The sequence below is a fragment of the Carettochelys insculpta genome, chromosome 3, assembly GCF_033958435.1.
Source record: "Carettochelys insculpta isolate YL-2023 chromosome 3, ASM3395843v1, whole genome shotgun sequence".
Taxonomy (NCBI): Eukaryota; Metazoa; Chordata; order Testudines; family Carettochelyidae; genus Carettochelys; species Carettochelys insculpta.
The window spans coordinates 94,341,138-94,485,316 of NC_134139.1; the positions used below are offsets into that span (position 1 = coordinate 94,341,138).

Sequence of the window (144,179 nt, forward strand, 5' to 3'; positions counted from 1 at the left end):
GTTTGAACAGGCCCCGACATGAACCAGGCTGTGGGTCTCCCTCCCCAAGAGCAGGCTGCGCAAACGGCGGCAGGACGTGGGGGGGGCGGGAGCTGCACTCGGGCTTCACCCCTCCACGGCAGTTTTTAAAGGGGCAGCTCCCCAACCAGAAAGAGCGGCAGTGTTGGCTCCGGGGCCCCACGCGGCCCGGGAAGGCAGGAGCCGCGGCTGGCGCCTTGAAACAAGAGCTTAACGGGGAGCCCCGGGCCGGTGCGGCCTGTACTGGACTCCGCGAGAGGGGAGGGGAGGGGCAGGGCAGGGTGGCTCCTGCTGCTACTGCTGCCGCCACCAGCGCTCGCCGCCTCCCCTCCCCCCCGGCGGGGGCTCCTCGCTGCAGCCTCTGTGCTCCGCTCTCGGTCATGTGACCCTAACGTAACCGGACAGGAAAAGCCGCCGCCGCCGCCGCGCTGACTCCGTTGTTGCTGCTGCTGCTGGGCGCGGAGACGGCGGCGGCGCGAGCGGGACCAGGCGCCACCGCTGGCCGAGCCCCCAGGTGAGCGTCCCGCGCCCGGCACGGTAAGGGGGCACCGGGGCCGTTCCCACGTGCCCGTTCCCCGCCGCCCCGAGCCAGCCGGGAGAAGACGGGCTGCGGCGGGGCCCGGGCCCCGCTATTGTGTGAGAGGGAAGCGGGCCCGGACCGGTCGCCTGAGGAGCTGGAGCCGCGGCGGCGGCCGGGCTGACGGGGCCGGGGGCGCCGGGACACCGCCGGAGTTCCCAGGCCTCCCGACAGGGCCGGACCGGGCCGCTCCATCTGAGCTGAGGGAGGGGAGCAGGGGCCGCGCGGGGAGATGGGGCGAGTCCCGTCTCCTGCCCCGCGCGCCGCCTTTCCCGCCCCCTTCAGCCCGCGCTGGGCTCGGTTCGTTCGGTCGGGGCCCACTCGCCCTCGCGCGCTCTCCCCGCCCCTCGCGCCCGAAGCGGAGCGGCCCCCTGCGGCGGCATCCGGCGCGGGGGGGAGGGGCGAGGGCTGAGGGAGCCGAGCGGGAGGGGGCGGCTCCGTCTGGTTCTCCTCAGCAGGCTGGGCGGCCCTGGCGGCTGCGGTGGATCCCGTCTCGCGCGCCCTGGCGGCTCCGCTCGCGCTGCGTCTTGCTTGCGCCGGCTCCGTCCCGTCCGTGCGCGCGTCGCGTGCGCTGGGGGGCGGGGCCCAGCCAGTAAGAGCGGCGCGCGGCCCCCCAACCTTCCGCCTCGGCGACCAATAGGAAAGCGTTCTCTCTCCCCGCTGCCCCAGGCCGAGCGTGATTTCTGAGGGGGCGGGGGAGCAGCTACAAGGCTCCACCCCGCTGCCGCCGCCGCCGCCGGGCGCCAGAACCTGCTGCCCCCTGGGTGGGGGGAGGGGAGTGCGCTAAGCAGCTGGGCCGGGCCCTGCCCTGTCTTGCCGCGAGCTCCCTGTGGTGAGGGCAGGCGGCTCCCTACCCAGGCCCGGCAGCCGCGCCCTAGCCCGGCGAGGCCCCAGGCTCGGTGTCCCCGCCCCGCAAGTGCTCGCGCCGCGGCACAAACCTGGCGCCGGAGACCGACTCCTCCTGGGGGCGGTGGGAGCTGCGCGACTTCAGCTGCCTGTAGCTGGGCGGGCCCGGGGTCTGGCCGGGAGCGATAATGCGAATGACAGACAAACCTATGACACCTTTTCTAAGTCTCCCCCACATTGTCAGATCTTCCCCTCCTCTCTGCTTCATTTCTTTAAGGGCGTTCGCCAGGCTCCTGACCTTTTACAATTAAACTGGCCGCGTCGCTCCCTTGGACGTTTTCGTTTTACCTAACAAACTTCTCAATGTTTGCAAAGGGGAAATGGTGGGAATTACAGTTTTTATGTTTTACACTATTTACATGTTTTCAAAAACTGACCCTTAATGATTGCCATTAGAACAGACCAGCCCATCCAAGCCGTGCTGCCTGCAACTTAGCAATAGGATCGTCTCCATAATACTAAGCAGCATAGAGATGGTTCCCATGTGGTAAAATTTATTATATCATCCTTATGGAGCTAAGGAGGTTTAGATTAGCCATTAGGAAAAACTTCCCAACTATCAGGGTGGTTAAACACTGGAATAAATTACCTAGGGAGGTTGTGGAATCTCCATCACTGGAGATATTTAAGAGCAGGTTAGATAGATACCTGTAAACGATGGTGTAGATGGTGTGTGGTCCTGCCAAGAGGGCAGCGGGCTGGACTCCAGGACCTCTTGAGATCCCAAGTTCTAGTGTTCTATGATTCTAATACTTCAACCTAATGATTATAAACTCATGACTTTTTTCAGGCTGAAAACAACTTATTGTTCTAAGCGACATAAGATAGGTGATGATCACCTAACAAAATAATTTATTAGGTGATGAGCTGGGTGGGATTTTCCAAATCTGAAGAAGTGGGTCTGTCCCAAAAAAGCTCATCAACTAATAAATTATTTCTTTTTCTGTTTTGATAAGAAAGGTGGTTCCCTTTTTTCCCCTTCACAATGGCTAATGTGAAAATGGAATTATTTCTTTCAGCTTTTGTTTTCAAAGCACTTTATAATTTTTGGATACCCATGGGTGTGATAGGGACACACATATAGTAGACCCCAACTTACACAGAGGTTACGCAACCCCTAAGTCAAATTTCATCTAACTCAGGGAGTCAGGAAAGTGACTGGTGCAGCAGCACTGGTCAGTTTCTGAGCTCACCGGAGTGGCGGGCAGCCCAAAGCCAGGTGCCTGCCAGTTCCCCGCCATTCAGAGTCATGCTAACTCAAGATAGGTGCAACTCAAGTGTGCGTATCTCAGGGTTCTACTGTACTGGCATCCTACATAGAGTAATTAAGCCAACTTTGGGATGTTCAATAACCACACTGACTTTACAGTTTTGCAAACTGGACTCAACCCTGATTAGTTTGTAAATCGTGAAGTATTCTCAAAATTGCATAAAAATGAAGGTGTGCTCTTGCAAAATTGTCCCTGTTGTCACAAAGTCTACTTGCGTGGAGCACCTAACAGGATTAGAATCTATACAGTGAATGTGTGGTTTTGGGGGGGGGGTTCTCTTTTTTTGGGGGGAGGATCAAATTATTTCTTTTGATACTCATATATACTATTTTTAATGTGTCCATCCTTCTGTCTGTATGGACGAGGTTCTACGATATTCCCCCCTTCACACACTCCCCACCCTGCACTGTGCCAGCTCCAGCCCCTCTCCCAGCCACTGTGGGGCCTGACCCAGCCCCTAAATGGAACCCCTCTACACGGTGCCAGCACAGGACCCGAGCCAGCCCCCAAATGAACCCCTCTGTATGGTGCCAGCACAGGACCCGGCCCAGCCCCCCAACCAAGCCTCCCCTTCCCTGTGCCAGCCCGAGCCACTCCTCCTATCTAGCACAGGGCCTGGGCCAGACTCCAATCCACCTTTCCCCTAGCCAGGGCCAGGTTAAACAACCCAATTTTTCTAGTCTTTCCTCAGACCTCATGTTTTATCTAGACCTTTAGTCATGTTTTTTGCTCTTAACTCATCCACATCTTTCCCTAAATGTGGTATCCAGAACTGGACACAATATTCCAGTTATCGGAGGGGTAGCCGTGTTAGTCTGGATCTGTAACAGCAACGAAGGGTCCTGTGGCACCTTATAGACTAACAGAAAAGTTTTGAGCATGAGCTTTCATGAGCACAGACTCACTTCATCAGATGCTGGTCTGGGAAATCTGCAGGGCCAGGTATAAATAAGCCAGAGCAAGGGTGGGGATAACAAGGTTAGCTCAGTCAGCAAGGGTGAGGCTTACTACCAGCAGTTGATCTGGAGGTGTGAACACCAAGGGAGGGGAAGCTGCTTTTGTATTTAGCCAGCCATTCACAGTCTTTGTTTAAGCCTGAGCTGAGGGTGTCGAATTTGCAGATGAATTGTAGCTCAGAAATTTCTCTTTGGAGTCTGGTCCTGTTGAGGCCTGAGTAGAATACAGGGTATGCCTGACCTTTACTGCCAGCATCAGGTCTCTCACTAATCCCCTGTGCTGGGGCCCAGGACAGTTGCCCGGAACTATCCAGGGGACAGGAGAGCTCTGTCTGCATTATCATCTCTCTCTAAAAGCAGTCGTCTATAATTGGAAGGGGAAATATAGTTTGTCTAGTTATGATATTGTTTTAAAATGTTATATTAAACTTTGAAAAATTTAACTTCCTGTATGTTGTGGGCTCGTTACGCTTTGCCCTTCCAGGCTTCACTCTTTTTTTTTTTCTTTTCTATTACAGATCGTGTATGTTTTTCTTAATTGTTGTGGATGTTTGTTTTCCTTCCTTCACCTTCCACTGCTTTATACCCATTCTTCCTTTTGCCGTTGTCTTTTGTTTTCAGCCTTTCCAAAGTCTCTCTCCTGTACTTTACCCCTAGTCATTTTCTTTTTCGCTCTCTCATTCATGCCTTACCCATGCACCCATTCGTAGAATTTCTTGCCCCAAAATTTAAATACGCTGCACTCCCCTCCCCGCCACCTACTCTTGAGAAAGCTGCAGCAGCTCCTGAGTTGCTTCTCTACTGCGGTCTTTCCTTCATTCTCTTCCTTGTCACAAACAAAATCAGTAAAAATGGTATCTCTGGACTGCTTTGCTCCAGTTCCGTCTCCCCTTTAATACAGCGCGAAGCCTTGGGCTGCTGCTTCTCACAAGTTTGCCCTCAGGGGAAAGAGTCAGCACGTCTATCATTCCTGACTCCTCTTGCCTGCTCCAAATTATCACTTGCTTTGGGCAAGTCAGTTTTTGCAAGCCCTGTTTTGATTTTCACTTCTCTTGCATCTACACCCGTGTTTGTCAGCGATCTCCACTCCCACACTGTTGTATTGATGGAGGTGACCGAAATCCTGAGGAGCTGAAAGTCTAACAAGTGACCAGGCTGGAATTATATAAATTATTATATTAATAGCCAAAACCTTCAATACAATCTCCCTGTAAAAATGAACATATTTGCCTCTTGTTCAGCTCCTTTTTTAGCTCTCTTTGCCCTCTTTTGGAGTATGTATATTTCTCTCTTAGCTATCACCTACACTAAGACCCTTATTTCTACCACTGACTTGTTATGTGACCCTGAGCAAATCATTCAGATCTCTGTAAAATGGGAATATAGGTTGAACCTCTCTAGTCCAGACCTTTCATCTGGCAACATCTGTAATCCACCATGATTTTAGTTAGCTGAGCGACTAGTGAGAGTGTGGCCAAGTTTCCTGCAGTCCCATAAAGTTTGTTTACAGCCACCAATCCTGACTCTCAGTGTTCTGTGCTGTTATTTAGCTCCAATTGATTCCTAAATGTGTTCTAAGAGCCCAGTAAACAGTAGAAGTGTTGGTAATGCTGCTAGGCAATGTTGAGCCCCTGTGGTTCAGAAGAACTTCTCTCATCTGGCATTGGTCAGGTCCCAAGGGTGCCGGACTAGAGAGGTTCAACTTTCATTTACCTATCTATAATATACTGTTTATAAAGCACCTTCATGTTCTTGAATGAAAGGTGTGGTAGAAGCACAATATATATCAGTGTTGAAAACAGAATGTTCCATGTACATCTGATGTTAAATAAATACTTTTACTTAAAGGTCATTTGCTTTTCAGAGTGTAAAAAATGGATCTGGCCAACCACGGACTTATACTGCTACAGCAACTAAATGCTCAGAGGGAGTTTGGTTTCCTGTGTGACTGCACAGTTGCTATTGGTGATGTCTACTTCAAGGCACATAAATCTGTCCTTGCTTCTTTCTCCAACTACTTTAAGATGTTGTTTGTTCATCAGACCAGGTAACTATAGAAAGGTTGACTGTTAAAATGGTATTCATTTAACTTAGCTATAAAAGTCTAGCTGCATGCAGAAATATTAAAAAATGTTTGTTTGATTTTTTTTGTTAATCTTCATAGAGAACCTGAAATCTGTTTTTATTTTCAAATAAGGAACTTAATCAAAAAGTGTTAAAGTTGAAATTGTGTTTCAGTGGAGTCCAGCTAACATCCAAAACGAATATACTTCAACAACAATTCTTCACCTTTAAAAACAAACGTGTTAGATTATCTAGAAGTGAATAGTTAAAGTGGAGGGCCTCGTCTTCATTTCTGTGTAATTCTTGGTCACTGTCATCCACCCAAACATAACTTTATCCTCTCAACTGGAAAAGAATATCCAAGAACCTGTAACTAACTACCAGGAGAGTGTGAAAAACATTATTGTAAAATTCATGAAACATTTGTTTTTCATCTTTCCTCCACTAAATTTGTAAGTATTACAAAGGTAAGATTTGGTGAGGTGATAGGGAGCAATAAAGGATGGGACACATCCCTTAGTACAGGGGTGGGCAAAATGTCACCTGAAGGCCCCCAGACTGTTGGATATGGACCACCTCCAGCATCCCACAACCTGGCAGAAGCTTTGCCCAGGCTCCCTGTCTGCCCCATACCCATACACTGACCAAAGCAGCCAGCTGCAGGAGCCAGGTGCTCTGTATGCTGCATGCCATAGGGGGATGGGGAAGGAGGATTTCATGCAGTGCCCCCACTCACAGCACCATTTTGCAGCTCCCATTGGCCACAACACCCACCCCTCTCCCACAGGGGCTCACTGCACACTGAGAACGTGGTCCCCCGCAGCTGGTGCCTTGCGTGGCAGGCAGGGGTGTGGCAGGCAAGGTGGTCTGACTGGGCTACTGGCCAGGAGACACCCAGATAACTGTCTCCCTGCCAGAGCCTATACCTGGCACCTCAGCCCCTTCTTCCCTTCAACCTTCTGCACGCCCCACCCCCTGTACCAGGTCACAACCAAAGCCCCTTTACTCCTGCCCCAGTCACAACCCCCTTCCAAAGCCTTCAGCCCTCCTCCAGGTCAGAATCCTCTGAACCCATACCCATATCCTCATCTGGACCATGCATTAGGGATGTAAAATCCCAGTTAATCGGTTAATCCCATAAACGGTAGGTAAACCTACTGTTTAACCAATCAAGGGTTGGGAGCAGTTGCTGAAGCATGGACGGGGGTGCTCCAGACAGGCTTGAGCAGCCCTGCTCCCCAGTGCTCTTCTCCTCCCGCCCCGTTAGGTTACCGCGGATGGAGGCTGCACCAGCCATGCTGGTGTGCCTGCCTCACTTGGCTGGGGCAACTCCGTATCCATGCTAGGAGTGGGGGTTGCTCCAGCCCCTGCCGGTTAACCAGAACAGGTAAGCTTCATTGGTTTAGGATGAGGGTTACTTGTTAAGTGGTTAACAGCTAACGTCCCTGCCCTACACCCTAATCCCCTGCCCAAGGTCACAACCCCCTCTGTTGTTCAAGATTTTCTATAAGGCTAGAATTTTTGAAAAGCAATGTAGTATTGTTTTGGAGAGCTAACTGGACTCGAGTTAAGTTCAGTCTTAACTCTTAAAGTTTTTTCAACTAGCCTTAAATTTTGAATCTGGTATACAGGTGGAGAGGTTTCTCCAGGTGATGCTCCCTCCTTGCATATTTTATCAAAGGCTAGGGAGGAGGAGATTGTACTGGGGGTGGGGGGTGGAGAAATGGGATGGCAGACTAAGGAGAGAGTAAGCTTCTTGCTCAGTTGCAAGGTAGGGGACAGCAACTTGGGGGAACACTCCATAGCACTACTGACCTCACACACTGGGTGAGTCACACTGCATGGCCAAAGTTATTTTATACAGAAACCTCTTGGTGGCAGTGGCAGAATAACTTCGCTTAAAAAAAACCAGGCCTATCCTCTGACTGGATGGTTAATGTCTTATATCTAGAAAATTAACCATTTAAAGTTTAGCATGAATAAGAGTCTCTGCCTCTGTCCCTCCAGTCTTCTGCATTCCTTTCATTCCCTCTCCCCTCCCACACTTCTGTTGCTTCCTTTTGCCAAACCCCTTTATCCCAAGACCAGGTAGCATGCCTTAAAGTCCTTTGCTCTCAGGCTCTAACCCTTCTAATACAGTGCCCCATTATTACACCTCCTGCTGTCTCCTCCCCAGTGTCTACCTAGAGTCAGCATCAGTACTGCTGTAAACACTTATGATGTTGCTTTGTAAACACATGAAAACAGGTTCTTAAGTCTGTAGCCTAAGTGTAGTTGCATGTAACAGGAAAAAGGTTGGGAAATATTGGTTGTAGAGCAACCTATTTAGCTTCTAAAAGTATGTGCTAAATTTTGATCAGCAAATTCCTGAATTGCATCAACATTCATGTTGTACATTGAAACCCATGTAGAGAACTGTCTGATATAATGAAAGAGTAGTTGGAAGATTTTTATTCATTATGTCAGTGTTTTGCAATATGCAAATTTTATACTTCTTGTTTTAGCAATCTTCCACTTTAAGTGAATTGCTTGTAAGCGAGGTGGCTTTGGTAAGATTTAGTCTAGCCCTTGGCAAATTTAAATATAAGACTGGAGAAAAACAGAACCTTGTAAACTACAAAATATGTTGTGTGGAACAGCAGAAATGAATTGTTATCTTAGCATCTGTCAGAACACATTTATGTTTCAAAGCAGTTGGTTTACTCAGAATAAGATTACCATCTTTCAGGTGACAAAGTAATTAATGCCTTTGGCCCACCTACAAACCATGTTCTGTTATGACAAGTTACACCTTCTTTGAAGCAAAACTAACTGTTCCTAGAGTGACGTATGGGCACTGTAGGTTACTGTTTTAAACTTGCACTGTTAGCATTCACACATTTATAATTTAATAGCAAGTGTGAATTCTTTATGTTTCAGATGTCTTCCTATGTTTCTGTACGGCACATGTAGAAGTATTATGGTCAGTTACAATGCTGCATAGAACAAGAATTGGTCCCTGCACATATAAGCTTACAGTCCATTGGTTGGAGCTTTATTAATTTAACGTGTTACTAGCAGTCATCTGTTATCCTGGTTCCTAAAATTCAGTTAATAGAGGAGGTTGTTTTTAAAAGCAAATGAACTTGTATTAAATTGTATATTTGTGTTTCAAGCATCTAACACACATTTATTTCATCAAACTCAAATGGCCTAGATTAAATTCTAGAGACTTTTCCATATCTTATTGGTTACTGAACTGTTATTTTTCTTTCAGTGAATGTGTCCGTTTGAAACCAACTGACATACAACCAGATATCTTCAGCTATCTCTTGCATTTGATGTATACTGGGAAGATGGCACCTCAGCTCATTGACCCAGTTCGATTAGAACAGGGAATAAAGTTTCTGCATGCCTATCCACTGATTCAAGAGGCCAGCCTTGCCAGTCAGGGTACCTTTTCTCATCCAGATCAAGTTTTTCCCCTCGCATCTTCTTTATATGGCATTCAAATTGCAGATCACCAGACAAGACACCCCACTAAGGTTACCTCAGCAACTGACAAACTTGGGCGAGAACCAAGGCCACAGCCTTCCAGGATGAGCCAAGAGCCAGCCTCTGAGGGCTCACAACTCTCTCAGTTGGCCTCAAGCCTGCCTCAAGTGACCCGGACAACCATGACCACTTCTGACCCTTTGCAGTCTTCATTATCTCCAGAACTAGTTTCCACTGCTGGTAATAGTTCTCCTCCAGAGGAGGAAGCCAACATGGAAGCATCTTCTTCAGATGAACAGCCTGCCTCACTCACAATAGCACATGTAAAGCCAAGTATTATGAAAAGGAATGGAAGCTTCCCAAAATACTATGCCTGCCATCTTTGTGGTCGTCGGTTCAATCTGCGAAGCAGTTTGCGCGAGCACCTCCAGATCCACACAGGAGTACCCTTCACATCAAACCAACAGGGAGAAAGTAGCATTTCCCTTTCTCTTTGTAATAATGCAGCTGAAAAAGATTCCATGGAAGTGCCTGAAGCGGGAATGATTAGTGACAGTGAGCTGCAGCAGATCTCAGATTCCCCAATCATTGATGGACAGCAGCAGTCAGAAACACCACCACCATCAGACATTGCAGATATTGACAACTTGGAGCAAGCAGATCAAGAAAGAGAAGTTAAAAGACGGAAATATGAATGTTCCATCTGTGGACGCAAATTTATTCAGAAAAGCCACTGGAGGGAGCATATGTACATACATACTGGCAAACCTTTCAAGTGCAGCACTTGTGACAAAAGCTTCTGTCGGGCCAACCAGGCAGCCAGACATGTGTGCCTAAATCAGAGCATGGACACATATACTATGGTGGACAAACAGACTCTGGAACTCTGTACTTTTGAGGAAGGCAGTCAAATGGACAACATGTTAGTACCTACCAACAAGCCCTATAAATGTAACTTGTGTGACAAAACATTTTCAACACCCAATGAAGTGGTCAAACATTCGTGCCAAAATCAAAACTCTGTCTTTCCTCTAGAAGAAGACCGATCCATTCTGCTAGGTAGTGGGGACACAGAAGCTACAGAGACTGATAACTCGGTGTTAACCTCCATCAAAAAGGAGCAAGAAGCAGTGTTGTTGGACTGATGGTGAAACCTATACTTTTTTAAAGTTCATTCATTTGTACCAAACCAATACTCCCCCCTACAACCAGAACTACACAGGCATGGTAAAAATTTGGATCTTGCCCCGCCCACAAATAAATAAAAAGCCTTTGCCTCAAGCCACAAGATAATTGATTTTAATACAATAGTGTGTGTGTAAAGGTAATTCAGCTAACTTTGTCAATAGTACTAGTAAACTCAAATTTGAATAGATTTTAAACAAATTTTAGATTATTTAAATGCATACTTAGATGCAATGAAGTGTGTAATGAGGAATAAAAAAAACATTTTTTGGTAAACAAAAAAAAAATATATATTTAAATTATAACTATTTTCCCTGATAACAAGTCTTCCTGTTGCGATGAACTAGCAGATGATGCAGTGTGCTTTCTAGAGCTACATGTACAAACTGTGTAAGATAACTTCAAAAAAAAAAAAAAAGCTTGAAACTTTCCCCAGTGAACCTATGAAACTTTGTTTTTAGTCTTGAGTTTTTCCTCACATATTCCCTGGGGTGTGGATTTCAGGTAGCATCATTGACATTTTTGTCTAGTCAAGAAAATTTAGTTACTTCGTCAACTTTGACAAAGCAGCAGTAATAATAATGTGATGGCAATCTTTTTATATGTATATATAGAAAGCGTGCGTGTGTTTGTGTGTTTGGTATATACAGGTAAATAAATGCACACACCCTAGTTAAATGATCATCTTCTCTCAAGTTGAACCAAAAAGGTTCATACATTTTTAGCTTTGACAAACTATTTTACATGCTTGCTTTTCAAATAAATTTAAACTGCTCCAGGATGTGTGCATTTTTATTATCGTGTTTGAATGGAAACTAAAATTAGTGCTGTCACCCAAGACATGGGGAAAACTGGAGAATAGAGAACTTGCATACTGGTGAGTACTGTGCAAGTATCAGTGCTGCATTCACATATGCCATAGCAGTAGATCCAAGGCATTCTTTATACGAGGGGCTAGGGTAGCCTCAATCACCTTATTCACATAAGTAGTCTCAGCCTTCAATGTCTAATTGCATGAGAAGGTGAAAAGTAATTGGCTGTTTGTTTTAAAATATTCACCTTCTAGTAGTGGACAGAGGGAGAAGTGTCTGTGGATCATGGTTGTTTTAAAAGTGAAGCTGCAGTGCGGGTCAGTGATTTCTGTTGTTTAAGGGATTCCTGTTACTTTAGACTCCAAAGTAAAGTATGCAAACACTGGGAGGGCAAATATCTAGAGCTAGCTATTGCTCAGGATGGCACTGCATCTTTGTATTTAAAATCAAGTTGCTGATTTTTATATTTCATTTTTTATAGATGCCTGGATTTTTTTGCCAGTAGCCTAAAAGCTAAGCAGATGGCAGTAAGGCAGCCCACTGATCAGTCATTGGGCCAATAGGAAGGCTTACCTAGGCAGAGTAAGTGCCCCACCATAAACAGAGGTAGTGGAGAGAGAGCGTGGGGGGAGGGAAAGTAAACCACAGCTCTGCTCTGTGTATATGTTTAAACTGAGTATCATCCTATTTTGTGTATAGTTAAGTTCTCGGATTTGTAAGTTTTTATACATCATTTCATTAAATAAAAAGTGAATTAAATGAAATGTGATTTATTTTGAGTCTGATCAAAGATGAGTGGCTTGTGATCTGTTCAAAAGGACTCTTTTTGAAGCAATATAGGAGCGATGGGAAATCATGCAATATGAGATGTTAATAAAAACTCTTTCATATAAGTGAACAAATGGCTGAAGAACATTACACCTGTCTAGAGCAAAAGTACAATCTAAACCTTGCGTTTAGTATTGCTGTGATAGACTGACTTCTAAGAATTCATTCCACAGTATATCCTTTGAGGATGAATGCCCATATGAATTGCTATACTATCTCAAAGTAATATGCTATGTCTTATTCTCTAGTTGTAGTGCTGACAATTATAAGTGTGTTAGAGGCTGCAATTGCTAAGCATTTTTTGTAATTTGATCTTCACTGGTGGTCAGTATCTAAAGTGCAACCAAAAGAGGAAAATTAGGTCACTTTACATACAGATAAGTGGTATATATAGATATCTTTGGCTGTTCAAAACCATTTTGCTGAGCTATCCTCTTTAAGGATGGAGGAAGACTTGGCCAAGGAAGGATTTGTGTCCATATGCCCATTATAAATTATTTTAAATATATTATTGGCTGAAACTGGGTGACATTGTTGAATTTTCTATACTATTGTGCTACTGCTTTGAGTTTGGGGGTTTGGGGGTTTTTTTCCCCTGCTTCACCTCAGGTCAAGAACACTCCAGTTCAAACGGTCACTAACATCATTGGTGAAAAGTACTTTGTAAGCTCTTACAAATGCAGAAAGAAAATACATTGACTTGCTACAGTTTTTCAGTGTAAATAATTTTCTTCTCAATCTGAATTAATCTTTTTAGTCACAGATGAAACTTAATTCTTTCCCATAACCCTTTTACATAAAAGGAAGGTTATGACTGAATTCTTCATTATATCTAAGTGGTAAAACTGAAGCTGTTTTTAGATACAGTACTACTACAGCAAATCTTACACATGCTGGATGGAATCCAGGGTCTGTTAACATCAGTAGTAGTTTTGCCATTGACATAAATGGGACCATTTCATCTCCAATTATTTCTACCATACAGGAACTACAGCAATATAGCTTAGCATTGTACTGATGCCCACATAATACCCTAGCAGAAAAAACTACTGCAAAGGAAGGGTTTTTTTGTCAGTTGTAGAACACTTCAAGCAACAGCCAGTGATAAAGCCTACTTGTTTGCTATGTGTTAGAGCAAGTACCTAAAAGCACAGAGAATTGCTTCCCTAGGATTCAGGTTAGAAGTTATAGTGTATGGAACAGGGAGATGGGAAGACAACAGGGCACCAGCAAACCCAAGAAGTCCTTCACCAAACTCTAAAACTTGCTAGTGTCTGCATGAACATTCCCTTTCTACTTACATATATGTAGGGCCCACATTGTGTTGTGGCCTGAATATTTACTGCATTAATTGAACCCTGCTTATGATTAGAACGTCTCTATTTCTCCTTCAGCCAGACAAAAGACTCCACCTTCCCTCCTCCCCCTGGCAAGTAACTGTTTCATTTCAAAAGATCCATCTCTGCCCATTTGCTCACCTGTCTGCTTGCCAATAGAGAATGCACGCTCTGGGTTTAACCCTTTACAGGCATTCATTTATCACACACTCCCTCACTCATGCCCTTATAACAAGCAGCCAGGTCTCCTCTCAGTCTTCTTACCCAGCCAAGTGCTTCAGTTTTCATGAGACAGGCCCTCCATTCCCTTGGCTATGCTAGTAGCTCGTCTCTGTACCCCTTCCACTTGCAATTCATCTTTGCTTAACGTGAGTAATCAGAATTGTACATGAGTATTCCAACTGAGGTCTAACAGCACCAGTGCCTTGTATAGCAACTGTATTTCACTAGCTCTAAAAGAAATGCCTCACCTGATAAAACCTAGGAACACCTTTGCCTTTCCACATCTGCATCACACTGGCACTGTATCATCCTGTGATTGACCAATGTCATCGTCTCTGTTGCTTCCAACTGACAAGCTCTTCTCCCCAGCTCATGGAACAAAATCTTACTGGACACTAAGTGCACCCATATTCACCTTTGTACAACCGAGTTCAATCCCATTTCTGTCACTCCAAAGTCCTGCTCCGAACCTATGTGGTGTCACCATGGCAATTCAGTTCCTAAAGAAGCTGTTAGAGCCACGAGATCAGGATTTGCCTTATGTTCAGGTTATACTTAAGTCCAGCTTTGTGTGTAAGTTTTTGGGTAATGCAGATTTACTCTATTTTAGTCAATGTCTATGTTACACATTCATTCCTATAGGCAGCAGGACTAGATCATGATTAGCATATACATCAGCACCAAGTGTAGATATCATTGGATCAAATTCTCAGGTGGTGTGAAGTAGAATAGCCCCATAGAATTCCTTTGCCAAGTTCTCAAACTTCTCTCAAATAACTTATTGCAGCTTCAATGCAATCAAGGTTTCTTTTGATATTCAGATTTAAATCTGAATGCGCATTAAGACCCTACTCTCCTCTTGTCAAGAGATTTATCAACAAACAGAGAAATCTTTTGCAAGAAATTGAAACTACAAAACAGACACGAGAATGAACTTGTGGTTGTACTTTATTTATGTCAGTGAAAATCTACCTTAAAAAACAAAAAATAGAAAAAAAATCAAAATATTTTTAATCCAGTACATTGGATTAGAGAAAGCTGCAAGCTTGGAGTTTAAGCACAAGCTACAGGTTGCAGCCTGCATATTTCAGGGGCCAAGCAATACACTGGAACAAAGTAGTATCTGTATGTAGAGACATTCTTTGCACCATTAGGAAGGTCTTAATGATGCCATATTTTATAGATGTCGGTTACAAGAAGAAACAGTGGTTATACAGTTAATGTTTGTTGCATTGCTTAGCTAGGCCCAGGATTAATAAAAAACAAGCAAGATTTAAGCACTTGCTTCTTAATTTCTAAACAGACAATTTACACTTTGATAAAAGCTAGCTTTTTTAAATGAGGTTTAGACAAGAAATAACTTTACATATTAACAGCTTTGGAACTACAAATGTTAGACTCAGGATTACACAGGTCATGCTGCTATTATTTTGTTTTACCAGTTGCAGATCTTGCAATATGGCTTAACATACATCGGTATATAATTTTGTACAAGTGTAACCAATTTGCATGGTGTTATAAAGAGCACAATTAAACATAAGCAACATAACCTCTGGGAGCCAACAGCCATTGTTAGAATTACTTTTGTAATTCATTTCCAAAGGGGACAAGCTACCACTAAGGAAAGACCGACTGGATAGTTTGATATCATGTGTCTCAACTTTATTCTTCTGTGAGTTAAGAAAAATCTTTATATCCTGCACTCATGGAAGCATGTTAGCCAGCTACACTGGTGAGAAAGCAAATCAGTGTCATTTATTATTGGCCAAAATCAAGGCCCTTCCTGCCATGTTCTTTATAGGATACTGACTTTTTAGATAGCAAAAGGACACTGCTTTTTTCTAGATATCCCCTCAGTTACTAATACCAAATGGTCATAGGAATGTTATATATATACACACATACATGTATGTGCATGCATGTGCACTAAATCAGGTAAAGTCAAAGTCCTCAAAGTGGCGATGCTAATTCAATTCAGTACAACATCAAAGTGGTCTGCAAAAATATTTAACCTTGGAACCTTGAGTCTCACATGTATGATTAACTTCTGTTAAAATGAGCTGTGAGGAAGATTTCAAAGGTTCCAAGCTCTAGCGTGGTCTTTAGGATTAAATTAAAAGCTGTCCTAGGTTACATTTTTACTGTAGCATACATGCCTGTGGTACAAGTTACTAAAGACCTGCTCTTAACTCAGAATAGCTTCCTAATTATAGGAAAAGTGTTATTCAACTACAGTTAAAACCTTCTGGGGGGAGTGGGGAAATTTCAGATTTTTTTTATTTTTTTTTTTAAAGAAAAAAGAGTTCCTGTACTATGCACTTTGTGCTGTTACAGAAAGAGTAGCAAGGTGGTGGTAAAATAAGAATTATAAAACTAAATTTTTAAACAAAAACACATTCAACCCTCCATTATGTACCCTAAATGTTCAGAGGACAGCTAAACACACAACTGGATATTACTACAGAAATTACTTTTAGTCTCTTGTTACTAACTCCCAGGGACCAATAGCTCCCTGCTCCAATATACTGTGATGGTCTATTCTGAGCACATTCCCCCTGTACTTAACGTAAACCAACAACCCGATATTTGGAATTCTCATTTACGATTACAGCACAATGATCCTAGTTCCGTCACTTTTCAGCACAGGGCTCAGGTCATGCCTACACTAGTACTTACATCAGCAACACCTGTCATTCAGGGGCATGAAAAACCCACGCCACCTAGCAACAAAAGTTTTGCTAGCTTACGTGCACAGCACTATGTCCTACCAACACAGTTACTGCAGCTTGTTGAGATGCCTTTATTATGCCAATGGGAGAGCTCTTTCCTGATGGCTTAACGGGGCAACACAAGCAATCTTACAGCTGTTTAGTACAGCTGTGCCACTGTAAGCTTGTAAGCGTAGACATGGCCACGTTAGCAGATGGTGTGCAAGCTATGTTTTATACACACTTTAGGAGAAACCCATGTCTCCTTGCCAGAGGTGAATTAGTTGGCTAACACACTTTTTCTGAGTAACAAGTTGAAAGTTACAGAACACAACCACCAGATGGTGCAATCAGTGTGATCAGTCACTTTTCTTTGCTTGCACCGTGCAGCCACAGAGTGTGAGACAAGAGAGTGGTACATCTGTGTAACAAGAACATTTGGTACACCAGAAGGAAACAGTTCATTTTAAAATAAATTACTATACAGATAGGATAATGAAGTTATTGGTCAACTTCTTGCTCAACCTGAATTGTGTGAAGTTCACAAAGTGCAACATAGAACTTTTAGAAGCCAGATCAAAAAAGTATACCATGCTTGTTCTGAACCTGTAAGCTCAAGTACTTAATACTTTTAAACATTAATAATTATTGTTCAGTTACCTAATATGTAAAGCCTGCCCAGAAGTTGTAACTTTACACCTGACAAAGCTGAGAAATATTTTGTTCCAGGTTTGCCAAGGCTTAATTAAAACCAACAGAACTAAATATAAGCAAAGATTTTATTGAAATCACTTTCAGAAATCACAATCTGCTAAATGTACATGAACATAATGAAACACACTGTTCTGGAAATAAGTGGGCACAATCCATACCTAACAAACTTTTTTTTTTTTTTTTTTTTTTTTTTTTAAAAACATGTCTCATTTCATGGCATCTGTGTGGTTCAGCAGACAAGGAAATATCAAAATGGAAAAATAAGAAGCATTAATCCTTTGTAACACAAATCTTTGCCTTTTTTAAATTCAAGATTTAAACATGAAAATTTATTGAAATTGCCATTTCAAGGCTGCAGTAGAATTTCAAATGCGTAAATTTGTAACTTACAGACTTCCAGCTTCCACCAGATGCTGCCAGAAAAAACAAACTGCAATAAATTGAACTTTAAATGTTTTCAATAAAATTATAGTGCACTCCCTATAGAGGCAATGCAAAATTAATTTCTGCCTAATAATTTACATCAGTAGATTTCCAAATATGAACTATACCTTTCAACCATGAATGTTCTTTCATGGAAGAAGGACCAGCTAGCACAGTGCCTTAAATATCAGTTCTCTTCCCTTCCACCAAGTGGACAGCCTGCCTAAATTTAATGGAGAATTTTTTGTCTAGCTGTAGTTCTCTCACAGTGCTTCACCATGGTCACATGCACTTAGTCTCATATATTGTGATGCAAATGTGTATCATTTTGCATTTTTAACATAAGATGGAAAAAATATACATTAAAATCAGAACCAGTTTTATATATATAAATACAAAGAATTACACTCCAGTTTTGGAAGCATGTTAAAAGAGGAAAATCTGGAACAATTGGAACTGGGCATTGCCAACAGGTTATGGAAATCATTTAAACCAAAAAGACATCACTTTTTCATCATTTTATCAAACAAAAGTAAAGAAGTCCTGTAAAGAGGAAATGTTAACATCCAAGAGTAGAGGGTGATAACTAAAGCTCCTGATGTTGCCTCAGGATTGTCAGCTACTCCCAAGGAACGACATCAGATATTGATGGTCTGTCTAGTCGCAATTCAGAAACATAGGTCTACAGACCAGTCAGCTGATTCCACTTTCTGTTCTCGCCTTCTTCACATTCTGGTCTCTCCAAATGTAACACGCTTTTAACAGAACTGCTGAAACGAAAGAACAAAGATATTGAAGTCTTAATAAATCACAGATTACTCAAGTAATTTCTACTGAGCCTCTTAGAGCTTCCTTAACTGGAAAGGATACTTTTCATGAGTAGTGTTGAAGAGAGACCTCCAACTCATTTAACATATCCCCGTTTAAAAAAGAAAAAGCACCCCAAAACTGAAGGTTGGGAGCATGGGAGATTTCTCTTTGCCCTTCGTGTGCATCTCCCAAAGTCCACAATGAAGGGTGTCATGACTCCTGAGGGACTTGGGAGGTACACCTTAAGCATTGAAATAAAGACAAGGTGGGTGAGGTAATCATCTTTTACTCGACTAACTTCTGCTGATGCTCACACAGAGCTCTTTCATGCTCACAGAGAGCTTTTCTTCACGTCTGTTAAAAAGGTACTAACAATCCAGCGAAATCAAAGCAAGAGATTCTTTTGCATAAGAGGTTAGCACATAAGACGCGCCTTACTGGGTCAGACCAAAGCTCATTCTAGATCATTATTTGGTCTTCTGACAGTGGCCAGTGCCAGGAGCCCCAGAGGGAATGAACAGATCAGGGAATCATCAAGTAATACATTCTCCATTCCACATTCACAACTTTTGGCAAATGAAGGCTAGGAACACCATCACTCCCTAGCCTGGATGGACCTATCCTCCATAAACGTATCTACTTCTTTCTTTAACCCTGTTACAATCTTGACCTTCACAACATCTGTACCATCTTCATAGTCGTTCAGGTTCATGCTCTGGTGAGCCCATGCATAACTGGAGTTCTCATCCATGGTCTTTCTGAGGCCCTTCTAACATGCTGTAAAAACCTGTATGAGCCACCTATGTCACAATAACTTTTTCTGCATATAAAAGCAGGGCAATGTCCTGGGACTACGTGCCACAGGGACCCCTGCAAATCTACAGTGCTCAGCCTTTTGACTTTGGCCCTGGCTGGGGGGGCTACCTCCCCCACCCCCGACTTCTGCCTGATGCAATGGGGGCTTCAGCTTGCTGCCTTGAGTCCCAGTGAGCGTCATGCTGGTCCTACTTGGTGGATCCCCTCTGAAGCCACCTGTGGCCCCCGAGGGAGCCCCAGAACTTTGGTTGAGAAATACTGCACTATAACATACTCTATACAGGCACACTTTTACACCCTCCTGCAGAACTCCTAAGATGCACAGAAACTGAGCACCTGGGGCCATGGTGTCCTGTAAGTTCATCACTTGCCATATGTGGCGAGCAGGATACTGTGGTATGGCGATTCTGGGCTCTAGACCACATGCAGCTCCTTAGAATCACACATGTGGTGTGCCCTCTGCCCGCTCAGGGCGTGCACCCCACTGCATGGTGGAACAAGCGCGTGGCAGCAGCGGTAGCTCCTGCAGCTCCAGCCCTTTTGATGGCCCTAGTGAGTCACTGACATTTAGCTGGAAGTGGGGAACTGGCTCTGGGAGAGGGCATTCAGTTAGAGTGGGGAGGACAGCTGAGGATCCCTGGCTCTGGGGGAAGTGGGGCCCTGTGGTGAACATGGAAGGACCATAACCACAAGTGTGGTGATCTTTGATATACTACTGGACACCACTGACCTAGGGAAATCCATAGGAACAGGTAATGGGTAACTGGAGAAATGAATGAGCAGCAGAAGATGACGGCACACCCTACACAGATGTTCTAAACCTAGAATCTGGAAAAAAGATGTTAGTAGAATTTGCAAGGTTGAGGATCACTGTTCATCGTTTTCAACAGCATGTCTGATTTAACTTCTCGTCTGCATTGACAAGCTCCCATAGTGATTCCATTTCAAGGTATTTCAATGAACAGAAAAGACCCCAGTATTTTCATTAAAATTTTAATAAGTGAATTTAATCTTCTATGGTCATTTGACTGTCTATTTTAACCTCTTCTGGACTGACATATTTCTGACACGACTTAAAATTAGAATGTAACTATCAAAATTTTTTTGTCTTGTAGTCTAAATCAGAAATAGGAGACCTAAAAATTAGTTAATGGGAATAACGAGGAACACATAGTGAAGTATTATACTTAAATTCAGTCCAGCTAACTTCATATTTGGGAGAAAACTTCTACTTCGTCCCCAGACAAATTTGTTTTTGCTTGCAGACTCATTTAAGGGGAGAAAAGCTAGATAAAATGGACAAAAACAGCCTCTTCCACATTACCCTGGAAACTCAAATGCCTGCTTAATTATGAGCTCTCCCATTCTAGAGTCAATGCACATTTTTCTGGACACAGCAAACTGAATCTGTCACCTTCTCTAGTTTGTTTCAGTTCTTGCTGAAAGGCAAGTTCACACACAGAGGATTGGATTTTTGTAAAGATACCGTCAAAACAGCTTTCAGAATTTCAACCTATCATTTATTCTGAACTCCCCTATCACAACAGCTTAAGTGACATGGTTGCACTATTTTGTTGTCGTCGGGTGGCTCACAAATATCCTGTAGATGACGCTGGCTGGTGTTTTATATATGAGGTGGCTGTATTGCCGTACTGGGTGTGTGCTACAGAAGGGATTCTTTTTCAGTACTTCAGAGCAAGGACTCAGAGGTGGCATTCCTGCTGGGAAATGAAAACTGGCTGAACAGAGTACTTCTCTCACTTCCACAGAACTTTAGGACAACAGGAAGACGGCATCACAGCCTCCTTATCCCAGTTTGTTCCATAGACTCCGTACTGGTTTTTGGCCCACCAGTTTCCAGCCAAAAAGAGTGGCTGGAAATCAGTAGCAAGTCCAAAGAACTTGCACCTCTGCCAAGCAGGATACTCCCAGAAGAGGATGGGTAGATGAAAGTTTTTCTTTTAATGAGCACCCATCTTCCAGTGGTCAGAAACCTGACCTCCTCCTAGGTGCCCACCATTCAAGTGGCTATCTGTTAGCCAGTTCCTAGGTTGTATTCTTCTAAAAATCTAAGACCAAATCCTAACACAAATCAGGGCAGCTCTCTTTGAAATCAACAGTTACACTGACTTACACCAGTTGATGATTTGAGCTCTAATTTTCAGAGGCAAAATATCAGTCATAAGAACATTTGGAACTCCTATTTTCCGCCTCTTTCAAAGGAAACACCAAACAGTTTAGCACTGAGTGGAACGGAGAGACTGCCACTACTGAATGATCAGCATTTCCCACAGCAATTTGATTCTCCTTAGGTTTCTCATCCAAGTACTGACTAGATATGGCTCAACTTGCTTAGCTGGTAAGATGACAATATTATGGCAGAAGGACTGTTGCTGGAATTGCCCCCTATTCACCAACAAGTGAAGACTAAAACAACACGTGGAACAAACTCATTGTATGATGCAAGAAAAGGGAGGGGGGCCTATAGAGAGCACAGCACACTCAAGCAAGAAAGGGGAAGAGTAGCTCGCTCACTGCAGTTAAGAGACAGTGTTGAACGGCTCCTGAAGAAATGCTCCAATTTTCCAAGGTGTTGAGCATCCAAAGCTCCAATCGGCACTGATAGGGGAGTGCAGGTGAAGGATAATGCAGCAGGCAAGTGCAGCATAACTGAAATTGACTAGTAGAGCTGTTCAAGGTGTTGAACACTAGCTTCTCTTGTTGATAGTGGAAGCTGTGAGCACTCAACAACTCTGAAAAATAAGGCTCCTTATTTAAGTTTCTAGCTAGGAACCAAACTTGATCTGCTTGATGGTCCATCTTAGCAGGGCTGACATCTACCATGGGCCTGGGGGGAAGGCTCCACTCCATGCCCCTGGAAGGGGTGAAGCCTTGGGCAGAAGGGGAGGAGCTGAGGGCAGTCAGCCCTTAGTGCCACCCAGAGCATGGCAGTGCTCTCCCCTCCACAGCTGGAAGGAGTAGCATTTCCACAGTGTTTCAAGGGGGCCCAGGGCTCTGGCCACTGATACTGTCATAGTGACTATGGTGGAAGCCAGGAGCTCTGGGCCCCTTTGAAACGCCAGACCCTTGTGCAATTGCAGCCTCTCCATACTGACATAGCCCCCATCAGTAGGACCGGTCCATATAGTCCAGCAGCCTGTCTGCTGACAGTGGCCAAAGCAAGGTGATTCAGAGGGAATGAACAAAAAAGGCAACAAACTGAGTGGCCCATCTCCAGTTGTTCACTCCTAGCTTCTGGCAAGAGACACCCAGAGAATATGGTTCCCAAGACCATGTTGGCTAAAATCCACTAATTATTTTTTTTAAACTCCGTTATAGTTTTGCACTTCACAAAAATCTCCTAGCAATGAGTTCCACAGGTTGACTGTCCCATTAAGTGAAGCAGTACTTCCTTCTGTTTCACAACTGCTGCCTATTAATTTCATTGGGTGACCCATTTTTTTTTAGTTATGCAAAGGAGTGAATAACGCTTCCTTCGTAACTTTCACATCATTTGCTATTTTCTATAGCTCTATCATACCCACCCTTCGTTGACAAATTTCCCAGCTTTTTAACCTCTCCACTTATGAAAGCTGGTCTAAGCCCATAACCATTTTTGTTGGCCTACTCTCTACCTTTTAAAATTTGAATACAGTTTTTTTTGAGATGTGAAGACCAGCACTGCATGTCTTATTCAAGGTGTGGACATACCATGGATATGCACAGGGACACGATGTGTGTGTCTTATTAGCTATTTCTTTCCTAATGGCTCCTAACATTGTTCACTGCTGTGGCACACTAAGTGGATGTTTTCAGACTACTATAAATAGCGCCAAGATCTCTTCTGCAAATTCTAATAGCTGATCTAAATCCTATCATTTTGTATAGAGTTTGGATGTTTTCTCCTGTATATTAGTTTGCATTTAGCTACATTAAATTTCAACTGCCAATTTGTTTCCTGCTCACCCAACTTTAAGAAATCCCTTTTTAACAGTCTGCTTTATATATTCAACATCTGGAGTAATTTTGTACAATGTTATCACCTCAGTGTCTACCCCTTTTTCCAGATCAGTTATGAATGTGCTGAACAGCACTGGACCCAGTTTAAAACCGTCCATTCTGACTATTTCTACCTTTTTTTTCCCTTTAACTAGTTACTGATCAATAGGAGGATTTTTCCTCTTATCCTATCTGTTTACTATGGGTACGAGCCTTTGGCGAGAGACCCCATCAAAGGCTTTCTGAAAGTCTACATACAGTGTAGTGAATTCTAGTAGATAGAAGAGGCATGATTTCCTTTTCTAAAGCAGTGATTATATTCATCTAGGGATCTGGTAATTCTGTTCTTTACTATAATTTCTACCAATCTAGTATCTTACGTTAAGCAAAAAAATTTGAAAGTTTTGACGCTGGTTTGGAATCCTGTGGAGGTCTTTGATTCAAGCAAAGAGCATTACACAGTATCAAATCAATAACATAACAGGAAAAGTTCCTGAATACATACAAAAATTAACTAAAGAAAATGCTACTTACATTAGGCCTCAAGATTTGGTGAGCTCAGACTTTGATTGTGGACTCCCAGAAGATGCATATTGGTTATTTATATCTTCCTCTGTGCATGTCTTTGTGTCTTCCACTGGTTGGCTACATTCATCATCTTTCTTTTCTATATGTGTTTGCTGAACCATATATTTCTCTTGGGTTTCTGTCACCTGCCCTGCTGCTTCTTCTTCCTTTATCTTTGGTTGGTCTGTTGTGGTCTCTTTGGGTAAGTCTTCTGGAAGACTCATATCTGTTGCTGATTTTTGAGCCCCTAAACTTTCACCTGAAAGATCTTCAGAGACAGGTACAATCTTTCTTGAATCCTGAATGTCTCCCTCTTTTGACACAGAAATAAACAGCACATCTTTCATTTGTTCTAGCGAAGCTTGTTTCTCTGCAGACTGTGTTAAAATAGCATCTTTGATTATACTTGGTTGCTGGAACTCTTGTTCTTTATTCTCTATTGTCTCTTCACTTTTTACAAGAAACTGCTGATCACCCTGTACACTATCCTGAACTCCAGATACATTCATACTTTTTTCGCTTCCATCTATTAATTCAGTCTGCTGCTGTGGTGCTGATGTCACGCAGTCAGCATCTGGCTCTTCTGTTTTCTCAAGTTTGTCAACAGCAGTCTGAATTATCTGTAATACAATTTTTGTACTCTGAGATTCTATAGCGACAGACTGAACAATATCTTTTTCAAATTCTATGTGGGTTAGAGATGGGCTTTTTTTATCTTGAGAAACTATTTTTTTTCCAGCTTCTTCACTACACTCTGGCTTTAGTTGCTTCTTCCCCTGGGTTGCACCATCCACATAATCTTTTGGGACCAAATCATGCATTGTGCAGCTTGTTGTTACTTCAGTCATTCCATCCACTATGGAAGTGGTCATCTCTGACACTGTTGCAGTTTTTGCACTCCCATCTGCAGCCCCAAATCCTGAATGAGCAACGGTAGCATCTTGGACAAGTTCAGAAGACAGTTTTTCAGGCACTGCTGCTAAAGTTTCAGCTGAGGTTTCTATAAGTTTTACAGTTTCTGCAATGATTTGCTCTTCAACTGCAGCAGCTGTAGCAAGTACAGGTGCTTTTAGAGCCTCAGAGCTTTCAATACTAGGAATGGGTGAGCCAGTATCTTCCAGCTGCACGGCTAAAATCTCCTGTTGCACTGCAGTTGAAAGTGTATCACCACTTGCAAGTTCCAATTTTCCAGATTTAAGCAGCACATCTTTTTCCACTTCCCTCATTAGCTCCGTCCTGGTTTCCTCTCTCTGAGTGTCATTTGAGCTTGTTGAAGTCAGTAGAAACATTTGTTTTGCTTCCATGGGCTCCTCTTCATCTCCCTTTCCATGCATAAGCAGTTCGTTAGGATGTACGTCACTCTGCAAAGAGGCCCCGTTTACAACTGCTCCTGTGTATTCTGGCTCTAAGTTAGACAGAGCATCTGCCATAACATTCTGAATGGGATCCTGAGCTGCAGCTGCTTCAGTGCATTTTGATTCTAAGGCAAGCACAGCACCTTCTACCTCTCTCATCACAGGTGCCTCAGCTATCTCATGCTGTATGGCATCCCCAGTTATAACTGCTTCTGCGCATTTGGTTTCTAAAGAAAGCAGGGTATCTTCCACCTCACTCTGCATGGAGAGCTTAGCTCCCTCACTCTTCATGATGGCGTCCCCTGCAGTCATTTCTTTGCATTGTGGTTTGATAGTAAGTGTCAACTCACCTACCTCACTCTGCACCATGGCCTTAGGGGCAATTTTTTCCACATTACTTTGCACTGTGGCCTCGGCAGCAATTGTGTCCATGCATTCCAATTTCACACCATCTGGCACCTCACTGGCAAGTGCCTCTCGGCATTCCTTTTCTACGATCTGCACAGCGTCCTCCACCCCACTATGTGCAGAGGCCTCAGTCACATCACCCTGTGCTGGAACCTCAGGTGAAACTGTTCCAGTGCATTGCGATTCTACGATAAGCACAGTATCTTCCTCCTCTTTCTTCACAGGAGCCTTGGTGACCTCCCTCTGCATTGCCCCTACAGTAGCAATACTTTCTGCCTCACTCTGCATGGTAGCCTCTGTCATCTCACTTTGTGACGTGGCCTGTCTGCCCTTCGATTCCACGCTAAGCATAGTGTCTTGCCCCTCACTTTGCGCAGAGGCCTCAGTCACACCGATCTGCACTGGAGCCTCAGTTCCAAGTGCTTCAGTGCATTCTAATATGGTATGCTCAGTATCTTCCACCTCCGTCACAGGAACCTCAGCGACCTCATTCTGCACAGGGACCACATCTATAAGTGCCTCTTTATATCTTGGTTCTAAGGCCTCCATGGCATCTTCCCCTTCACTTTGCACTGTGATGTCAGTACGCTCACACTGTACAGGCGACTCAGCTGCTTCTCTAGATTTTGAGTCCAACACGAGCACGGCATCTTCTGCCTCATGCTGAGCAGGGGCTTCAGTTACCTCACTCAGCAAATGGGCTTCTGCTACTGTTACTTTCACACTTTTTGATTCTAAGTTAGGGACCATGTTCACTACTTGCTTAAAGTCCTGAGACAATTCAAGCTTTGCTTCCTGTATTTCGCTTACAGATCTATTCAGTTCCCGAGCACCTTCATCTGCGATTTCACCTGGAGTTATTTCTATTAGATTCACTTTGGCCTCTTCACTTGCAATTTCTTGTGGTTCTACTATTGTAACAAGCTCAGCTTTCACTTCTGGCTCTGCTTTGGTAGTTATTGCAACACTACTGTACAATTCTTCCTCTTTCGGTTTACATTTCTCTGGAATCCTTTCTACTTCAGACATTTCTTCAGGTTTTTCCATAAATGCTTGTTCAGTTTCTTGCCATTGACTTTCATCTGCCAATCTACCCAACCTTTTAGCTTCTCCTGTGTGTTCCTTCATTACAGCATCCTTCTCAGACATTTCTGACACTTCCTGTAAAACATTTCCATCAGCTTCATTTCTGCCTCGAACACTTACTACACTTTCCACGTGTTGAATGTCAGAATCTTCTGGTTCTTCTTTCTTTAAGGACTGTTCAACCAACACAGTTTCTTGGCATATGATTTTAACATCATTAGCTTCATCTTTCATTTCAGATCTAATTCGCTGCACTGATTGAATTACATCAGTCACAGTTCCTTCACTAACCATTTGTGCTTTCTCCGACAGCTTTACTCTTTCTACAACTTCCTCAAGAACTTCCTGTGTGTGTTTGTTTAATTCTTCTAAATTTTGTTCAGCCCCTTCTATCTCCTGCACGGGTGTAACTTCTTCTGTAGTATCTGGGGATTCTATTAACTGTGACACCGCAGAAACCATTTCAGTCGTCTCCTCTGCAAGGGACACCTCAGTTGCTCCTTCACCACAGGAAATGTCTGTTGCCTCTTCCAGTGCTGTTACTGCTTCTGAGGTTAACTCTAGGTCACTTATAAAGGTATCATCACTAGTGTCCTTTCTCAGCTCCGGCAAAGTTTTACTAACCACCTCCGTCTCTTCTACAACAACTTCAGTTTCAAATACCTGCTCAGTTGGCTGCTGTTCATCTTTATCCTGTTCAATGGGCTCAGTCACTGTAGCAGATATCCAAGATGGTGACCTTTCTTCAATACTGGTAACTGCTCTCTCCCCTTCCACAACAGTCACGGTAACTGCATGAACCAGTCCTTCACTGGATTGCTCAATAATTAAGGTATCTTCTAATTTTTCAGCTCTCTTTTCATCTAAAGTTTCTTCCCTTATAACCCTAGCTTGTACTGCTTGCTGAGCTTCAATTTTCTCTTGTTCAGCTGCTTCATATTCAGATAAAGGAACAACAGCTGGAACATCAGAGTCTTCTTCATTGGTTTCTTTCATCTCTTCTCCAGCTTCCTCCATACAAACGTGTTCTGGCTTCCCATCAGACTTTTTCTTTCGACGACCGGGTATTAGTTTTTTAAATGAAACCCATGTTTCTTCTTTTCCAGGTTCGCCATCTGAAGTAGAATGTTCTATGCTAGAAACAACCACAGATTCCTCAGTTCGCTCTTCCACTTTGATTTTGGATTTTCTTCTTGGAGTGACTAGCCTTTTAAATGATTCCCAGGTTGAAACACCCTCTCCTTCAGATGGGCTTCCAGCTTGCTCTGGTGAGGAACTTCCTTGTCCTTGATCACTTTCTTGGGAACTAGTTAGAACTGTGTCTGGTGCAGTTTCTTTACTTTGCCCAATCTCATCTATTTTTTGGCCTTCTTGAGCAAGCCTCTGTCCTACTTCCTCATCAGAAGACGAGGATTTCCTAGCTCTTTTCTTAGAGGAGCCAACACAAATTAAGGCTTCCCATGACACAGAAGTATCCACCTTTCTTTTTGGCTCTTCTGTGCTTCTTTCTAGCTTCTGGTCCTCACCATTTACTTTAGTTTCTTCTTGATTTTCAGAGACTGCACTTTCTGTAGAAGACAAGGTAGCACTCTTTGCCTTATCCATTTCTTCTTCTTTGTCACTTTCAGAAGGCCTTCTGACACGTTTCTTGGGAGTCACCATCTTTTTAAATGATGCCCAAGGAGTAACACACTCTCTTTTCCTCTCTACATCTGAAATTACTCCTTCTTCAGTTTCAGTGACTTGTGTTGCATCCGTGGTTTTTTCCACAGAAGGAGGTTCTGTTGCTTCTTCAGGTGAAGAGGCAGAACTCTCTGCCTTTTGTTCTTCTGGACTTTCTGGGGAATCAGCTAAATGTTGAATTTGTTCTGCTAGTTCCCCTGGCTTACCTTCTTCTCTCTTTCCTTTATGCTTCTTTCCAGAAAGTTTCTTTAACCCAGTACCAGTAAAAAGTTTCTTTAGGGGGCTGCCTTGCACTTTGGCTCTCTCTTGTGATGACAAAAGTTCAACCTCATTTGTGATACCTTCTGGAGGTTTGCATGTAGCTGCATCTTCAGGGCTTGGGTCCATGTGCTTGATGTGGTCATCCACTACAGTGCCTACTGTTTCTTTGGCCTTCATTTGATCCTCAGTGGGTTCAATTCTTTGTACCACATCTTCTCCATCTGATTGTTCAGAAGCTGAGGTGGGCATCCGTTCATTCCCACTTGCTTTAATCTCTGTAGTGCTAACATGAACTTCTACCTCTGCGTCTAACTTTTCATCAAAGACTTCTGTTGCAAGGGGAGCTATTCGTTCAGATTTCTCAGTTTTTCCTTCTAATAATTCTGTTGCCACTGGAGCTACTGTTTCAGACTTGTCTTCAGATTTTTCTAGTTTTTCACCAAATATTTCCATGGTCGTGGAAGCTGTTGGTTCAGATTTCTCTTCAGAGTGTACTTCAGCTTTTTCTTCTGACACTATTTTACATTCTTTTGCTGGTTTTGATATTTCTTCAAGGGATACATCTACTTTTTCTTCAAAGGGTATTTCAGATTCCTTGTTTACACTTTCAGCGGTCTGTTGTGGAAGTGGCTGTTCAGAAGGAATAACTTCCTCCTTCAAACTTGTTTCTCCTGGCAGCCCGGTCACTTTCCTTTCTTGCTCTTCCTTTTCTTTCTCAGTTTGATCTTCACTTTTTTCTGTTGGGATGTCTGCAACATCTTTTTCTTGCTCTTGTTTTCCTTTCTCAGGAGACTGTTGTTCATCCTCTTTAGGCTTCCTAAAACTAGTCTTTTTCCTAAACCCAGCCCAACCCTGAGTAAAGAATTTTCTTATTGGCGATGTGGTATCATTAACTAATGCATTTGTTGCACATTCTGGTACTTTGCTAGGTTCTTTTTTCTCTTCTGCTTCTTCCTTTCTTTCAGCTTCCTCACTTGGGCCTTCGGCTACCTTCTCAGAAGGAGATTCATCTTTCCTTTCCTCACTCTTTGGTTCTTCTTCAATCTTTTCTGCAGGGGGAGTCACTTCATTTGGTGTTGTTTCCTCCACCAGGTCTAGCTTTAATTCTTTATGATCCCCAGCTCCATTTGCTGCCACTTCTGCTTCCTCTTTTTTTACAGTCAGAAGCTGAACAGGTTCAGATTTTTCTGTCTTGTCTTTTTTAACAGTAAATTTGAATCCAACAAATTTAAAAACCTTTTTAAATCCAACATCATTAGATGGAGATTCACTGGGTTGTTCCAGCTCTTCTACCTTTTCTTCTTCTGATGGCAACTGTTCATTAGCTTCCTGAATATCCTTCAGTCCTTCTTCCACACCAACCTTATCAGTTGATTCTGGAGTCATGGCTTCCATATTTTCATCCAGCTCTTCTTTCACAATCACATTTGCAGAGTCTCTTTGTCCAACTGTAAAAAAAGCAAAAAGCATGAGATTTACCATAATCTTAGTTAGGGTATGTCTTAAGCTCAGCTATTTATTAAAATTGCTTGAGATAAGATACTTTACATTTTAATGCAATCTTGTAAAGCGTGTATTATATAGCATTATGGTGGCATGTCCTCGATCTGTAATAAAGCCTTTAACAGCAGGTCTCATTTTAAACCTAGTTTCCTCCTCATCTGTAAGAGGTGAAGAAAATCATGTCCATATTTGCTTTGTTGCTTGACAGACAGCTCATTGAGCATATTCTAGGCTCTCTCATTCTGTCTGGGCAAGTGAAGTTCAGGACTGCAAAACAAGTATGCTGATAACAGATGTTCACTTCAGAAATGCCTCTACTTCAGAGGATACACACTGAAGCAGATGCTCAAACTCCTTCCCAGTCAGGGAAAAGCATTGCATCAACGGTGAAAGATCAACAGTGGGCAAAAGGCTGGTGGAAGGATAAGAATGTGTTATGTCTCCATCTGAATGTAACAGGACATGATGGGATCCATCACAGAGCTGAAAACAGAACTTAAAATGTCCTGTCCACCAGTCCCCTGCTTCAGCAACAAGCCAGACATCCCTGTACTCTAAGACTTTTTTCAGCAGTATTTTAAAACATCAGCTTAAACAGTTCCACACCTCTCCACAACTTCAACAAATACTATCATGACTACCAATCCTGCAAACTCACCCTGAGAGCTAAAATTCCTTCCTTTTTCCACATATCACCAGTAACCAAATTAGTGAGGTATAAAAGAGTTGCTTGGGACAATTGAAACTGGTAATAATGCATGAGAAGGCAAAAAAACAGTTTTAATCTCAGACCCTAGAAGCTCTCCCTCTGCTTAGAGGCTTCCTGGGTGCTGCCCTGGTGGCATTTGTCCTCATTAGACAGAGCAGTGCCCCAGTGAAGGCAGAGGATACGTAGTAATCTGGGGAGGAAAGCGAAAGAGAAAAATTATACAGTCTTCTGGTCTATATTAGCATGCAGCATAACGCATGTCCTCTGGTAGAGCTGTTTGGGTTATGGTCGCTGGAACAGGATAACTCAGGCTCTTCCTGTTCCCTACCACTCTCATGCCAGCATACAGAGGGTATGAAGGAAGCTACGTGTCCCTCCTCACTCACCGCATAGGCTAAGTCTGCATGCGGAACAGGGTGCCCTCTACCCACTTACTCCCCTGCAAGACCACACAACCAAATCACTATTTAATTCTCAAGAAATGCAGACTAAAAAAAGCTCAATTTTTCCCCCTTCCATAAAGAATTTCCAAAACCTTACTTAAAAATAAAACTACTAACATTTTCTTCAAACATTTTAGGTTACTGTCAACTTACAGTGCACCACAGGCTGACACCCACTCCTATGTATCTTGGCCTCTGAGCCCTTCCTGCTTTCCTACAGAATATCAAAAGGGACAAATTTCATAACAGCTTTCCTGCTCAGAGCATTTGTCACCCTAGGTGGAGGCATTTTACTTATGCCTCACATAGTGTACAACCAGAATTCTAAGAGTTTTCTTGGGTGGAGTGACAGGGCCCTTGATTTATATTATTCATTATAGTTGTTTCGGTTAAACGTACCATTAATGGTGTCCTTTTTGGTATATTGCCGGCAGGCTAGCAAGAGAGGCAACAGTTGTAGACTAGCATGCATACACTGCATTTAAACGTTTGGAGCATAAGTTACCTAAATGTCCAAATGCACTCAGCAGGAAAGCTAAAATGAAACGTTTTCTCTTTTGGGGCGGATGTAGAGGGGGGCGGTTTGGGGGAGAAAACTAACAAGGGAAGCTCAGAGACTCCAACTCACAGAAGAAACAAATGCGGGAATGCGTTGTATTCCACTTACAACTACTTTGGATAATTAACATGATTACATTCTATATAATCAAGATAAAACCTTGTGCTGCTCCTGCTGTTGTGACAACAACTTACACCTATGAGGTCCTGAAGAAACCCAATCCCACAAAGCAAGCTGCAAATAACCAATTTACTCCCTGGCTCTCCACACAAGCATACTTGCACCTGCGAAGCACGATGAGATACACTGGGGCAGAAGGGTCACAAAGGTGTACCTGTGTGTATCCAATTGTAGATCAGAATTATATTGTATAAAACCCTCTCAAATATAATGAAACTTCCAACAGGGACCTACAATCTAACCCTGAGGGAAGGGCCTTGGTGCTCATATCCAAGAAGGATCAATGAATTTTGAAAGTTTTTTTTTTTTTTTTAAGTGAACTAGCTTAGACTATTTCATATTGATAATAGCAGCTTGATATTATTTGCATTTGCAAGATAGTTTGAAATAACTCATGAGGTGATAGTGAATACTGTGTGAGAGACAGTAAAAGCAGCAAATGTCTGAGCACATCTGAGCACACAAACCATATACAAGCTAATCATTGGCAAAGAAATACTAAATGGAAATAGTTAAAAAGGAATTTTTTGACATTTTAAATTTCTGAGGGAACTATACATTGGCTGTGTCTACCCTAGCACCCCTTCTTCGAAAGGGGGATGCCAGTGAGACTTCAGGATATGCTAATGAGGCACTGCAATGAATATGCAGCGCCTCATTAGCATAACAGCAGCTGCAGCACTTCAAAAATGCTGCTCTCAATTGTGTGTGGCTCATCTATACAGGGTCCTTTTCGAAAGGACCCCGCACATGTCAAAATCCCTTTATTCCAATAACCAAATAGGGGTTTCAACATGTGCAGGGTCCTTTCAAAAAGGACCTCACGTAGACGAGCCACGCATGATTGAAAGCGGCACTACTGAAGTGCTGTGGCCGCCATTATGCTAGTGAGGTGCCGCATATTCACTGCAGTGCCTCATTAGCATATCCTGAAGTGTCTCATTAGCACCTGCCTTTCGAAAGGGGGGTGCTAATGAAGACATAGCCTTTTGTATTTCATTTATTTCATGACTACAAATAGGGTCGCCAGTTTTGGCTGGCTGGATTTCTGAAGGTTTCATCACATGCCAGAATCCTTAATTCCTAGAGACTCCAAGACAAATTGATGAAGGCTGGCAATCCTACAGGGGAAAACATTCAAAACCTGGCAACAAGACCTTTGTATTATCTCTGCAGTTTACTATATGCAATAACTATAGCACTAGGCTGAACAAACAAAAACCAAGATGTGAACCCATAATCCTAGAACAAACTAATTAAGTGTTAAATCATGGCCAATCTGGGGACCCATGAATAATGCTCTACTATTAGGGAGACAAACTGAATCACGCTTGTGATGGGATTTGGGTGAGTGTCTGGGAAACGAAGACGGTTCTTTACTTGTAAATCTTCTCTAAATGTAAATAATAATAAATCCTCACTCCGAGGTCATTGTTTCTAGCGTTTGACTATGGGACTTCTTCCAACTAGAATTCTAAAACTATTAACTGCCTAGAAGTGGTAGTTAGACAAAGGACATTGTTCATCTTTGCAGTATGTTAAGAGGGAAGAATTTGTTTGCTTGTAATATGCCACGGTCTCTACACCCATATTAATTAATTTCTTAAAATAAAAGGAAAGGAATAAAGATATATGAAGTGAGAAAGCAAGTTATCGCATCACAACTAATCATAGCAGGAGGGAGGGGAAGGAGAACACCCACATTTTACCCACAATTCTTCCTTAATTCTTGTCATATGAATAAATTCCTGATGCCTAGAAATTCAAACATTTCCATTAAGTAATTTTGTGAGTTAATTTAAAAAATGGATCTGATATAGTCATTCATACTAGTGTAAAATAGATATAAAACAATCATGTTGAAGTGTTTTGCACAGGAGTAAATGATTACTCAAGGTGTTGGAAATTAGCACACAGAGTACACCAAGAGATGCTTATAATGCTTTAAGATCGCCTAAAATTTTTGAGAAAATACAACCGCAGTAGTATAAATTGCAAAAATTCCAGCCTGCACACCAAAAAATCCAACAAAGCCACTATGGTAACATTTAAATATCTAACACCCAGGAAAGCAGGAGCACTTTTTGTTTGGAAGGGGCAAATTTACTTTCTTTCTAGCAGGATGAGTTCAAGCAATTAATGCTTTAGAAAAAGTATGCAGAGAACTCAGCCTAGTGACTAGCATAAGGCAGACATCCTAGATAGGAAGCAGTCACTGCTGCCAATGGATCCAAGTTATGTAGCTTCAGCTCCATGAATAACATGGCTGAAACTGATGAACTTAGGTTAGATGTACTTACAGGTTGGGTCTTCGCAATGGTGTGTCGATGGGAGATGCTCTCCCACCAATTGCTCTTGTGCTTCGCATTGAGGTGCACTACCCAAGTTGGCAGGAGAGCGATTGGCAGTCGATTTATCAATAAAGCACTGCCCCATTGCTCTCACCTGCCGTGAAAACATGTCCTGAAAAATGTAGCTAGACTGGCAGTTCGTTTGGAAAACAGGAATTCTAATGCCACCATCTGATTAGCGGAACACCCACAGTGCCCACAGCCAACAGCACGTGTATCTACCGGTGGCGTACATCTGCACATACTCATAAGCCCAGGAAATTGGGTTGGGAGGGCTGTGCAGCTCAGCAGCCCAATCCCCAAAAATATTTCCAGTGCCACTGCACGTCTTGGTGCACATAAAATTTATTCCACACATGGATGGAAAACATTAGTAGTGCCTGTACTCCTTCCCACTCACTGGGGTTAAAAGTGACTCAAAGCTCCTCTTTTCCCACCTTCGGTTGCCTCTTTAAAGCTATAATCATCTTGCTTTTATTTTCCAACTTTTAAAATATCTTTTCCAATCACCTCCTTGAAAAAATTAAACTCAGATTCCAAATATAGCTTATTTTCTCCCCCTTTACAGCAAATTTCAGTTTGCTGGACATGGAAGAAGGGTTATTCCGGCTCTTGTCACTACTGGCAGGGGGGAAAAAAAGAAAACTGATAGTCTCATGGTTGTCCCAGAATATCACTCAGGCTTGGACATACTGACATACTGTCAGTAGCATGTATCTCTTCTAGCTCCTCCCAGATATTAGTCCCACAGTGCCTACAATCTTACCCCACTTCTATATCCTCAGCTCCATACTCCCATGGCTGCAGCAGGGTGGAAGGGGAAAAAAAAGTGTTGGTATAAACTTGTAATGTTTGCCACCTTGAACACCACCCCACCCCCAGCTGAAAAGTGATTTTCTCAAGTTTAGCATGATGCAGCACTAGTGTCAAATAGAACAAAAACTGGTTAAATCACTGAGCCCTGGCCTAAAAACTTATACTAACTATGATCCATGGTCTCAAATGATGTAGTTCTTCCCACTTAAGCCCTGGTATAGACACTGCTGTGAAGATGGGCACTGACTTAGCTACTGCCTCTCTGGGAGGTGGGGTACCCATGCTGACAGGAGAACCCCAGGGGAGTGGGTAGCATCTTTTGCTATTGGTTGCAGCTGGGTAAGTATTCAAGGTTTGTCTATATGTCATGCACAAGGTCATGAAGGGATGGTCAATGTGTGGTCACCCTGGTAGGCCAGATGCCCCAGCCTAATTTGCTTGTGTATTAGTATACAGTAGAAACTTAGTTATGAACTGACTTTTCAACCACATACTTCACTTGGAACTGGGATGTATGCCATTAGTAAGCCACGGAGACCAGTAATAGAGTATAGGACTGCATTATGTAAACCACTAAAAATACAGAGAAAGCATTTTTCTTATTCATAGTCAAGTGTCAAAGGTGTATTAAGTCATTGTTCAGTTGTAAGCTTTTGAAAACACCACAACATTTTGTTCTGAGCTATGAACAATCTTTCCCAATGTGTTCATAAAGCTAACGTTCTACTGTAGACCAAACTGATTATTAAATACAATAATAAATTTGATATTTAAACTTCATGAAAAGTAAAGCAGGGTGATAAGTGAAAAACAAGGAAAGTATCTGTATCCTGTTACAGTAAACTCTTTCACAACCAGCATTCTATCACCCACAACTCTCAAATAACTGGCATTTTAACCATAAGTAAATTTTAGTTATGTTTTCAAGTAGAGTACAGAAGTAAAGCCCACTATATCATAACAACTTTGCTGCGTGGACCTATCCAGGGTAGTGACATGGTGAGCTTGCTTTCTGTAAGAAGCAATAGCTCGAATACCAACTCATCCTGGCTAAGTGACTGGTCTCCTGGGACTGAGAACAACCTGATGGGGTGTGATTTTTGGTTTAAGTGACTTTTTAATCTCAAAGTCCATCCAGTTTATCTGGGTGGCAAGACAGAATGGAGAGACTAAGGGGACAGTGACTCCATCATAAGACTGGGATATTGACCCAGGAGTTCACATTTGTTACTGTTTTGGTGAAATGTTAGTATAGAACACTCCACGAACTTGGGGTGTCTGCCCTGTTTTCCCACTGTCTGAGCTGAGGTACTCACATTTGGGAGCTAACTCCAGAGAGTTTGATTACATTTGCTGATAGTATCTGACTACTCCACGGGAAAATTAAGAGCTCCCCGCTCCCCCGGCAGTTTTGGGCTTTTTTTTTTTTTTAGGGGCAGGGGAAAGAAGACAGTTTATCAACAAGTTCAGCACTTTCGCCAGCAGCATTCTGCCTCTCATCCATGAGGCATAACGCTGTATGGATGCTCTGGGGGGCCTCTGTCAACAGGCCTGTCTGCTGTGCTTCCGGATGCCTGTTTTGTCAAGAGACCAGCTGGGCAATCCCACCCTGCTGCTCTGTTGACAGAGCGGACCAATCTTCCAATTGGCTTTTTTTCTGTGTGGCTGCACTCCGTCGACGAAGTTTTGTCAGGAAATCTCCTCTGACAGCGACTTCTGTCAACAGACCGCTGTAATGTAACCATAGCCTAAGCGTCTTCAAAAGGAATGAATGTGGCTGCTGGTAATTTTTCAGCTGCTACTTCCCACCTCAACATTTGAGCTCTTCCCTGCAATTATTAGTGCATACAAAAATGCCACACTGTTTGAAGTATCAAAACACGCATATCCACATTAAAACCGAGGCCAGCATACTTCCTAACAAGTTATGTCCTTTTCAGTAGTGTGGTAATTAATTGCCTGGTGTTTCAGTTCTGCAGTTTGAGGAAAAGAACAGCAGATGGCAGTACATCAACATTTTTACAGATAACACTACAGTTTATCAGGCATGTGTCTCTCTCTAGAAGTTTATAATACACAAAAATAGGTAACACGTATCATTAATAGTTTTGTCAAAATACATTAGCCCTAAGTTAATATACTTAGGCTTTGTTTCTTTGGGGTGGGGAAAGATCTTTTAGCAATTAATCTGAAAGAACAGAAACGACATTACAGGTGAAATCCTGGCTCCATTTAAATAAATGGGGTTTGAAGTCAATTATTCTACAGGACCCCGATACTGTGTAAGAGGTGAAACTAAAAGGATGAGACTGTGCAATCCCTTACACTCTAGATATGACTGGAATGCTGAGAATACACAAAGAAAAAAGATCAAAGTCAGCTGGCAACAACTTTGAGACAAGTATACTCCTTCACTAGATGTTTGGATAAATGAAGTAATTCTACCACAGGGCAAACAGAGTAAAATTTTCAAAAATGCCTAAATCAAACTTTCAAAAGTGACAAAGAAACTGCATCTTTGTGCATGGATAAGTGCATTGTGGATATTTGGAATATAAGCAGATCAACCAAGCTAAAAATAAACCCACAAGATCCCAGGTAATGAACTAATTACAGAAAGGTACTATTCACATCCACATTTAAATAGCATAATGACAAACACAGGAATGAATAGTCTCACCTAACTAAAACGGCTAAATTCCAGGAACCACGGCCTCCATGGTATTTTAAGTCCTTAAAACAAAGTTCAAACTGAGTAATTTGCAAGGGCAGAGTTAGGATAAAACCCTTCTCAAAGAATCTGGGATTACTCTCCCTTTGGGAATGTATATCTTTTGTAGACTTCAGTGCATTCCATGAGCAAATTCTGAGAACCCCAGCTTGGAAGTACTTTGCAATAGTTGGAATGCAACTCTCTAACGCCCTTTCAATTTCAGCAAAAACAAAAAAACCACAATGGAAAACGACAAATGCAAATACATGACCTGATTTTTTTTTTTTGCATTTTACATCTTAAAACTAAAGCCATGTGCTTCACATGCTGAGATGAAACAAGGAAGAGACACAAGCTTTCATTCATTCTTTGCCCTAGAAAGAATACTACCATGATTAAGTCATTTCCATGAAACCATAGTTAAACAGGAAGCTTGTCAGAAAGTAGAAGTGGGATTTCCCCAAAGGGAAAAATATAAAATAAAGGGGTGGGGGTTGGTCTCTAAAAAAAAAAAAAAACAAACAACACACCACCAAACCACCCACAATATGTAAGATATTTGAAAACATGGGTACTGGTGACAACAAAATTTAATTGTATTTTCATTATAAAACCTCAGTTTTAGGTGGCAAGCAGCAAAATTGTGGGCGTCGGAGAGAGATGTCCTTTCCTCCCCTTTTAGCAGGAGCCCCTCCTGGTCTTCCTCTCTCCCCCAAATAACATTTTTCAGCCTCCCTAGCTGTCGCCTCCCCTCCAGAAGTGCCTTCTTACCTTCCAAGGCTTTGTTCACAGAACAGAATTTTACCACACTTGAACATGGTCATAAAGAACTGAGATAGTGAACATAAAATGTAATAGGATTTGTCCTTTTATCCATACTGATCACTAAGTTATATGTAGCATTGCCCCAGGTAACTCAATTCTTCACAACCGTATTCTAGCCTGGTAATGTTTTGTAATGCAGAAGGCCCAAAGAGTAGGTCTCCACAGGGGTAAAAACCCACAGCCAGCCCAGTAAACTAAGGTGGTGGAGCTAAGGTTGTGAGGCTATTTTTTTTAAGAGAAAGTTTTGTTGTTGTACTATACATTGGGGTGACACCTGAGCTTTTGAAAAGTCCACATCTGCAGCCTGAGCCCAAACAACTATACAATAGTTTTTAACCTGACAGCCTGAGTTGCATGCACCTAACTCAGCTCAACTGAGTCAACTATGGCTGTGCCATTGGTCTTTTTTTTCCTTTTTTTCCTTTCCCAAAAGGGTTAAAAAGCCGCATGCTCCCTCCATCTTTCTGATCCAGAAACATGCTGGTTCTTTCTCAAACAAAGAATGCCTCTCCTTGATGCTTCGCACATAGATAGAGAAATCAGTCAAGGACAGAGACTGATAGGTAGTAGAGCTGTCAAGAGACAGGAAGGGCAGCAAAAATAGGGCTAAATATAGTGACAACTCATTCTAGGCAAAAATCTTGACCTAAACTGGCAGCCGCCTAACAGCTAGATATTGTCCCTCAAGCACAAATCTTCTTAATGGTTCTCCTCAACCCTTGCTTAGTGTTGGACCCCTAAGAATTAATTATAGCCTCAAAGAGTTAAATTGGTTCTTTGGTTTAACACATTAGGGGTGTAAAAAAAAAAAAAAAAAAACAAGTTTACTAGTTTGGGTCCCTTTTTAGTATTCCAAGAACCCACATACACAATTTAATTTTAAACAGTTACACAAGAAACCAAGCCAAATGAACTAATCAGCTGCTTTTTCTGTTTTAAAGAAAGCTGCGACTGACAGATGCACAATGGCAATCACAAAGTATTTTTACTTTCTTTTTTTAGAAAGAAAGAAAAAGAATGTTAAGACAAAGAATCCGTTAATTAGTAAATGTTTGCTTTGGAGCTTAAAAATAGAATTGTATTGTTATGATGAAAGCTACAGACACGTGAGAATGAATAAATATTCTAGTTTTTTTGGGCTGTGTAACACTGTAAAATAAGGTTACTAAAGTAATTTTTTAATAATTAGCGCTTTCAAGGCCATTTGTATGAAATACCTACCTCGTATTTCAATACTTCATTAAATAAAAAGTTAGAAGAAAACAATGAGCACAAGAAGTGTCCATTCAGATTATTTCTACCCTTTAAAAATGTTGTATATTTAGGATGAAGGCTGAAGTGATCTATTGCAATGACCTCCACCTAGGAATCACTCTCATGCCTCACATCCACAATATGCTGCTGGAGGGACACCACCACCGGTCATCTCACACAATCCATCAGCTCAGTACCTACCCAGGGCATTTAGGGTTCCAGCTTCAGATTGTAGCTGCTCTTCTGCCTACTCAAAAGTGGTTTAATTGAATGGAATAGTTTGCACTCTAATAAAATTGCCAAGGCATTGTAACATTTTATGCAGAAGGAAATATTCTGGGGGCTTTAAGAAGTGAGGATGCTGGATTTTACAAATTTTACAGTAGCTAGGAGTCTGGAGTATCAAGACATATTTTCAGTTTAGGAGCAACACAGAAGCACTGAAGTATTAATACAATATTACAAACTTTCATATATATCTCATTAAATATCCAGTGGATAACATGGAGAATAACTTTTTTGTGTTTTACTTCTATTAACTTGGTAAATACTGTTGGCAGCTTAACTCCTCCCACCCCTTCCCCTCACAGGAGGGGCGAGAATGGTAGTTGGATGAGAAATTTTTTTAGGTTGAAACAGTTAAATCTGCAGCATTTCATGTTCTCGCAGTCAACCATGTCAACATCTGGAGCTGGTTGAGTTTCCCCCCCCCTTGGATTTGTAGCACAGCTCTGGATTTTTCCATCAATTCCCTGCATTCTAAATCTATCAGATACATGTCAAACACACCCAGCAGCCCTTTCCAAACTCTACTACTCAGTGAAAAGATGCCAAACAAGGGTTTTTGGTCTTAGTTTCTTAAATATTTAAACATCAAGGGCCAAATTCTGCTCTTGGACATATATTCTGATTACTGGGGTTACATGCATGTAAGTCAAAGTCTCTGGATTCAGCCCACAGCATAAAGGTCATCATAAGACGTTTGTGTCCACTATGTCTAGAGTTGCAAAATGTTTGCCGTGTTAAAACCCCTCAAAAAAACCCTACTGTTCTGATACTCAGAGGCTGTGTCTACACTACAAAAAGAACTTCAAAGTTGCAGCTTGGAAGTTGAGCATCTACATACACCCTGCTTCAAAGTAGGGAACTACTCCATTCCCAGGAATGGAGTAAGGACTTTGAAGTTGGGCTCCCTATTTCAAAGTAAGGGAAAATGTGTGTAAACACTCTGCTGGCTACTTTGACGTAGTGCCTAACTTAGTGTAGATGCACCCACAGAGTAGCCACGCAAGAGGGAAATTTAAGAATGAATTTGAATGGACACAGTGCCTTGCTTCTGATCATTTAATTTGCCTCTTTTATTACATCCATGTATTGGTTGGACCAGTTTGCCTTTTACACAGGAACTTTTTCTGAACATGTATATAAAGTACGTTGACATTGAATAAAATTGTATTGAACCTAATCTGTTCTTAAAATAAGCATGAAAATTACTGAAGGTCAAAATTCATAGGGATTTGCCGGAAGCAAAAACTCCTGAAGGTCTATCATGTCAAAAAAAAATCAATCATAAAGAGATGCTTACCTTGAAAATACTTATGCTAGGAGAGCTGTTTGAACTTATTAGTTAATTAGACCAAAGAGCTAAACTGTGAACTTCAATTTTCATTATGGAAAAAATTAGAATTAGACTTTGTTTTATAGACTCAAGTACTTTTTTGGAGTCGTTTTGAACTTCAGATTTGAGGGTGTAGCTTCTAACAATAAATCAGATACTCAGTTTGCATTATTAAAATAAGGTAAAGAAAATACTCTAGACATGATTTTTAAGAGCTACATTAAATTTTAAATAAAATAGCTTAATGTACTGCAGTCTGGAGCACTGCTGATTCCTCCTAAGGTATTTTGCAAGTCTTCCCTCTCTTCCTGACCTTCCTCCAATGGCTATATTTACATCTACACCTCAAATTTCAAATACCTTCTTTTATTTAGTTCCTTGACCATTTTACCATTCTATGCCACTCACCTATTTTTGAGCACAGTTTGCTGTGCTTATTAGTAGGGAAGTGTTGTTTTTTTTTTTGGGGGGGGGGGGGGGGGGTAGATAGCAATAATTAGCATTTAAAAGACATTTACATACTGCATTGCACAACGAACACTTGTAATCCATGACCTAGCCAGTGACTTATTTTAAAGAGTTAAATACTAATTCGCAGTTAACTCCACCTTGGAATATCCTAATGTTAAACAGATTGTCAGCCAAACAGTTAAATGTTGTAATCCCAGGCCCCGCCCCGCCCCCCGCCCCTGCTTTTTTTTTTTTTTTTTTTTAAAAAAGAAAATAGGGTAAGAGGGTGGGGAAGAGGTCAGTACATCAGTTGCCATTCTTCATGATTTTGCTTCCCTGCAAAAAAGCAAAAAGCATGGTTCTAAAAAAAGGTAATCACATTAACTTAATTGAAAAGAAAGCACAAGCAGTAATAATATGTAATGGTATTGTCCATCATAAACACCTTATTTTCAGGCATTTATGATACAGCTGTAAAAGTTGCTCCAGGTTGAGGTCTGATTTAGGAAATTCCTGTTATAAAGGTATTATTTTTACCAATCTAACTTTTTTAAAATCCCACACTTTATTTTTGTCAAAAAGTATTTCTAAAACTTGTATTTAAGATGCTTTGATGCTCTAAGTTTTCTAATTTACTTACTGTATTTAGAGATTCTTTGGTAAATCAGTTGGACAACCATTATGCTTTCAATTCAGCCCAGCTACTTTGCATATTAACCAAAACAGCATGCTACAAATCTTAAACTACTCTCCTTGTGCTCATTTTGAAACATTCCTAGTTTTTCCACTCAGAGGGGCAGCCTGTTAATCTGTAGTTTCAAAAACAAGTCCTGCAGCACCTTCATAAATAATTTGTTAGTCTTCAGGTAATGAGCTTTCATGGGCAAAACCCATTTATATTTGAACAAAACTACACAACGCATTCTGGACAAAGAAGAATTAAAAGATAAGTACAGTATTTACTTACTGTTATTAAAGTTTCAGAAACATCCTGATTTATATTAACAATGAATAATTCCAATTCACATTGAGGAAGACAGAAAGTTCTCTTTCTCAGGACATCTTAAGGAGGATAAATTTTAGCATTACTTGCATTTTAAACTTTACTTGCAAACTGCACAGATTTATATTGGCTTACATTATTGACACTAATGAGTATCGGAGGGTAATTGAGTTACTCTGTTTGGGCAAAAACAATGAGAAGTCCTAGGACCTTCTGTGTCAGATGCAGGTAGACAGAGTGGGTCTTCGCCCACAAAAGCTTATGATCCAGTAAATCTGTTAGTCTATAAGGTGCCACAGGACTTCTCATTGGTTTTACACTAATGAGAGCTTACATATTTTGGTTTTTCAAAACACCAAACAAAGCCTGTTGACCTCTACGTTTAAATGGTAACTGGTCCTCTGAGCAAGTTCAAATTCTTGCAAAACAGTTCAGATGCAATCAATCTTTCTACAGTTTACCAAAGTCAGTTGTTAGTTCATTATCTTTTTCTTTCTTTCTTTCATCATTCTTGTGAACCTATAAAAGTTTCCTCAAAAAATACATACATAAATTAACCATTAGTCACTAGCAATAAAAGAGTCCTTTAGGATAGACTTAGCAGGCAATAAGCTCATTAAGTATCTAGTTTAATGAAACCCCCACTGTAAACAACAGCACAAGTAAAGCTCTGGCCACAGAACTTCTTTTCCAATTCTCCCTCCCCCCAGCTGTTACAGACTACATACCATCCTCCTGTGGCTCAAATTCTCCCAGAGGGAGACTTTCAGAGGTTTTGTCCTCAGTAGAAATGCCATACTGTTGATAAAACAATTCAAACGTGAAAAGCTTTGACTCAGGTATTTGATGTACATTTATTAGCTCAAGCAGGAGTGAATGAACATTTGTTCAAACAGTTAAATAGAAAAAAATGAAGCTGGAGAGATCACTACAGAAATTTTTAGTCAACTGAGAGCAAGAGAGCCAAACATTAGTATACAGTAACTACTAAGATTTTTGTTGTTGTTCATACTCTGCTGAACTTCATCAAACTTTACATTTTCACAGGAAAATAGAATTATTGGCACAAGGAACTCTGAGAAAATATTTTCAAAATCCCAGGTTTTACACTGGGGTATTTTTTTTTAAATTAACAAAGCAAAGTGAATGGTGCTAACTTGACTTCCAAACGTTAAATTTAATGGAGTGCATAGAACATCTTATTTTAAAGTCCTTATAGTCTGCCCCTAATTGTATGAATGTGGAACAAATACTAGATGGCATAAAACATGCAAAGTCTGAGCATCTAAGTTTTCCAGGAAACAAATGGCTGAGGAAATACATCAAAAACATCAAACCCTTTCAAAACAGTGTAATGTATAACATGTCTGAGAAACAGATGATATCACAAAATTATCATTCATGATTAAGTGTAAGACAAAATTTTATCAAGTTAAACTTTAAGAATTCATGGTTGCAAAAAGCAGGTTGGAATGCCTTCCAAGAAACAATGAAGTACTTCTTATATACAGTACACACAGAAAAAGTGCAGCTTTTTAAACTCAAGTTTAGAGTGAAACTAATGTACTTTTTTGTAACTACACTAAAATGTAATTTTTGTTTTGCCTTTTTAAATTAAACAGTCAAACAACAAAGAGTCAAGCAAGAAAGATGTATTAATAGTTTTGTAGGGTCTGCTTCATTACCATTTAACTAACTGTAGTCTGAAGGATAATGTAATATTAAAATTTAAAATGTAAAATTATCTCGATTCATTCTTAGCTACAGAATCAAGGCAGTCTTGGGTAAGTTCTTTTGCACTTAATTTGTCAATTAACTATGCTGTTAGTTTATTTTCTGTCATTCCACCATAGTAATAAAAAACCCTTATCTTTTCTGAAATCCAGGAACCCATCAATTGATCGTGCATAACACTATATCACAACGTCCTATTCAAAGTGACAAATTCCAGCGTGTATACTCTAAACTTAGCAATGATTCTTATTCTGATCAAATATATAGGGCAACTTCTTTAAGATGTGACACCCCCCGACCCCTCCCCTGAGCCCTGTGTGTACAGGACCGTCTGCTACACCCCCCTTTGCGTTATCCCTGTAGGCACAATAATTCTGCAGCATAAAATCACCGAGGTGCAACAAAGACAGCAAAAGCCAATAATCACTGCAGTCAATACCTCAATACCTAAGAGTTTTGCAGTACTTCTTCTACCTACCTGTAATCGTTATGGTCCCCAGCATTTTTAAAACAGCTCTTGATGCCAAGAAATTTTCTCCTCAGAGTATTATGCTCTCTTATTTCTGTCCTCTGACGGCTCAGCGTAATCAAGAGTGACACAAGCCAAACAGCCTCTTAGGCTAACAAGAGCACACTGAACCCTTCCTTCCTCTGCTGCCTGCCGAACAAAGCAAACTGAAGTCACGCTGCAGCAGCCACCGCCTCGCTTGTCAGGCTGTCCCTCTGTAGCCCATTCCCTTCTCAGCTGTGTTCCTTTTAGCACTATAAGCGACTGACCGGGGTGGGAGAGAACTCATGTGGTTCATTTTAAGGGAGACCCCGCCCCTTTCCCACTCCGGTCCCTGTTGTTGGCAAGCAGCCCGGCCCCTCGTGGAGACTTGGAAATTGTTCAGATAAAGGCTGCTGAACTACACCTTAACTACAGTATTTTATTCCCAGATTTTACTCCTTTATGTCCCAGAACGATTTAAAAAAAGAGGGAGGGGATTCCAGAAGTTAGGTATGCATTTTGTTTCTACCAGACTAGTCCTCCCTCTGTCCCAAATATCCAGGCTGCCTTTAAAAGGTGGATACTGTTTTGAATTGGGCTGGTTAAGAATGACGTCTCAATTTAAAAAAAAAAAAGGGTGCAAATGTGGGAAAAACATCCCCAAAACGCTGTGGCTGCATCTACACTAGAAGCATCTGTCTATAGAAGTTACTGTCTGAAGAGATGTTCCACCAAAACTTTTGTCAACAGATTGCATCTACGCATAAAAGTGGATTGATCTTTTAATCCTCTCTTTTGACAAATGGGCCCCCAGGAGCATCTACACAGCTTTTTGTTGACAAAATGCATTTTGTGCATAGATGCTCCCTGAATTTTGTCTTCAAGACCCGTCTTGTCTACAAAACTCTCTAGTGTAGACATAGCCATTTCAGGATGGTTCTCTCACTGCAAGCTGCTTGCCTAGATATCTGGGGAAAAAATCGGCTACGAGGGACACATCCACTATAGATTTGCTATAAAGTCTGTTACCTGTTTTCTTAGCAGAAGAAATATATTTTTAAAATCCTTTCCCAAGTATCTTGTGCACAAGTAGTCAGGCCCCTGACCTCTCCCCCTGTCCTGTTTAAAAGCCAAGTGTACCTTGCTGTTAAGTATAGTAAAACAATAGTTTTGTAGTACTGCTGTATCAATGAAACTGTTCCATGACCCCTCCCCATGTGGTTAGAAGTCACCAATGAGACTTGTTACTTGAACATCTATACACAAAACATAAAAATTACCCCAAACAGTGCTGTGAGGAAGGGCAGACTGAGGTTCCCCTTACTCTCTGGGAACTATGTGGGTTCTGGTGATCCACGGAAAACCCAGCCACCCATACAGAAGCCATCTTTCACCACAGTAGCTCTAATCCCAGCAACAAATGTCCTTCCCCTTAACTGCACCCTACCCTCCACCTCCCATTCCACAAACTCCCAGCTGGTCATGGCAGATCCTGAAGATAAAATGGGGTAATAAGAACAGCCTGGGTATATACCTTTCAACCCTTTGAAAGTGTCAAGACCTAAATGTAATCTCCACATGAAAAAAAATCAAGGACAGAAAAGTTAACAAGAACCTTGTAACACCTGTGTAATTTGTTCACTGTAAAGAATCTTCTTTCCTGTAACCTCAGATTCATGGTTCTTTATTTTAAATCATTTCCAACAATAAAAGCTCAGTGGTTTGAGCACTGGCCTGCTAAACTCAGGGTTGTGAGTTCAGTCCCTGAGGGGCCCCTTTAGAGATCTGGGGAAAATAGATTAAAAAAAAATCTGTCAGGGATGGTGATAAGTCTTGCTGTGAGTGTAGGGGACTGGATTCAACCTCTGAAGTTCCCTTCCACTTCTATGAGATAGGTATGTGCAATTTAAAAGCAAAGGGACACCAAATTCAAATTTGTGTGGAATGTAGGGAACTTCAGAGCAAATTGGGACATTCCTCAAACTGAGGGACATTTGAGAGGTATTGCTAAGCCCTTGCCTCCACCCATTCTCTTCACATATGCTGGAGGCCATACAGAGAACCCCCTCTGCATGGGCCAGAGACGGCAGGCATGCTGATGATCAGCATTTCAGAAATGTAGAGTTTTACTTGAGACTCTGGCTTCCCAATAGTTGGCTGTGCAGCGTTTTTGACAGAATGTCATGAGTAGCAATAGTTTCCACTTTGCTTGGGATTAATTTTATTTCCTTTTAGTACTTTTAATAACCCCACTCTCCTGTTCCTCCCCTTCCAAAGAGCAATTCTCTGTTTGTTCTCCTCTTTAATAAAAATTTTATTATCAAGTAGGCTCAATTATATTTCTGTTGGTTTCAGGAGTAGCCTAATCAGGTTCAAATAATGGAGCACCACTAGCACAAGCGGAAGACAAGAAAATAAAAAAGGGCATTTGTAGGATTTATAAGCCAAACTAATAGTTTCATGCAGCCAGTTTCCAGCAAGGAGAAGGCTGACCAGTTTAGCCTCCTATAGCTACCTTCAGTACTGAAAGGAAGTCTGTTCATCATGCATTCTAGTGCCATAAATTTCATATTTTCTAATTGCCTGTTTCTGTGCACCCCCAACTCCAAATGAACTAAAATCAAAATGCTGGTGCTTAGTATCCATAAATGTTCTGCTTCTAGAACCATGAGCCCCAACAGCTGAACGGTTATATGATCTCTGATTTCATTACACCTTATTACAGTTCTAATTTTTAAACCACAACGTACGCTTAAGGTAATTTCCCCCTCCCCCCCATACAAGGTGTAGAGATTATCCACCCTCAAGATGAGCCTATAAATTTAAAAACTAACAGATGTTTTGAAGCATAAATTTTCCTGGGCAAAGACCCGCTTCGTCAGATGCACGAGCGGGTCTTTGCCCATGAAAGCTTATGCTCCAAAATATTTGTTAGTCTATAAAGTGCCACAGGACTTCTTGTTGTTTTTGAAGATACAAACTAACATGGCTACCCTTCTGATACTTATCAATCTAAGTAAGTTCTGACAAGAAACAGCCAGTATTTACCTTCTATGGAAGGTATACAAAATATAGGAGCCAAATGCAACGTGAGCTAGAGAATGGCTGTATTTGAGAGGAAAATATAGGTCTCTACAAATACATAGCTCTCCATCATGGAGCGAGACAAACACTGGTACAACTTTGCATTCTTTACAATCCATTTAATAATTAAAGGAATGCAAGACAGCTGATTGGTTTTGGTGATAATAACTCTTTTATAAAGGAAGGAGAAGTAAAGAGGAGAGCATGTGTACTCCTTGTCAGACAATGGGAAAAAAAACTAGTTGTGAGGTAGTGCTATTAAAATGGTTAAAAGATTATTTAAATTTGTCTTCATGTTTGTGAAGTCATGGAAACAGAGCAGGGCTGACCGTCAGAGAGTACAATTTAGAGATAGTCTACTTTGATCTATTCTCTCAAAAGTAATCAGGGACAAGCTGTGGAATTCATCTGATTAGTTACTGTGTCTGGGTTTACAATGACAAAGAGACTATAAAAGAAGATACCCTCCCCCACAAAAAATAAAATCCAGAATAAAAACAAAGTATCAACATACATTACAAATGACCCCGTTACATTAATTGAACAGGAGCCGTAGTAAATCACTGCAGTTAGAAGATTTTTTTAAAACCATAAACAAAAACACTGTTGAGTTCTTCCCGATCACAGTTTTAAAAATCTCTTTAATCTGGGAATGTTTAAGTAGAATAGTGTTTCTCAACTTGAGGTACACAGGTCTTTCAGGAGTACATTAGTTTACGTAGCTATTTGCCCCAGTGTAGACAAGCCCTTACAGTCCAACAGGGGCACACAGGAGCAATCACCCCCAAGGTGACTCTTTCCTACAGGAGGAAGCCAGTGCTCCTGTTCATTTACAGGATCTGCAGTTGATTTACTAAAAGGCATGATTTTTCACTGGCAGTGAGGCGTTTCTGAGCAACCCTGGAGCAGCACAGGAAGGAGAACTGGTGAGGTTCTCCCCCCACGCCCAAGGAAAGCTGATAAGTAATTCATAAAATAATGTGCAAAGGCACTGAGAAATAGTGATGTTCAAAACCCAGTCAGTCATTTAACCCAGAGGGTAAAGGCACCTGTATAGTACTGGCCATTTTATGTTTCTCAATCCAAAACACAGCTGGGAGGCTTGTTACCTTTATTTTTATAAAAACTGATTAATATAAAACTAAAATCTACTAAAAGTAGGCACACATTTAAAGAAACAGACAAGTGGCAGTGAGAGAGGACGCTCTCTTAAAATCAAAATGGCCAAATATTGTTCTTTTATGGTGCACGAATGCTGCCAGTCCGCCCATAAGGGGGCAGGGTGAGAACCTCACATACACACAGATTTTTTTTTTTTTTTTTATAATTATGTACTTGGGACCTTTACAACTGATCCAAGACTTTTTCATCTCAGAATATATTAGCATCATAAACACCCTTTTTAAAAATCTCAGTATGATCTAATTAAATGAAACTGTTCACTTTACCTGCAGCAGCCTGTGGTGCCCTGAACTGGGGAGGAGGATTGTAGCACGGCGTTGGTGGGGAGACCCACTTCAGCTCCACAGAGCCCAGAGCAGGGCTCGAGTCCGTGGGATGGACCAGAGCCTCAGGAGCTGGAGCTCTGATGAGTCAGTGCCAGAGGCCCCCAGCAGCCAAGTGCTGGAGCTCCACTGCAGCCCTGCAGCAGCATGGCCAGAAGAACAGGGATCCCAGCAATTTGGGATACCTGGAAAAAAGGCAGCAGAATTTGCAGAGCTACATGGAGTGGCTACTCACTTGAGATTAATGGGATGCCTCTTAGGAGGCCAATTCAGCAGTAATTAGCTCTGCTTTGTACACACTGATTCAATTGCAGAATTGAAAGGCAGGGAGTCTTTCGTTTAGGTGGAGTTACTATTCTGCATTAAATGCCCTGTTATTCCTGAATAACAGGCTTAGCTGTGTGGTCACAAGGACTTTTCTTAGGGAAGAAAAACCCCAGTGTAGACAAGCCCTATGGGACCACAGGAAGTTTGGCCACCCATCGATAAATGGTTGTCCAGCTAACTAAAATCATGCTGCATTATGTATGTTCTGGATGAGAGAGTTCCAGATTAGAGAGGTTTGACGTGAGTCTGTGTTATATTTGGCTGGCTCTTTTTGTAACTTTATAACCTATAGGTGGACAGAGGAATAATTCTACCTACCTAGCAAGGGTTTCTCAGGGATGAGGATTACCTACTCTGACAGAAGAATCCCTCTTGTCCAAGGGGGTAACATCCAACGTTCCCTGTAAGATGAGTGCTTGGGCAGGAGAAATTCAGGTGCCGCCCAACTGATTAGCAGAGCACCCTGAGCCAGGTAGCATGTATTTCTATAGTGGTGCACATCCACGCATGCCCTGGTGCATTTAACACATTTTTTTCTGCCCATGGATGGAAGAAATTAGTGGGAATGCTGGTAATGTCTACACTGAGTCACCTGATGACTGTTATAAAAAGAGCAAGCCAAATACAACACAGACTCATGTGAAACAGCCCATTTCAGTAAGCATGTGACATATAGATTTGCCTTTAAAACAACTTCTGTCAGTTTTGTAACAGAGATGGAGACGTGTTAGTCTGTATTCTAACAAACCATACCAGCAGTCATGTAGCACTTTAAAGACTAACAAAATAATTTATTAGGTGATAAGCTTTTGTGGGGCAGACCCACTTCTTCAGATCTGTCAATGTAGGACAACTCCAGAAAATTAGTTATGGAAATTGAGGCACCAAGACTATTGACCACTCTAATATTTAGTACTTTTCATAAAACCTGAGCTTTGAGTCATGTTGATTATCTGAGAATTCCAGCTTTCACTGAAAAATATAAACTATATTTCTAGCCATTGCGGTTGCAGAGATAAGCTAGAAATTACGGCTCAAGTGAACTCTAACAGCTCTAAGTCAAGAAAGCAAATAAAATGAATATCCATAAAAAAATCTCATGATTTTTAAGCTAATGTCAAGACTTTTGTGGCCTAGTTCATTAATTCTGAATACTTTTGAGTTGGCAATACTACTCCTTCCCATGGCCTGTAAAGAGACATAAATCCAGAAAGTTTGCTAGCTATAGAGAAAGATTATGGTGATTGTTAGTAGCAAAAACAATGGTGGGGTGACTGGGGATGTAGATGAAGAAGTACAGTAGACTGAACACCCCCTACACAAATTCCCCTCCTTGCAGGCAAAACCTAAGTATACAGAGAGTGACTCCAGTTGCTGCTAAAGATGTCAGGTCACTAGGGAGCAGGATAGGCTCCACGCCCACCTCCGCATACCAGAGGGAGATGTTGCGCAGATACTATGACTGTACTGTGAGAGCAACAAAGGTTTTTCATTTTCAGTCTTTTGTTCTCGTCTGCATGCTTTTGCACAGGAAGGGAGCAGAAAGGCTTCAGCTTCCAAATGAAAAAAAAAAAAACGTTTGCTAGTCATCCTCACATATCAACTGTGTAAATTGTGCTCTGGCTACAAATGCTTTTAAAAGAGCATTAAAAACAAGTCCTAGTTCTGTGCCAAATTATGCTTAAAGGCAGATATGGTTTTAAGCCCATAGAATAAACTATGCAGATTATCCATATTCAAAATATCATAACCTCTCCTTACACATTTCCACTCCCAAATACCTTACAGCTTGGGAAAGGAAAATATTTAAAAAAACAAAAAGTTTTGAGACCAGAATATTGAATATTTTCTATTTCTTAAAGAAGTCCAACATATCACTATTTCTGGGAAAGTACAATAGACAACCAAATGAAGCCCTCTCCAAAGGACTTCTGGAACCAACAGATGTGCCTGCTATAAAGGCTGTATTCATAGGGTTGCTTGCATTTTGTGGTTACAACTGTCTTGTACCAAACTCTGAAGCTTAGTTTATTTTCTATTGTATATTTAGAATGAGCCTTCTTCCACAGTATAATACATGTTCCAAAGAAAAGCAGTTCCTAATGAACACATGCAATTGGGCTTCAGTTTTGTTTGTTTAAAAAGCAAGGGGGGGAGAGGTGGAGGATTAACTAGTGTTCTCTGTAAGGTGTGTACACATTCAGGGCTGGAAATCTGCCACTGATTATAAATTATCTGATCACTAATCTTACCTCAGCTTTCAGGAGTCAACTCCCCAAATCTCAGCCAGATTTAAATTTGCAATTAAATTAAAGGTGTAATACTGCCTTTCCCTCACCTCCACTGAAGCACCCTGCACTTTTCCAAACAAGGTTCTCCTGAGTTATCAGCCAGAGAAATCAGTATGGACCTCCATTTAAATTAGCAGAGCCTTCCTTTCTCTCACCAGGACCGTGGGTGTATGTCTACACTGTACACACCTTTCAGCTGTTTGCAGTGAATATACATGGCTTGCTCCACTAGAAAGATAAAACTAGCAGTGTAGACATTGAGGGACTGCTTAGGGGAGTAAAGGCACTCCTGAACCCTAAGGATATGTACGCCAATCCACACCCAACATGGTTCTCTACATGCCCAAGCCATGCCTCCCTCAGTGTCTTTCTTGGCTGCAGGGGAAGATTCTTCCAACAGGGAACTGTCCAAACCAGCAACTTCTAACTGGAGAAGTCCTTCCTTGTGGCACAGAAAGGCACCAGAAGTTCCCAGTTACAGAAGTGCTGCTTTTTACTATGGCATGTACCTACACACACCCTACATGCTACCATAAGAGGTGTGAAGAAACATTTTTCAGATGGGCTCTGTCGGGTGTTCACGTGTCTTTGTGCCTTAAAGAAGTCGCCTCATGATAGACTATTTGTGCTGACCCACAGCCCTAAACCAAAAACACTGGTTAATATTGCTGCTGTTCCTCCCCTCCCCGACCCAAAACAAAGGGCTGCACAGAGACTGAGAATCATATAATCATAGAATTCTAGGGCTGGAAGGGACCTCAGGAGGTCATCCAGTCCAGCCCCCTGCCTGAAGCAGGATCAACCCCACCAAAATCATCCCAGCCATGACTACGTCAAGCTGGGACTTAAAAACCTTGCAAAAGTGAAGAGTCCTTTGAAGGAAAATATCTGCTGCTGAAGAAGCAATGAATCACACATTACATTTTTTTCTTTCAACCTTTTGCTTTAGTTTTCCTTTTCAGAACCCACCAGTAAGAGGACAAGGAACCCAGAAAAGCTGGTTCATCACAAGTCAGATATGTGAACAGCAATCCAGTAACTAGAGGAGCAGAGCAAAATAAGAAGGAAACAGCACAGAACCATGGATGACATCTCAGTGGAATTGCAAAAAGAAATGAGAACAATCAGCATATTAAATGGAGATCAGAGAAACTCAAAGAAGATAATGCTGCCCATAAGCAGACTCCTGCATATCCTCAGGTATCTGCTTTGTATGCAGATCTGCAGCTGCGGGTGTGGATACGGATATCCGCAGCTCATTTTTGTAAATGCAGATGCAGATGTGGATGCAAATTTTGTCTCTGTGCAGGTCTCTCCTTGTAAGCCTTCAGGGCTGATACAGAGATAGGATCTCTGAGCCAGAGAAGAAATAGACCTCTGAGCAACAAGGAGAATCATGACACAGAGATAAGGCAATAAATGTTTGTAAGGAGACCAGGAGATTATAGGAGCTGTGTGAGATAGCTCATGCAGACTACATGCCTCAAGTACCTGAGCATGGCCCTCCTCCTACACACAGGCAGATTTACCTACAGTTGCATAACACAGAAGAGTCTCAACACGTTTTGGAGTATCCCATTTGCTCCTCACTGTTCTACAGCTAAACTACAGCTAGAACAAAGAAAACATTCGCCCAAATATAGTGCACAGTGCCTGCCAGTGGATTGCCTCTGCATGTGTTTTGTTTACATCCATTTTGGGGTGGTGCTGGCAGACATGGTTTTTGCAGCCAGGCTGCCTTGTCTGCTGTTAAATAAAGTTGTTTTTCTGTCTATTTGTCATGTTATGCGACAAATTGATGTTGCACAACAATAACAGTGACACTGAGCATAGTCCTGCTGGTAATGATATGGAAACAAAATGAATTTACTAACCTTCAAAATCAAACAGAAAATTAAAGCCTATCATTCTCTAGAGGAGAGTATATTCTAATTATTGTCACCAATCTACTCATTTACATATATACATTTGAATGAGATTGCTCATGAATGAATGTATATTATCCTCCAAAATACTTTGAAACATACAGTGAGTAGCAACTCATGAAAAACAAAACCATCTACACATACAGGTTGAACCTCTCTAGTCTGGCACCCTTCGGACCTGATCAGTGCCAAACCAGAGAATTTGCCAGACCACGAGAAGTCAGTATCATCTAGCAGCATTACCCAACACTTCAACTGCTTACTGGGCTCTTGTAAGACATTTACGGGTAAATTACAGCCAAATAACAGCACAGAACACTGAGAACCAGGACAGGTGGCTGTAAACAAACTTTATGGGACTGTGGGAAAACTTGTTCACACCTATAAGTAGTGGACATCTAGCTAACTAAAATCATGCTGGACCATGGATGTTGCTGGATGAGAGTGCACTAGATTAGAGAAGTTCAACCTGTACTAAGTAAAATATTGAAACTGAAACAGCACATTAAACGTAGTTCAAACCTCACCATACTCCTTGCCAACAACTATCACATCATCGTAATTTCCAAAATAAGTATGTAGACTACCTTTAAATAAGGGTAACATGGCTGGTACTGCCGTTGGGGCATAACAGAACTTTCTTTAGCTGAACAAGACTGTAGAAGACCATTAAGATGCATGGAAATATATATATTTATCATGCCTCTGCACTGACTACGACAGAGCCAGCTGTCAAACACAACAAGCAAAACATGCTCCAGAGGTGCTGGCTTGCACCTTATATCTGATTGGCCAAAGTGGTCAGTATTGTGTGAGGGGTTGTGCACATGGCTCTGATTCTTACTACATTATGGAAGTTGAAACTCTTAATCTCCCAGAATATTTTGCCCAATTTACCTCAATACTTGAGTCAAGAGCTGTTCGGGGTACTGTGGGGCAGGCAACCAGAGGCACAGCAATTGCAAGGATTGATTAGAGTGCTCTTTATAGAAAACCTGCCCCTGAAATATGATACTTGGGGAGTCTGTACAAATTCAATATGTAATAGGATTTCTTAGGTGATGCTCTCAATAGCGTACTCTGAAGTGACAAAACTCCCTGAAAAATACTGGTGATACCCCACCAGAACTCAGTGCTTCATAGGAAATTGCTAGTAGATTCTTACTTCAGCCTCCTAGTTCATCTAGCTATCCTTGATTTCAGCACTCAGCGCTCTGCAACCTGTCCAATCACCATAAACTTTTGCTTACCATCTGTTACAGCTGCTTCTGTCTCCTGTCCATTCAGCTCCCCTGGCTGGAGGTTCAGCTCCACTTGCTCTTCTGCTATACCATTAATGTTGGATATCTCTCCATTCTTCTGTAAAAGCTATATTGGCATCGGTTGGAGTGGAAAATGGGGAGGGGGGGAAAGAGAGGGTAAGAATGAAACACAATTTTAAACTCATGGTATTTCTGTTCTTTCGCGAAGAATAACATTATTCACCACTTCTCCTAGAAATAGTTTCACATTCAAATTCATATATATATATATATATACACACACACACACACACACACACACACACATATATGAACTTGGGGAAATAAAGTACTAGAAAGTTACATAGCACTGTTCTTTTTCAGCGATATTAATATGAACTGTAATAAATCATTAAATCACCAAAGCATCCCTATGAGAGATGTATGTATCCGGGATCATATATCTGTTAGCTTGCTGCAAGGGAATTTGGAGAAGAACCCACCATCTTGCCACAGAATTGTGTGGCAGAACGTAACTTTGCATGTAAGAAAAAATTAGGCATCTAGCACTCCTGAGTGTGACGAAAAACTTCTCAGTGGCTACATCTACAGCTTCAGTCAACAGAAGTTACTATTTGAAGAGATGTTCCAGCAAAACTTCTACTGACAGATCACTTCCACACACAAAAGCAGATCCAGTGGATCTGTGGATTGACAGAAAGTGGTCAGATTGCCTGGCTGCTCTCTCGACAGAACAACCAGCTGGAAGCTGACCAAGCAGGGCTGCCCGGAGAACTGGAAGCCCTGTTGACAGAGGGTCTCCCAGAGCATCTAAACAGCTGTTTAAAGGAATTATTCCTCACCCCAGAGAGGCAGAATGCTGTCGGAGGAAGTGCCAAGTTTTGTCAACAGACTGTGGACAAAACGCATTTTGTGTGTAAATGGTCCATGAGTTTTGTGGACAAAACCCTGTAGTGTAGAAGTAGCCAGTGAGAACTGAATCAGACTGATGCAGTGTTCTTGGTCTACATAAAACACCTGAAACAGTAGCTCAGAACTTTCTGTTGGGAGGGTGGAGGCACGCACCACAGGGACGGTGAAAGAAGAGAGTGTCAGCTCTGAAGACCAATGTTAATTTAAAAGGTCAGTAACATTATCACCGTATCAGCTTTGGTGGAGGGACTAATGCGATGGTGATCTAGGAGTTCAAGCCCTTCCCTCAAGATTTTGTCACATATGACCATCATCAACATAAGAGAAGGGGTTGTATTTGCTTGACAGCGCAAAGAGCCCCAACCAATCCCTGTGCGCTCAAAATGAAAACCACTCTCACACGTCAAGGATTAAATATGCTTGAGCTGTCCCCTGCCAAGATGCCAAAACCAGCTGTTTCTTCCTCTCCTAGACAGCATCAACAATGGAAATTCAACTGGGCAATACAAATAAAGGAGATATATTGACCATTGAAATTTTGGGGGCAGTGTAATATAAATTAAAATAATACAATGTACTTATATTATTTAGCTTTGTGTTTAAATCAGTCAGCTAAACCTTACATCTTTTATATTTATCTGATCCTGTTGCACAAATTTCAGCTTGCACTAGAATTTAGCATTGAGGTATGAGAAACTAAGATTCTCATCTACAGAATTTAGACCCCACGCTGCACAATGATTCAGTTCTTGATTATCTTTCCCATTTTACAGCTGAGCAAATGAGGAAAACTAACCCAAGGCAAGATGCCAACAGAGTCTACACTGCACTTTTTTGGGGGGAAATTTCAACCTCTTCACTGCCGCTGGTGCAGAGGCAGCCCTAAAGGTGGCAGAATATTCATTGCACACCTATTCATTCCACCAACTCACCTGGTTACACTCACAGCTGGTCCAGATGACACTGGTAATAAGAATGCCCAGGTCTACAGAACAATTTTCACTGTTGCTACAGGCTTAAGGTATTTACCTTTACTACTGTAACCAGTGCCACTAAAACCAGCGAGAGTACTCATAGTCAATTAGGCACATGTATTAAAGTGTTGGACACAATTTCCTTCAGATGGGAAGTCATAAGGGAAGACTATGGGTATGTCTTCACTACAGGGAAGATGGACCCTACCACAGGCAATCGTCCAGAGGTCAACTTAGCACACCTAAAGTGGACGCACTAAATTGAACTTATAGGGCGCCCCTGTTGGCCGCGGTATTCCTGCCCCTTTTTAGGAGTAAGGGAAGCCAACAGGAGCAACTAAATGAATGTAAGATCCATTACAAGTAACACTCCAAATTTCTATAGCACAAGAAAAATAAATTTCCAATTTCAACTTATTTAATTTGTGTAGTATTTAGCATATGAAAATGAATGTACAAGCACAAACATTAGCAAGGGAATTTAAGATAATGTTTGCAACTTAATTAATTTTTGGAAATTCACTAAATATCCAGTTGATTATGTCTCCTTAAGAGCTTTGTGTAAGCTCAAAGAAAGCCCCTCTGCCTATCAAGGGGTGTGTGTTTAGTGGCTCCCATGATGGGAGAGGGCACAGAGAAAAAGGATGGGCAGATCTTGTGGGATTTCTAGCCTCTAGGGGACTTCTGGGGTAGGCTTGAGATTCTGCAGCATTCAGCACAGAATTTGGAGCCACAAAATCCCATGGTGCCAAATCCTATAAACAGCCATATGCCATAGGCTCAGAAATACTTTTCTGTTTGCTTGTTTTTCCACTCTCTCTCCTGTGCCCATCCAGATGGGAACTCAGCAAGGCAACCTGTCTGGGCTCTGCCTCTTGCAGCTGTTTGTGAGAAAGCATCTATGTAAACTAATGGGACTGTGCCTGAACTACTTTACTTCGTCATGATTCACTTTTGTGGTGCCCCATGCAAAACTGCTATGGTGTGGGGGCTAGCTTGGGGACCAAGGTAAAGGACGCTTCTCCTCCCCTGTGGGCCACCAAGATTAGGGAGCCTGGGGTGTTAGCCCTGCCTGCCATAGGAACCCCTAAGTCCCATGGTCTGGGCAGATCCCGGATGGGAATTCCTGGCTACCTTGAGCTACGGGCTATGTCCACAAGAGACAGCAGGACTTGAACTAGTGGCAGCAGCTGTTGGTTGTGTGAATGAGCCTGCTTGCCCACTACTTCTGGGGAGGATTTCATCTGGTGGCGATTGTCCTCCTGTGCTAGTCTACTTAGTTCTTACCCTGGTCTCATCACTGTCTTAGGCTGATTGTCTTGAACTGGGTGAGATTGGGTCTGACATTCCCTGGCTTTGTTCAAGATCCTAAAATATCCTCTTTCTAGTTGAACATTTCTGGTTTTGTGGTCTTTCCAGACTCCCCTGTGGGGCACAAGCCATGTTTGCAACCTACAAATAGGCACAACATAGGTTGCTTCTGGAACTTTTGGAAGTGAACATGGAAATTTTCCATCGGGGCCACAGGCAGAATGTTTGGTGTTGATGCTGCTGGTGATGAGATGTGGCCAGCAAAACCTCTTATAATTGGATACTTACTCAGGAATGTCCATTTCTGCTCCAAATATAGAATCAAGGTCATCCTCTCCTATGGCACTTTAGCCCTCCTTCAGACTAAGGATGCTCTTTAGCCAAGAATTTACTTTGCACATAAGCTTCCTTATCATGGTTAGGACCTTAGACTATGGAAGCGGCATCATGTGTCTAGTCCCACCCCAAAGACAGGACATTTCCACTCCTAAACATATTCATTATCTCTGCTCCTCCCCTTGAAGTGCAAGAATCTCTGTCCAAGAGAATGCAGCTTTTTAAATGCTAATATACAAGCTAGAGGAGGACAATCATCTCCAAGTGGAAGCCAAATGACTGCTCCCTCCCCTTGAGGAGCCCCTCCCTGCCCAATGGAAATCAAGACAATGAGGAATGAAAGATGCTTGAAAAGCCTCCTGGGAACCATCCACTGAGCAAACACTGGCAGGAGTGGCGGGAAGGAGCCTTGTGTGTGAGACTATGCAGAACTGATAGGATTGTCAACTCCACCAACCAACATGAGCTGTTTCTCAACAGAGATCTCCCCCTCCAAAGAACCCTTGCTTATAGACTAGAGCCAAAGTGACTCTGCTTGTTAAGTTAGGAGCCACCTCTGCATTAGAATCTCTAACAGAGAGGAAGCCATGCTAGTCTATACACAATCACAACAAAAAGCAGTCAAGTAGCACTTTAAAGACTAGCAAAATAGTTTATTAGGTGAGCTTTCGTGGGACAGAACCACTTCTTCAGACCACAGACAGACCAGAACAGACTCAATATTTAAGGCACAGAGAACCAAAAACAGTAAGCAAGGAGGACAAATCAGAAAAAGATAATCAAGGTGAGCAAATCAGAGAGTGGAGGGGTGGGGGGGAAGGTCAAGAATTAGACTGAGCCAAGTATTAGAATCTCTGCCATTCTGAGGATATGGGTACATGTGGTAGCCCCTAATGGACCTCTGTCCCTCAGAGCTCACAAGACTGTCAGAGCCAGTTGCCAAAGCACAATGCAGCAGCCTTCAGCTTTGCTGCAGTCTTATTTGTTACACAGGAGAATCGGAGGGCATCCCCACTGAGCTCCACATCCTAACTGAACTCACAAGGCAAGACATTGGTGTAGGTGGTATAGGACCAAGTCTGGGTGTTTACCGGTCTTCCTACAGCACAACTACATTAGACATTTGCTAAATTAACTGAACACTCCATTACCAAGGACCTGAATGGCAGAAATGGCTCAACTGTGGAATTCTGTCCTTCCCTGTCCTTGCGTGCCCTCAAGAAGGCATGGGAATGCTGCTCAAGAACTGAATGAGCAGACCTACCCCAGGAATTGAGTCCTACTTGCTCTGTATGGTCAGCTGTGAAATGTGCATTCAATGATCTCAACAGAGATTTCTGTCTCTGGACTCCCTGACAGCAGCTGGAATGCATTTAACTCTACTCTTGCTGGAATGATATAAGGACATCATCAGAATTTACTTTATCTCTTGTCTTTCCCACCATCTGGAAAGTGAGAGCTTAGCTCAGGGGCACAGCAGCCACTCACAAGGAGGGGAAATAATGACTCTACCTACATGGAATCCTTAGTGCGACTAAGGCTCTCTCTTCTGTGTAGAGATGTTTAACACTTAACACCACCAAACAGAAGCATGCATTCAATATTAATTTCACTACCAAGCATGTGCCTGGGCTTAACCAACAGCATAGCCCAGTGGCTCTCAACTGGCGTACCTGTGCCTCTTGCAGTACTCGGAGGTCTTCCAGGGGGTATACATCAACTCTTTTAGCTCTTTGCCTAGTTCTACAATAGACTTACATAAAAAGCATTGTCGAAGTCGGTACAAACAAATTTCATACAAGGACTTGTATCAGAGGGGTAGCCGTGTTAGTCTGTATCTTCAAAAACAACAAGAAGTCCTGTGGCACCTTATAGACTAACAGATATTTCAGAGCATAAGCTTTTGTGGGCAAAGACCCACTTTGGTCTGTTAGTCTATAAGGTGCCACAGGACTTCTTGTTTTTCTTATACAAGCACTTGTTTGTACCGCTGTTTTACACACCCAGATTAAAATATAGTATTTATACTATAACTTATTTTATTTTATAATTTTATGGTAAACATCAGAAGGTAAGCAAGTTGTCAGCAACTGTGTTGCAACACTTTGTATGGTCTTGTGTGCTCCCATCAGACTCCTGAAAGGTTACACTTTTCTGGAAAGGTTGAGAATCACTATTTTGTAATATTCAGGCAATAATTCAAAAAATCATTTTCAGAAGTTCTAGAATGCTAAACACGCCAGTAACACTTGCTCTACTACAGTAGAATGAATGTGTTGCATTGGCAGAAAACAAAATTGTGTGTCTAAAATCGTAGGTACTGGGGCTACTTATTTTTTATTGTAGAAACAAAACAAAATAAAAAACCTATCTCTTGGCAGTCTGCCATTCAACTGGGCAGCATTTCAATCTCTGCTGAGTGGCTGCACAAACACACAGCTTACAGGGAACACAGCCGCACACCCTTTTACCTTACACAATGGCATGAAGAGTTTCAGAGAGGCTGAAGGTATACCAAGGACCTGGCCTACTTCAAAACCCCAAATCTGGCAGTCCACTGTCTTGATATAGCTAGCTGGTTGTCCAGAGTCTACAGGTTGTCCGTACCCTTACTGGGGGCTGATGATGCCCAGGATATGGGAGGGTTGGGCTGGGCTGCAGTTGCAGAGCAATGTCAGGAAGCCGGTGACCTTGCAGGTCTTTAGGCAATTAGACCCCAGGAAGATCTTCAACTATTGGTTGGGGGGCAGGCATGAGGCTGTGCTCCTCAAGGAAGCCTTCTGTTGTTCTTCTCAGCCAAGGAGGACTCTGTGAGCGGGGCGGGTCTCACAACACAGGATATGCAGTGGAAAAGTGACTCGCTAAGGCTCAAGAGATCAAAAACTTATGCAACTGGGCTTGGCAAGATTACTGCTCTGTACCACTCTACAGAGGGGGACCTGTGTTCTGTTCGGGCACTGTGTTAATATTTGCTTCCATGCCCACCAGCTAAGGGTCCCATGTTCCTGCATGGGGAACTGCTCCTCCTTAATCAAATTCCAGTTGTAACACTGAGGAAGGGAAGTCATCCATGGGCTCGCTGCCAGGAGAGCAAGGGATACCTTGTTCGGTCTGGGTGGTAGGGCACAGATGGTACTTGGCTATAAGCCCCACAGGTTTCATTGCATCAGCTTTCCTCCGTAAGTCTAGCGTATAGCATTATCAGAGCACGCCTGTGGTTGGGTATGTGGAGTTGTGGGTACATAACCAGGCATACAAGACAGCAAGGCATGCAGCAAGGCATTCACAGCTGGGCCTCAGGTAGATGCAATTGTTTCTTAGTAGTAGGCATCCTTCAGTCTGCATAGACTATGGATCACGCCCTTTATAGTTTCAATTGAGGACTTCATTTACAGCATCTGCTGGGACGATGAAGACCCACACGAGAGTGACAGTCCTTGCTGCATCTCTTGCAGATGTGGTGGGTGTCTGGCAAGTCCTTAGTGTGCTTTCTGTGCGCTCGCTTCTCCTCTGCTAGCTGTCTGATCCTCATCTCGCCCTTCTGAAGGCCCTTGTGTAACCCCTGCCTCCATCTGCTGTGGTTGTCTGCTAGTTCTTCCCATGTGTCCAGCTCGATGTCTACCTCTCTGAGGTCCCTCTTGCAGACATCTTTGTAGTACAACTGCGGGCATCCGGGAGGTCTTTTGCCAGAGGCTAGCTCACCATACAGGATGTCTTTTGGAATCCTTCCATCATTCATCCTGTGGACGTGGCCAAGCCAGCGGAGTCGACGCTGCCTGAGGAGGGTGTGCATGGTTAGGATTCCAGCTTGCTCGAGGACAGCGGTGTTGGTCACTCTGTCCTTCCATGATATTCCAAGGATGCGCCTGAGGCAGCGCAAGTGGAAGACGTTCAGCCTCTTTTCCTGGCAGGCATACAGGGTCCAAGTCTCGCTGCCATAAAGGAGGGTGCTGAGGATGCAGGCTCTGTAGACTTGCATTTTGGTGTGAGTGTACAGCTTGTTGTTATTCCACACTCTCTTGCTGAGTCTGGACAGAGTTGTGGCCGCTTTTCCGATCCTCCTATTTAGCTCAGTGTTCAACGACAGGGTGTCAGTGATGGTGGACCCGAGGTAAACGAACTCGTGGACGACCTCTAACGTATAGTTGTCAATGCTGATTGATGGGGATTCAGCAACATCCTGACCGAGTTACATTTGTCTTCTTTAGGCTGATGGTAAGCCCAAAGTCCTTGCGCGCTTTGGAGAACTAATCCAGCAGCTTTTGAAGCTGGTCTTCTGTGTGAGACACTATAGCAGCATCGTCTGCGAACAGCATGTCTCTGATGAGGACTTCCCGCACCTTAGACTTAGCTTTCAGCCTTGCAAGATTAAACAGTTTCCCATCAGATCTTGTGTGCAGCAAGATGCCCTCTGTGGAAGATCCAAAGGCATGCTTCAGGAGGAAATTTTTTCTTGGCACAAAAGAAAAGGCATGGAATCATAGAACTGGGCCTCAACAGATCAACTAGTTTAGTCCCTAGCCCTAAGACAGGGCTAAGTATTATCTAGTCAAAGGTGTGCAAATACTTTTGCCCTTACGACCAGGTCTGGGTAGGGAAATTGTATGACAGGCAATGAAAGTAGGGCCGGGGTAGTGGACTGGGGTGCTGTAGGAGGCTCAGGGCTGTGGGTTGGAGTGCACGGACATGGGTGGTGGCAGACTTTGGTCCAACACCACTTACCTCTGGCGGCTCTAGGGTGGCAGCACAGAGGGGCTAAGGTCGGCTCTCTGCCTGCCCTGGCTCCACAAGGCTCCTAGAAATGGCTGGAATGTCTGGCAGTGGCTCCTGGGGGATGTGTGTGTCAGGTGGGCAGGGGAGGGATGCTCTGCACACTGCCACCATCCGCACGTATCACCACCACAGCTCTTTTTGGCCACAGTTCCCTGTTCTTAGCTTCTTAGCTGATAGGAGCAACAGGGTGGGGGAGGGGGACGGGGAGTGGAGGTGCCTGCAGGCAGGGACAGAATGCAGAGACTCTTATTCACCACCACCACCACTTCCAGGGGCCACAGGGAAGTACTGGCTGCTTCCAGGAGAAGCACAGGACCATGTCCGGCAAGGAGCTCCACCTCTGGACTGTAAACCCAGCTGGTGGGATTACAAGCCTTGATGGGCTGCATGCAGTCTGTGGGCCCTTGTTTGCCCAACCCTGGCCATCCCTTATAGGAGTTTATCTAACCTGTTCTTTAAAATTGCCAATGACCACAACCTCACTAAGTAAAATTGTTCCAGTCTTTAACTTACCTTTCCGGTTGAGAAGTTATTCTGAATATCTAACCTAAGTCTCCCTTACTGCAATTTAACATCAAAATTTCTTGTCTTGGGCTCAGTGGTTAAGGAGAGCAATTGATCACCTGAATCTTCATAACCATTTTTTACATATTTGAACACTGCTTTAATGCCCCCCACCCCAATCCCTTCTCCAGGCTAAGCAAAAAGCTTTTCCCCACAATCTTTGAGCGTACCAAAGCTTGTCTCCTTCACCAACAGAAGTTGGCCAGGTAAGAGGTATTATCTCACTCACCTTCTCTCTCTAATATCCTCGGATCTTCAGGGTTACAACAACACTAGCAAAGAGCTTGTACAACAGGAGCAGTTTGCAGTCATTAACCATATCTCAAAGCTCCATTTCTAAACAGAAGTTTAAAATTCCCCTAGTCACATATAATTTCCTTCAACACCTCATGTGACAGCTGCATTGAAGGGCTGCTAATTAAATGAAGGGTCCTTTCTAAAGGCCATCTTTTTAAAAAAACAAACAAAAAAAGTAAACAAAATAATCTCTGGCTGTATGAAGCACAAAAGCGGGTGGAGAAAGGTACAACACATTAGTCTATAAAATCCTTCCAAACCAGTTAAACCAAGCTTTTGAATGGAGAGATTTGTTTCTTTGGATTAGCAAATATCCTATTGCAATGGAATCTCAAAAAAGCATACAAAGCACTTGGCAAAGGTGTTAAATCTGCCTTTTATTCAATGACCCACTTATCTGCCAAAACTCTGTCTGAAAAAGCTCCATTGTTGTTGTAGCTGTGCTGGTCTGAGGATATGAGAGAGACCAGGTGGCTCAGATAACATCTTTTAGTGGACCAACTTCTGCTAGTGAAAACGACAAGCTTTTGAGCTCAGAGATTGTCTCTTTTACCAACAGAAGCTGGTCCAATAAAAGATATTACCTCACCCACTTGGTCTCCCTGAGAAAATGCCATACACTCCAGGCTTCCTCCCTAAAAGAAGTGTGTATTAGGGTTCATGGTGGTTTGTTGAAAAGCCCTTAATTAAGTCAAATTGATTCCACCTGGTGCTGTTCTCGGGCTCCTCAAAACATAACCTTCACAGCTACAAGATTTATGGAAAAGGATACCAATACAGCAGAACGCTAATGCCACAGATGGAATAATTTGGCTTCATAATTTTCAACACATGCTGAGACCAGATATTAAATAGAAGAGGGAAATAGAGAAGGGTTCAACACTCAGATTACATTTCCACTTCACACATTTTTTGCTTCCCAAATCTAAAACACAGGCCCCTCAGAATGAGTCGTACCCCTGAGTAAGAGAAACTGCTGACTTTGATATGGTCATTTTGCAAGTCTACACAGAATTAATTTTAAGCTTTTAAATTACATTGTAACATACTAAAAGCAGTAAAAGATAAATAGTTGCCTTAATTTTGTAAAATGCTGTGCTTTGAGATTCTCTAATGAGAATCTACCAATTACATACTTTTAAAAGTCAAATTTTCATAATTTATCTTTGCACCAAACTTGGTGCAGTAAATGTTTTCTGCTAAATATCATTTATACAGAACTTTTAGTACTTAGTAATTAGCAGTCCTATCAGACCATTCATTCAGAATTATTTGTTATACAATTTCAAAATTGGTAACCGAGGTCCTAATCAAACAAATACATGTTTAACTTCACATACATGAGTTGTCCAATGCAAATAAAATAATTTATGTATAAAGTTATGCTCAGGCACGTGCATTTCTATGCAGGCTCTCACAGTGAAGGTTGCTTAAAGGCAAATTCAAGGCCCAACATCACTAAAACTCAAAGTAACCACATGGCAATAATAATTCACGTATTATTAAAATCAAATACTGCAGATTCCACACCTTCATCTCAAACTCTCTTGAGTTTCCTTTTCTACTTCTTTTCTCATTCAAACCCACAATCTTAACTCCAGACACAGCTAAAGCTGGCTACATCTATATGAGAAGCATCTGTCAAGAGAAGCCAGAAAAGACTTCCTGGCAAAACTTCTTTTGACAGACTGCACATACACACAAAAGCAGATTGAAAGAGCGATCCACTCTGTCAAGACAGAGCAGCTAGACTGCCCTGCCCTCTCTGAACAGATGGGCTGACCGGAAGCTCTGCGAACAGGGCTGCCTGGTAAATTGACTGGAAGCCCTGTCTGTCAACAAAAGGGCCTTGGAACGTCTACACAGCTGTTCTGTCAACAGAACGCAGTTGAGAGAGGTGTTATACCTGAATGGGGAGAGGTATAACACTGCCAGTAGATATGCCGGGTTTTGTCGACAAAGCGCATTGTGTGTGTAGACACCCTGCTGTTTTTCTCCAACAAAAGCCCATTTTTGCTGGGAAAAGCCTCATGTACATATATCCCCTATGTTTACACTGGCAATTGAATGACAAAACCTTTGTCATGCAAAAGTATTCCTCTTCCCGCCCACCAAAAGTGCCAGTGTGGCAGTATTTTGTTGCCAAAAGAAGTTAGAGACAGCAGCTATACCGTACCACTGAAAGCTCTGTAGTACAGACAAAGCCTAAACAAAGATATACTCTCTATAGACACCTATGTGCTCAAAATCTACAAGTTATTTGTAGATAAACATGTGTATGAGTTCAGAGACATGGCTGTATATTTAAGTGTGTTTTAGATTACTTCAAACCATGCTTTGTGGTTGGTTATACATTGGAGATGCAAGGGAAAGTGTGTGTGGGGCGGGCGGTTGTGCTGAATTAAGAAATAACTACCTAACTGACCTCTTTTTCCTGCAGCATTTTGTCTGAAAGTAAGACATCACAGCTGGAGGTTGAAATCTGAGCTATCGTGGTATCCTCACATTCCAAGTTCTTCAAAGGCTGGTCAAGGAATGCAAAATTTCAGCCCTAGCACTGTTTATGGCAGAATGAGCTATAACCCTCTCAAAGTACAGTTGGGATACTACAGTATCCAGAACAATCACAACAGTTGTCCTTAGTAAGTGAAAGGCAATTTCAAAGTTTGTTTATAATAGTAAAGAAGAAATTTTTTCAGCCGAGATTTCTCAAAATCTAAATTATGGGCATCTGTAAAGGTATTCTAAAATATGCATTTATTGGATTCTTACAAATCTAACACCTATCATATGTCATTGGTACCTTTGTTAGAAATTACAAAGTAGAACAGAACCAGCAGCTAATCCTTTACCAAAAACATGGGCCTCAGTAGAACTCTTTTCTCCCCATAAACTAAAGCCTTATCTAGCACATCTCCCCTCTGAAGCTTGAGGCCACTTGCAGTGTTCTCTGAAGGTCAGCAAACCCGCAGTTACTCTAGACAGCATGCAGTGGTGAAGCCTACCCTCCACCACCCTTCTCCTATAAACCAGTTACACTGGCAGAGTAAGATTTTTAATTACCTAAATTGAGTTGATCCTGTCCCTGCAGTGTATGCCATGTTACTGTGGCAAATAGCTGAGTGGTATAAAGACAAAATTCACTGCAAAAGGATTTTATATCCTGTTCTACAGTCTTCTCAGACAATCACTCATGACATATTAAGAAAAAAAAAAGTGCAAGTTAATTGGCAGTGAAAGATTAAGGTTCATTTGAATAGTACACTGATTCATCCATTTTTTTTAAGAAAAGCATACTTTCTTAGTCTGTTCTTCTGCTGTCCCTGTGAAGCCTGCACTGCAAGTAAACCACTGAGCTGCCAACTTCTAACCCCTGGTTTCTCAATCAGTTGGTTGCGACACAAAATTGGGTTGCCTGAAAGTATCAAAGTGCGATAGGGGTAGGCCCAAGGAAGGAGATCAGTTCAGGGAGAGGGGTCAGGTCTTTTCCTCAGTGGAGTGGGGGTCCTGGCAGTGGAAGGTAGAAAGGGCTGACATTGCAGAGACCACCACCCAGCAGCAGCTTCTCTTGCGAGTCCTGTCCATGGGGCTAGCTGGGCTTGGCTCCCTGGGTGGTGCAATCTGATTCGTGAGGAAGCAGCACTGCTCCACAGGTGCTAGCTGGCCTCCTGGCATCAGGACAGAGGGGCACAGTGAAGTGGCATTGAGACCCCCATGAATGAGGTCACAATATCACCCATACAAATCAGGTTTGGCTGGCACGTGTTAGGAGAGCCAACCCAAACCTGAGTGATGCTACAACCCTGGAAGTCACAGTGGCTGGAATGGGGAGCAGAGCCCAGCCACTCACGCTGGACAGGAGTCTCTGAGACAGCATGCAATGCATACTTATTCCGTTAATGCCTGCATTGTATATTGTAGTTCAGAATACATAGTAAGGCAGATGTTTTGGCGCTAAAGTTATTTGATGGGTTGCAACAGATCATCAAGGTTAACAAATAGATCCTGAGCCAGAAAGGGGTGAGAACTACTGCTCTCACCTATGATTACCCATCAGCTGAAAGGATACACCCACTGTTTTCTGCATACCAGCTATCCTCCCATGAGTCAGCAAATAAAATTAAATTAAGCACAGCTGCCACCTCCACAACCCAAGCACACAGCCTTTATAAAGATGTTACTCTAAATCGTGGTTCTCAAACTGGAGGTTGTGACCATCAAGGGGTCAAGAGCAGTGTTCCCTCGAGTCGTTTCCATGCATGGTATCAGAGTCTGTATCTTCAAAAACAACAAGAAGTCCTGTGGCACCTCATAGACTAAGCTTTTGTGGCCAAAGGTATGCTCTGTCAGAATCCTGGTCACACAGTTACTGCGTGGGGAATTGCAAGCTGTCAGACTCTACCCGGCACCTCACTTTGCCTCCAGCATTTATAATGGTATAAAATATGTGAACAAGAATTTTTAATTTATGCAAGAATCTGACTCAGAGATGTGCTGTGGGATAGGGTTGAGAACACTGATTTAAATCTTGGCACTTCTGTTTTTGTGGCATTAGAGTATGTGGTTTTAAGGGTTTTAATTCACACACCAACCACAGGAACAGCAACAAAGGGTCCTGTGACACCTTATAGACTGACAGAAGGTGCCACAGGACCCTCCGCTGGTGTTACAGATCCAGACTAACATAGCTACCCCTCCGATACTCAGCCACAGGAAAGCACTCTTCTCTTTACTGAACTCACACCACTAAACTACTAGCAACTAAAGATACAAACCAGATTGTGAGTGAGGTATGTAGTGTAATTGTTTGGAACAGTGTATACAAAAACCAATAAGCCCTACTGTTTTTTATTATAGCAAAATGCTGAAAAATATAAGTTATTGACAGGAATACATTGTTAATATTCCTATAATGTAAAAGGATTGCATTATGGTAGAATGAGCTATCATGTACGTTCTACTGCCACATATTTAGACACAGTTCTAAATTATGCAGAAGACTTTTTTCCTTCCAGCAACTGAAGTCATATATTCAGATATGTTTATGATAAATATACTTTTAATTCTACTATTTGTTTTCCTGCTTTAGGAAATACTGCAGAATTTGCACTCCCCACTTCTCTGATATGCCTGATCACTAGAAGTAAGGCAATTACTTCCACCATTCCCAAACCAAAGAGCTTTAAACTGAAAACCAAGTTAAAGTTGGTATATGAAAACATGGTTGCCACGTCTACCATAATTTACAACTCATGAGCACTGAAGGAACTTATTAGTTATCAGCATAATATATTTTACACTGACCACATAACTAAAAAACATACAATCAGTATAAAGAAATGAATAATTACAGAACCTCTGTATCTTAGTTACTCGTGATGAAAAATGTGGACAACAATAATGCTCTGTACTTACCTGGTCATTTTTCATCTGTAGGTCTCAAAACATTGTATTATACAAAAGCCAGCTAAATATTAGTCTCCTCTTTACAGTTGGTTGTGTCCAGATCTGTGTGCTTAGAGGCAGCTTGCCAGTGTTATAGATGTACTATTTCATTCTAGTCTCAGCTCTACCACAAATTTCTTATGCAAATGGACATCTCATTTTTTTGTTACCCATTCTGTAATTTCAGAGCAACATTATATCCTTTGTAAGCATTTCCATGAGGAGACACTAAATTTGTAACAACATTAAGGACTGAAATTCACAGTTGTAAGAAAGGTGTTCTAACTGTAACATTGGCTACGTCTACACGTGCCCCAAACTTCGAAATGGCCATGCAAATGGCCATTTCGAAGTTTACTAATGAAGCGCTGAAATGCATATTCAGCGCTTCATTAGCATGCGGGCGGCAGCCGCGCTTCGAAACTGACGCTCCTTGCCGCCGCGCGGCGCGTCCAGACGGGGCTCCTTTTCGAAAGGACGCCGCCTACTTCGAAGTCCCCTTATTCCCATGAGCTCATTTGCATGGCCATTTCGAAGTTTGGGGCACATGTAGACATGGCCATTGTGTCCTATTTAGGTTTTTTTTGTTTTATTTTTTTTAATCATAAACATTATCAGGGTAGCTGAATGCCTAGAAAGACTTAGTTCTAAATACATCAAAGCACCAGTCCTAAAGAAACCCTCAGAGAAAGCTGCAGCTAGTCTCTTCAGCAACACAAACTACCCTGAGCACATCAAGCCTCTCCTCCACCCCCACCCCCACCGGCTTACAACAGAATACCATATCCAAGTCAAGGTGCCAGCTATTCACCTTCAAGGCAGTCTATAGTCTGCCCCAGGATACATAAAAGACGACCTAAAGCTTCGTGATAAATTCCACAGTCAGCAGTTCTGGCACAACAGAATTCTTCACAGAAAGAGTAAAGCTGGCCAATGTAGGAAACCCAGCTTTTCTTGGGACTTGTTCCAATGCCACAGAACAAACTCCCATAAAAATTAGAACCACAACAAACCACTTGTTGCAAATACAAGGCACACCCCTTTTCCTAATACACACACACTACAAGATTTACCCAGAGTTACTCAGGTCCTTTACAGCAGGGGGTTTGTGTGGGGATGCAGGAGTCAGAGCAGGGGCTTGGAGATGTTGGGGGTACAGGCAGCAGGCTGGAGGATGAAGGAGTAAGACCAGGGGGTTGGGAAGCTCAGGCAGGGGGTTGCTGGGGGGTGGGGACTGCAAGACTCAGAACAGGGGATTGCCGGGGGGGTTGAGAGCGGGAAGTTCAGGAGTCAGTCATGGAATGGAGGACGGCGGCTGCTCTCTGGAGCTGGCCTGGGGTTTCTAGCTGCTGACATTACTCCCTGGAGCCAGCCCAGGGCAGTGAGGCATAAACTGGCTGGCAGCTACTGTCCTAGGCCAGGCTGGGGGCTACACTGCCTAGACAGCACCCAGTCCCCAGCTCTCTGGGTGTGGGCATTCTGCAGTATAACTGTCCCTGTTACCGGACCCCTCCCTTTTTGTCTGATGAGAAATAATCACATTCCATGCACATCCCATTGTCTTGGCACAATCAGATCCTGATCTTGCTGTAAGTTACAATAAAAGGAAGCTGCATACCAAATTGGTTGTCCTAGCTGTTTGGAGGAGTTCTTGAACAAACTGACAGATGGATGGGCAAACACACACACACACATACTATCTCTCTCTCTCTCTCTCTCTCTCTCTCTCTCTCTCTCTCTCTCTCTCTCTCACACACACACACACACACACACACACACACACACACACACACACACACACACACACACACACACACACACACACGTAGTAGATAGGAAATAAACCCTGCAAGCAATTTCTTCTTGGACAGAGGAAGAGAGCTGGACAGGAAATGGTTTTCCCAACTCAAGCTCCTGCATTCTACCTCCTGCTTAGACCCTCACCCCCTCCACCCTCAGCCTGTTACTGTACCTTACCTTCCTCCCAGACCTCACACACACCCTCAGACCACTCCTGCACCTTCTCTCTCAGCCAAAACCAACACCCCCATCTCCATCCCACTCCCCAGCTGCCCCCTTCCCCACCCTGCACACCTCAGTTTTGGCTCCACCCCAGAGCCTGGAGAGGGGAGCGTGGTCACCCATAAAATCTACTAGCCCCAGGCCCTCAGAAGAGTTAATTCAACTGGAGGAAGTCCTGAAACTTGGTCCTCCCTCCACCCCTTCTATTGGCCTGGACTGTGAGGGGAACTGAGACATCTCAGTGCGGGGCCAAGGTTGATGGTGAGGATTTGTGGGGTGATGTTTCTTTCTTCTCACTTGTGTGCCCCCCAACTGATCTATTCTATGGGTTAGCAGTCCCTCAACCTACAAAATGTTCCTTACTTGTGACCTAAGCCATTTTTCACAATACATTCATCCCTCGTTAAACAACTACTTTATTAACGAGTACTCGCTTAAATGAGGGACACATTTACTTACCCTAGTTCTACTAATACGAGGCTGATCCCCTCCCTGCAGCTCCAACCTGCCCTAGCCTGACCCCCTCCCCAACCAAACCCGTGGCCCCAACCCATGGCAGCCTAACCACGCCCCCCCGGTTGAGCTTGCAGCAGCTTGACCCCTGCCGCCAGCCCCACTCTGCGCAGCCTTAACCCCCCTGCCAGCCTGCAGACTCGCCCTGCAGCAGCCTTAGCATCCCCGCTGGCACCACGGCAGCCTGACACTCCCCCACCAGCCCCGCAGCAGCCCGACTGCCTCCCCTGCGCCAGCCCCGCAGCAGCCTGACTGCCTCCCCTGCGCCAGCCCCACAGCAGCCCGACTGCACCCCCCTCCGCCAGCCCTGCAGACTGGCCCCGTGGCAGCCTGACCCTCCCTCCCCTCTCCGCCAGCCCGGTAGACCTAACCCACTGCAGCCTGATTCCCCGCCTCCCCCCCAACCTCCAGCTGGACCACACACCCGACCTTCAGCAGCCTGAACCCTCCCACCACCACGCCCCGCCCACGGACCCAACCGGCCACCAGGTTTTAACCCTCCCTCCCATTCATGGCTCTAAACTCCCCCCAGTCTTTAACCTTTTCCAGCCCCCAAACCCAAGGTTCACTGACCTTTCAAAAGCAGCGCCACCTGCTGCCGCTCCTTCACCCAGCTCTCGGAGCCAATCAGAGACTTTTACGTGCATTTTAATGACAATTTAGTGTCCCTCTTGCAAATTTTTGCCTATGAGCACAAAGCTGGGAACCAATTGTGCTGGTAGAGCCAGGGATGACTGTGATCACTTAAATAGTAACAGAGAGGAAGCCGTGCTAGCCTATACACTATCAAAACAAAAAGCAGTCAAGTAGCACTTTAAAGATTAGCAAAATAGTTTATTAGGTGAGCTTTCGTGGGACAGAGGTCTGAAGAAGTGGGTCTCTCCCACGAAAGCTCACCTAATAAACTATTTTGCTAGTCTTTAAAGTGCCACGACTGCTTTTTGTTGTGATTACTTAAAGTGCCTGCATAATTTCACACAGAACTGACAGGGAGAAAGGAGGCCAACCTTTACCTTGACTGCACTATCACCTCAGATGTGAAAAACTCAGGTTCTTCTCCCTCCTCTGCCTCATGAAAAGGGATCTGAACAGGGGTGTCCTACCACACAGGCACCACTCCCTGTAAGAGGAGTGCTCGGGTGACCACCCAGAGAAATTCAAATACCGCTCAGCTGATTAGCAGGGCACCTACAGCCAGCAGCACGCGTTCTTGTTGGTGCTGCACATGCACATATGCCTCAGTGCACATAACAAAAATTATTCCACACCTGGGTGGAGAACTACAGTGAACGCTCAGAAAACATTTAACACGTATGACAGACACTGGGGGGACAGTCAACGAGTGCCCACAGAAAGGAAAACTGATGCTCCAAGTGCTGTCTTTTGGGTACAAGAAAGGAAAAATGGAGGTGACCTTACACGGCTGTTTATGATGCATAGCAATCTCTGCAAGAGTAACGGTGTAAATTCACAAAGAACAAGCAGTCCTGTAGCACCGCAAAGCTTGAGATATTTATTAGGTCATAAGATTTTGTGGGGAAGATCCACTTCTTAAACTGTACTTTGTCAATATTTTTCCATTTCCATCCTAAACTGCCAGGTGCTGTAATGATGTACTAATCAACAGTTGCAGTGTTTCTCCTTAGAGATGCTTTCGAATTTTGGTGATTGCCATCTATCAGTTTAAATTACTAAAGTGCTTTGAGATCCTCCATTATGAGAAGCACTAAATAAATGAAAGCTTAATAACTTTTTCTTGAGTGATGGCAAATTCTTATTCTTACCATCTTAGCTATTCAAAGCCTTTAGAATCAAAGCATCATTCTTGCAACTAACAATTGACAAGAAATCTCATATTTAAAATGTACTCCTGGTTCTCCTCTAATTTTCAAGTGTAATACTTTCCTTTTACTTCATTAGATCGGTCTCCCCACCTTTCTGATTCAAAGGATATTGTCACATTATCATTCCTAACTAATTTTCTTAACTACCAGGAGAGCTGAATTTTCAAACATCCAAAAATGAGATTTCAAAAATGCTTTGTCTAACAAAAGAAAAAAGAAAAATGACTGCCTATAGTTAAAGGAAAAAAATCACTCAAAAGATCCTTTTCCTTTTGTAAATAATTCAAACAAAACAAAAGCACACACACACACAAAGGAGGGAAAAAAAGAGCCTCTCATGTTGGAATACAGATATTTTAGTGTGAACAAAAGCGAAGACAAAAAGGTATGTAAAATGGCACTTCCACTTTTTAGGCAGAGCCGTTTTTCAGGGGAATATGCACAGACTCTTTTATGAGGGAACATTCTCTCACAGTCCTCACTTTGTGGGTCAGTGCAGTCTGTCCTGCTGCATTAGTATTTCAGAGAAACTAATTTCAATTTCCACTCCCATTAACTGCCTCATTTCTCTGAAGGGATCTGACCTGCAATTTAGTCCAGTTATGTCTAATTTAGTCAGCAGTGGTCCTAATTCCTCTGGGGATATACGTCTAAACTATATAACAATTAAGTCAAAGTTCTGGGAGATGAGCGAGAACCTCCAAGACAAAAAATATGGGTAAGAACAAGAGGATTGAAGGGAGTCTCATTAGTTCAGTTCTGCATATATCCCAAGTACAGAGACAAACACATGCAGTTATTACATTTGTCAGGTTTCTGAGGCATCCATTCATGTCTTTTCTGGCATTATAAAACCATTCATGAATGTAGTGTCTTTCATATATAAAGAAACTAAAAAGAACTGGTTATCCAGCTGATTGGTCCTTCAATTTATTCATCCTCCAGACAAAGGACTTTCACTGATGTAATGTTTCTGCTTCTGCCATTTCACCAGAATACATCATGTGCCAAACCTTTCCTTAAGCCCTACCACAGAAAATGAAAATGGCAAGCTACGACTCTTAAAATCCACACTGAAAATTACAAAAACCTTTGAAGTTCCTGATGCAGCTGAGTCCAATCTGCTCTCTATTTACTATTGTGTGAAATGCAAATCATTAGACAGAAACTAACATTTTGTGTATGTCATAGCAAAGGAATGAATAAAAGGTTCTTGGCCTATAACTGGGTGATGGAACAACTTTCAGTGGGGAAGCAGGAGGTAAACACATCCTTCTTGATTTCTAATCACCCTCATTCCCAACATTCCTCCAACCAGACCCAGACCCATTCCAAGGATTCCTCATACCAGACCCAAAAGCATCAGAGTTAATTTTGCCTCATTCTTTCAGTCCTTCTACACTGATTCTACAATAGATTGCTAAAATAGCCAGATCCAGCTGTCTCAACAACTGACCAAAGTAACAGGAATGTCCTGTGATTTCCCCTCCTCCACACGTGATTTTTAAAAAGCCCTGTGTTGATGGGCCAACTCAAAATGCAGTTCCACCATACACTGTCACATAAAAAAAAAACCCTCCTTATATAGCAACATTCTTAAAAAATGAAGTTGGATGACTTCCAGATTTTATGTGCTGTTAGCAGTCTCCTGATTTGGCATAAAATAATTCAATAAAAGGTGCTCAAGAATTCTTAGTGGAGCTAAAATAGGGCATTTATCCTTCATGCACATATGTGGGTACTTAATTTTGCAATATCAGAGCCTGAAAAAGGAAAAATCCAATCCATCGTCTTGATAGTACTTTTTGATAAAGCCACTAACTCTTTTTAAGTGCACACGTAAGTAAGGCCCTACAAAATTCAGTCCATTTTGGTCAATTTCACAGTCATAAGATTTTAAAAGTAGTAAAGTTCATTATTTCAGCTATTTAAATCTGAAATTTCAGGGTGTTGTAATTGTCACCCTAAAAAGGAGTTGGGGCGGGGTTGTCACAAAGTTATTGTGTGGGCAGGGAGGCATCTGGAGAACACCTATGGTGCTCTCTATACTGGAAGTGTTCATGTCCCACTGTGAGTCATAGAAATTATCCGTATTACGGATGTGTTAAAATGTGGAAATGTGTTCTGTACACCAAGGGCTGAGAACCAGTCCCAGTGCTGGGATTTATTATGTCCAATGTGACCACCTTAAAGCTTTGAGAGAGTACAAACTTACCGTACGTGTAGTATTGGTCACTGTCAGCTGATTTTATTCTGTGTCAGGAAATAGTGGGGATAGAATCCCATTCCTCTGTATTGTGTTGGTACCAGTTCCATGGCACCAAGCTGAAGAAGATCATTTACTTCAAAGAGTAATAGGTGCTCATGAGAAGTTTCCCTGAAGAGGGACAGGGAAGGATAGGAGGGGAGAGCAGGAAATAAAAGGGATGGAGTAGCCTGAATATACCATCTCCAGAACCCAGTGGTCTCGTAACTGATGGAGGCAGTGGTCAAACTGGCAATAAGTGCTGATGTCAAGGGGTGGTTACTGACTTTAAAAGGTATCACCAGCACTCAGGCCCTGCACAGGCTCTGGTTCACCCCCTCCGCCCCAGTTCAAACTCCTCCTCATGGCTCTGGCTCAACTCCATCCAGGCTTAATCTCCTGCCCCTCTCACATGGCCCCAACCCACCACCAGGCTTAACCCTCCCCAACTGCGCCCCCAGCCCCAGGACTTAGCTTTCCAAAGGATCTGCAGGTGCTCCAGCTGCTCCACCGAGGAAAAAGCCACCCCTCCCCACAACTTATGCAAAATTCAAGTTACGCCAGGGTGTGTGGGAATGCAGCCCTCGTGTAACTTGGGGGACTACTGTATTGTAAATGTGTCTTGCTCTTCTTCCCTTTTACAGCTTGCTCATGCCAAACAGCCACAAACTTGAATAGTTTTTAATCTCTTAAGTATTTGGGTTCTGAAACAGTCTGGGGACTTTCCTCCAGAGGTTAAGGTTGGTTTTTACCATTCAGTAACAGCAGGTATATTTATTTTTTCAGGCTAATTCAGCTTTGTCACCAGAACACAGCTGTTTAAATAGCAGATATAAGTCTGCCACAGCTGTTATTTGTCAGGAACGCAAAACAGTAAGACATTCTGACATCTCAGCTGGTAACCTCTTTGGAAAAGACATAGCCCCCAAATATTTACTGTCTAGCAGATATTTGCTGATCTTAAGACACAGGCAGGATAACCAACATTTCCAAAGATACAATTGGAATAGAGCTCCATTTCTTGACATGGGCCCCTGAATGTGACCTAGGAAGGATAGACGTTTTAGAGCCATTGCTTCCAGTAGGGGGTTATCGTGTGCCATACCTATACTTCACCACAGCCATTTCTTTCGGGGGGGGCTGAGTGATTTAAAAAAAAAAAAAAAAAGTTTCTACATGTAGCTTCAGGTGGCTGTTCTAGCAGTGCTCAGGGACACTGACACAGCTGGTTGGGAAAAACTGTTTTCTTCCTATCTTTTCCCCAAAGAAAATTTCAAAACAATATTTTCAAAACTTCTGGCCTGGCCAGGCTGGAACCTCAGGGGGATGAGGTAGATGGGGCGGGAGGAGGCTGGTGCTGCTCCTAAGCCTTTGGCAGGTGCAGAGTGGCACTGCAGGAATCCAGGTCAAATTAAATCCCATAGTAGGCAGACAAACATTTTGGCCTGAGAGCCACATCTTGGTATGGAGAGTGCATGGAGGATCATGAATTCTCACAAAATTGGGGTTTGGAGGGCAAGAGGGGGTGAGGGTGCTCACTGGGAGCTTCAGGGACTCAACAAGCATAGGATCTGGGCACTGCTTAACTGAAGTGGCTCCTGAAAGCAGTGGCCTATCCCTACCTCCGGTTCCCATGTGGAGGTGGGATGATGTGGCTTTGTATGCTGCCCCATTCACAGGCGCCATCTCCACGACTCCTACTGGCTGTGATTCCCAGTCAACAGCAGCCATGCAGAATCACTGCATGTGCAGAGAAGCAAAACAAGCTCCCAACCCACTCCCTAGTTTGAGCACGGCGAGCTCCTGACCCTGATCCCTGCCTGAAACTTGAGGGCCAGCTTAAAAGGTCTGAGAGGCCAGATACATCCCAAGGGCCACAGTTTGCCCAGCTCTATACCAGAGTTAGTCAGCCAGGGACTAGCACTTTAAGTGTATGTTTCAGTAGTGTCCCATTCAATTAGGAACATGTGGTCACCGTACACACCAGTCCTGTGATCTCTGAAGACAACAGGACATATTGCTAGAGGCCTCTTATATTTCTTTAGACAAGATCATTCCAATGGTTCTACTGGTTTTCTGCTAGCATCAAATACTGGAGCATTCAGTGTAGAGTTAATACCTTTGGTATAGGCATCATCACGGTACATCAATGCCACTTATGCCATGCCATTGATTATGTGGCACACACCAAAGTGATTCTTGATAACACAACCAAGTCACAATCTCTCATTCTGAAACTATACTGTATGCAGTACCATGTAAACAATTTTCAGCATGAGTTTTTGGGGTCCAAGTGCCAAATAAACCCCCCAAACCAGTTCAATTTTCTAACGTACACAAGGGCTGTTTGCAAATTTCATGTAGTGGTTAGTAGTCATTTCAATATTCTAAGTTTGAGGCAAAGAACAAACACCCTGAACTGTGTTTCTATTATGAAAGATGATTTGGTGAAGTAGTATTGTGGAGTTCCACATTTACTGTCTTTCAGTGACCTCCAGGTCACATTTCTTCAGTTTTTAAAGGAAAAATGTGTTTTTTAAACTGTCAACCTTGGCAAGCCCAGCCTTGGATCTGAAAGTCACGCCATCAGTTTTCTGATGACAGTAAGAAGCTGTTTTCATCTTTGACTCCCTCACAGTTTCTCTGAGTCTAACCCTCCTTCAGTGACAAACCTTCTCTGAATGGGCCCTGCAATTCTCCCACTCTTCGGACTGGGTCCGCAGGTTGTATCCTTGTGTAAGCACTGTGATTCCTCAGCAGACTTGACTGCTCTGTAAGGGATCTGTGACCAGTGTGAACACAATGACATAGGAAGGAAAAAAAAGGAAGGTCTACTGATCAGGATTCTTGCCCAGGGCTTGGGAAACCTGGGTTCAGGTTGTTACTTGTCACAGACATGCTGTGTGACAAGTGGCCAGTCACTTTGCCTCTCTATGCCTCAATTCCTCATGTGTAAAATGGGATTTTGTGAAGATAAATACATTAAAAATGGCAAAGCACTCTGACACTACAGAAACGGGCTCCTCCCTATAAGTACCTAACAGGAATTCTCAGCCATGAAATAGGCTTTTCAGTACAAGATAGTCAATTGTTTGTGCTCAACCACAGAAATCACAGCTTATCACTAAAAACCCTTTTCTTAAAATAAAGTCTACATGCACCTATCCTGCCTATGTGGGGTCACGAAAGAGTTTTTCCCCCAGGATAAACAGGCAGTTTCCTTGGGGGTTTTCACCTTGCTCTGCAGTGTGCTGGTGCAGGTATCTTGCCAGAATTATATGCTTGCTTAATCATTTCCTTGGCATTGTGGGGTCATTAGACATTGTGGCACCTTGGTCCCTCTTATTCTATGCATGTAGCACAAAAGTGTAGTCTCCTGTGGGCAGCAGTCCTATTGTTTAATTTTGGTTGTTGGGTCTAATGTGCAGGTACTGGTGGAGGCCAGCGATATACAGGAGATCAGACAGGGTCAGTGGTTTTCAACTTTTTCCCCCGCCCCTCATGACTCAGTTGAAGAAAATTCCCATGACCCAACATAATTACATCCTTTGGCTAGAGTGCTGGATCCAGGGCGTGGTCAGGGATGAGGAGTCTGGGATATGAGAGAGGACTTTGAGCTTGGAGAGATGTCTCAGGGGTGGGGGTAGGGGATTCGGGTGCAGGCCTAACTTTGGTGGCTCCCAGTCGGTGACGCAGAAGTGGGGGGTAAGGCAGGCTTCCTGCCTGTCCTACTACCCCAGATCAACCTACCCTGGAAGCAGCCAGCAGCACTTAGGGAAAGCTGCGTTAAGTGGCTCTGTGCTGCACTCTCACCTGCAGGACCCCCTCCCCCCGCCCCATGAGCCAATGAGTGTGGAATCGGCACTTAGAGGGGCTGGAGAGAGTAGGAGGAAGTGTATAAATCTCCATGCCCCACACGCCTAAGAGCCAAACCTGCAGATAGCTGCCTATGGGGTGCAACGCAGTCTGGGGGTCCAGGACTGGCAGGAAACCTGCTATAGCACCCCCTGCAGGTCACCCTACAGCAAGGCAACCATATGCCTGACATTTCACAATCCACACTTTGAAAACCACTGGACTAAATGATCTGATGGATCCATTCTATGACTAAGAAATCCTTCTCCTGTACTACCACTTGGCCAGAAGCTGAGGAGTGATACAAGCAAGAGCATACTTTGGGCAAATATACCCAAAATGGTATTTGTATGTGTAATGGGCAAGAAAGAAACAGAGAAACGGGGAGGTGAAACCAATGCACTCACTATGAATCACTCTGCGATCTGAAGACTGAATTCCTTAATAAACAGCCTCACTAAAAAGTTCTTGCTGGTAAATGTTATTTGTTTTTGACATCACAATAGTCTGCACTAACAATAAGTTGGAAGTTACTTACATGAAGTATTGTTCTATCACTGCCATAGCATAGGCAGTGAGAGTGAAAGAGCACCCTGCAAATGAATTCATAGAGCAAGCTGGTTTATGCACCACTCAGATCCATGGGCTATCCCACTACTGCCCCACTGTGGACAGTTATGTAGGTCCCACACTAGACGCGCCTCCTATGGTAAGCAATCCCAGGCTAACTGCAGCAGCAGCCCTAGGCTCACTGAGATGGACACTCAGACATTCTGATATGCCAGCTCACCTTTCCACTGGTTCCTGCTATTTATTTAGGATAGGACAACGGACTAGGCACTGGGTCCTGAGATATCCCCGACAACTTATTAAGAAGGCAGAAGTGGGTCCCTGCTGTCAAAGAGTTTGAAAAACAGAGTGGTAGGGGACTCTCCAATAAAGCAGGTGATGTGGTATACGATGTATGCTCCATAGTGAACCCTTCCTTACAGGAAGGCTTTCTGATGTTATAGGCCATGTCTACGCTAGCCCCAAACTTCGAAATGGCCACGCAAATGGCCATTTCGAAGTTTACTAATGAAGCGCTGAAATGCATATTCAGTGCTTCATTAGCATGCAGGCGGCCGCGGCACTTGGAAATTGATGCGCCTCGCCGCCGCGCGGCTCGTGCCAACAGGGCTCCTTTTCGAAAGGACCCCCGTCGGGATGGCGAGGCACGTCAATTTCAAAGTGCCGTGGCCGCCCGCATGCTAATGAAGCGCTGAATACGTATTTCAGCCATTTGCGTGGCCATTTTGAAGTTTGGGGCTAGCGTAGACATAGCCAGAGAGAGATTAACTGGGCCAAGAATCAGTCAGTGATCATTCTTCAGCTAAGATTTCTTCTTGACCTTTGGCAACATGTAACATTGTTGTCCGATTACCATGGTTGTTGCAGGCTCTCTCTTTTTCAAAACCTAAACTTAAGGGAGGAAAGGGAAAGATCTTTTCCTTTTATTGCCAGTTGTCCAATAATAATCATCACTATGCTTCCTAGCATATGTGCAGCAAACTGCTTTTCTGATTGAGTAAGTGCCTCAGCCTGACTTGCATGTTTAACTTCAATTGCTTTGTAGTACATGAAGCAACAGCGATGATGCCAAGATCATCAGTGAGATCATACTATACTATTCCAGCCTTGGCAATGAAAAAACTGTCAGCATGAAGAGAAGATGAAGTCATCTGGAGAGATATGTAAAGAGATATCAAGCAACTTCAATATTGCCTATGCAGAGAGCAAAATAGAAAGCAGCAGTGGATAAAGCCCAAAATGACATGAATTCTTTAAAAAATCATCTCCAGAATACCTTGTTAAATTGTTCTTTTGTAGACCCAATCTACGCTTTGTGTGCTTGATCACATCATCATCATCAACCATGGGCTCAGCACCCATTGGTGTCCGATGTCTCCCTCGCTATATTTCCTTCCATCTTTCCCTGTCCAGTGTGGAGTGGCTTAATATCTGTAAACTAACTCCGCACTAATCTACTATATCATCTACCCATCCTCTGTGGGGTCTCCCTCTCCTATTCAAGCTGTCCATTATGCCAAATACCAGGGGTCTGGATTTTTCGTTCGTCACTCCTTCTGCGGATATGCCTGAATAACTGTAACTTGCGTTGTATAACCTTCTGCAGTAGGTTCTCTTTCGGCTGTATCTTCCTATATAATTCCTCATTGGTGACCTTCTGCATCCAGCCTATTCTCAGGATCTTTCTACAACACCTTCTCTCGAACACCAATATCCTTCTCTTCAAATCTTTTATCACCCATTGCTCACATCTGTACAACAGGCTGCTGAATGCACACATTTACAAGATGCTCAGCTTTGTTCCTCAGTTAATCACTTTGCTTCTCTAGCTCTTATCCATCACGATCAAACTTGCTCCTCCACTATTCTAGTTGCTATTTCCTTCTTACAATCTAGATCATACATCATGTTGCTCCCCAGATGTGAACTTCTCTACATTTGCTAGTTCAATCCCCTCAGCATTGATCTTTCTTCCGATTTTCTTATCTCCAAGTACCATTGCCTTCACTTTACCGTTGTTCATAATCAGTCCTTAGTGCTTCCTTTCCCCATTTAGCACCTGCAACACTCTCGCTCAATTCTCTTCATCTTCCTCAATGATAACTATATCATCCGTGAACCTCAAGTTGCTAATTCTCATCCCATGCACCAATATCCCTTCTACCTCTTCCTTGATCTTATCCATTACTCTCTCTAGATGTGTGATGAAGATACTTGGCGAGACTGGATCTCCTGGTCTTGCACCACTACTTGTTCTACTTCCCATCTCTCTCCACGGTCTCACAGCTGCCTCCGCATTGTCGCTGATCTCCTTCAACAACCATACCAGTCTGCCATCCGCTCCGTACAACTTCAACGCTACCCAAGTCACTCTCTGATCTATACTGTCACATGGTTCTGAAAATTGATGACGCAATTGTAGATGTGATCAGTACTCCTTGTAAGCTGTGTGCTTGTGCAGCTGCCCAGGAAAAATTGAAATGCTGTCCAGCTGATTAGCAGAGCACGCATAGCAAAGTTCTGTGTTTCTGTTGGTGATGCACATTTGCACATGCCTCAGTGCTCTTAAATCATTATTGCACATGTGAATGGAAAAGATTAGAGGGAACATTGGTTCTAACCCAGAAGTGACTTACTGGGTAGGTGGGGGCTGCAAGTTTATTTTGAAGGGCTGTGGTATTACTATCCTTATTTCTGCACTGCATTCAGATCAGGGTGGCCAGAGAGTAGTGGCTGATGGCTGGAGATGAGCAAGTGATGGCCAGGCACACAGCTCTGAAGGCAAACACCCCACCAGCTGCAGCACAGAGGTAAGGATAGCACACCATGCTACGCCACCCTTATTTCTGTGCTGCTGCCTTCAGAGCTGGGCAGCTGCTGACTAAGGGCCCAACTCTGAAGGCAGCAGCTCAGAAGAAGCGGCAATACCATACCACACTATGAACTCCTGCTGCTGGAGGGTCTGCCTTCAGAGCTGGGCTCCCAGCCAGCAACCACCACTCTCCAGCTACCAAGCTCTGAGGGCAGCGCCGCCACAAGCAGCGGTGCAGAAGGAGAGCCACACTGCATCCTCTCCTACAATAACTTGTGTGTGTGTGTCTCTCTCACACACACGCACACACACACACACACACACACACACACACCACTCCTTTTTAGGTCAGCACTCTTACAATTAGAATACCATGATGCTTCAGGATTAAATAGCTGAAATAAAGAATAGTAACAGAGAGAAAGCCGTGGTAATCTATATACTATCAAAACAAAAAAGCAGTCAAGTAGCACTTTAAAGACTAAAAAAAAGATTTATTAGGTGAGCTTTCATGGGACAGACCCACTTCTTCAGACCATAGCCGTACCAGAACAGACTCAATATTTAAGGCACAGAGAACCAAAAGCAGTAATCAAGGTTGACAGATCAGAAAAAAATGATCAAGGTGAGCAAATCAGAGAGTAGAGGGGCAGAAGGGGGCGGGGGGGAAAGAGACTCAGGAATTAGATTAAGCCAAGTATGCAAAAGAGCTCCTTTCATGACCCGGATGGGAATTTTCTGGGTCAGTATAGGGGCTTTTTTGCATACCTGGCTTAATCTAATTCTTGACTCCCCCCCCAAGTCTGCCCCTCTACTCTCTGATTTGCTCACCTTGATAATTTTTTTTTCTGATTTGTCAACCTTGATTACTATTTTTGGTTCTCTGTGCCTTAAATATTGAGTCTGTTCCGGTATGTCTGTGGTCTGAAGAAGTGGGTTTGTCCCACAAAAGCTCACCTAATAAATCATTTTGTTAGTCTTTAAAGTGCTACTTGACTGCTTTTTTGTTTGGAAATTAAGTAGTTTTTTAAAATCTGATGATCATGAAATCCACCAAAATGGGCCATGAATTTGGTAGGGCCCTATTTATATTGTACTGCCAAATATCATTACTAAATGATTGGTAACTCCTAATTTTAGCAATTGTTCAGTAAGAGTGTGCTGTGAAAGTTTTGTAATTTTAGGTTTGATTTTGTAAGCAAGTGGTTTTTAAGTGAGGAAATGTGGGGTACAGAAGTCAGATCAGACTCCTAAAAGGGATACAGTCGCCTGGAAAGGTTGAAAAGCACTGTACAAGGGCATAGAAAGTGGAAATACATAGCAGCAACTTTTCAACAAACTTAATTAAGGTGTCTTGTTTTTTGCTCAAGTCTATGAGTCTATTAGCCTGCTGTATAAACTGTAATAATGGATGTCCAAAATCAGCACTTAATTACAGTGTTCTATAATTTTAATATCAAGTGGTATCTACACTAATTTGCTTTTCAATTTTTGCAGTTTTATATTTTAACTCTGGCAAACAGTTGTGACTGCTAGTTACAGCTGATGCAACTCTGAGGTCCCTTTATTCATGTATGATAAATTCCATTTTGTTTTTGGTTTCAAATAAAACAAAAGTTTATCCCCCCACCCCCACCCAAAGAGAGATGCATGCCTCTCCCTTCACTCTCATATCTACTGTCTGCTGCCAAACCCTTCACGTCAGTTGCTCTGAAATCACACACTGAAGTTTTACAGACAGTTATCTTTCTGGCTTGCAAAGACACCCGCTGCCTAAAGGAAAAATCTAGATCAGAGTACTCTAACCCAAACGGCACAAACAATTGCAGATGGAGTACAGATAATATATGTCCATAAATAATAAAACAGAAAACAATTTGGTTTCAAAGCATAGGTAATGATTATTAATTTTGAATATTTTAAAGTGTCAGAATATTTGCTACTCTGCTACAGCAAGCCCAAGGTTTCCACCTCCACCAGCAACGCATTAATTTACTTAGTGTAGCTCAGCTGTACCGATAGAACTGATTAGTTAACATATTTTTCCCTTGATTAAAAGGTTTCTGCTAAAATTGTGTAATTGGATATTCTACAAAACAAAAAGCAGTCATGTAGCACTTCAAAGATGAACAGAATGATTTATTATGTGAGGAGCTTTCGTGGCACAGACACGGTTCTTCAGATCTGAAGGAGCGGATCTGTCCCACAAAAGCTCATCATGTAATAAATAATTCTGTTAGTCTATAAAGTGCTACAAGACTGCTTTTTGTTTTGTGAAGACACAGACTAACAGGGATAGTTCTCTGGATATTCTGCATTATGAAACTCTGTGTGGCCTACCCATAGGAACCCTAACCCTAGGGAGGTGAGCCCTGCCCATATGAACTCTAATCCAAACTACAAATGTCTTACCTATACAAACCCTAACCCTAGTTCCAAGTGGCCTATCCATAGGAACCCTAACCATAACTCCAAGTTGCTTACCCATTGGAACCTTAAAGCTAGCTTCAAGTGTCCTGTCCACAGGAACCCTAAACCTAGTTCTAACTGGCCTATATATAGGAACCCTAACCTTACCTTCAAGTGACCTATCCATAGGAACACTAACCCTAGGGCAAGGAGCCCCTACCATAGCAACCCTAACCCTAGCTCCAAGGGTCCCTAAATCTAGCTCCAAAAGGTCTACCTACAAGAACCCCAACCCCAGCCCCAACTGATCTACCTATAGGAACCCTAACCCTACCTTCAAATGACTTATCCATAGGAACCCTAACCACAGGGCAGTGAGCACCCCTGCCCCACATAACAACCCTTACCCTAGTTCCTTGTGGCCTACCCACAAGAACCCTAAACCGAGGGTGTGAAGCACTACCCATTGGAACTCTAACTTTAGTTCTAAGTTGCCTACAGTTAGTAACCCTAACCCTAGGGAGGGGGGCCCTGCCCATACGAACCCTAACATTACCTACAAGTGGCCTATCCATATGAACCCTAACCCTTGCTCAAGGTAGCCTACCCTCGGACCCCTAAACCAAGCTCCAACCAGCCTACCTAAAGGAACCCTAACACTAGGGTGAGGAGCCCTACCCATCAGAACCGTAACCCTAGGGCAGAGAATCTTAACCATAGCTCCAAGTGTCCTAGCCACAAGAACCCTAACTCCAAGTGATCTCCCAACAGGAACCCTAAACCGAGGTCCCACTGTCCTACCCATGAGAGCCCTAATCCCAATTCCAAGTGGGCACAGCCACGACAATCCTATCCCTAGGTCCAAGTGGACTACCTATTGGAAACCTACCCCTAGATCCAAGTGGCCTATCTATAGGAACACTAACCCTAGACACAACTGGCCTACCCATATGAACCCTAACCCTAGGATGGGAAAACCTACCCATTGGAACCCCAATCTAACCACCATCTGGCCTACCCATAGGAACGTTAACCCTAACCCTAGCTCCAGGAACCTTACCCATAGGAACCCTATCCCTAGTGCCACTTCTCCTACGCTTATGAACCCTAAGGTGGGGAGCCCTACCCACAGGAACCCTAAACATAGCTCCAAATGGCCTACACATAGGAACCCTAACCCACGCTCCAAGTGTCCTACTGATAGGAACCCCAACCCTAGCTCCAGGAAGCCTACCCTAGGAACTATAATCCTAGCTTCAAGTAGCATACCCACATGAATCCTAACACTAGGACACGGAGCAATACTCTCAGGAACCCTAGCTCTAAGTGGCCTATTCATAGGAACCCTAACCCTAACTCCCAGGGAGATACCCCTAGGAACCCTAACCTTAGCTCCAAGTGACCTACACACAGAAACCCTAAACCTAGGGCCATGAACACTACCCATAGGAATCCTATCCCTAGCTTCAAGTAGCCCACCCATAGGAACCCTAATCATACCCCCAAGTGTCCTACCCATAGGAACCCCAACCCTAGCTCCAACTAACCCACCCATAGGAAACCTAACCCTAGATCCAACTGGCCTACCCATAAAAACCCTAACTCTACCTCCAACTGGCCTATCCAGAGGAAAACTAAACCTAGGGCAGGGAGCCCAACTGATAGGAAATCTGACCATAGCTCTAACTGGCCTACCCATTGGAACACTATCCCTAGCCCTAAGTGACATTGCCATAGGAACCCTAACCCTAGCTCCGAGTGGCCTACCCAAAGGAACCCTAACCATAGCTCTAACTGGCCTAGCCACAGGAAACCTAACCCTAGATTCAACTGGCCTACCCAGAGGAACACTAACCCTAGAATGAGGAGCCCTACTCACAGGAAACCTAACCATAGCTCTAACTGGCCTACCCATAGGTACCATTACCCAAGCTCCAATTGGCCTACCCTTAAGAACTCTAACCATAGGGATGCAAGCTATAGTCATATAAACCCTATCCATAGTTCCAAGTGGCCTACCCATAGGAACCCTAACCCTAGCTCCCAGTGATATTCCCACAGGAATCCTAACCCTAGTTCTAGGAGGCCTACCCATAGGAAATCTAACCCAAGCTTCAAATGGCCTACCCATAGGAATGCTAATCCTAGGATTGGGAGCTCTACACAAAGGAACCCTAACTCTAGATCAAAGTGGCCTAATCATGTAAACCCTAACCATATCTCCCAGTGACATACCCATAGGAACCCTAACCCTCGCTCCATGTGTCCTACCAACAGGAACCTTAACCCTAACTCCAAATGGTCTACCCATAGGAGCCCTATCCATAGCGCCAAATGGCCTACGCACAGGAACCTAACCCCTGGGCATGGAGCCGCACCCCCAGGTACCTTAACCCTAGCTCCAAGTGTCTTACCCTCAGAAACCCTAATCCTAGCTCCAAGTAGCCTACCCATAGGATTCCTAACCTATCTCCAAGTGGTCTACCCATGGGAACCCTAACCCAAGCTCCAAATGACCCACCTACAGGAACTTTAACCCTAGAGCAGGGAACCTACACATAGAAACCTAGTCCTTGGGCAGGGAGTCCTAGCCACAGGACCCCTAACTCTAGCCCCAAGCGGGTATCCATAGCAACCCTAACCCTAGGGCTGGGAGCATTTCCCATAATATCCCTAACACTAGCTGTAAGTGGCATACTCTTATGAACCCTAAGTCTATCTCCAAGTGATCTATCCATAGGAACCCCAGCCTTAGGGCAGGGAGCCCCACGCGTAGAAAGCCTGTCTGTTGGAACTCTAACTCTTCCTCCAAGTGACCTACCCATAAGCTACCATAAAGCTGTGGGGGAGATGCTAGCTCCAAGAAATCCTACCTCTAGCTCCAACTGACCTATCTATAGGAATCCTAACCCTAGGACAGGGAACTTCACCCATAGGAAACCTAATCCTAGCTCCAACTGGCCTATCCACAGCACCTCTTACCCTAGCTCTGACTGGCCTACCCATTGGAACCCTAATCCTCAGGCGAGGAGCCATACCCTTAGAAAACCTAACCATAACCTCAAGTGGCCTACCTATAAGAACTCTAACCCTTGGGAGGAGGGTCCTACCCACAGGAATTCTAATCTTAGCTTCAAGTGGCCTAACTAGAGGAACACTATCCCTGGCTCTAAGTGGCATAACCATAGGATCCCTAACTCTAGCTCCAAGTCGCCTATCTAAAGGAACCCTAGCCCTAGCTCCAAGTGGCATACCCATAGGCACTCTATCTCTATGGTAGGGGGCCGTACCTAGAGGAACCTTAGCCCTAGGGCGGGAAGCCCTTCCCATAGGAAACAGAACCCTAGGGTGGGGTGCCCTGGGTGGAAAGTTCGTCAGCATGCTATTTCTTGAAATTCAGGCAGCAACCTCAACAACCAGTTCTGAGGGAAGGGGATAGGGTTAACCCCTCATCAATCTCTGGCTCTGTACCACTGTCCCTACTCCCATTCTCCACCCTGGTAGAAGCAGCTTGCTCTGCCTGCCTGCAGATTTCAGTTTATTTTTCTGTTATTCGTTCACAGTTCTCCTACAGCATCCTTAACAGCTTTTCTTAGGGTAACCATATGGCCTGTTTTGGCCAGGACAGTCCCTTTTTTAAGCCCCAGCCTAGCTGTCCCAACTTTTCAGGAAGAAGTGGGCATTTGTTCCATTTGCTCTGGGGGACTTGATCAGCTAGCAAAAGCAAACAAGACACATACTCACTTTTGAATGGAAAAATAATGGGATGCAGAGCAATGTTCCCTCTAATTTTTTCCATCCATATGTGGAATACATTGTATGATGCACACTAAGACATGTGCAGATGTGTACCACCAGTAAAAATACTTGCTTCAGGCTGTGGGCTTTCTGCTAATTCTTAGGTTCAGCTCAGAGAGACTACTGAGCTTCAATATCATGCAGTGGGGCTTTGTCTTTCTTCCCTGGGCCCTAATGAGTGTAATGCTGGCCCTGCTTAGTGGACCCCCGAAACCTGCTCATGGCCTCACTGTAAAACAAACAAGCTGATGCAATAAAAGATTACCTATTCTTCTATTTAAAACAAAATGAGTAAGTCCTCTGTATCTTGCTGAATTTCTATCTAAATTGATAAGGAGGAGGAGGTAAACAATTTTCAAAACACAGAATTTAAGAAAGATTTGTGTACAACTCTACAGATTTGAACTGAAAACATATCAGTGAAGCTATTAAACTAAACCACAAGCCACAACCACCATAAAAATCAGGGCTGAAGCAACATTCCAGACAGCACAGATCTCATTACTAAAAGCTTTTTCAGATGCTTAGCATGAATTATTGATCTTATCTCATTAGTCCATTTTATACCCTAACCTTAATACGTCTCCATCCTTAATATTTGCTTTTTTTTCAGACACATTTATAATTATATCCCCCGTTTGGAGGTTAAGGGCAATAATGTGCATTCCTATAACACAGAGCTTAAAAAATATCCCCATCACACACTTACAGCCTTAGAATCATGGAACACTAGAACTGGAAGGGACCTCAAGAGGTCATCGAGTCTAGTTCCCTGCCCTCTTGGCAGGACCAAACACCATCGAGATCCGGCATCTCTCTAACCTGCTCTTAAATATCTCCAGCAATGGAGATTCCACAACCTCCCTAAGTAACTTATTCCAGTGTTTAGCCACACTGACAGTTAGGATGTTTTTCCTAATGTGTAATCTAAACCTCCCTTGCAGCAGTTTAAGGACCGCCTTTGAGGTACTTGAAAACCACTATCATATCCCCTCTAAATCTTCTCTTTTCTAAACTAAACAAGCCCAGTTCTTTGTGTCTTCCCTCATAGCTCATGTTCTCTAGACCTTCAATCATCTTGTTCCTCTTCTCTGGACCTGCTCCAATTTCTCCACATCTTTCTTGAAATGTGGTGCTCAGAACCGGACACAGTACTCCAATTGTGGCCTAATGAGCCCTAAGTAGAGTGGAAGAATGACTTCTCATGTCTTGGTCACAACATTCCTGCTAATACATCCCAGAATCACGTTTGCTTTTTTGGCAACGGCATCACACTGTTGACTCATATTTAGCTTGTTGTCCACTGTGACCCCTAAGTCCCTTTCCGCAGTACTCCTTCCTAGACAGTCACTTCCCATTCTATATGTACGAAGCAGATTGTTTCTTCCTAAGTGGAGTAACTTTGCATCTGTCCTCATTAAACTTCATCCTGTTTATCTCAGACCATTTGTCCAGTTTGTCCACATCATTCTGAATTATGAGCCTATCCTTCCAATCAGTTGCAACCCCTCCCAACTTTGTATCATCTGCAAACTTAATAAGCGTACTCTCTACAGCAATATCTAAATTGTTGATGAAGATATTGAATAGAACAACTTCAGCATTAATCTTCCTGAATGGGGAAAACTTAGAGTGCCTCCCTGGCTCCCTATGGTTTTCTTAAGCAGCAACAAGAAATCAATGTGGTGTTGATGTTCAGATCCTCCAGGTAGGGTACAGAGCAAGCACTTTTTTGGAAGCCCAGCACTTTTTCCTTCCTTCGCTCCCACCGCTTTCCCAACAGACAGAATGGGGTCTGGAAAGTGGGTTTCTCTCTCCAGACAGCAACCCTGGCATCACTAGCCTTGTTTCCTGTATTTATGCATTAGGCCCTGGCAAATTACTCTTATAGCACCTTTCATCATAGTTCTTAATGGGCTCATTGTGAAGGAATTGGAAGCCGCCTGTAATATTTTATGAATGCTGTCTGTTTATGTTGGTGTTGCCTTTTATACATGACGGGAGGTTCTGGGCACAGCTAAGAAAACCAATCCTGGGTAAATTGCTTAAAACCAGGCCATTTACAGTCCCAGCTGTGATTTCCCTTCTCACTAAGGTAAATCAAGCTAGCCACAAAAGTACGTCTTCCAGCCCCAGAGGCCAAACAAGCAAGCAAACTCTCAGATTCAACAGCTGCTCCTAGTGCCCAAGCCAGCAACTCTCCTACTCAGGTGACAGGCTGTAAAAGCCTATTTCAGCAAATTTACACAGATTCCTCTGAGCCCCAAAGGATCCAGCTACATTCCCAGGTCAATCATCAAAAACAGCACACTGTGCCAATCCTTTAGATTCCAAAATCTAAAGGTTTATTAACAAAGAAAGATTAGGGTGAGAGAGAAAAATTGTTAAAGTCTTACATTACATACTTCAGTTAAAGCTAATGATGCAGGCTATAGCTGATGGCATTTCCAGATTTTTTGAATGTCTCTGAAAATGCATCAGGCCCGTCAGTCCACACAGGCTTAATTCATGAGCACTGGAAGAATATGGTCACTGCCAAGGCCATCTTATAGCTTGCCATGTGGAGGAAAAAAATTATTTCTTCTTCCACAGGCAATGGAGGGTCACCTGTGGAAAACGTAGAGCATAATTTTTAATTTTTTAAATAAACACACATACCTTCAGATGTATCCTGGGGGCGGGGAGGGACACTGAATAACTCATGTATCTCCAATATTAATTTTATTGGGGATACACATTTATTAACATATCTACAGCACTGCCCTCAAATGAGAACATATAATCAGAGGTCCTGAAGAATGTATCATATTGTAGATCCCTATCAAATGCATGGCCATGAAAAAAGTGTCACAAACCATTAAATCTGGTCTCCCACCATGAAGTCTGCTCTTTGGAGTGCTTTTATCCTATATTATATACATGTCATGCTGGGAGAACAACGTCTGTTAAAGGAGAATTGCACAGAGTTCACAAGATTAGTTCAGGATGGTTGCAGTATAGCCACCCGTACTCCTCTGCCACCTTCAAAGCCGGGCAGCTGGAGAATGACAGCTGCTGACTAAGGGCTCGGATCTGCAGGCAGCAGCACAGAATGCAGACAATACCATACCATGCCATCTTTACTGCTTCACTGCTGCTGGTGGTAGCTCTGCCTTCAGAGCTGGGATCCTAACCAGCAGCTGCCACTCTCCAGCTGCCCAGCTCAGAAGACAGAGATGCCACCAGCAACAGCACAGAAGCAAGGACTGCAGTACCGCAACCCTCCCACAACCCCTTCTTGGTCACACTCCCTGCAATTACAACACCATGAATTTCAGATTTAAATAGCCTTTTTAAATTTAACTTTTAAAATACTATGACCTTTAATTTGCCCAAAATGGACCATGAATTTGGTAAGGCTCTTGTTGTGGACCCTTTTACAAATGGTAAAACAGAGGCACAGAGGGATGAAGTGATTAAACAAAGGCCACTTATGCAAATCAGGAAGACGTGAATTCTAATCCTGCTTCTGCCAAGGCTGCCAGTTTGGTATCCTGTGCACTGGATTACGCTGCAGGTTAAAACTATAGTGGTTGATACCATTCCTACTATAAACTTCAGACTCCACCCAGACTTCAGACTCCACCCAAACATAGAACAAGTCTCAAATAAATACCAATAAAGATACAATATGGAAAACTTAACCAAAAGAAACTGACATCTAAAAGAGTTTTCTGCTCCTTTTCCCTAACATACTCTCTCTCTCGTGTGCGCATGCCTGAAAATAAGTCTTATTTTACAAATGCAAGAGGACTTTCCATTCCCTCTTTTTTGTACATAAATGCATGCACAAGTTTTATGAATATGCACTCTCTCCTCTTCATGTGCATATTATTGGATGCTGACAAATTCCCTGAAGTCATCGATTAATAACCATATTTCACATCTTAATCTTCAACCAGTCCTCTCTGAGTTTCAAACTTTTGGAAACAACTCAAATTTAAACAGCTGCAGAAGTAATTTCCATTACAAAAAAAAAACAAAAAAAAACCAGGATCCATTTTCCTCATTTTCAAGATTCCATGTACAGTCAAGACAAGTTTAAAAAGAGGAGAATCTGTGTCACAAACTCCCACAGATCCACCCAGTCTCCAGTCCTATACTTCCCGCTTCTAGCTTGCCAAGGGAACAGGCATTAAAAATGACACGATGAAAAAGTGTTTGTGTTGGGGAGGGGCGAGGAGCAAAGTCTATCTTTCACTTTTGAAAAATTCTTAACATTTTACTTTTAAAAGGGTTATGTAATATTTTTACATATTGAACATTAATTCTTAGATTTAAGCCTTTCCCTTTACCTACTAATTCAGCCATGTCAAACTCATGGCCAGGGGGCCATGTGGCCTGATGGATTTTTTTTTTTTTCAACCTGCAACTAGGTGTTTAACAAATATCTAAGTGTGGCCCACCTAGCCACACACCCTTCTCCAGCATGCATGAGCAGCAGGGGGCAGGACAAACACCATTCGCAGCTCCTCGGGCTCTCCATGTCTGGTGCACGTGTATTAAAACCCCAGGGAGCCAAGGAGGTTTTTATATGCATGTACCAGACAGAGACCGCCCAAGGAGATGGATTGGTGTTTATCCCACCTCCTGCCGCTCATGCGTGACAGAGAAAGGGGTGTGACTCCTCAAAGAAGAAGGACATTGAAACCACGTGTGCCAAGACAGAGAAGAGCGCCTGTTCGGGGCAGCAGCAGGTAGGGAGCCATTGGGGGGCAGAGCAAGAGACAACTGAGGAGCACAAGGCACAGTAATACGGAGAAGCAGCATGGGGAGGTTCAGGACAAACCGCCAGGGGCCTGGGGCGAGGGAGCAGTGCAATGAGGGCTGCACTGTAATAGGGAGCAGTGCAGGCCTCAAGGAGGATGGGGTGGTGCATTGAGACTGCACTGCAGTGGGGGGAATACAAGCCCCAAGGAGTCTGAAAGGCAGGGGGAGAACATAGTGCAATGGCGGATTGCCGTGTAAACCCTGGAATGTCTGAGAAGGGAGTGCAGAGAAACTGGGGTGTGAGGACTGCAGTGCAAACTGGAGGGGAGGTTGTCAGATCGTGGTGGGGGCGGGAGCAGGGAGTACAGTGGTGGAACTGAAGGGAAATCTCCTTTCCAGACTTTGGACAACAGCCACAGAAGCTGTGAGATCCTGTCCTGGTCTGTCTCCCCATCACCCCTTCCCCTGATGGGGGCCAGCCAGTCCCACTCAGCCCCTTTCCTCTCTGTGCTTCCTCTACACAAGGAAAAAAAAATCTTGGATTGTGATGTCTTCTATGGCCCACTGAAAGGGGGTGGGGAAAGGGGAAGCTCTAACCTCCATATGGGTGGAGGGCTGCTCTTGGGGCAGGGGAGGGGTTTCACTGTGTTGTACCCACCCTGTACAAAGGTGAGAGGGAAATACCTAAAATCAGCCAAAGCATCATTCAAACCTGGTCACAATGACTGACAAAGCAAACCCTGAAACATGAAATGTTCTGACTTACATACGCCCTTAGTGACATAACATCAGGGGTGTTCCACCAGCGAGCTGGTGGTGATCAGTTTCTTTCCGACCTGATCTTCGTTCTCTAAGTCTGAACAGCTGCATTCCCCCCAGATACCACTTCTTTACATTAACCCTTGCTCTTGTTCCTTCCAGCCACAAATCTCAATGCCCTTCCATTCATTCATGTTGGTAACTCATGACTTTCCTGTCTGGTGGGTTGTCCTCATTTTTAGAGGTGATGAAACTGACAGCACAGAGAGAGCAGAGCTAGCCACAGAACACAGGTGTCCTGACACTGGCTTTGCATGTTCACTGCAAAACCATCTGTCCCTTCTCTTTGTGAAATGAGAGACTTTTCCGATTGGGCTTTTCTCCCTCATCTGCTTTTATTATCAGTGTTTTCTATCTCTTTCTTACCTCACTGGTAGGTGTGTCTTTTCTCAAATTTTATAAACTATTAATAAAATTATTAAACAATAAATTCATAGTAAATATTAAATTCTCAATTAAAATTGTGTTATATTCAAACAAGACCTGAAAAAATATTATAAAATGTGCCTAAAACATAATGTATAATAATAAATAATTCAAACTTTCTGATAGAAGTACCTTTTCTTTAGTGGCCCTGAAAGCTGTCAGTTTTCATTTTGCTGGCCGGCCCTCGGTAGCCTTTGAGGTTGACATGCCTGTACAAATCTGATATCCACAATTCCAGTTACCAAAACTTTGTCATCACTTAGGATATTGTGTGGGTGGGTGTTGGTGTGGGTGTACATGCACACACGCCTGGGTGCACGAGTGGAGGGTGGAGAGGAAATCTCATGGGTGCTATTACCATCTCAAGAGCATTAGTTAGAGACATTATACACAAAGACATAGGTAGTTTTTTCTGGCTTCTAATGTCTGGGATCTTCTCAGACCCCACTGAAGCTGGTAGCAACTCAACACTAACTTGAAGAGTTTTGGTACTTTCTACTTAAGCTCCACCCTGCGCAGCTCCAGTTTATTTTCTTGCATAGCTGATAACTCTTTACAAGCAAAACATCTTGGGAACAGGAAATTACTGAAATACAGTGCATCCCCTAAAGGAGCAAATGCAAACATATTTGTACACGGAAAGAAACTCTCATGAATATCTCTGTCCATTGCAAGAGTCCTGACAAGCAGGTGTATAGGAGTCAATTTAGCAAGTAAAATTCTCATTGCAGATCATCTTTTTATCAGTCTCACTATCTGAGAGATTGTGAGAAATCATCTTGTTCTTGGGAAGTGTAGTGAGCTGGAACGGCCCCTCGCTGACCCAGAGGAGGAAGAAAGCACAACCTTGCTACAGGGAGGAAAATTACCTACACAAATGGAGGTGATTTGGCAATAACCTAATTCAGGGTACATACACCATGGTGGTCACAGAAGAGTTCGTGCTGTATTGTTTGAAGGAAACACACTGATCACAGAAAGCAGGTAAAGCCAACAACTGCGCAGAAGCAAGGGTCGCAATACAATGCCATGCCATCCCTACTTCTGTGCTGCTACTTGTGGCAGCGCTGCCTTCAGAGCTGTGATCCCAGCCAGCAGCGGCAGAAACACAGAAGTGAGGGTGGTAGTAGTACTGCAACCTGCCCCCTGCAATATCCTTGCCACCCCTCACCCAACAACTCCTTTTTGGTTCACGATCCCTACAATTACAACACAGTGAAAATTCAGATTTAAATAACGAAATAATGAAATGTATTATTTTAAAAATCCTATGACTGTGAAATAGGGTTGCCAGATTTTTGGGGAGGGTTTGCAGGACAGACAACCCCAGCCACGGGATCCCCAGCTGAGGGTGCCAGGGGAACCGGCAGCCACACAGCTGGGAAGTGAGAGACCCTGCACCCCAGCCAGCTCCCAGACGCAGGGTTGCCAGAGTCGTCCCAGCCCTCTGGCCGGGGTTTCCACAGCTGGGGCTGCCAGCAGGGCTCCATAGCCCAGTCAGCTCCCAGCTGTGAGGCCCCACCATACCCCCAGCCGGGGATCCTGCAGATGGAAGCCAGCTGGGGTGCGGAACCCCACCAGCAGCCCCAGCTGCAGGAACCCCAGCTGAGGCCTGGGAATTTCCTGACAAGTACTGCATTCATTTTTGAAAGGATGTGGGACTTGTCATGGAAATGCAGGACATCTGGCAACCCCACTGTGAAATGACTAGGGCCCTACATATATGAATCCTATTAACTTTATGCACAGATGTAGCTCCCCAGAGATCAAGGACATCTACCTGCATAAACCGTGTAAGCATTTTTAGGATTGTGACCCAAATCAAAAAGTTTATTGCTAAGAACTCAAACTAGTGATTGTCTACCATACCACTAAGAGCAACTACAAACATCAATACAAAGAAAAAAAAACGATGAATTGTTCCTCATTTAAAACCTAAAGTAGAATATCAAATGTAGAAGACACCATCATATTCAACATCACAGAACATCAATTTTAATAAATTTATTCAGTATTTGACAAAGTAATCCTTCCAGGAGTAGCCTTTTCTGGATAAATAATCAGGAAACATTTCTTCAGTCCTCCTATCTTAAAAAACAGTTTTTTCATTATTGTTTAAATAGTTTTTAATGACAGAAAAATGGGTTAGAATAAAGTGAGGTGACAGTAAAACTAAAATATTTTTAAAACTACCCAATTTGTGTTTGTGTGCACGTACCTATCCATCCATATATGTAGGAGATATCAGTGGAAAAATCAATAATTAAGATTGCACTGAGCTTGTTCACTTGGGGTCTGATTTAACTTACATTAAAGTTACCAGAAGATGTTGCACGGAATTCAGAGGATATTGGATCAGGCCTTTCAAACATGATCCAAACCCCTCTGCCACTACTACATTTAATGATTAAACTAAAGCTTCCTATTTCTCACAATGAGGCAACTCAGTTTTCTCTAGACATTTTCTTGATCAAATACATCTCTACAGTATCATGAAATAACAAACAAAATAATTCACTGTTGAAATTTACTCTACAATCAGAGTCCCTGATGTGCCAAAGTACATGTGCTATAGCACCATGTTTCAAAAAATAAGCCACTTTGGGGAATTTAAATATTATACAGATCAAAAGTTAGTCTCCCATCACCTCAAGGCATGGTGTCATCCCAAATTTCACATACGATAAGAGAAGGTAATAACTGAGACAGAATCTGATGTATTCCCATTCTCTGATGTCTTGTTGGCCCTACTACATAGCTTCTCTCTTTACAACACCTCTCTTCACAGTTCCCAGCCAACCACTGCCATTAACTTAGGCTAGGCAGTCAGGCTACTGAAGAATTATGGAAAAAACAGAATTACATAGTAGGGACATGCTCATTACATAGTCCCAGCTCTCGAACTGTTGCGCTCACTGGAGAGTCAACAATCAGGCAGCTCACACAGATCCCAGCCAACTGCTCCACCACCGTTCACCTTTCAGCAAACCCTTCCGCTCAAGCTTCCTCTTCTCAGGGCAACACAAAGCTCTCTCCCACCCAGGTTCCCAGCAGACCTGGTCAGTTTTCCACATGAGTATTCCATTCTGATAGCCCCCCTTTCTTTTTTTTTTTTGGGAGATCTTTAGCACAACTGCCCTTGTCTTCAGAGCATATACACGTAACTGCTGTTCCTGGAGACAAAAAGTTCCCTGAGTGTGAAACATTCATCCTGATTGGCAGGAATGTACTGGGACCTGGAGAATCACCATCTCCCTCTCCGCCTCAAAAGACATAAATGAAAGGAGGGAGAAACCTTTGTAATAAATGCATCTGAATTTCAGGGCTCTTGCAGCGGTGCGCCAGCAGCCTTCTGGCTCACTTTTCGCAACCCATGTCTTGGCCTTTTCTGCCAATGCTTCAGAGCACAGTACCAGCAGCTTCAAGTGTCAGGGCTCCAAGAATGCTGTCAGAGCCCTCTGTTCCAAAGATGGTGGGAGGCAGGGGGTGGGAGTGAGGACGACAGAAGCTTGGTTTAATATAGGCAATGGCAGTGTTGATAAAGCCAACCAACAGAACTTGACAGTATCAGTTGACTCCAATGTCAAGAGTTTACCCTTCAGACCAGCCTTGCATCACACTTCCTGCAGAATTCTGAGTGGGCCACAGAGGTTTTCTCAGCCCAGCTGCAAGCTTATTTGGCATCCCACAACATTGTGATTTACTCTGAAGCAAATGAAAGTGAGAGACACGGGACTGTTTATCAACATGGTTTGAAGCTGGTGAGTAATCTTCTCTCCTTCTGAGAAGGAATGACAAGAGGAGTATCCCATGACAACAAAAACAACTGAAAAGCAGGGCTCCATGGCCAACATACCTCACTACCATTGCCTTTTGGGGCCAAAATAACTTTAAGAGCCTGATTCAAATAAATGAAAAACCTCCCATTTACTTAAGTGGGCTTATGGATCAAGTCCTAAGAGCTCAATGAGCTCTGTCAGTCAGGTTAGGTAGCACAGACTTGGGAATGGTATTTTTATACAAACTCATTATCAAAACAGTTTTGTAGGGAAAATGCAAGTAATTTTTAAGAATCCACTCATCAAGTTTCAAAGCTGTTTTGTTTTTTCATCTTAAACTGTCATATTACTTTCCCCTTTAGCAATACAATGGCACACTCATTTAATATATTTCTTTATCCCTTTGGAAACTGCATTTTTCCTTAGCAACTAGAATTATAATCCAACTCATAGACAATCTGTAACCAACCTCCAAACTTTCCAAAAATCTCTAAACTAAACACACCATAACTTATGACGAAGTAAATTACTCCCAGGCTTGCAGAGTGTGCGCTGCCTCATACAAGATGTCATATACACAATAAGGACTCTTATTATTAATGTCTGAGGTCATTAATAGAAAAGTTAGGAGGACAGCTGTGCCACCGATTAAATTACCATGTACAGATTGGTTCTCTAATCAGCATTAATACTTTCTTATTGGGTATTCAATACTATGCATGGGGTTGCCTACCTGCCTTTTCACATCAAGAGGAGACAACATTTCCCCTTTTGTATCAGTTTCTTATTAAGAAAATCTTGAAACAAAGGGAAGTATTACCATGCATGTAATAGAAAAGGGGTAGGAATATAACAGTGGCACTTTTTGCCAGGGTTAGCTCCTGGCAGGCTGCTGTTGCTATATTTACCTGTGTCTCTGCAGAGAACACCAAGGAAAATACAAAATCAAGTAATGTGATTCCCAAAAGAAATACAGTATCGTCTTTAAATTATTTCTATCAGACAATCTAGAAATCTTGGAAGGTGAAAGCTCAAAGTGCTATTTAGAAAGAAAAAAAAACATCTGTATTATGAGTAAGATCTTGTGTAAATCACAAGTTCACATACTGCAGGAAAACTGTGAATATACCACGATATATATACCAGGTAAATATACCATGATTTTTCCAATAGTGGAATTCTCACTCCTGCCTCCTCATTAACCCTGCAAGCTGCAGGTTGAGGATTAGTAGGCCAGTCTCATCCTACCGTGGGTCAGGGAGCTGGTTGCCACTACTATTCAAGCAGGGAGGTGGGGCGGTGATGGGGGATATCTCACCACATGGCCCTGACCAGCTCAGCCCCAAGGAGGGATTAGGTCACAACTTGTTGTTTTCAGTTCTGACCAAGGCTGACTATGACTGTCCTGCTAACACCCTCCCCCATCCCCAAGCAACTGCGCCCCCCCTAGGAAGATTGAAGCAAGGATGCATGCTTTTCCCTTCCCCATGTTGGAAAAAAATTGCTCCAATTTGGGGTTGACTTGGTGGCAGTACACATCCCATGACATTCAAACATATACCCAGAACAATCGTGTATTAAAAAAAAAATCTGATTTTTATCCTTCCTCCTGTACATACACATCTCCCTGTAGACTTTCCTTCTCCCTGGCTTCGTCACTGTACCTCTTTTATTTTCATGCCTTTATGGACTGAATAATAATTTATCAACTATCCTTTACATTTCCTTGGCAAAATAGTGGTAACTGTTCATATTGAGCAATACATCATGACAGTATGTAAAACAGTAGAAGAAAAGCAATTCACTCAGTGTGAAAATTACCTGTGCATTCACATACAAATAAAATTAAATACACAGTTGATCAATGGCCTGTATAAAGTGATGATTCACATTAGCTAGAGCACACAAAATACGGAAAACTAAAGCATCATGAGGTATACAAGTTCTAGAACCTATTTGCTTGTAACAGACAGATGATCACAAGACAACAGCTTGTTTTTCCAGGAGTTTGGAAAAGTGAAGAGAACATGTTGACCAACTTATGTAGCATTTTAAAACCAACAAATATTATTGAGTGCTCCTTTCAAAAAAACTAAAAACTAAGGCCGTGTCTACACCAGCCCCAAACTTCGAAATGGCAACACAAATGGCCATTTCGAAGTTTACTAATGAAGTGCTGAAATGCATATTCAGCGCTTCATTAGCATGCGGGCGGCTGCGGCGCTTCGAAATTGACGCGGCTCACGGCCGCGCGGCTCTTCCTGACAGGGCTCCTTTTCGAAAGGACCCCGCCTACTTCGAAGTCCCCTTCGGACTTCGAAGTAGGCGGGGTCCTTTCGAAAAGGAGCCCTGTCGGGATGAGCTGCATCAATTTCGAAGCGCCGCAGCCGCCTGCATGCTAATGAAGCGCTGAATATGCATTTCAGCACTTCATTAGTAAGCTTCTAAATGGCCATTTGCGTGGCCATTTCAAAGTTTGGGGCTAGTGTAGACATGGCCTAAGTGAATTAGCGTGAGATACCAGGGACCTGAACTGTAATTAATATGCCTAGTATGCCTTTAGTAATCAGATCTGCACAACAGTGTAAACTTCTTGGTCAAATATATGACTAGTAGTGGGACATTTTCACTACTCAAACATATAACAAATTCTATGCCAATTCATTTATTTAAGCAAAAGAAAGAATTAACTGTGGTTGCCAGTAAATTAAAAAAAAATGCTTGTAGAAATGCGTTTCAACTATCAGAACTGTTCTGAAACTAATCATGACATTAGCAGAAATGGACCAGGTGACCTTCATTATCACTATCAGCAGCATGCTTTAGCCTGTATTCATTTCCGGCTCTTATGAAAATAGTCCCATCATTTAATCGAAACCTTTATCTGACCACAGCCACTTAACTGCCTACTAATCATATCATCATCTGTGGGAGTTAGACATTCAGTCTTCAGAAAAGGTGCTGTTAGGATGATTATTATAAAAGGACTCATAATAGGGAGCAAGAAATACACTCGCCTTGCATCTTACATTTCTAATAGTATAACTGATAATCTGTCAGTGCCATAATGTAATGACAAGGTCACTCACATTTCTTGTTATGTTTAGCTGGAAAAATCTAAAGCTGGCATGACAAATTCACCAATTTTCTGGTTTTCATGCAGTTAGCATCTCCTATAGTTATCAAAATTCGGGCTTTCTTTTGCTTCTAATAACTGTGTTTCTATCTTTTAAAATATCAAAATATTAAAGTTCCAAAAAAATCACTCAGTCGATTAGTGTAACAGTCACTTGACTTTAAAACTTAACAATGCACATTTAAAATGCCAACATGTAACTCTCCAGAACTCCCAACTTACAGCTTTGATAATTTATTTAAATTAGTAGCATCTGTTGCTAGTCTTAAAGCTTTTTGCCACAACACATAAACAATTTAGACTGGAATAACATAGCCTGTGTATATCTATTAACTTCTTTGCGAAGTAAAATAACTCAGTCCTGAACTCCAAACTGCCTTGATTGCTCAGGAAACAGTTATAAGGTAAAATATAAGCGTGCTATTAAACTGCATTTATTTTAAAAGGTACATGAGTTTAGCCAATAAGAAGCTGTCAGCCTGTAAACATTGATGTAATTCATTTATTCTACAAAAAGTAAACACGGTTATAGACATGGTTGCTACACATAAATAGATTCATTTTACAGACAGCATAGTCAAAGGACAAACAAATGTTTGGTTCTTCCTGAAAGACGCGTGAGTAAGGCGGCATCTACATTACGAGATAAATTCAATAAATAATAAAATCGAATACGTAATCTCGATATCATGAATTCGAATAAAGCGTCCACAATGCTTCTTGAAATTCGACGCACCTTTTGTCCGTGTCGAATCTCTGCATCCCTATTGCCCTGTGCAAGTTCAACAGCATGAGCACTGCATTGTAGTTACCTATCTCACAGTGCCTTAGCTGCGGTTGCTTGTAGCTGTTTCATGTGGGAATCCCAGAATTCCAAGCACTATCCCATAATTCACTGCATCAGTAACCACGTGAAAAAAAGAATTGGAGATTGCACCACTTCCTGCTGCAGCATTCCACGAATGCTCCAAATCATAGGATAGACCATTTCAGCAACCACAGAGGCTATCATGCAATTTCATCCTTCAATTCCAAAGCTCAATTGTGCTTGTCCAGCCTAGTGGTGCTGCCGCCGCCGACAATAATGGGAATGAGGATGGTGTTTTGGAACAGCAATTGTGCCAACTGCAGACCAAGAACACGGAGCTGGTGGCTGCCATGACTGCACTGATGACAGTGGGGTGGTGTTTTTGGGCTTGAGAGACCAGAGCACACTGGTGGGAGCACGTTGTTTTGGAGTCCTGGGATGACCAGCAGTGGGTCCAGAACTTTTGCATGCACAAGTCCACCTTTATGAGATTTTGATGTGCCGGCACCTGCCCTGAAGCGCAGCAACACCAAAACGAGGCAGGTTTTAATGGTACAGAATTGAGTGGCAATTGCACTGTGGAAGTTTGCAACCCCTGACAGTTACCAGTCAGTGGCAAATCAGTCCATGGCGGTGGCGGTGGCCCATGCAATCTGTCGGCATCTCCTCAGGAACACTGTGAGCCTGGGAGATGTACCAGCCATAGGGGATGGCTTTGCTGCCCAGGGCTTTCCTAACTGCGGTGGAGCAATACACGGCACACACATCCCCATCATGGCCCCGGCCCACCAGGCCTCCGAGTATATTAATCGACAGGGGTGTTTCTCTGTGGTCATGCAGGGGTTGGTAGATCACAAAGCTTGTTTTACCATCATCAACGTTGGCTGGTTAGGGAGGGTTCATGACACGTGCATATTACAAAATTCATGACTGTTCCAAAAGCACCTGGATGGGACTTTTTTCCCTGATGGGAAAATCAAGGTTGGCTACATGGAGATGCACTTTGTTATATTGGGCCACCCTGCTTACCCTCTGCTTCCCTGCCTGATAAAACCCTACACAGGAGTCCTGGACCCCAGCAAGGAAAACTTTAATTAGAGACTGAGCAGGTAGAGAATGATCATGGAATGCGCCTTTGGATGTTTAAAAGTGAGGTTCAGATTTTTACTGTCACGTTGGATACTTCTGAAGTTAACGTCCGTACCGTTATTACAGCATGCGCTATTTTGTACAACATATGTGACTCAGGGCAGGAGACTTTCCCATCTACCTGGAATTCTGAAGTGGAGGCAATAGGCAGGGCTTACTCACAGCCATTTACACTGCCATCCATCGGTACCCACGCTCAGGCTTCAGCAATAAGGGACGCTTTAAAAAAATAGCTTTATGAATGATCTGTAACACACATGGTACCTATAGATGTCTCTACCATAATGCTAATATATCAGTCATGCTATAATGAATGAATGCTCTTATTTGGTGGGACAAGAGATTTTCACTGCCCCTCCCCCTCCCCACCCGGTTCCCTCAGCTGCGTTGTCTGCTGTGGACCAGGGAGTTTCACTGCCCAGCTGTGCCTTCAGTGGCACTCACCCTCCCCCCTGCAGCAGCCTGGTTCTCTCAGCTGCATGTCTGCTGCAGACCACAGATTATCACTGGGCAGCTGTGCCTTCAGTGGCACTCCCCTCCCCCGGCCCCCGCACTCTTGCGGAACAAGAAATCACTCCGAGCTCAAAGGAATTATTTTATTTTGGGGTTAGGAGAAGTTTAAGTGGCTAGGAAAAGAAGCCTTTTCAAGGGTGCTTCAATAGCCTTTTGCAATGGCCTTTGGGGCTGGAGCAGCAGGGTGGCCTTCCCCTCCCTCCCCACGTGTGGGGACCCCATGATAGGGGGTGGGCACACTCTCTTGAGGGGACTCCAGCCAGAGGGCATCCACTGATGCCCTGCTGGTTTGGGAGTCCCTCTGCAACTCAAGCAGGGAGTGCAGGATCTCTGTCTGCTGAGCAATGGCCATTACAGGCTTTGCAGTGACCCTGGTCAGCTTTGTCGCAGCTTCTTCATTTTGGACAATTGCTGCTGCTGCTGCAGGTCAAGCATTCTCTCATTGAATTTTACTTGACTCTGATGCCACTCAGCTGTACTGTGACGCCACTGAGCAGTGTCCTTTTTCAAGTTCTTACACCCTGAACGAGTGTCTTGCATGTGCTGCATAATCGTATCTAGTTTTGGTTTTCTGTGTCTCCTGGATTTATCTGCAACACGAGGCCCTGTGTCTGGAAAATGAAGGTCAAAATTAAGATACAATTAACACAATGTGCTTTGAAATGCAATGAGTGGGTCTCTGTGTGTACTATCACTGAAAGTATACTTTTGAAGGATACATGGTTTATTAAGGATAGGACAGTAAGCGTGCATTTCACAATACCTTACTTGCCATCACTTCTCCAGCACATTGCTTTGTGGACATGGTGAGTTATAAGCAATTGTCCTTTTTTGGTGGGAATGGGAAGGTCTGCAGAGCAGGGGCAGCCACAAGGTGTCCTGGCCGAGTGTCCTGTGTCAGTCACAAATGGATGGCTGCATGTGGGGCTTCGATACACAATAAAAATAATGTAAAGAAAAAAAATATACAAAGAAAGGCAGGATGTAAAGGGACATGGGAGAGGAAAAGCACAGCAGAGGAATCCCCCACATCGTGCAAGGGAATTCCTGAGAAATGAAAACAAATGGTGCTTGGAAAGGTACATGGGAGGGGAAAACATCCAGCAGAGCCCGGCAGCCATGTGGTGCAGGGGTGGGGGCCATGAAAAATTAAAAGAAATACTGGTTGGAAAGGGACATGTGGGGGGAACCCTCCCAGAGCCTGCAAACCGCGTTATGGGGTGGGGGAACAGAGCACCTGCTGGCTGCTGCAGGCAAATGTCAAGGGGCAGAAAACATGTTTTAAAAGAAAAACAAAACAAACAAAACCACAGATGCAAATTCCCGTACTTCCGCGGGTTGCCACAGAAGGCATCACCCTCCTAAAACTAACAGATATGGAGAAAGAACAGCTACTCTTGCTGCATGACCAGAAGCCTGAAAAATTTGCTAAAATGCTGTGTGGTGCCATCACACCAGATTGCTATCTGGTTGCCTGGCATGGCAAGGTGCGCTACTGTGGAAGCCGCAACAAGTCAGGCCTGCCCAAGAGCCTTGTGAAAAAAATACAAGAGCGCCTGGATGAGGCCTTTGAGGAGATCTCCAAAAAGGAGAAGCGCTCCATCCGAAGAGACATTAACATGCAGTTCTGAGGGGCAAAGAAGCACAGCTAACAAACCTGTACCTATGCAAAACCCTATAGATATACCCACCCCCCATAACCCGCTTCTAGCATGCAGAATAAAGACTCACCCGAAACACTTGCTTCAGAGTGCTCAGGGACCAGCATGGAGGTGACTGGCTGGAGGGCACAGCTGTTGAGGGGCCCGGTTCCAGGTCTATGGTGAAGAGCTCAGGGCTGTCCGGAACAACTTCCTCTGTCCCCTGCTCATTGCTCTCTTCCTCCTTTCCATTGCCCTCTTCCTCCAGTTCACACTGCTCCTCCATGCTCAACCCGGAATCCATACCAGAGCCTCCACAAGTGCCATAATTCCATCCGGGTTCCATGGTGGGGTCGTTGCCCATAAACATGTCATTCCTCAAAGCCTCCCTGGGCTGTGTAGCCCGGTGCTCTGATAGCAATTTAAAGGGTCGGGGGTCTGGCCATTGCTGCAGTAAACACAGCTGGGAGCCCCAACCCCCAGGACAGCTGCCCTCTTTGCCCCCCAACCCTTATCAGCAGGTCTGCTTGGCTCCCACTCAGAGGAAATGCCCATGGGAGCACCGTGTACTACCCCCAAGCCCACCATGAGCTCTGGCTCCATTGCTCCCTTTGGCTGGAAGCTGCCCGAGGTGAGCAATGCCACAAGCCCACACCCCTCACGTGCTCCGACTCCCAGTCCTGAGCCTCCTCCCACACCCAAACTCCCCCCTCTAGTACCCCAACACCCTGCCTCATCTCAGAACCTCCTCCCAGACTCTGAAACCCTCTGCTCCACACTCCGGCCTGGAGCCCCTCCTGCATCTCAAAGCCTTCATACCCAGCCCCTCCCCAGAGCCCATGCCCCCAGCTGAAACCTTACCCCCCCACCCAAGCCCACCAAGATGGGAGAGAGCAAAAGGGACAATTGCCCTGGGCCCGGGAATCCCAGCCCCTGCCACTGTAGCAGCTCCTTTTGAATCACCACCAGAGCCCCAAACTGTGCACTCCGCAAGGCTATCAGGGCTGGGGGAGGGCCCCAGCACTGCAGTCCAGGTGGGACTGAGAGCTAGCTGCCCCCAGCTCTCTCCCTTCTGCCTGAGGCACCACCCCTTCCAGAAGCACAAAGCCGGCCCCCCATCATCCCCCACCCACCCAGCCCCAGGGCCCCATGGCAGCTGTCAGCTCCTTTGCCCACTCCACAAACTCCTGCCCCATCCCAGCAAAAATGAGTAAGTGAAGGAGGGTGGTGGAAAGCAAGCAACAGAGGGGGTGTAGTGAGTGGCTGGCAGTATCTCAGGCAGGGAGGGAACAAGAGGGTTCAGTTTTGTACAATTAAAAAGTTGACAACCATAGAAATAGTAAGCGTAGAATTAATTGATACTTGGTTTCTGATTAGGTCAAAATTATTTTGTTGAGCAGTAAAAACATCCATTTTGTCTGTCCCGTTTGGAGATTAAGCATTGTCTAAAATGCTGACACAAGAAACTGGGATGGTGTATGAACCACATTGCAGAGTTCTTGTTAGACCCTGCTCAGGGGGCAACAGTAGCCACTCTCTCCCCTGGGGGCATTGGGGGGGCAGAATTCTGGTTTAGCTAAGAGGTTTGGCCAGCTGTCGCTACTATTTAGTGCCTCAACTGCTGTTATTCCTTAGGCCAGCTCTGATTATAACTTAAGTTATGAATAACCTCTTTTCTTGTTTGCCCTAGAACAAACTCTTCCAAGAAACAATTGTTTAAAGTGTTAGGAGTTTGCTTGTCTAAACCTTGTCCCATTATCACAGTCCGAACAACTTTGCAGCAATGAAAAATGTCACAGACACTGAAGTCTGGTCTCCCCCCTGACTTTTTGTGCACTTTAAACCTACATTAAACATACTTTACCAGGAGAGCAGCTTTTCTCAAACTCAGGTTCCTGACTCAAAAGGGTGTTGCAGGGCAGTCAAAAGGCTACTTTAGTGGGGTCACAGTGTTGCCTCCCTTACTTCTGTGTTACTTTCAGAGAACTGAGTGGTTGGAGACCAGCGAATGTTTGGCCGGACACTTAGCTCTTAAGGCAGCACACCACAAGAAGCAATGCAGAAGTAAGGCCATACCATGCCACTCTTACTTCTGCGCTGCTGCACTCAGTGTGCAGCAGCCAGACAGTGATGACTGCTGACTAAAGCCCCAGCTCTGCAAGCAGGAATGCAGAAGGGTGGCAATACCATAGAATGACATTCTTACTCATGTATTGTTGCTGGTGGTGTGTCTGCCTTCAGAGCTGGGCTCCTGATCAGCAGCTGCCCAGATCTAAAAACAGCACTTCTGCCTGCAGCAGCGCAGAAGTAAGGGTAGCTCCCCTACAATAACCTTGAGAGCCCTGTTGCCACAGTTCCTTTCTGGGTCAAGATCTCAACAATTACACCACCATAAAATTTCAGTTTAACAGCTAAAAGTGTGAAATTTATAATTTTTAAAATCCTCTGATTCATAAATTGACTGAAATGGTCCATTAATTTGGTAGAGCCCTACTCATTATGATATATGACCAGTTTACATATAGATAGCTCAGAGCACTTATTATTACTCTCATACTTCAACATGTATCCTAATTTCCAATATATGTGCATTTAATGCATATAAGTATTGAGAGCAACAACATTTAATCTCATCTTTTTGGCACTTTGGTTTGGGTCACACTGAACGTTTGTGTTTACTCAGAAGCTAACTGGCAAAAAGCATGGGAACAACTGTAGCTCTACAGATTGACTCTTCATCTGGGCTGAAAGGAACTGAAATGGATTTGAATAATGCAAGCAGTTACATTGTTGTTAAACTCTGTAATTTGTAATAAAGCTGCTTAAACCATTCACCCCTGGCAAGAAGACAGGAAGCTGAATCTCAAGGTGGTTTGATTATTCTGTAGTACCTTTCAAAAACAGACCTCTTAAAAATGGAAATAATTTACACACAAATATTAGAAATCCTACAAATGGTTCTGAAAAAGAAAAGCCATTTCTGGCAGTTAAGGGAAAAACTGTCTCATTACATACAGCAGTGACATCATACCACCAGTTAAATATGTGCAGACAAGGTTAATTTAGTGTTAACATTCAGGTTTTCTAATAATCAAGTTTTATGACGCTTAACAGCATTTACCTTAAAACAGAATAACCTCCAAAGTACTCTACCTTTACCGCTCCAGAAAGCAACACATACTTTTATTAGGGACGGCTAGCTCAGTGGTTTGAGCATTGGCCTGCTAACCCCAGGGTTTTGAGTTCATCGTTGAGGGGGCCATTTAGGGATCTGGAACAAACAGATGGGGGGGATAATGCTTGGTCCTGCCAAGAAGGCAGGGAACTGGACTCGATGACCTCCTGAGGTCCCTTCCAGTTCTATGAGATGTGTATCTCCATACTGACTTTTTTTTTCTTTTGCTTTACTTCAGCATCTACAGCATGTTGATTTAAAACCCAACCTGGTGCTTGATCACCAGAAAAGACAGTGATTCTCTTATCTTTCAGAGACATGGTCACTTGCATTGATTTAAGGAAGGGAATGTGTCCTCATCACATCAACTATCAAGTTGCTATGCTTGGTGAGCATCATCAAACAAAAAAAACTCCAAACAATCCAAACTATTGGAGGAGAGTAAAACTTGGCTGCAGAATTTTCAGCAGAATATGGGAAGCGTTTGAGGAGTAAAATCAATTTCAGAACTTAAGTTCACAGTACCTGTATTCCTATTGTCTTTGGCTGCAGTGAATAAGGTAAAGATTATAAATAGTAAAACTCTGAAGGGACACAGTTTTTTGTTTGCTTATTTGGCTCAGCAGCTTAGCTCTAACAATTCAGAACTGTAAAAGTAATGACAATAAAACAGCTGTTAGAGATCGTTAGATCTTGTTATTGCATTTCTGATTTCCTCCATGCCTCTCTTGATCCCCAGAAGACACACACTGGTTAACTTCCACTGACAAGACATCACTAATTGAAAATATTAAAAGTGAAATATTTTGTGGGTAGCTTTGCTACACTGTTACATATATTACAAAAACATTAAAGGATGCTTCTTAAAATACCCAATGGGATCAGACAAAAATAATAAGTGTTAGAATTAAAAGGTAAGTTTGATGTTAGCAATTTGGGAATGGGGCCTAACTATTGCTTCTTTCTTCTGGATAACATAAAATTGTATAGGAATTTCAATGGAGGGGGCAAAGAAATGGCTTTTGCATATGCAACATACTCACTTCTATTCATTCCAGTATTTTTCTTCAAACACACATAGTAAAAGAGGTGGGGGGTTCCAGTTGAGAACCATTCTACAGAACAGTCTAGATTTCTTTTTACTGAGTAGTAGTAACTTTATTTTTAAAAAATATCAGAATAAATCAATCAATCCTTTCTATACTAAGAGTACTCAAGCCCCTTATTTTGCAAATAATAGAATGAAGAGAATTAGTGTTTCTCCATTAATTTATAATTTAGCAGAAAAAAACCAGAGTAATCTGTTCCATATTTTCCTCTGTCATGGTCAAAATCCCTTGGGGTTGAAAAAGTTTATTCAATCCCCAATTAAATTTGTAATTTAGACTCAATAGAATAGAGATAACAACAGGTTTCAAGGAGCACATGAACCTTTTTCACCAAAGCAAAGCTTTATTAAACCATGACCTACATCCAAGAGCACTTAAGCATTCTTTGCATTCCTCTGCATCATGGAAAAACTGTTTATCAGGCACTGCTGCACAAAGGGCTGGGGATCTCTAGCCAGATTTTCAGCACAGATTCAGATAAATTATCCTGTGCTTTGTCTCATGAAAATGATTCTCTACACAGAAAAGAAGGCTCTTTGAATCAGATTCAAGAAGTGTATATGTCCTAAAGTCTACAACAAATGCACATCTTCATTCAGCCAAACACAGCATACAATAAACTATACTGTGTTCATTTACTAAGACACCACATGGTCCCAACTAGAGTTTAGATGTAAACTTGGGTGTCACCATCTTAAAGAAACATTCCTATGCAAATATATATATATATATGTATACACACACACATATATATATATATATAGTTTTAATCAGGATGTTGGATAAGCCTTGAAAAAAACTTCCCACTGTTGCTAGCATTGATTCAACCCAACTGTGTTAGGAACGTTCAGAGTCCTAGAATAAATCACTACCATTTGAAGTATCATGTCAATTTGAATTGCTCTAAGTCACTACAGATGGCTTAAAGCTAAAAACAGTTTGATCATCTATACCAGGGGTCAGCAGCCTTTGAGGTGGAGTGCCGAAATTTGACTTTTTGACCTCTCTATGTGGTCTGAGTGCTGGTGAAACTTTTTAAAATCATTAATAGTCCCACTTACAACAGCTTCATTAATAAATAAATTAAGATGCAGAGCTTCACCACTTAGGTGTTGATTGCCAGCTTTAGCTGGTCTTTTGTTAATCCACAGGCAACATGGCTTTCAGCTAGCTCCCAGTTGCATGGGGGAAGAGGAACAGGACCTCACATGCCAGTGAAAAATCACCGCATGTGGCACATGTGCCAGGGATTGTTGACCCCAATCTATACTATGGCTTCCAGTGTTGCTAATAGTAGTGAAGCTGAAACAGAAAGGAAATTTTCTGCAAATCTTCTCTAATGTAGATGTGGCTTTAAATCCAATCCCACATCAAGTGATGGGAGTTACTTAGATCTACTGTTGGAACACTGGGCAAGAATAGTAAATTTGAAGACCTCAGGGGAGGTAATGAGAATGAAAGTTAGAATAAAAGATTCATTTTCAGGGTATGGGGCTGGTAAAGATAGAAGCATCAACTTTGTCTCTGGGTTCTTTCACTGAGCAAAGGAGAGACCTCTGTCACACATAATGCAGTGCAGGAAAGCTCTTCCTCACATTACTGTGGTTTTGTGCATCTCTATAAAATGCATATTCATAATGACCTCCAACAAAAATAGCAGGTCATCACCATCTGGACAGAAGGAAGAGACTTTAATCTTCCTATTCCAGCAGCAGCAGCAGCTAACTAGCTCAGAAGACACTATCAAAAAATAGCAATGACACAGCCCTGTAGCTCCACCCACAATCCCAGGCTAGCCAACACAAGCAACTGGACTCTGTTTCTTCCTGCACATTAAGTGGAACTACTGGACCCTTTAGTTAAACCATTACAAACTCAATGAAGGGACTTAAATTATTAAGGGACGATACCTTCCTTTCATGACGAGGCAGACAGCAAAGCAATTTTTGAGGAATTTAGAAAGTGACCTTCAAGATGAGAACTCTCTCAGAGCAGAGGCTGCTCAGTTTATATGATATGAGCATCCCTAAAATGGAGCAGAAGCTCTTTTTTCACTTCCAAGTATTTCCTTAGAGGTGGCTACAGAACCCCAAATAAGAAGGGGTTTGTACATATTCTTTTTATAGTTGTAATAGGACTGGCAAATTATTTAGTGGGTGTAAGTCAGTATCATTTTTGTTCTTTTCTCTACTGGCCCTCACTTTTTCTTCCCTCCATTCTTTTTTGAAGGATGGATGGGGAAATCAACTATTACAGAGAGGTTCAACCTTTTTATTGTTTATAGAAATAAGAGATACTCTGTTGATAGAAAAAAATACATAGATGTTGTTATCGTCAGATAATATAGTCTTAGTTTAAAATTTCCAGGAATTTCCATTATTACTCAGGCTGAAAAAATAGCTTACATAATTCTACCCTTACTCTTTTTGGCCTCTCCCATTAAGTGTCTCACATAAAATCGATTATTTTATAAGTCTACACCACAAAGAATGCCATTTCATCAAAAAATCTGTAATGTTGGATAGTTAAGAAAATGAAGAGAAATGAAAATACACTTTTCTTAGACACACTATTTAACTGCTTTGCAGAGAAATGATTTTGCACTCACATGGGAGCTACAGAGAGAGCACAGTTTGAATTTCAAGAGCAATACAATGACCTTTTTAGGTTCAAGGAACTGTTTCAATCCTCATGTTATGCTCCATATCACCAAGATCTTTAGTTGAGATTACCAGATTAAATTTTAAACAAGACCTCTATTTTCAGAAAACATGTTTGAAGTATACATGCCAATATATGTAATAGATTGATAATAGATTTATAACAAACTTCACGAAAACCTTCTTATATTCTGATCTGTTTAATAGGATTCCTAATAACCAAAGATAATCCTATTAGTTTTACTTCATTGGTGTTTTAAAAACAGTTTGGATGAATGCTACAGTCTGGTTGGTTGATGAAGATCCCAAAAATAATGCAACTCCCTTAGCCAATGTACATCTGGACTACACAGCCACAATCAGACAAATCGCTACGACGTGTTCATACAGTTGGGTATTTTTAATTAAGCAATTATTTTAAAAACAACCACTTTAAATGGTAAATTCTAATTTTAATTATGAAGTGGTCTCAGAACAAATACTATTTAAGGTGTATGAGGTGTGAAATGTAATGTCTTTGAACGTCTCCTCTCCCACATCAACAGATAATTGGATTACACAGTGAACTCTGCAAGGGACTACATTAAAAACACACTTGTCAAAACTGAATTTGCTCACTTTTTGAGAGGGATTGACCATACACGGCACATTAAATGAGTTGTCTAACAAACACTACGCTGTACTTTTTTTCACAACTGGGGTTTGGTCTTACACGTAAGTTAGGTCAGCAGAGCTACAGTGGTCAAGGGATTGAAAAAAAAAGTTACAGTCCTGACTGACGTAGCTATGCAGTCCTAACCTCCAGTATAGCTGAAGTATGACAATGGAAGAATGCTTCACTGTTCGCAATGTTGGTCCCAGGATGCGCAAAAGACAAGATGAGTGAGGTACAATGCACCCTAAAAGCTGAGCGCTTGGGCAGGCCTCCCCCCATGAGAGATTCAAATGCCACCCAGCAGATTAGCAGAGCACCCCCAGTAGACAACTTGTGTATGTACTGGTGGTGCACAGCCACACGACTCCATGCACATCACAAAATTAATTCTGCACATGCATAAAAAAAATAAAGGGAACATTTATGAGGTACTATTTTTATTGGACTAATATTTTTTGATGAAAGAGACAAGCTTTCACCAACCAAGATGCTAAAGTTCACTTTGACCTTGTCTATCCTAGGAGCTCTTCAATACTTCAACAACAGGTGTGTTCTTAACATGACAACTAGGGATATAAAATTCCTGTTAATTGGTTAACCGGTTTGGCCTCCTAAGCTGCCCTCCCTGTGTCCCACTGCCCATAGTATGCCAGGGACCTGGGCTGCTCCAGCCCAGCTGCAGCTTGCCCATCCCTGGCACACTGGGGGCAGAATTGCTCCAGCCCAACTGGAGCAGCCCTGGTCCCTGGCATGCCATGGGTGGGGGGACAGCTCAGGAACACCTTCACCTCCAGCCACTGCAAACAGGGGCTGCTCTGGCCATGCTGGAATACCACCTATGGCAGCACTGCAGGATGAAAGCAACCCTCTGCCCACATCAAGTGGGGTGCTGCTCCTGCCCCTACCAGTTAATCGGAATGAGTGAGCCTCATCTGATGAGACTTACCAGTTAACTGGTTATCCAGTTAACTATAACATCCCTAATGGAAACGCAGCTTTCAGCTCAGATGAACAGCTTAAATTTAGCCTTAGGTTCTACCATAGGCTTTTTACTATCATTGCTAACATGAATTAAAAGCTGAGTTAACATCTTTCACACTGTTTTTATCCATGATGGCTATTGTAAGTTAAGGATATGACCTTTTCATTTTATTTTTAGGGGGAGGAAAATGCAATCACCAGACTGTCAGCATCAGTGCAAGTCATAGGGTAAAATCCTGGACCTACTTAAAATCTATTTAAGTTACAAAACAAACACAAGACATTCACTTGTTTGTGATTTAGTGACATAAATGAGGCATATGTACTGCACACTGATTCATTAAGTGAAATTATACAACAGAATAATGGATTAATAGTTGGACTTCAAAAGAGAACTCACTGTTGATGAGCCCATTTAGCAGTCATAATGGAATTCAAAGAATAAACAGCAGGAACCATACTACAGGTTGAACCCCTCTCATCCGGCACCATGGGAGGTCAATATTGTCTAGCACATTACCAGCACTTCCACTGCCTACTAGACTCTTAGTAGACATTTAGGGGTAAATTATAAAGAACAGCACAGACCACTGACAGCCAGAACTGGTGGCTGTAAACAAACTCAATGAGAAACTTGGCTGTGCCCATGCTAAGTGGTCATCCAGCTAAAGTCATGCCAGATTACAGATGTTGATGGACAAGAGAGTTCCGGATTAGAGAGGCTTAACCTGCACTACAAAAACCTAAAGTGGGTGGTATCACTGGCAGCAGATTGATTAAAGAACAACTTGCTTCCACCGAGCAGATGGGAAGGGAGGAAGGAAGGAAAAACAAGGAAAACCTTTGGGAAATTTTCAAAATTCTTACTTAATACACACACTGTAGCACATTTACTTGATACAGCAATAGGCTCATATGTAATTATAGTCGCAAATTTTTGGCTGCTACAAACAATAAAAACTCTTGTTCTTTTCCCCCTAATTGACTGTGCTATCAAACATTTTGCAACTATAACTCTATGCTATCCTGCAAATGTACCCAATCAAATAAACACAGTAACAATGGAACTACTGACTTCAGCAGTTACATTTCAGATACTTTAAAATTGACCTCTCCCCACCAAACAAAAGCATGGATTCCTATATTCAGCCACAAACATAAGCAAACCATAGGTGTAGTAAGGCAAAAAACAAATGTATTTTGGCTGATGACTGCATCTACTATATCATGTTACTACTTACTTGGACAAATCATACTGAAGACCTGAGTGGTTATATTTACATTAATTATTAATTCTTCAATTATAATTCTAAGATTAGAAAACAATAGAGTGGTTTTGTACTCTTACATTCTGGCCAAATTGCACTACTGAAAATTATTGTGTTAGCATACTGTGAAAACTGATATCTTTACAATTCTGGCCAAATTGCACTACTGAACATTATTGCATTAGTTAGCATATTGTGAAAACTGATACCCTATGGTGCCTGCAACAATACACCCAACCCTGAATCTGAATGTGGGACTCTCTAGAAGTGAGCAAGATAAATATTGATCTAGTACAAAACCAGACTAAATTCTGAGAAACTATGACTTAATGTTCTGGGTCATTTTAAGTGTTGGAAGAACTATAATAAAATCCCTGTTAAGATTTTGAAATAATGTTGGGCCATAACCAAGATCTCAGAGTTGACTGTCCAAGTGGCTTTGTCCTGTAATTGACCTGCCAAGTCTCACTCAATCTGGATTAGTTTTAAAAGCAGTATGCAGAAAAATATTTTGATGTGTGCTCCAATAAAAATACACACAAAAGGATCATTCCTTTAAAGTTATCATATTAGCAGCTCTTTGGTAAACAAATTAGCTCTTAAGTAGTTTTGAATTTTGAAATAGTAAAAGAGGTTATAACCAAAAGGAAATACAAGCATAATGTTCTGATAACATCCCAGTTTGAAAGGGTTGAAAGGAATGAATATGAAAAAAATGCTATATGCACCTGTAGACCACTACTTTTCTATCATGTTTCTTAGCCTGTACAAAAGTGTACACTATTACATTGTAATAAGAATGGAACAAGATGTTGTGGGTGAGATTATTAGGAGAATGAAGTCACAAAAGGGAACAAACCTAAACCTCATGGAAAAAAAAAAAAACACTTCCATTGGGCCATGGGAAACAAAGACAGACAATGCTGGTTCGACCAAAAGTAAAACTTGAAAAAAAATAATAAAAAAAGTGTTCGACAGCTATTAAACTATTATTAATAGAACCAGTTAAAAGTATAAAGGAGGATTCCTTTTTCACAGCTTTTTCTAGATGACAAGGTTAATTCTATAATTAGAAATAATTTTCCTTCAGAGAAAAATGAATAAAAAATATTTTAAATAAATATGCCCCTCCACAAAAAGGTCACTACCTACTTAACCAAAAATGATCTTACCCTTTATTCCTGGATTAATATTGTTATAAATTTTATGTCCTTGCTTAGCAATTAACATTATCTTGATTGTGAAAGATACTTCTACATAATTTGAAAAGATTTTGGAGGGACCTTCTTCAAGATTTTTTTCTCCTCCAGAGTAAAGTAATGCTTTTTTTATTGCCTCTCTCAGATAGTTCAGATAATTAAGGATTTCTGCCATTAGCATCTATCAAAAAGATTCACAACAATCATCTTGTTTGCTGTAAACTTTTTGGCTTTGTTGACTAGCAAACAAATACAGTACAGCAATATCTTATAAACTAATATTGATTTTAAAGCTATTAACGATTGTTTACTGTGCACTATTGTATCTATGAAAACTTGGAAACAAGGTTTACTAGCGGCTAGGAAGTATGAAAAATTGTAGCTAAAAGTTAAAATCGGAATCACAAGGTCAAGGAAATCAAGTCACAATCAGTTCTCAAGATTTCACACCCACACAGATTAAAAGACTGCTTTAATGCTCATAATTTCAAGACCTCAGCTCTCAAGAACTGGAAAAGTTGGATAAATTCCGCATTAAAATGTAGTTTGTTCCACAGAGCAGAGGAGGAAATCTAAAAACGAAGCTAATGTTACAACATCCCCAATGCACATAATTTCTCGAGCCCACCATCACCCTCTCCCAACCAAGCAAGTGCCTCAACACAGAGCGAATGTATTCATTCCTTCAGAACTGATTGCAACAGACAAGATGCCACAGGAGTGCTTGGTGGCTGTGCTGGCCCAGATTAACACAGCTCCGCTTCTGAAACGTATATGAAATTAATCCCTTGCGATTCTCCAACACGTCGAGTAAGACACTTGAACGCGCCTCTGTGCTGTCCCCCCCACCCTTCCAGGCTAACGACTGCCTTTGTCCTGAGCCAGTGCGGAGTATGGAAACCACTGCCGCCCATTGCGGGGTCTGTTTGGCGCTGGTGCGCCCTGCACGCACGTGCGGCGCGCTTACTCAGCACCGATGCTCTCCCGGGGCGGGGAGGGGGAGGGCGGCTGCTACTTCTGCTGAGTTTGAGCACTTGTCAACGCGGGAGAGCCCCGGCTGGCGGGCCGGGCACAGCCACCGCTCCCCTGCGCACAGCCCAGGAGCAGGCACCTCCCTCCCGCCTGGCCCGGCGCGGCGCGGCGCGGCGCTGGGGGGCGGAGACTGCGGAGAGAAGCCCCGTCGGGCCCCGGGGTACAGCCGAGTGCTGACTGCAGCAGCGCCCAGCAGCCGGGCAGCCCTGCCCCATGGGTGGACGCGCCCCAGCGCAGCACGCGCAGGCGCGGGGGGTGAGGGGCCGCTGCTACCCCCGACCCCGGGCGCCCGAAGGTGAGCGCTCCGCTTGCCGGGGCGGAGCGGGGCAGGGGCAGCAAGGTGGGGGGTGGGGGGCCCCCCGGGAGCTTGGCTTGGCTCGGCTCGGCTCAGTCTCAGCGGCAGGCGCCGGCGCGGGGCTGCGGGGAGGTGTGGATGGATGACTGCGGCCGGAGCCGCCGCTGTCGCAGCTCCCCGCCGAGCCGCTAGGCAGGTGCGCTGACGCTGCGGGAAGTTTGCCCCGGCGGAAAGGGAAGGAGCCCGCCCTGCACCCCGCGGCCAGTACCTTGGCGGGCTCCTCGGGCTGCTCCCGCTGCGCCGCCTCCGGGCTGGTGGGCTCGGACTCCGCCGCCGCCGCTGCTGCTGCAGTGGGCGCGTCCTGCGGCCCCCGCTGCTCCGCCGAGCTGCCCGCGCCCATGCCGCCGCCTCGCCCCGCAGGAGCCCGCCCGGCCGCGCCTGCTCAGGGGAAGCCTAGGCTGCGACTGAGGGAGCCAGCCCCGCCGCTTGTCAACTCCTGGGAAAGATCACCTCCTCTCCGGCCCCCCGCCCGCCCGCGGCTCCATCACATGAGCAGAGCCCCGGACACGCCTTGCCGCAGCCGCTCTGCCACAGAGGGAGGACGAGACCCGGCCGGGGCCAGCGCCCGGGTTCGCCCTGGCTGAGCGAGTGGCGGAAGTGGTCGTGAATTGTCGTCTCCTTCCCCCCACCCCTCCCTCCGGGTCTTCAGTGCAGCGTGCCTGACCTCGGCTCCCAGCAAAAGCAGCCCAGCTCCCCGCTGGCTCGCTGACTCAGCCTTTATCATCCTCCCCTGCCGCAAGGACGAGGCACAGAAAAGGTGCCTGTGCTCCTGGAGGCATCAGCCTTAGGGCGCAAGAAGATCACAAGGCAGTCAAGCCCCATGGGGTATTAATAAATGGCGATCCCATCAGATAATGTGTTGTTTGACCGTTAGTTGAGGTAGGGAGGGTATAGTCTCACAGGAAGACAGGATGGTCTTGCCCCCAAGGTGTTACAGCTGAAGAGACCCACGTACTAGGCTCCATTAGGCCTGCTCATTTATACTACCAAAGAAAATGTAGGTCCTGAAAGATGCAGAGCCCAATGGTACCTCAGTAAATACTGCTGATGTCCTGGTGGTAGGTTGTCTTTCAGAGGGGACTTTTAATAGAGGCTTTTTTTTTTCTTTCTTCCAAAATCTGTTTGCCTGAAATGGCCTTTCAAGGACTGAGCCCCCAACCCTAGGTCTAGCAGGTCAAGGCTCAAACAACTGAGCTACTTTGTACTCTCACAAATTGAAGAGATCAGCTAGTATATTTCATAATGCAGCGACACTCACTTCAGAGGTGTTAACTGAATTCCAGTTAGTGTAGTTGTACATTTTTCTGAATTTCTCCTGTATTTTCAAAGTACTCTATCACCCACATTGATGGATGGCTGTGCTCCACCTCTCCTCAGGGGGTAAAGTGAAGTGATTTCAGTAGGGTGTTCAGTGACCCATTTTGGTAGCTCTTTAAGGAAAAAAGCACTAAGTAAGTAAATGGCCCTTGGAAGATGTAAAGATGACCCTAGCACAATAGGATCCTGGTCCCTGGCTAGAGCTTCTAGGAGATACAGTAATATAAATAATGGAGTACAAACTTCAAAGGAAGCAAACCTTTCATCTGTATGTACTTTCTCTGCATGGTTTGAAATAAGCTGCAGAGAGTGGAGGAAGAACTCCCACATTAATAATGTTTCAGTAAGACTCATGGTCATGATCTTTGCATCTAATTAGCAGTATCCCATTACCATGTGAAAGCTTTTTTAGCTTGAACCAAGCCCTTCACATTAGAAAAATGAAGGGGTGGGGGAAGCTGAGGTAGGGTAACAGCAACATCAACTAGTGGCTGCAGGGAAGATTATTCAGTTTCTTGTGTAAAAGAGAAATCGCTGCAGGCTGCAGCCATTATTTTTAAAAAGCTAGATGTTTGATCAGGAGTTTCAAACATCTGCTGATTTTAAAGTCCCAAAGCAAGTTAACAGTTATTGGATAGTAATTAAATTAACTTAGATCCTCATTTGGGAGCTTTGATACATGAACATAGGTTATCAACCTACTATAAACTCCCTCATTTAACTTCTGATTCTGCATGGTGATCTGCACAGGCAACTCTTTATAGCCTGGTGCAGCACCACTGAAGTCACGTTTGACCTACGTGAGTCAGCTTGCAAGATCATGCATTATGCAGAATAAAGCAGTGTGAATGGAAAGGGAATCAATTTAAAGGTAGCCATGATCATCTTTTTGAGACTACAGTTTTAAGACTTTTTATTGAAATAAGATAATCATTTTTACTGATTAATTCTGCTGAACTTCTGAATGTTAAAGCCCAGATTTTTAAAACAAGTAAAATTTCTCCTGAATAACTTGTTGACACGTTGCTTCATTGAAAGCTAGTGTCAAATCCAACAAAGCAAAATCCCAAACCTTTGGACAATTTCAGAAAATACATACATTTCATTTCAGGAGGCATTTTTCAGGTTTTATTGCATTAATTTATGCCAGGTTAAATTGCAGCAGCAAACAAAACAAGAAGCAGGAGATTTTTCTATCCCCGATACTAAACACACACAACTTCCTTTCCCATGGCACAGCAGCTAGACCAACATATTAAATACTTAAAGCATGTTTTCAGTACTTTAAAAAAGTATCGATATCAAAGGAGAAATAATACTTGTACTAAAATATATCTGATGGAATCAGCCAAATACACTGCAGGATGAACTCAGTGTTTGAAGAACACTGTACAAGTATATGCCACGTTTTAACATGAGACAAGGTCCTTTCCCCAAAGAGTTTAAAGCCCAGCTCAGACAAATGATACACTAAAGTATTCCGACTTTTATTTAACACAAAATTTTAAAAAACCTTTTCAGCTAAACCCCAGCTTAGTCCTGAAAATATGGCACACATTTTTAAAGCTATTTTTATGAGTAAGTGGGTCTCTGAATTAATATGACCATTCTTTAAACCATTCAAAATATGCAAGATTTCTAAGGGTAATTGGAGCAGCTGTCATGTCAGTCCACCAATACTCATTAAAAACAAGCAGTCTTGTAGCATCTTAAATACTAAATATTTATTAGTTAATGAGCTCTTATGGGTAAGGCATGCTTCATTGGGACAATTCAGAAGTGGGCCATTTCCATGAAAGCTCATTACCTAATAAATAAAATGAGTAGTCTTTAAGGTGCAATGGAACTGCTTGTGTTTTTGTGAAGCAGACTAACACCAATATTTGTTAATTAATATTGATATATAATAGAATAAAATAGTTGTCTTACCTTGCCACAAAGTGGACAACATCTCTTTTCAAGATAAGCTCTCTGTCAGTGGAGTCCAACAGTAAAGCAAAGATCATCACGCTTGTGGTTGTCATCCCTGCACATTAGCCAAAGGGCCTCCCCTGCTCCGCCCCCCACTATAAAAAAAAATGCCCTCCTACTCCAGAGCCAGGGTCTCCCAGCACACATCCTCACTCTATATAAATGCCCTTGACCCCTTCCCAAGAGCCAGGCACTCCTACCCCATCCGCATATATTCCACCTGACTCACCGCCACAGGAGCTGAGGCCAGCAGGGTGATAGGCGCCACGCTGGGCCCTGAGGCCAGGCACAGGTGCCGAGGCAACAGGAGGTGCACCGAAGCCAAAGGAGTCACTTGCTGGCTCCCAGCTGGCGCTGCAGAAACTATGGCAGGGGCCGCCTCTGCTGATGCCACCACATCATTGTCCCACCATGTGGTAGGATGTGTGCACAGAGCAGCCAGAGGGGCACCTCATGCATGCAGCTCTCCTGAGCCATTGAGCTAAAGTTTGCCACACTCTGCTGCCACTTTTGCCACATATTGGACACCACGGCTTTACCTCATACCAACATTTATAGACACAGTTTTGTATGGTAGCAGGAATACATAGTGCTGAGCCACCAATTAATTCCTTAAAGACTTTCCTAAATCTTTACATTTTTTTAAGCCAGCAGGGAATTAGTATGGGGTTGTGTGTAGTATGTAATATCAACTGTCAAGGGAAAATAGCATTCGGGATGAAACGTGTCATATGGGAGGGCAAAAAATCTGCCACATCTCCTAATATATATATCTAGGTTTTTCAATGGTACTTTGTTTTTATTTTTACTAGTACTAGTGCCTGTTGTTGCGACACTGGATTGCCATTTTCCCCAAGAATATGAGGGGAGCAGGGCACCTGTATTTTTTGCCTTTTGTTTTAAGTAATTTTCTCAGATAAAGTAACTCACCAAAATGCTGTGCCCTAGTTTTACAACTGGGAGACGACACGTTATTAAACTATGTTCATGTGTTATGAAGGGAATGAAAAATAGCTTTTCAGCAACTTTGGATTCAACAGAACTTGATTTTACATATCTTTCATTTTAAATATGCTTGACTGCATAATTAAATACAAGCACTGTAATTACCCTGAAAGAAAACACTGTAGCCATTACATGCCCTTCAACATAACCTTAGACTTCAGAATCTTTCATGTGAGATAGCAAGATTTTATTATTTTCAAGAAGTGTCATGTAAGGAGTCTTTAACTTGCATATGGCAACAAGAAATGGGCCCCAGAACACTTTTTAAGGGAAACAAGTATAATATGTTCTAATTTTTAAATGATTACTTCAAACATGTCTTCATTATAATACTAAAGAATAGCATGAAGGAATCTGCTATCTTGGCAATGTGGGGATGCAAAATAGTTAAAGACAGATTTCCATTAGAAGTCAGGCATAAAATAACTATTAAATATGCAAATTTAATTACTAAAATGCTACTCTTAATACCATTTTCAAAATATGAGTAATGTTGGAATTAACATCTGATAATTTTCCTGTATCTATTTACCATTAAGAATAAAATATGCATGACTAGTAAACATACTCCCTTGTGTAAGCATCACTAATAATTTTGAGAAAAGTGCACAGCTTTGGTCTCGTGATCAAATCTACATTTTCACTTCACCTGTCCTCCCTGCCTTCCTTTCTCTGTCTGTCTGTCTCTTCCTGCTTTTTCTATTGTCTCCTCAGTCACTGCTCCACTGAAGTTTCTCTCCAATGCTTTGCCTTTATTCTGGTGCTTTTCACTGCTGTACACCTTGCCCATCCTGCCTGGTGTCCCATGGGGGATGGTGCAACCCACAGCCCTGGCTCACAGGTTGCCGGGCTGACACAGCCCGATACACCTGTCTCAACTGTATTGGAACACTCAGCTCTTCAACAAACAACATTCTGCTGGCCAGTTTTAAAGGGGCCAATACTTGAAAAAGTTTGTCTCCATACAAAACTCTTCAGCCCTGGTCAGAGTGGAAAAAAAAGATTCAGAGAACTAAGGCATGTGATGTGCTGTGATGATCTTCTAAAGAAGAAACAAGCACTTACTGTACTACATAATTGTGAAGGATCCAGCCTTCTTCCACTAATCCTCCCTAATGATGTGCAGCTCATATCCTTTGAGCTCATATCGCAAAGCATTTCAGAGTTGGGGTGACCATATCTCCCCTGGCCAAATATGGGATGAAGCCGTCATGGTCAAAGTGGGACGGATGGCCACCCTTACATTGGAGTCAGGTGGTGGCTGCCCTGTAGAGGCTGCCACCCTGCTCGGGTGGGGGATGGGGCGTGGCAGCTGTAGCTCTCAGCTGCCCCATAACTTTAGGTTCTGGGAACAGAGTTGCCGTCCTAATAGCTAAGTTCCCAGCTCCCCCCAACTGGAGAAAGGTGGGTGGCAGCCATGCCACTGTGCCAGTTCGGCTCCCAGCTCCTTCAGCTACGGGGAGCCAGAACTGGGTGCAGCAGCTACCTGTACTAGGGGAAAAGCTGAAATACAGGGCAATTTTCCCCTTTAGCAAAATAAACCAAGACGCCTTCCTGGTGCCTGAAATACAGAACTGTCCTGCCCAAAATGGGAGGGATGGTCACCCTATTCAGAATTAAAAATTAATAGATTTAAGTGTCCTATGTGCAAGAAACAAGCCACGTAGGACTTGCAGAATTTCCTTCCAAGTTTGTTTGGGAGAGAGTTGCTGTGAGTTTCAATCTCCAAAACTCGCTGAACATCCAAAGGCCTTTTACTTCCACCTGATCTTTGTGGCACATTGGACAGCACAGTTCCTGTAATCCTGCTCCCAACACTTCCTGCAGTGTGTGAGCAGAGGTGGGGTTCCCCTTGGTGCGGAGGGGAAGGGAAAAGGAAGCTGTACATGATCACAGACATGGAACAAACTGGAGCTGTAATCTCTAACTTTTTCAGCTCTTTTTCCTATCCTGTCATTTTTGTATACAGAATGGCAGGAGATCAACAATAGAATACAATATATCTTATTAGATGGGCTGAGATAGCCATTTTGTTCTTCATCACATATAAACCAAATGACTTTTTCATCTGCAATTTCTCAGGCTTGATCTTAGTCCAAAGGTGAATTTAGAATATTTGAAGAAAATCCAATCATTTTTTAAATTACCTGACCCTGAGAAAATGATGGTTTAAGAAAATAGATGTCATATTCTTACCTTTGATAACTGGGTCAGGGGAGGGCAGGGGGAGGAAAGCTGCATTTTAAAATATAAAATTTGGCCTCTGTGGTTTTGAATGAGGAATGCACAAATCAATTCAAGTTTATTGTGAAATAAAGTGAGTACTCCAGTATCTGCTTTACAAATAAATGCAACTAGATCCATAGAGACAAAGATACACACCTACACAAAACCCCACTGAAGTTGATGGAGTTCTGTATGGGTCTGCCTACACAGTTCAGATTGCAGAATTTAAAATACATTTTATTTTTGATCCAACATCTCTTTTTCCACCCTTTCTGCTTCCCTATTCAGGGCCAGCAACTTCTTAGAGCTTTCTTCCAAAATTCATGACTGTATGCTTTGCTATCATATAAATTGCTCTCTTTTTTGATCCTATAACTATAGCTTCAGAATACTTTTTTTGATACATTTAAATGCAACTGCAATCTCTCTCCCTCCCAGCCAACAACAATTATTTGTTTCCATGTCTTACTTTACTGTAATCGTTTTCCCAAAGTAACCTCTTCCTGTTTTTAGGTGGGTCTGCCATTTGGTCATCCAAATAGTGATGTCAGAGGCCAGAATCACTTTGTATGGCAGATACAGGCAGCTTCCAGAAAGGTTTGTTTTAGTTTAGTTGTAGGAGCTTTTGTTGTAGAAACAATTTGGCTGTGTGCACACTGAGCCCTAGTGCTGACAGTCTGATGCAAATAAGCAGTTTTGAAAATGCAAAATGGTGGCTCATTTGCATATATGTGGCTATTGTATATATTCACGAGGCTAATTTGTATATTTACAGCAGAAATCAAGCCACATAGACATGGTTCTGCTGGCAAAGACCCCCTTTGTTGGCAGCCCCTCATGCCTTTGGGCTTTTACCTTCACATTCTCTTCTTCCAAGACCGCAGGTCAAGGAATTTGTTGTGGTAGTTCGATGGTTCTGGGTGTGCAACCTGTGGCTCCAGAATGGAATGCTGCTCTTTATGCATGTCTATGTGGCTCCTGATGCTATAATTGCAAAGTTGAAAAAAACCCAAAAAGTAAAAAATAAAAACAACCCTCCTGCTTATCTTCGATAAATGAACATCTTAAAGCCCAACAATGAACAACTCATACCTGAGTAGCAAATTATATGTAATCTTGAAACATTGCATAGCTCACCCTTCAATATGCGGGATATGATACTGTATCTGTGTTTTGATCGTGTTACTAACAACATTTTATTCATGTGCATTGCGGCTCTTGAATTATTGAGTTTTTACCAAATTTGAAAAAAGGCTCTTCTGGCTACTTTGGTGCCGATTGCTGCCCGTGGTTAATAAGCAGATGGGAGTCAGTCAATCTTCTCTCTGATGGAAGCCATTCTTGTGGCATTGGCTGCACTCCAACAGTAGAGGGAAGTGTTCTGATGAAGCTTAAATGCCAGTGAAATATGTGACAGGAGACTGCTTCCGATGACAAATCAGTGAGAAATTTGAACACAGCCCCCAGATGTTTGTCACATACATCCAACCCTGGGCCTCATCACTCACAACATGCATCAAAATGAGCCACATAGGAGCATTAGGCAGGAAGACGGCTTGAGAAAGGGTCTCTGAGCCATTGAGGCTGGGTCTACACAGAGCTGCTCTCCCAGCAGCTGTAGGCTAATGAGCAACCTCACAATTACAAATGGCTGCTCATTAGCATATTTCTCAGGCATAAGAGGCTGCCGACAGAGGGGGCCTTTCCCCAGCAGAGACACATCCACAAGGCCTCTTTACTGCCAGCTCCCACCCCCGCCGAGAGCGAGCTCTTGCTTGGCGATGCTAATGAGCTGCAGGAATATGCTAATGAGCAGCCATTTGCAATTGTGAGACTGTTAATCAGCATGGAGCTGCCGAGAGAGTGGCTCCTTGTAGACTCAGCTGAAATGCTTGAATCCCTGTGCCATACTTCAGTTCTAGCAAATGGTGAAGAACCCAGTGCCTTTAATAGGAAAGAAGCAAAACCCTTGTTTTAATTGACAGGCACTAAGATATCCTAACTAGTTACTGCACACTGTGATGCATATTTGTCACATAGACTGGGCCTATTTTGAGTTCTTTAATGCACAAGTCCGAAACATAATTTTGAAATAATGACATTGTTCCTGAAGTAAGGCCCTAATTAATGTGAGTGAGGGCAAACCTGGTCCCTTAGGGTAGATGTACACAGCAAAGTTATTTCCGATTAACGAACATTATTTCGAACCAACTCTACTAGCAGCTAGACAATGCAACCTCTATTTCAAAATAATTGCAAAATAGCTGTTGGCTTAGTTTGAAATTGCTAAACTTCATTCTAAAAGGAGTAGCGCCTGTTTCGAAATAGTTATTTAATGGCAGATCCAGTGGAGGAGGTGGCATCTTGTTCCTCCAAGCTGCACCACTGGTACCTGGGAGTCGGGGTGCAGTGGGCCGGGGGTTTCAGAGACCGGGTTGGAGGGTGTGTGGGGAGCTGCGGTCTGGGGCCATGTTGGGAGCGGGCCAGGCCGAGCCAGACCAGAGGTTGTGTGGGGAGCTGCAGCCTGGGGGGTGTTGGGAGCAGGCTGGACCAAGTCAGAGGGTGCAAGGGAGGGAGCAGGCAGGGCTCGGCCAGGCCGGAGGGTGTGGTAGGAGCTGTGGAGGGTGGCTGGAGTCACCTGGCTGCATGGCTGTGGGTGCCCCACTACGCGGCAGGGGCCACTTCGCAGCACACAGCCATGGGCCATGCGGCAGAAGCTGCTTTTTCATTTGCAGCTGGAGGTACTGGTGGCTCCTCCGGGCTGCACCAGTGGTAAGTCCTTAACTTATTGGGGGCAGGGAGCAGTGGGCTGGGAGTGTTCAGGAACCAGGCCAGGGTGGGTGTGGGGAGTGGGCCAGGCCCGAAGGTGTGAAGGGAGCTGCAGGCTGGGGGTGTTGGGAGTGGGCCAGGCTGGAGGGTGCAGGGAAGCTGTGGGCCAGGGAGGTGTCATAGATCAAGAGTAACACAAACTGAATGTTGACATCGCTGCTCTCCAGGAAACCAGGCTGGCAGATGCTGGGTCAGGGAAAGAAACCAACTACACTGTCTTCTGGAAGGGCTTGAGTTGAGAGGAACACCACTGCTACAGAGTTGGATTTGCTCTTTGGAACAATCTGCTGAAATCTAATCAATATGCCCGCAGCTGAATCAGAAAGTATTATATCCCTGAAGCTCTGCACCAAGTCAGGGCATGTCAATATCATCAGTGCTTTTGCACCAAAGACAAGGACCACTTTTATTACAATCTTCAAAAAGTTAGACTTCTTTCCAACTGGCAAACCAACTGTACAACCTTGGCAACCTCAATGCTAGAGTTGGACACAACCATCAGTCCTGGCCCCTCTGCCCCGGTCATCATGATATTGGGAAAATGAACAAAAATGGTCAAAGGCTTCTTTAATTCAGCTCTCAGAATCAGCTCTGCATCACTAATACTTTATTTAACTTGAAAGAGTGTCACAAGGCTTCATGGCACCTCCCCACATCTGGACACTGGCATCAACTTGACTTTTCACTGGTACACAGGAAACATCACAACACTGTCAAAATGACATGCACATATCACAGGGAAGATTGTGACACTGATCACCCCTGGATCATCAGCAGAGTGAAAACTGCCCCAACGAAACACTGTATGACAAAGGAATACAATAAGAGATGCGCTGAAACATACGGTCTTCGCAGATGATCTCACTCGCAAAATGAAACACAAACCTGACCAACAAACCATTGATGAAACATGGTCCATGCTGAGAGATGCAATATACAAATGTGCCAAATCTGCCTTTGGAACATGTAAATCCTCTAACAAAGACTGGATCGATGAAAATGCTGACATTCTTAAGACTTCTTCTTGAAGAAAAACACAAGGCACAACTGAATAACTTAAAGAACCCATCTCAAAGCAGAAGAGACCAACTTGGACACACAAGATATGTTCTTCAGAGAGAATCCACACGGTGTACAAACAACTATTGGGCTGACCTATGTTCTAATATTCAAAAGGGATCTGATTTGGGCAACCTGAAAACCATGTATGATGGATTGAAGAAAGCACTTGGACCAAAACATTACCAAAGTCTCCCCACTGAAGCATTTAAATGGATAGATGATCACAGACAAAAAGCTGCAGATGTCCGCATGGGTACAACACTACTCAAGTGTTTATCCCATGAGTGTACAATATAACCTGAACTTGACAGCCTCACCCCAACTCTTCCAGAAATGTCTGAGCTAGATGCAGAGCCTACGGAGGAGGAACTCTCTCAAGCTCTTGATGTTCTCGCCAATGGAAAAGCACCAGGAAACGACAGAATTCCAGCTGAATTCCTGAAGACAAACAAGGCTGTCTCTTCCCCTTCCTCTATGATTTACTCCTAAAATGTTGGAGAGCAGGCGATGTCCCACATGACCTGAAAGAAGCAAACATCACCACTCTTTATATAAAACCCAAAGGCAACAAGGGTGACTGCAGTAACTATAGAGGCATCTTGTTACTGAGCATCACAGGTAAAGCATTAGCCCGTGTCATTCTCAAATGCCTGCAAAAACTCAAATCTATCCAGAAACATAATGTGGCTTCAGGGCTGGCAGGTCAACAACGGACATGAATTTCTCACTTAGACAACTACAGGAAAAATGCAGAGAACAAGGAAAGCCGTTATTCATAGCATTTGTGGACTTACAAAGGCTTTTGACCTAGTCAGTTGATCAGGACTATACAGATTATTAACCAAGATTGGCTGCCCACCGACCCTACTCAAGGGCATAACATTGTTTCACGAAAACATGAAAGCAACAGTACAATATGATGAATCTACATCGGAACCGTTTGCAATGAACAGTGGAGTCAAACAACGGTGTGTTCTTGCCCCTACCTTCTTCGGCATATTCTTCCCAGTTTTACTAAACTGCACATTTCAAAACTCATGCAGTGATGTATTTCTCTGCACAAGATTAGATGGCTCTCTCTACAACCTAGCAAGACTCAAGGCCAAAGCTAACATCAAGAAATTCCTCATCACCTCTTTGCAGATGATGCAGCTCTCATCACTCATAATGAAGACACGCTACAGTCGCTGATGAATTGTCTATCCAGAGTCTGCAAATTGTTTTCCCTTGACATAAGCATGAAAACTGTTGTATTCACTTAAGATATACCTCAGCTACCCAATATCATTCTGGATAACAGTGCATTAGATGTGGTTCAACAATTCTGTTACCTTGGATCTACTGTCACCTCAAACGTATCCATGGATGAAGACCTGAACCTCAGAATCAGGAAAGCAGCTACGATTTTTGGCAGACTTATGAAATGAGCATGGAACACTCCTAAGCTGACAGGGAAAACTAAGGTACCATAGCAATCCTCAACAGCAGTTGGCTACGATGGCTTGGTCATGTGAGAAGAATGGGTGACGAACCTCTTCCCAAAGAAATCCTCTTCGGTGAACTGTCATTTGGGCTGAGAACAAGAGGAAGACCAAAGCTAAGATTCCAGGATACATGCAAAAACGCCATGAAAAAAATTCAACATCGATCCAAAATCCTGGTAATCTGCATCACCAGATCAAAATACCTGGTGACAATTGCTACGACAGGGTACATCATCCTTCAACAGTACATGTGCAAGCCACGCAAAAGAAAATAACTTTGTCTTAGAAGGAAAACCTCTAAGATTCAAGAACTTGGAAATAGACTGACATGCAGTTATTGCAACTGACTGTGAAAATCCAGTATTGGATGGATAAGCCATGAGAGAAACTGCAGACTCAAAAACTGCCTATAGCTCATCACCACTGCTGCTAACCACCATCTCTCAAGATGAAAACGGGCCATATCATGTTAAGACAGGGAATCAAGTCTATATTGAAATAAGCCAAGGGGCATCCAATGGCTCTATTTCAAAATAGGCTGTATGTGTGTAGACATTGTATTTTAGAATAGCTAAGTGCTATTTCGAAATGCATTTTTGTATGCAGCAGTGTTATTTCAAAGTTAGCTATTCCAGAATAGATCTTCTGGAATAGCTTATTTTGAAATAAGGCTGCTGTGTAGACACACCCTGGCTGAGTCTACATTAGCAAGTTCTTTTGGAAAATCTGGCCCCTTTTCAAAAGAACACACGCAACGTGTATGTACAAAATGTGCTCCTTCAATCCGAAATCAAAGAAAGTGGCTCCTCTTCCAGAAGCCTTATTCCAATCGCAGATCAGGAAGAGCACTTTCCTTTCGAAATCTTCTTTCAAAAGCTAGCATGTTCTCCATGGGCCCTTTTTTCGAAAGAGTCATCCTTATGGTGCCGGATTTTTCAATCCCTGGCCTGTTCTTTCGAAAGAGGTGGGCTGTTGTAGATGCTCTCGTTTGAAAGAGTGGATTGATCTTTCAATCCACTTGTGTGTGTGGGGATACACTCTTTGGACAGAAGTTTGTTTAGGAGATCTTCTGGAAGAGCTTCTTTCAAAAGATCAATGTAGTGTAAATGTAGTCCCTTAGTTATTAACAAAACACACAGACTACCTTTTCCTATGATTTAATCACTGTTTTTCGTGATATTTTTTTGCTTGCCCCACCTTATCAGGGAACCCCATTCTCTGGGTTCTCCCTTAAACTGCCTTGTGCTAAAATACCACCAGTCTCATTCAGCAATGCCATACACCCAAATTGTGCAGGTGTAAGTTATTTCCGCAGGGAGTACCGGTTTTATGTGCAAGAATCTACTACATTCTAATTGCTGGGACATTACACAGACCTGGTCAGGGAGATTAAAATTGAAAGAATTCCATTTGCATTCCATGGGCTATTGTAAATCTAGCATTTCCTAGCTTTTTAATTCTTGACTTTGCAATCTAAATAACAATTTTTAACATAGGCTATTTGTATGCAATTTAGTTTGCATTGAACAATTAGTTTCCCTATTATTTCTGTTGGTGAAGAGCTTTTGCCAGGGACAAATGTGTGGCTGGCTCACATAACAAGCCATGACACAAAAGGTCCTTCATGTATCATTCATGTGAATCACTCTTATTCATACATGTAGGAGTTACAGGAGTTTAAGGAAAATTCCCATTGACTCCAAAAGGAGCACAATCTGATCCATATTACGGAGATTCTTCCTAAGGAACCCCATCTACACAGTTGTTTTTGATTTTGGAAAAGTTTCTTCTGAAATGTGACCCTGCAAGATTATGCAAATAAGGCATGAGATTTATAAATCATTTGCATTTTCAATCTCCCTCATATGCATTCCTCTACCGAAAGGGGAATGCAGTGTAGCTTGTGCTTAAGAGAGAAAAATGGCTGTGCCTGCTAGAAAGCTCTTAGGAACAGTGCACTGCCTCGTAAGAGAGGCATACATCTCAGTCATTCATTATACTTTAAACTGGAGCAGCTCCTTTGTTGTCCCTTCCCCAGGCCCCTGCTGTGCAGAGATGGAGTACAAGGGCAGGGGTACTTCTCTTTCTCCCTCCCACCTTCTGCCTAGCTAATAGGGTCTTGGGAGCAGCATGGCCACAGGATGGAGCAAGGGATGGGGGTGAGGCTGCCAGCAGGCTCTGATAATAAGATGAGCCAGCTGGCTAGAAATACTGGGTGGGCCAAATTGGGCCTATGGGTCATACTTTCCCCAGACCTCCTCCAAAGTCTCCATCACTGAGGACAAAAACAATTTTAATAAACTATGCCTTTCCTTTTTCAGCTATAATCCCTTAGCAAGGCAATTTAAACCGACTAAAATAATTCAAGGTTTACACATAAATTCACTAGTTAATTCTCACACCTTGCTACTCAAATATTTACAGTATCTTAAATGCATCAGATGGTCTTGCCATAAGTGGATGCATATGTTTTTCCACGTTATTTGATTTTCTTAAGGACCTTGATCTTTGCACTGTTGTTCCAACATATGGTTTTTCAGCCTTGAATAATCCTCAAACTTGGAGTATCTGTGTTGACACATATGACAAAGGAGATTTCTAAGTGGGGCTATCTCACTTTAGGTTCTGACAGAGAGAAATAAACTATTCACAACTTAAAAGACTTTTATTAAGTAATTAGGTGGAGAAGCAGATGTTTAGTTTTGTGAACAATTAAATATGAGTGATACACAAGAACTGAAGTAGAACTGCATAATAAAACAGTCAAAAAGATAAAGTATCATCTGACAAAGGAAGGGTTATCTAATAGTGATATACAGAAGACCAGAGAAATAATATTAAAGTTCAAGCCACACTAAGCCCTATTATATTCAAATTAAGCATAGGTCAGAAAACTGAGTGGTTCAAACACAGCTTTTACACAACTGAAAACAAATCTTTAGTGTTACAGTGTAGATATAAATTTTTCTAACCTCTTTTAATGTGTTATTTTTTCTTGGTTTAAAAGTTAAGTCTCTGTCTGCAATACCTTATCTACATAAGACTTTAGCACCTGTGCAGCTCTACTAGTGGTAGCAAGGCTGGTAGCACTATTATAAACAAGACACATGGCTGACTGTATCTGAAGCACCTGTGAGCAGGGTTAGGTGACAATGGTCCAGATTCTTAAAGGTATTTAGGCTCCTGCCACCCCACTGCCCCATTAAAATCAGTGGAAGTTAGAAGCCTAAATAGTTTTGAGTATCTCAAGTCACTGTTCTTAAAGCGCCTGCCAGCTGTTTGAAGACCTATCTACACCGATGATATATACAGTAAACATGTAGTTTTGGTATTGACACCTAGGAAACTGATATATATCATATACACAAATTGGGCCTATGGCCCAGACCACCTCCAAAGTCTCCATCACTGCGGACAAAAACAATTTTATTAATAAAACTATGCCTTTCCTTTTTTAGCTATAATCCCTTAGTAAGGCAATTTAAAGTGACTGAAATAATTCAAGGTTTACACACAAGGTTTGCTTCAGGTCTTGTATATAACTCATATCACACACACACACACACACACACACACACACACACACACACGTCAATGGAATAAATATACTGAAAAGCAGAATTTAAAATGTGAAAATGGAAGAAAGTGAAGAAAAATAAAAGACCTGATTATGACTAACACTCTCCAAGATCACATCAAGGACTGGAAGGAATAAAATTGGATAATGAGGTGTGAGAAAAGTCATTCCCTTAGTTCATTGGATCTAACCACCACAGACAAATTTCAGAGTAAAAAAAAAAAAAAAATCAGCTTGAAATATTCAAGAGAAGAGAAATATTACTGAATACATTATTCTGACCATGACTGTGTGATTTAAGGAGAAGCATTAGTAACACCAGTTGAATTTGTGGCTTGGATTGATGTTTTCTGTGGTGGAGGCTGTACATTTGAATCAGATGTGGCATCTAGTAAACACCTCAGCACTATGCCAGTTTTCAGATGACACCAATTGTCATGCTGGAATCACATTAGAACAGCCGGATGGCCCCAGACGTAACCTATAGACAAATAGGTTGTCTATAGGCCTACAGGTTGTCTTACTATCACTGAGGGAAAGAGAGATAAGTCACTTAGCACACGAGTGAATCCTGGTTGGTAATAGTTCTCCACTGTGTTGCTTCCCTGACCCCCCACCCTTCCTCCAGAAGCACTTCAGTAGGTACGCTGAGATTCAGGTGCTGTGATAAGAGGAGGGCATGCAGCAGGGAAATGAGATACATACAGACGTTACTCACAAGGTCATCACACCATGAAGGCCACAGGACTCTAATAGGCAGGTTAATACTGTGTCCCTGAATGCAAATGTGGAATCCCATTGAGGAAGAGTTCTGAGGCCCATGTCTGTGGCTACTGGAAAACCCTTGGCAATGAAGATGCCTTGGAGCTAGTCCTGGGGGCTGAGAGAGGTGGGGAGTTCTGCACTCAGTGCAGGAGTTGGCAGCTTCAGATTTCAGGGCCCAGGCTTCCTTTCTGTCCTTGATGTGGCAGACACTGAGAATCAGACTGTCTAAATTTTCAATACTTTAAGTGGAGTAATCTGGGATGTGGCTGCCGTGCACTGTATGCCAGCAGCAGAGAAGAACAAAGCGTTTTCTGAAGTGAGGAAAAAAGACAGAGGGAGTGAGAGGAAAAGAGAAGAGGAAGTAGTAGCCCACCATTACAGTTTGTGACAGATGAGTAGAAAGAACATTTCCACCAACATGACCACTAAAGCAGCGGTTTCCAATACACTCCCTGTTTGCCACATGTGGTGAACGGGGCAGCCAGGGTGGTGAAGTGCGGCTCACACACAGGGGACACCCCTCCGCCCACTCCGCACACATGGTGGAACAAGTGCATGGTGGCAGCAGCGGAAGTGGCTCTTCCAGCCTTGGTGGGCTCCAGCCACGTTCCAGGATGGCTTGCATGGCATGGCTGCAGCCTTGTTCCGGGGCAGCTTCCATGCGTGATCTGGGGGTGCCCGGCTGTTGGGGGTGACACCAGCGTGCTAAAGCCTCAACAGGCAGCCGGTCTTTCCCTGGGCTCTCAGCAGTCTGGAATCCCTGGTCAAAATGTTTCTCTGCAGAAGTGAAAAGGGCTTCTTTCTTATAATTTTTTTAAGAGAAGAGGCAACACTTATTGAAGCAAGTCTGAAAATCAGTCTATGAGAATGACAGTAAGGTAAAATAAAATTTCGTTTCTAGTACCAATGTAATGTACGTGTATTTATATGCATGTGCATATGTATAGAGGGAACAGAAGTGAAGCAGAAAGGGTGCATGTGGATTATTTCTATAGCCCCAAATTATTAGTCCAAGAAGGCATTATGTTTATTAATTGATTATTATAAAAACTACTGGAAAGATGAGAATGATCTACTTTCTCAATGGTTCCTAAACTGATCTTTAACTAGGGTGACCATCTCTCCTGTTCTCAGTGGGACAGCCCTGTATTTTGGGTGCCATTTTGGCATCCCAATTTATTTTGCAAAAGGGGCTAATTGCCCCGTATTTCACATTGGTTCACTGGCTTCCCCTAACTGGGGTAGCCGGGAGCCAGACAGCACTGTTTCTCAGCTGCCACCTGGCTTCCCCCATTGGGGGCTGGAGTTGAGTGGGGGCTGGCAGGGTTGAAGCAGGACCACGGTGGGGGGGTGAACCGTGGCCACAGTGGGGTTGAAGCTGGAGCCATCTGGTTTCCCCCAACTGGAGCATCTGGGAGCTGGACCTGTGCCGTGATGTGGGCTGCTACCCACAGCTCAGGGAAACCAGGAGATTTGCTGGTGGGGTGGCAGTCCTGTTTCCAGTGCCCAGATAGGGTGACTATCCGTCCCATTTTGGCTGAGACGAGGGTCATTCCCAATGTCCCATATTTGGCTGGGGGAGATATGGTCACCCTATCTTTAACTAGAGAAGCTAAACCCCTTGTTCTGTTAACAGAACACAAAGCTGATGGCAAGAGGTTAGCACTGACTGAAACTCCAATGTCTACTTAAAAGAAAATGGAACAGCCACTGCTTTCAAGGCTGAAGGAAATACTAACGGAATACCGTACAGATTTCACTCTACTCTCTTGTGTGATGCTGTTTCTCTGTGTCATGTTATTTCATCTGACTAAAGACTTCAAGTGCTACAAACATAGAGTTAGTATCATTAGTAATCTCCCTGACTTCTTCTGTTAAGGTGGTAAATCCCATTGAACTAGTCACATTACTGTCTATCACAACCAGTCATAAGTGTTTACAGAATGAGGTGCATTGATTATAGACCCCTCAGGGCAGAGACAACACACATTGGCTGTTTCTACACATGCCACTTTCAGAGAAAGTGGCATGCTAACAAACAGCTTGAAAAATGCTAATGAGGCATGGATTTAAACTAGCAGAGGGTCACATGATTTGGAGTCCAGAAGAAAATTTTCAGGAAGAAAGGGCTTCTGGAAGGAGGATTTCCTTCCAGAAGATCCCCAGGGGCCGTGCCTCTACATGCTGTTTTGGAGTCCGGCAGAGCTTCTGCCAGACTCCAAATCATGTGACCCTATGCTAGTGAGGCACCAGGAACTTACATCCATGCCTTATTAGCATTTTCTCATTCGGAGAAAGTGGCATGTGTAGAAACGGCCAATTGGCTGAGTCTAACTTGCATTCCTCTTTCGAAAGGCATGCAAATGAGGGAAATTGAAAATGCAAATGAGGTGCAAATTTACATGTCTGGCATCTCATTTGCTTATTCTTTCAAAAGAAGAAAAGCGGTGTAGATGTGGCTCTTTCAACAGTAAAGCCCATAAAAATGGGAAGAAGGGTTCTTTCGAAGATGAGGTTTACTGTCGAAAGAGCCGCATCTACACTGCTTTTCTTATCTCAAAGGAAGCTCTTTTGAAGGAATATGCAAATGAGGCACCAGATACATAAATCCACCTCATTTGCATTTTTTATTTTCTTCATTTGCGTGCCTCTTTAGAAAGAGGAATGCAACTGTAGACACAGCCATTCAGTGTTAGAGCAACCTGCAGAGCTAGGCTCAGTATAGATACTAACATAAGACTAATAATGTGCAGTTCATAGCTTCAATTTTTTATGCATTAAGAAGATACTTTTCTCTTGTTTATTACATGTTCCTAAAAATGTAAAAAAACCCATTTTTTAAGAGCAGACAAATTCTGGATCAGACCTGTATGTGCCCTCCACTTTGTTTATTCTTGCTTTAAAAAAAATTAACACAGCTGGTGTTATTTCTAGTGCCAGATGAGCCACCACTGCATGCTAAGTGAACACTGATAAGAGTTCAAGCTTCGGGGCAGGGGCATGGGGTAAAATCCCCTTCCCCATGCAAATTCTTTTGGTTGACCTGTCAGCTTCTGTGTTACTACATCTGGACTTGAATTTCTCAGCAAGGTCAAAGCAGATTAGAAGCAGCTTTCATATCTCCCTTGTAAACTGGAGGTGTTTCCTGAACTTCAAGTGGAAAAAAAAGTGTCTCTCTCCACCAGCTAGGGAATGGAACACATCAAGGCCTCTCTGAAATAATTAAGATTTGCACAGGCAGGTCATTTTCTTTCTGTAATCATTTTTTTCCTCCTCCCCACCCTTTGTTTTGATTCAAACTGCGGATTTTAAGCCCATTTGAAAATACAATTAATTAAAGACATGCTTTGAAAAAAAATCTTCTCATGACCTTCAGAAGTAACTTGGTTTCACGGTAAATAGAAAAAAAATGTATTTTTCCCCCCTACATAAGTTGAAACTCAGCAACAGCATCACACACAGCCAGGTGGCTACTTGTCTTTGGGAATGAACTCAAAATTCTTACCTCTTAGTCTGATCCAGGGGTGCGCAAGATGTCGGGGCTGGGCCTCTTCTAGGTCTCAGGCTCATTCAGCTAATTAAGAATGCTGAAACATGTTACTGTTTTTATGTATGTGTATTCACATTTATATACTGATTAATAAAGATTTTACATTCTACAGACTATTTTCTTACACATGCAGAAAACCGACAGACGCACACCACAGCAGATTAACAATAAACAGATTCCATTTGGTTATTGGACTTCTTATGCCTGCAACTGCCTTTCAATATGAAAGTTAGCTCAACCTCATATACCTGTAGCAGGTGAACCAACAGAAAGCTTACCCTGGTTTAAATAGAAGTAGAGTCATAGGTCTGGAAGACAGGGGGACAGCAGGACCCCCTGCTAAAAGCAGGAGCAATCCCAACTAAATAATCCTAGCCAAGGTTTTGTCAAGCAAGGACTTAATTCCTAGGGATGGAGATTTTACCACCTCTGTGTGTAACAGGTTCCAGTGCTTCACCAACCTCCTAGTGAAACTGCCTTTTTTCCCCAGTCATCCAGGACTTCCCCTGAGCACCATGAGTTTTCAAAGACATTAGCCAATGGGTCTGCAATCACATCAGCCAACTGTCTCAGCACCCTTGGATGCATCTGATCCAGCCCCATGGGCTTGTGTATGTCCAGCTTTTCTAAATAGTTCTTGGATCTGAAGAAGTGGGTCTGTCCCACAAAAGCTCATCACCGAATAAATCATTTTGTTAGTCTTTAAAGTGCGACATTTCTGCCGCTTTGTTTAGTTCTTAACCTTTAGTTCTTTCTCCAGTGTGGTCTGCCCACCTCTTTCCCATTCTGTGATGCCCAGTGCAGCGCTCTAGCTGCAGAGCTTGTCTTTGAAGACAGAGGCATAAAAAGCATTGAGTACTTCAGATTTTTCACACCTCATCTGATCATAAGCTACCTAAACCTTTCTTGCTAACTCTCACATCCCTTGCTAGCTGCAATTCCAATGCTGCTTTGGCCTTCCTAATTACACCCCGGCATGCTAGAGCAATGTACGGACACTCTTCTCTAGTCATCTGTCCAAGACTTCACTTCTTGTAAGCTTCAATTTTGTGTTTAACCTAGCAAAGATTTCACTGTTAAACTATGCAGGTCTCCTACCATATTTGCTTTTCTTACTGCACACCGTGACTGTTTGCTCCTGCACCTTCAATACAGCTCCTTTAAAATGCTGCCAGCTCTCTTAGACTCCTTCCCCCTCATGCTGACGTCCCAGGGAATCCTGCCCATCAGTTCCGCGAGGGAGCCAAAAATCTACTTTTTTTGACATCCAGGGTCTGTACTTTGCTGCTCTTCCTTTGGTCACGATCCTGACCTTAACCATCTCATGGTCACTATTGATCAGGTTGCTACCCACATCTACCTCCTCTACCAATTCCTGCCAGTTAGGCAGCAGCAGAAAACAGAAGCAGGGTTCAAACCCACACAAGCATGCACCCATTATGGGATCTTAAGTCCAACATCTTAACCACACAGTCATCCTGGTATAGGTACTGCTTAGATATCCTAGTTGTGTGAAACTTAACTCATCTGGAAGTCAACATTTGTGTATGTTTCCAGTGAGGAAGGAGTATTACTGAGAGAAGAGAAAAGAGGGTGAGCAACAAAGCAAGGCAGAGAAGTGGGAGAACAGGAAGAAATTGGCAGAGAGAGAAAGGAGGAAGAGTGGGGTGGGGGGGGGAAATGGGAGGCGAGACATATGGCAGCAGTAGGGAAGGCAGGAAATGGAAGCAGCGAGAAACACAAAGGAAGAGGGGGGTTCATTTTCATAGCGTTCTGCAAATACATATTTGCTTTGTAAAATTAATGCAAGCAAACTGACGCCATTTAACCAGTCTTGCTGCTCATCTTTTTTGCTGCTGTGCTAGTGCTCACTTTGAAGTTGAATTGCTCATCACTGGTCTGTCCCTGTCCTTGCAATTTGTAATATGATTAATCTCACTGCCTGTGAGAGCATGTGTCAGGGCAGACATGGGAGTGGAAGCACTGACAACAGAAATCAATTCTGTTTCATCTGCCTGGCTACAAGATTAGGTGCACGCATCTTAATATGAAAGATGCTAGGGCCACTAAAGTGAAATTAGCAATTCAAAGCTGCCACTGTCTTCCATTGCAATGATTGGTGAGGCAAATGCAAACACACCAGTTTATTCTGAGCCAGAGGTGACATGTGGGCGTGCACAGGAGGCCACATGCATCCCCTCCACCATTTCTGATGAGTACAGGGGGCAATTGCTCCCTTTTCCCACAGGAGTGCAGCCCAAAAGCACTACTCCTAGGCTGTGCTTCCCCCACAGCCACCGGAAGCAGTTTGGTGCTTCAGCGGGAAGAGGCTGGCCAGGGGAGAAGAGGGCCATGGATAGGGAAGAAGTGGGGCATAGGTAGAGTGAGGGAGAGGGACATGGGTGGGAAAAGGTGGGGGGCATAGGTGTGGAGGGTCAGGGCAGGGGCCTTCCCTACAATCCCCACACTGGTCTCCTCTATTCTCAGCACTGTCTTGGTCATTCAAAATCAGCAGGCTTAGATTCAAACGTGTATTTTTGGAAGACTTCTGTAGGGCAACTACTTTCCCAGTCTAACCAGAGCAGTGATTGGCAAAAGTCCAGTGTCAGAAAGACAAAAGTGGCTTTAAGCCATTGTCAGCATGATCCATCCTCCTCCCGTAATCCTGTGGCTGTGTCCAGGCACCATATCTGTGCTCAGCATAAGTTACAGCCCCCGCAGGTTATTATAATAGGCAGAGATTGGCTTGGTACGGATACATCTCAGCCATGCCTCTATACACGCATCTTTAGGAAGTGTGTCCGATAGCTAACATCACAGAATGCAAAGCTGCTGTGCCACGAGCAGGATGAGAGGTTATGCCAAAACAATAAGCTCCTGCAGAGAAATGTGTGTTTCAAGTGCACAAGCAGTCATCTAAGGAAAGATAAACAATTTCACTTTGTGGTGGGAGGGTCACCCTGTTATTTACCTCCACAGAAACAGTGGCTTTGCTTGTCTACAAATCTCCATTGCATTTATCAGTTCTTGGGAAAAAAATCAGGGAGCCATCCTGTAAGTGAGACTTTTTAAAAAAAAAAAAAAATCCATCTAGCACAATGTCACAGCCGTGATAAAGCTATTATCTGTCATTATCTGGAGCTATTCTGCTGAGCATTGCCAATCTCGTCATAAATCAAATACATAATTCAGAAGCACGAGTCACTTTGGCCAGTTTGATAATGTATCAGGGCTGAGCTGGGAGAAATGGCAATACAGAACCCACAAAGTAATAAGGAAAATAAAAACAGGATTTTTGTAAGTGTGTGATTTTTTTCAAACGTTTTCACTGGTCTAACTATTAGGGTGACCAAATCTCCCTGTCCCAAATAAAGAACAGGGAGATATGGTTGGGGGCGGGGGGGTGAGGCGGGCAACTCCTCCCAGCTCCATCAAGCCCCTGGGAGCTGGGAAGGAGGCGGCAGCCACCAGTGCTCCCCCCTGCAACCTTGGGGAAGTAGCAGCTGCCAGCGCTCCCACCCCCTGCAGGCCCAGGGCAGCGGCAGCCACCCACCCCCTCCCCCCAGAGCTGCAGGAAACAGCAGAGAGACAGCAGCTGAGGGTTCTCCAGCCAGCAGCTGCCGGCGGAAAATGTCAGCGGGTGGTGGGGGTCCCAAAGATGGGACAATTAGGCCCCTTTTAAAAAAAATGGATCTGTCCCACCAAATATGGGATGGATGGTCACCTTGCTAACTATTTACCTTGAAGCCAATGGTAAACCTCCCACTGACTTCCGTGGATAGAGGTAGGCCAGCAACGAGTGAGATTTTGAAAATCCCACCCCGAGCGTTTACCTGAGTTGTACAATAGAGAGAAAAGCTAATGCAGAACTTTTCCATAGCAGGATTTCAAGTAGCAGGACATGCAGGCACTCGGACATTAGAGTCATTACAGGCGATGGACAGCTGCTTTGCAGGTCACAGTCTAAAGGCACATCTATGCTTACTGGAAGGTCAACATGCTGGTGATTGATCTTCCAGGGTCCGATTTAGTGCGTCTAGTGGGGCATGCTAAGTGGAACACTCAGAGCACTGCTGTCGACTTCAGTAGTCCTCACAACCACTGTGGGGATGGCAACAAAAATCAGTTTAAGATACACCCACTCCAGCTACATAATTTATGATGTTAAATTGATGTTTCCCCTAACGTAGACCTGGCCTGGGAGCATGACACTGTATTTACCCAGCTTCTCAGATTAATCCTTTCGTGAGTGTCACTCTATACCCTACTCTGAGGGCACAGCTCCCTTTGGCTATTTTGTTAGAATCCATATTTCCCTTATGATAGTCACTTGGATGGAAGCCATATTGGATTATATAAAGACCCTGAAGTTCTCTCTAGTCATTTTCTTCTGAGCCCTTTCTTAACTGCCTGCTGTCTCTCACACATATTTTAGATAGATAAGCTCTAATATGTTTCTTACATGCCTGCTCCCAATTGTTTATCACCTAGTTTTCAGTCCCAACCTGTTTGTGCTCTGCAACCTGCAATGATCACCCAATGTCTAGCATGCGTGTTTCCGTATGTTATTACTATACAAGATCTCATATGATATATTGGCCGGTCTAGTTGAGGTACCATCTATTGCCTTATCTCCTATTTTTCTGAAATTGGGAAGGTTAGGCTGTTGACTCTCTCACTGTACTCTTGGAAGGAGAGGCCTCTAACTCTGGAATATTTTCTCCATCATGCTCAAGTG

General features: G+C 43.2%; 2 protein-coding genes across 6 annotated transcripts; one reads left to right on the forward strand and one right to left on the reverse strand.

Annotated features, from left to right (window-relative positions):
- Positions 1–321: 321 nt before the first annotated feature.
- ZBTB2 (zinc finger and BTB domain containing 2) lies at positions 322–14,895 on the forward strand. Of its 2 annotated transcripts, none has more exons than XM_074990378.1 (3): positions 322–555; positions 5,593–5,775; positions 9,049–14,895. In XM_074990378.1, exons 2-3 carry the CDS (start codon positions 5,603–5,605, stop codon positions 10,409–10,411), a joined length of 1,536 nt encoding a protein of 511 aa, XP_074846479.1. In that variant the 5' UTR covers positions 322–555; positions 5,593–5,602; the 3' UTR covers positions 10,412–14,895. The 2 variants fall into 2 exon arrangements, with proteins under 2 accessions (XP_074846479.1, XP_074846478.1); XM_074990377.1 differs by having other exon boundaries at positions 322–532.
- On the reverse strand, positions 14,581–120,023 carry AKAP12 (A-kinase anchoring protein 12). Of its 4 annotated transcripts, none has more exons than XM_074990374.1 (4): positions 119,864–120,023; positions 55,511–55,628; positions 23,655–29,928; positions 14,581–18,262 (listed from the first exon to the last, which is right to left on the reverse strand). In XM_074990374.1, exons 1-3 carry the CDS (start codon positions 119,993–119,995, stop codon positions 23,663–23,665), a joined length of 6,516 nt encoding a protein of 2,171 aa, XP_074846475.1. In that variant the 5' UTR covers positions 119,996–120,023; the 3' UTR covers positions 14,581–18,262; positions 23,655–23,662. The 4 variants fall into 4 exon arrangements, with proteins under 4 accessions (XP_074846475.1, XP_074846473.1, XP_074846477.1 ...); XM_074990372.1 differs by having other exon boundaries at positions 14,581–18,265; XM_074990376.1 differs by lacking the exon at positions 55,511–55,628 and having other exon boundaries at positions 14,581–18,265; positions 119,864–119,973.
- Between the last annotated feature and the right edge of the window lie 24,156 nt (positions 120,024–144,179).

Bases quoted from the DNA above. Each gene is read 5' to 3' on its own strand.
- AKAP12 (XM_074990374.1), bottom strand. From the start codon at position 119,995: ATGGGCGCGGGCAGCTCGGCGGAGCAGCGGGGGCCGCAGGACGCGCCC. The intron at 55,629-119,863 runs GTACTGGCCGCG...ATGCCAATATAG, and splicing joins AGCCCGAGGAGCCCGCCAAG to CTTTTACAGAAGAATGGAGA. The intron at 29,929-55,510 runs GTAAGCAAAAGT...CTTTTTTTACAG, and splicing joins AGAAGCAGCTGTAACAGATG to TTGGACAAAGAGACTCTGCA.
- ZBTB2 (XM_074990378.1), top strand. From the start codon at position 5,603: ATGGATCTGGCCAACCACGGACTTATACTGCTACAGCAACTAAATGCT. The intron at 5,776-9,048 runs GTAACTATAGAA...TTTTTCTTTCAG, and splicing joins TTGTTTGTTCATCAGACCAG to TGAATGTGTCCGTTTGAAAC.